This window comes from Medicago truncatula, chromosome 2, assembly GCF_003473485.1.
Source record: "Medicago truncatula cultivar Jemalong A17 chromosome 2, MtrunA17r5.0-ANR, whole genome shotgun sequence".
Classification (NCBI taxonomy): Eukaryota; Viridiplantae; Streptophyta; class Magnoliopsida; order Fabales; family Fabaceae; genus Medicago; species Medicago truncatula.
In genome coordinates this window covers 10360414-10504077 of record NC_053043.1, presented here as the reverse complement: position 1 = coordinate 10504077, position 143664 = coordinate 10360414, and the positions used below count along the sequence as shown (strand labels likewise).

The 143664-nt window shown below is 32.3% G+C and overlaps 15 protein-coding genes across 21 annotated transcripts in view; 10 read left to right on the top strand and 5 right to left on the bottom strand.

The window, feature by feature from the left end:
• LOC11409544 (vacuolar protein sorting-associated protein 53 A) overlaps positions 1-9845 on the bottom strand; it is a 13216-nt gene extending 3371 nt beyond the window's left edge. Inside the window, exons 1-20 of one of the 2 annotated variants that reach the window (XM_013607505.3) lie at positions 9600-9845; positions 9420-9514; positions 9277-9333; positions 9026-9176; positions 8137-8207; positions 6466-6590; positions 5773-5933; positions 5526-5667; positions 5037-5100; positions 4707-4892; positions 4535-4576; positions 3767-3871; positions 3623-3682; positions 3340-3417; positions 2340-2447; positions 2169-2234; positions 2006-2083; positions 1803-1936; positions 1626-1719; positions 526-603 (exon numbers count right to left, since the gene is read on the bottom strand). In XM_013607505.3, the coding sequence (XP_013462959.1) occupies positions 526-603; positions 1626-1719; positions 1803-1936; positions 2006-2083; positions 2169-2234; positions 2340-2447; positions 3340-3417; positions 3623-3682; positions 3767-3871; positions 4535-4576; positions 4707-4892; positions 5037-5100; positions 5526-5667; positions 5773-5933; positions 6466-6590; positions 8137-8207; positions 9026-9176; positions 9277-9333; positions 9420-9514; positions 9600-9648 (1944 nt within the window). In that variant the 5' untranslated portion in view covers positions 9649-9845. The remainder of the gene's footprint in view (positions 1-525; positions 604-1625; positions 1720-1802; positions 1937-2005; positions 2084-2168; positions 2235-2339; positions 2448-3339; positions 3418-3622; positions 3683-3766; positions 3872-4534; positions 4577-4706; positions 4893-5036; positions 5101-5525; positions 5668-5772; positions 5934-6465; positions 6591-8136; positions 8208-9025; positions 9177-9276; positions 9334-9419; positions 9515-9599) is intronic. The other variant, XM_003594358.4, reaches the window with a different exon arrangement.
• A 6472-nt stretch (positions 9846-16317) lies between these two features.
• Positions 16318-19143, bottom strand: LOC11405942 (pentatricopeptide repeat-containing protein At5g66500, mitochondrial). The gene is made up of 2 exons (XM_003594356.3): positions 17346-19143; positions 16318-16936 (listed from the first exon to the last, which is right to left on the bottom strand). Exon 1 carries the CDS (start codon positions 19059-19061, stop codon positions 17511-17513), a length of 1551 nt encoding a protein of 516 aa, XP_003594404.3. The 5' UTR covers positions 19062-19143; the 3' UTR covers positions 16318-16936; positions 17346-17510.
• A 7180-nt stretch (positions 19144-26323) lies between these two features.
• Positions 26324-35130, top strand: LOC11406465 (sodium/hydrogen exchanger 6). Its single transcript, XM_024776621.2, has 22 exons — positions 26324-26681; positions 26761-26812; positions 26919-26978; positions 27440-27464; positions 27565-27650; positions 27758-27869; positions 28881-28943; positions 29094-29113; positions 29202-29296; positions 29479-29507; positions 29606-29637; positions 29738-29785; positions 29896-29956; positions 30037-30134; positions 30218-30293; positions 30402-30421; positions 30879-30976; positions 31099-31208; positions 31801-31905; positions 33564-33664; positions 33808-33887; positions 34588-35130. The coding sequence occupies exons 1-22, from the start codon at positions 26495-26497 to the stop codon at positions 34665-34667; spliced, it is 1638 nt and encodes a 545-aa protein (XP_024632389.1). The 5' UTR covers positions 26324-26494; the 3' UTR covers positions 34668-35130.
• A 1996-nt stretch (positions 35131-37126) lies between these two features.
• On the top strand, positions 37127-41030 carry LOC11407504 (protein ENDOSPERM DEFECTIVE 1). The gene is made up of 6 exons (XM_003594354.4): positions 37127-38233; positions 39539-39658; positions 39973-40089; positions 40190-40279; positions 40617-40724; positions 40847-41030. Exons 1-6 carry the CDS (start codon positions 37268-37270, stop codon positions 40931-40933), a joined length of 1488 nt encoding a protein of 495 aa, XP_003594402.2. The 5' UTR covers positions 37127-37267; the 3' UTR covers positions 40934-41030.
• A 4467-nt stretch (positions 41031-45497) lies between these two features.
• On the top strand, positions 45498-49158 carry LOC11413607 (pre-mRNA-splicing factor CWC25 homolog). Of its 2 annotated transcripts, none has more exons than XM_003594352.4 (4): positions 45498-45848; positions 45986-46115; positions 46261-46425; positions 47869-49148. In XM_003594352.4, exons 1-4 carry the CDS (start codon positions 45661-45663, stop codon positions 48898-48900), a joined length of 1515 nt encoding a protein of 504 aa, XP_003594400.1. In that variant the 5' UTR covers positions 45498-45660; the 3' UTR covers positions 48901-49148. The 2 variants fall into 2 exon arrangements, with proteins under 2 accessions (XP_003594400.1, XP_024631866.1); XM_024776098.2 differs by having other exon boundaries at positions 45521-45848; positions 46258-46425; positions 47869-49158.
• A 2722-nt stretch (positions 49159-51880) lies between these two features.
• LOC11408017 (aspartyl protease family protein At5g10770) lies at positions 51881-53921 on the top strand. Of its 2 annotated transcripts, none has more exons than XM_024776099.2 (2): positions 51881-52052; positions 52298-53921. In XM_024776099.2, the coding sequence occupies exons 1-2, from the start codon at positions 51992-51994 to the stop codon at positions 53605-53607; spliced, it is 1371 nt and encodes a 456-aa protein (XP_024631867.1). In that variant the 5' UTR covers positions 51881-51991; the 3' UTR covers positions 53608-53921. The 2 variants fall into 2 exon arrangements, with proteins under 2 accessions (XP_024631867.1, XP_003594399.1); XM_003594351.3 differs by having other exon boundaries at positions 51883-52052; positions 52310-53921.
• Positions 53922-55168: 1247 nt separating this feature from the next.
• On the top strand, positions 55169-57921 carry LOC11412317 (uncharacterized). Of its 4 annotated transcripts, none has more exons than XR_003009204.2 (4): positions 55169-55553; positions 55797-56991; positions 57092-57162; positions 57297-57921. XR_003009204.2 is itself a non-coding variant. In XM_024776101.2 (4 exons), exons 3-4 carry the CDS (start codon positions 56425-56427, stop codon positions 57717-57719), a joined length of 990 nt encoding a protein of 329 aa, XP_024631869.1. In that variant the 5' UTR covers positions 55212-55553; positions 55797-55827; positions 56357-56424; the 3' UTR covers positions 57720-57921. The 4 variants fall into 4 exon arrangements, 3 of the variants coding, with proteins under 3 accessions (XP_024631869.1, XP_024631868.1, XP_003594398.1); XM_024776101.2 differs by lacking the exon at positions 57092-57162 and having other exon boundaries at positions 55212-55553; positions 55797-55827; positions 56357-56991; XM_024776100.2 differs by lacking the exon at positions 57092-57162 and having other exon boundaries at positions 55212-55553; positions 55797-55827; positions 55925-56991.
• Positions 57922-62970: 5049 nt separating this feature from the next.
• On the top strand, positions 62971-65128 carry LOC11416669 (F-box protein CPR1). Its single transcript, XM_003594348.4, has 2 exons — positions 62971-64284; positions 64796-65128. The coding sequence occupies exons 1-2, from the start codon at positions 63062-63064 to the stop codon at positions 64833-64835; spliced, it is 1263 nt and encodes a 420-aa protein (XP_003594396.2). The 5' UTR covers positions 62971-63061; the 3' UTR covers positions 64836-65128.
• Positions 65129-81596: 16468 nt separating this feature from the next.
• On the top strand, positions 81597-84844 carry LOC11415673 (F-box protein CPR1). The gene is made up of 2 exons (XM_003594346.4): positions 81597-83012; positions 84456-84844. Exons 1-2 carry the CDS (start codon positions 81796-81798, stop codon positions 84493-84495), a joined length of 1257 nt encoding a protein of 418 aa, XP_003594394.1. The 5' UTR covers positions 81597-81795; the 3' UTR covers positions 84496-84844.
• A 2204-nt stretch (positions 84845-87048) lies between these two features.
• LOC11412108 (F-box protein CPR1) lies at positions 87049-89380 on the top strand. Its single transcript, XM_039830383.1, has 2 exons — positions 87049-88352; positions 88918-89380. Exons 1-2 carry the CDS (start codon positions 87136-87138, stop codon positions 88955-88957), a joined length of 1257 nt encoding a protein of 418 aa, XP_039686317.1. The 5' UTR covers positions 87049-87135; the 3' UTR covers positions 88958-89380.
• A 9666-nt stretch (positions 89381-99046) lies between these two features.
• Positions 99047-101079, top strand: LOC11412107 (F-box protein CPR1). The gene is made up of 2 exons (XM_003594343.4): positions 99047-100256; positions 100892-101079. The coding sequence occupies exons 1-2, from the start codon at positions 99130-99132 to the stop codon at positions 100929-100931; spliced, it is 1167 nt and encodes a 388-aa protein (XP_003594391.3). The 5' UTR covers positions 99047-99129; the 3' UTR covers positions 100932-101079.
• A 4884-nt stretch (positions 101080-105963) lies between these two features.
• Positions 105964-106293, bottom strand: LOC11406463 (cysteine proteinase inhibitor 5). The gene has a single exon (XM_003594340.1). It carries the CDS (start codon positions 106291-106293, stop codon positions 105964-105966), a length of 330 nt encoding a protein of 109 aa, XP_003594388.1.
• Positions 106294-111189: 4896 nt separating this feature from the next.
• On the bottom strand, positions 111190-117799 carry LOC11407503 (uncharacterized WD repeat-containing protein C2A9.03). Its single transcript, XM_003594338.4, has 10 exons — positions 117613-117799; positions 117009-117184; positions 116476-116643; positions 116291-116377; positions 115849-115983; positions 115660-115770; positions 114446-114537; positions 114203-114308; positions 111981-112067; positions 111190-111864 (listed from the first exon to the last, which is right to left on the bottom strand). The coding sequence occupies exons 2-10, from the start codon at positions 117153-117155 to the stop codon at positions 111454-111456; spliced, it is 1344 nt and encodes a 447-aa protein (XP_003594386.1). The 5' UTR covers positions 117156-117184; positions 117613-117799; the 3' UTR covers positions 111190-111453.
• Positions 117800-123903: 6104 nt separating this feature from the next.
• Positions 123904-133138, top strand: LOC11412106 (RNA cytidine acetyltransferase 1). The gene is made up of 26 exons (XM_039830093.1): positions 123904-124008; positions 124364-124451; positions 124537-124712; positions 124820-124942; positions 125088-125261; positions 125461-125571; positions 125663-125799; positions 125886-125985; positions 126303-126305; positions 126503-126592; positions 126740-126876; positions 126989-127086; positions 127293-127410; positions 127495-127582; positions 127674-127773; positions 127867-127919; positions 128652-128828; positions 128914-128951; positions 129784-129874; positions 130619-130798; positions 130886-130994; positions 131087-131156; positions 131430-131565; positions 131982-132110; positions 132399-132524; positions 132730-133138. The coding sequence occupies exons 1-26, from the start codon at positions 123904-123906 to the stop codon at positions 132799-132801; spliced, it is 2829 nt and encodes a 942-aa protein (XP_039686027.1). The 3' UTR covers positions 132802-133138.
• Positions 133139-137408: 4270 nt separating this feature from the next.
• Positions 137409-143521, bottom strand: LOC112419329 (pre-mRNA-splicing factor RSE1-like). The gene is given in 16 exon segments (XM_039830950.1): positions 137409-137564; positions 137693-137801; positions 138489-138610; positions 138654-138678; positions 138720-138770; positions 138959-139065; positions 139368-139535; positions 139629-140144; positions 140390-141204; positions 141207-141879; positions 142104-142243; positions 142246-142394; positions 142540-142703; positions 143042-143126; positions 143216-143293; positions 143416-143521. Coding segments are annotated over 16 exon segments (3426 nt in total). The 5' UTR covers positions 143496-143521; the 3' UTR covers positions 137409-137420.
• Between the last annotated feature and the right edge of the window lie 143 nt (positions 143522-143664).

The following is a 143664-nucleotide window of genomic DNA, read 5'->3' as shown; positions in this document are numbered from 1 at the left end:
AGGTTTCTTAGTTCCTCTCCATCAATTTAAAATTAGGAGAAACTACAACTGAAGAAGTATCTTTTCAAGAGATGTTCGCTAGGTTTGTTACGCTGGTCATTTCAGTTGTCAAGCCTTCCACAAACTTCAAGGTTTCTTAGTTCCTCTCCGTCAATTTAAGATTAGGAGAAACTACAATTGCCAATCCTTTCACAAACATTCAAGAGAGAAGCCTGATGATAGACATTGTTCAAGATAACCTTCTTCTAAGTCAAACATTTTCAAAGGCTCTTTGATAGGGAGCTGATTAGGGTATCAAAACAACCAGTCAGCCTCACACCCTCACGTAATCTTTTTCATTCATTTTCCTTTTTTAAAGTTCCTGTCTTCCTTTGAATTTTGGAGGATATCTCAATTATCCTCTCTAAAAAAAATTATTCCATAAGAAAAAACCATCTTGCCGGTATAAAACTGTCAAAGCTATGACTTCGACTTTATTTTTTATGTAAATGAAAGGAATTAAAAAAAAAAAAAAACACGCATTACCTGTTGAGCTCCAGTTTCTGATATTTGCTTGCATTTGAAAATGTTAGAGTAAAAGCGTGGGCCCAGAGAAGATGCAAGCTGCAGTTATTGAGTGAAAATTTTTAAAGACAACTGACTGCATACCATATGAATTATTAGGGATGATTACATTGATGATTACTAGGAGATAAATTCAGATAGTATTCAAAACAAAAATGATGGAAAAATCCAGCATTAAGGAAATTCACTAGACTTGAGTCAGAAGCCTGAAAATCGCCAATACATTAATAGTGATATATACAAATTTACAGAACCTCGCAGAATAAGCAAAAAAATCCATGCCACAGAAATTGTTGAAGATGAATATGAAAGACTAGTCTTGTAGTCTTATCATCCTACTTACAATTTTTTAGTTATTTATCACCCATTGCTTTTTGTCCCACCTTTGTTTCTACAATATCCTCTGTCGCTATTCCTAAGATTGTCTACTTGTATTATCCCGCCAAGGAAGGCAACAGGCAATGATTGGTGAAATGACTGCTTTGGAGTCCAATCGTACATGGACCATAATTCCACTTCCTCTTGAAATGCCATACAAGCATAGGTTGAAAGTTCGAATGGCGGCCAAAGGGTATAGTAAAGTTTATGGTCTACATTATAATGATACCTTCTCTCCAGCAGAGTATTGTGCTATGACCCACACTACTATGGAGCTTGTTTGTGATAACCAAACCATTGCATCTTTCTTCAAACCCCATCTTTTCATGAGAGGACTAAACACAGAGAAGTTAATTGTCACTTTATCAGAGAGAAGATCCTTTCGAACATCACTAAAACATCTTCAGTGAGTTCTAATAATTAGTTAGCCAATATCTTCATTAAACCTCTACAGGGACCTTGACTTGATTATATATGTTTCAAGCTAGATGCATATGATGGATATGCTTCAATTTGAGGGAGAGTGTTGAATATAATCATACTAAGATTATTATTCCTCTATTACTTTTGATAAGGTTTCCTAAGAGAGTTTGGGTAGTTTTATATTTTTCTTATTGTGAGAGATTCTCTTTTGTATATAAATTTGTACAGTTTTGTAAATTGTTAAAAGTATTGGTAATCACCTTGTCCAAAAAGAATTGAAAGTAGACAGGTGAAAGAAGACTTCCAAGTGTAGGAATGCTAGTGGTTAGAATCAAATTTATGGCATTAACATACCTGCAAAGAGAACATTACAATTAAACTAAGGAACTTTGTCAGGAGTAAGAACCATTAAAAATTTATAAAGGAATTAAACTTACTCCGATTGATCACCAACGCTTTCAAGGGTACCCCAAGGGACACGTGTCATTGCTGCCATTTCAATATCAAATTTGGTTTCCAGGCCATGCACTAAGGTTACCAATGATCTTGTTATAACGGCTGAAAATTCATCCTGCATAATTGCATAGCGCTGTTAAAATGAGAACCATAATAAAAACATTATTTAACAAGACACAATTACCTGAACTTCTGACATGTCCACCCCATCTGCAAATTGATGATCAATTATTTTAGAAACACTCTCAGCCAGTTCACCAGCCTGTCAAGTACAACGCTAAGTTAGTATTTAGTAAGACTGCCATTTTCTCATTATCTAGTGGATGAAGAATGTAAAAGAAACTAACCGTTTTATGGCAATATTCAGCTGAATTGACAATGTAACAAATCACTCGTTCATCCCTATCAGATGTCTGTTCAACATACACAGATTAATTTTGGTTGAGAAAAGAAAGTTGTTTGATAACATGAGTGCATAACTTATCACACTTAATTAAAATCAATTCCTTTCAAGATACCTTTATCTGCCCATCCATGCCTGTAGCCGCAGCAACAATTCCCGTGCCCCCCTTTGGGAGTCTTGCAAAGAGTTTTGTAGCATATGCTTTAAGAATTTTTTGGAAAACCTAAGATTGAAATGGAATGGAGTCATAAAATGCATGAAGCTGGAGACCATAGTGTTCAAGTATATGCATTGTGAATTGCAACAAGAGTTCATTTCCTTTTGTGACCTAGAAGTTAAATAGTACTCTTTTTAACCCCTTAACAACCTACTACCAGAGAATCATATATTTACAGATCACAGCGTTTTCTTGTAAATCTTCAGCCACATACAAACTACACTTAATACATTAAGCTACATCAGGCGACTCTTTAAGGAAAGTAGAACAATTATTTGACATCATTGCAAAATTATAAAAGACATTATTGCATGATGAACATGCAGCTCGGTCTGAAATCAGTCATGGACCATCCTCCACAGACCTGAGAATTCTCCTTTCCTTTGTTTAATGGGAAGTAATAGTTAGCAACAATGTACTAGTGTCTAATGATATTACGAGGGCTACAACAAAAAATGCCTACTGTTGTGATTCACAATTATCAAGCAATCCTAAAAAATTACAATCAAGGAAGCAGAAACTAAGTTATAACTATTATTTAATAAAAAATCTGATAGAATATCCTTCTTTCAAAAAGTCTCGTGAATCAAATCAGAGGCCTCCTATTTTTTACAAAGTTGAAGGATTGGTCGTAAGTTAACTCAGCAGAAACAAATATTATGGAACCCTTCAACTGGATTTCAGAAAGGATTATTTTTCTCTAGTTTTTTTTTTTCTATTTTGAAAGGAAAGAAAATGATAGCCGTAAGAGCAAGAAATATGAATGCGGAATTCTGAGAGACATTAAGAGCAATCATCCACGGATTAGGCCACCATTCAAAATAACCACCAAATAATCAAGTTAGAAAGTTTATGTATTTCTTGATAAAAATATTAAACTCTAAGTTGAAGAGTTTACCTTAAACAAATTAAATAGTGTCTGGCTCTTCGTCAAAGCACTGCATCTCTTCAAGCTTCTCTTGATTATTAGAAACAACTATGTAGCACGACAAAAGACAACCAAGTTAACATAAAGCAAACTGATCATAAAAATGAGGGGAAAAGATTTAAGCTATCTAACCATATTACAATTTTGCAACAGTTGATCAGTTAACATGAATAAGAATTATCAAGGTCTCATAAGACAGTAACAATATAAACTGCCCTGTAACATATAATCTGTAACAAGATCTATGACTCACCTGCATGCTACTGGATAAAACACTACTCTGACCTCCCTCCTCAATATCCCATGTCTCCTCCTGTAGTGAATGAAACTTTTAATCAAGGAAAAAAGCCAGAAGAAAATCACAGAGCAAGTATCTTAATGTTAGGAAACAAATTACCTGGACAAGTTTCTCCAGACTATCCATTAATGTTTTCTCTTCCAATTCTACATATACTGTTAAATGGGGTTCAAAGCAAGATGAAACAATTCCACGAAAGTTGAACTGTACAAACAACCAAATATTTATCAGGTCAATCTTAATGAAACAGATCAACAGCAATGAAATGGAAACACCTCTAAGAAAGTCATTGTTACACTTACATCCGACGGTAGAGAAAATACCAAGAGACCAGTGATTTTTTTAAACATCAATCTCACTTGACTAATTTTTCATCAAGAAATTAATACTTGCATATTTTTAACTTCCCGCTTTTCCATTTTGGAAAATATGAAATAATTAGTAAACTAACTGAGAGACAACTATTTGACAACACTTGACGCATAAGCTCAAACTCAGGATCAAAGGAACATAAATTGTGAAATCATGAAATAATTTTCAGGGTTTTAACTTTTAACTGAGAAGTAAAATAAGAATATAACCACAATGCGTGATTTGAAAATTTAAACATTACGTAATATCCTAATGTAGCACATTTTCAGTTTTTCTGTACAAATAAAACTCATGTGGCAATCTTGGAGTAATCGAATAACACCAGATAACAGTGACCATGAAATGCAAGAAAAACCACAGGAAGACAAACCAAAAAGGTTATTCCAAAAGCATCTATATCATTATGAAAGACAACAGAGACCACAAACATAAATAGATGCACTTGACCTATAAAATCAATTATATGTGTTGGGAAATAGCCATATAAAACCATACCCCAGCTCCAGGAACTGCCAAATCTTTGCTTCCATCTCTTTCCTATGGATGTAAAATGAAAACAGTATGAGCATTTGTTTTTTTGAACAAAACATTATGAGCATTTGTAAATTGCAATATTCAAAAGTCCTTATGAATTAGTATTGTCAACTGCAATTATCCATGTACATACTTCACTCTCACTTCCTTGATGTGCAGCAAGCTTTTTTTCGTACTTCTTCCGGATATCTGAAGCATTACTACTAGAATTAGGACTTCTTCCTATTTCTTCAATCTCATTTCCAATCTCTCTGTTTTGAGTGCCTCCCCCAAATTTCTCAGCCAACTCATCCTCAAACTCTAAAGTTCGCTGCAAAGCCTGCAACAAATTAACATATGAAACACTTGAAATAAGACATAAAATCTAAGTGTTTTCAGTTCAACCCAAACCAGCTTCTCAAGTGTAACATGTGAAACAATTATTGTGACAGCAAGGCCAGTATTTAATCTTTTGATGGCTTACCAACAACAAGGTCCCAACATCTGGCTTTTCCTTTAAATTAGAAAGAATGTCCTCAAGTTGTTTCCTGCAGAGAAAGGTTACATAAGCACAATAATAATTTTGTACAGAATAACCCTGAACTAAGTTTAGTACATGTTCTGCAAAATTCTTAATTCCATCACTTTCGGTAAAAGCATATATAGAAGTATACAGCAAAAACATCTCAAAATTTTGAGAGTTGATTAAATTTGACTTGGGAAATTCAATATCATACAGATAGGGAAAAATTAATCAAAAAAAGACGGAGGGAAAACAAAATCTTAATAACTTCCCAAGCAACGGCAACACCAAAAAATTCATTCAAGAAATTAAAAAGACATTTTACAACAAACAAGTAATCATGTTTCACTATGACCATGCCTTCTCATAATGCGTGTAAGGCATGAAAAACCCATCGCCGCATAAATCATGTTAAACAGGTTTTTACAAATAAATAAATAAATACCATACCTAGTTTTCTTGCAAAATAGGATACACAGACGATAAGATACATGCCACGAAGATGGAAATATTTTCCAAATTTCTTCATTTGATCGCATTCGTCGTTTAATCCATGCATATCTTCTTTCAGTTTTATCCAACTTCGCTAGTTCTATCAGATGGAAAAAGAAAAAAATAAGTCAAATTTGCAGTCATTTGACAAGAATGCTATGACTAAAGTAATACAAAATAAACAATAGCGATAAATTAAACATACCAGCTCCTTCAAAAATTTGCTCATACGAAGTAAGCTCCCGATTACAAAAATTATTCACCAATTCTTCCTTTACTGAAGGCTCCAATGCATCAACAACCAGGCAGGCATCAGACAACTGCTGTAGCAAATTGGTTTCTTCGGTCTCCTTTCCAGTGCCTAAGCTGAGACAAAAACGGGAAATTGAGACCCACTTACATATAAGCTCGGGGGGGTTGGGTAGCTCAACTGGTTTGAGCTAAGGGATAAGGAGTAGGAGGTCTTTGGTTCAAACCCAGAAAAAGGAGTAAATATTAATCTAACTTTTGAAATTTGGGGTCTAACTCATCCTTACAAAACCGGCTTGTAAGATGAGGAGTGTCTCCTCTTTATAAACTCTTATCAAGCGTCAAAGACAAGCCAACACAAGGCAACTAGGGGCAGATCGCAATTAAGGTGGGATTACCAACACACACCCTCACGCGGGGTGGGATTTCCAACACTAACTACTAACATTTACCACTAAAAAAAAGTGGCATATAAACTGTTTACAGCCAAACAATTTTCTTAATTAGTGAGATTAACTTACAAGTCATAAACAAAAAAATAAAGAAAATGTAGATAAGCAGTCGAAACAGACATTTTGTATCTAATTGACATTACAGTGCCCATGGAGATTTTCAAACATAGTCGCGGATAGAAATAGAAACAATGTACCTAGAAAAATCAGAAAAAACGTGCGACTTGAGTATTTGCTTGATATTTTTAAACTTCTCTCTCAGTTCTATGATCTTTGGAATATCCCTATAGGCCTCAAAGTGGCTACATAGCTGGTTCACTGCCTGAAATACAAATTACTGTATAAATAAATAAATAAATAAAAATAAGGCAAAAACAAAAATAATAAAATATTTAGTTTTATAGATTAGTTTATTAAAAACGAGAGGCCTACTTTCTCCCTGAGAAAGAAGAAAACTAAGGAATTCATAAAAGATTATTATTTACTAAGGAGCAAGTACAACTGAACCTATCCAGAAGCTAAAAGTCAACGACAATAACCAAGCTATGTCTCACCAGGGGGGACAAAGTAACCTATCCAGAAGCTAAAAGAAAAAACGAGGCAGGCATCCAAAAGCACAGAATCAACAGGAACTGTGTTTCTATTAGAAAAGGCAGATATGAAGTATAAAGATATTTTGTTTTACCAAAAAGTAAAAACATATCTACACAAAATAAAACATCCAACAACCTTTTGCCATCCCTCCATGTCAGTTAGAGAAGCTAAGTGGTTAAATAGTTAGGAAAGTGTAGTTAGAGAGGATATCATGCATAAATAGGAAAAATACGAATAGATGGGTAAAAGGAGGATTCAGCGCATTTCATAGTTGTATATGAAAGGAGAAACTCTTGGGATGAATTTTATTCTCCATTTTCTTTTCAATTTTCATTTAGACATTCTATTCTCTTGATCTTTCTATCATTCTTTCATTTCAATTTCTTTGGGTTCGTAACAATCCTGATAAGAACCTTCGAAAGTAAATGATCAGATTATTTTTATGGATTAAACGCAACTGAATGGAAATAAGGAGAAAGAAAGAATTATCCTTCATGAGTCTTACACTTTAACCTTCACAAAGGTTTTTCTCTCTCTAAACACGATATCCTGATATTGGGAAAAAACTAAAACCCAATTTGAAAAGAGATGAGGCCTTAAAAGAGTTTATAAAAAGAGACAAGGCCTTAAAAGAATTTATAAAGAGTTACACCCTAACCTTACAAGCTGGTTTTGTAGATGAGTTAGGCTCAATATAAAAACCTAATACTTGAATATCCATTTTGGCCTTTTTTAGTATCTACCCTATTTATCTAATTGAGTCTCCTCTAACTAATTACATACCTTAACTAATCCTAATTACTTTGACTCCCCTATATTCTACCTTTCAATACTAACACATTTTCAAAAAAATCCAGACAGGACCCTTGGCACAATATTTGGAGTAGCTACTGTATGTCTAGAAGGCCACAAGTTTGAGTTGTGGAATCAACCTTTTATAAATGCACAATAAGGTCGCGACATTGAGCTCCACAGCACAGGTTTCCTGCTAATGTTCAAAAGCTATGATCTAACCAACTAAACTATGTAATCTTAAATAAACCATAATTAAACCCTACTCACAAGCCCCAACTCCTAAACTACAAATACATTATTAACTTACACAGTAATCATAAGCATCATTCCATTACACACATTCAGAACTACGGTAGACTTGCTTCTAATTCTAACACAATTAACACCATCCCCCCAAGACAAACACCATGCAGTAAATAAATATTTAAAAAAATCACAGTTATAAATGAAAAAACTGCAATGATATTATATATAGATACCTCCAGCTGTGCAGCGGCCTCTTTGTATTGTCGTTTTGAAGCCATCACTTGGAGTTGTTCAACAGCAGAGACTGCCACATAATAGGTAAGCCGGTTTAAATAAAAGACCTAAAGATGTCTATGCATCTTAAAAACTAACATCTAGGGTTGACCGACATTTGAAATCACCCAAACCAATGACAACAACTGACAGTGCCCCTTTCAACTTTCAAGCAAAAGGTCATAGACTCATAGTGCTCCGCGTACCCGCGATTGAGACAATGACTTGATCCGTGTTAGTTTGACAAAAATAATGGGAAACAAACAAATTTAAGTGGAGTTACAAGATACTCATACTCGTCTGCCCTTGTTTTTGTCGAATCAACATTGAGCAGGTCACTATCTCAACTGTGAGAACGAGAAGGACTGTGAGCTTCTACTTCTGAGGGTCAACTTCGACCATAATTGCAGTTTTAAACAATTTTCAAGTACTGGTCTGCTATTGACGACCTATCAAAGCAGCCCACCATAGAATTTGCCTAAAACTATCAAGTATTGAAACAAACATATAGAATAGGTGTACCATTTTACACTTGTACTTTGTACATAGGTTAAAATTGCACAAACACATTTTAACTATTTGCATCAGAGTTGAAGTTTCAAATACAAAAATACAATTACAATTGAAACCATCACGTGGTAGTTCTCCTATCCTACTTGTTGTTCTGCTTGGCACGGCAGTTATTACACAATATCTACTTATTTTTCTAAAATCCTACTCTTGTTCAAGTTATTAACATATTTATTGAATTACCATAAAATTCAAATTCCAAATCAATAAAACTAGCAAGCTCAAGAACCATTTAATAAATAACCACAAATGTTTTTTACTAGATACAACAAGACATACCAAGCATTGTGAGACGATGAAGGGCAGTAATCGTCGTAGTTATATGCTTCTTTGCAAAGTCCAATTTCTTAATATCCCGACATATTTCTTGAACCATTGTTTCACTCTGAACAGCTTTAGTTTTTATTTCTCTAATCTTATACATAAGTTCCTACATCACAAAACCAAACAAGCTTAAAAATCGCATATAAAACCTAACAAAGAACACAACAGAAAGGTTCAAATTCCGAACCAAAAACAAATTAATTCACCTCAACAGCACGAGTTGCAGCAGCGAGATCTTCTTTAGCCTTAGTGCCTGAATTACTCTAAAATCAAAGAAACAAAGGCATAATCAGAGAGGGAAAAAACATGAAACAATGACGCAGTGTAACTTGATCGAAAAATTGAATACCTGTTGACGAACAGCAGATAAAATTCCAGCATCAACGGTACGAATCTCGTTCTGGATTTTTTGCATTAGCGGTTCAACACCAGAGAGTGATGCTTCTGTAACAAATTTGAGAAATCGATTATCAGTAGAAAAGCACTTTGCGATTGTAATTGAAAACGATGAAAGTGAAATTGAAATTACCGTTGGGGAACATTTGATTGATATACTCTAACGCGCTTGATTTGTCCATTGTTGAGAGTGAGAAAAACTGTGACGATGAAGAAAATGTGAATGAGAGTAGTAGATGGATCTATTAGTCGCTTTTTGAATCGCGCGTTTGTAGAATTTATTGCTTTTGATTTGTTGTGGATCTGATTGCGGAGGATATTGAGTATAGGGAGATATTGAGTATAGGGATACTCGTTTACTCTTCTTTGATTCTGGACTTTGATGTAATATATCAAATTTAGAGACTTCTAATGAAAATTTCAGAAAAGAAAGATAGAACAGGAACATAAAAAAAAATTGATTTTTCTACGAGAAATGTATTATTTTTAGGGTGACAACTAGGATAATTGATGTTCCCATATTTGATTTGGCTTGAGAAACACCAGTAATTTACCCAAATGCTCCTCGGTAGTTAACTGTCGAAGTTTTAGAAATACGGCTGCAGTTAACTGCCGAGGAAAACTTCGGCAGTAAACTACCGAGGAAAACTGAAAACTTCGGCAGTCAACTGCCGAGGAAACCTCAAATCTGTTTTTTTTTTTTTACAAAAACCATAAATATTCTTTGAGAATATTCCGTGGTCTTTATCATTTTTCATTGATTTTTCTTAATAATTCGTTTTTAATTTTATTGATTTGCCTTCCTTATTTATTTTAAATTTTAATTGTATTTCTGCTTTGATCTTCTTCTTTTTTTTTATAACTGCTTTGATCTTCAACAATAGTGAATATTTTATTTTCAAAGAACTTTCACGGAATTTTCTTCTTTTGTTTCCTTTTTACGGAAATATTCACAATTATTTTAATTGTATTACTCATTTGAGCTTCTTCTTTTTTTTGCCTATTTTATTTCCAAGAACTTTCACGGAATTTTCTTCTTTTATTTCATTTTTCTTTGTTTTAGGCTTAACATTTAAGTCCTCAAAAAACATTTCAATAAGTGTAAAAATTAAGTATTTGAATATTGTTTTGCAAATTACTTAAATAAAAAAAAAATCTTTGTACACAATTATTTTAATGTAAAAAATATAACAACTTATTATACCTTAAAAAAAATCGTTGTGCGCAATTATTTTAATGATTTTTTTATTATTATTTTTATTTAAGTAATGTGCAAAACAATATTAAAATGCTTAATTTTTACATTGATTTAAATGTTATTCTTATTAAGATATATACGCATAAGTATAATACTGCAATTGTTTGAAACGTACCAAAATAATGATTGAAACATTCAAAATCAATAAATATTATTAAAGACAATTTATGGTTTTTGTCAAAAAAAAAAAATTGTTATTAATGACAATTTATAGATTTTGTAAAAAAAAAAAAAAAAAAAATAGGTTTGAGGTTTCCTCGGCAGTTAACTGCCGAAGTTTTCAGTTTTCCTCGGTAGTTTACTGCCGAAGTTTTCCTCGGCAGTTAACTGTAGCCGTATTTCTAAAACTTCGGCAGTTAACTGCTGAGGGGCATTTGAGTAATTTACTCGTGTGGCACAGCCAAACCAAATGTGGGAACAGCAATTCTCGACAACTAGGGTACCCATGGAAGAATGGTGGGTAATTTACCTCAACCAATACATATTAGCCACATAAGCACATTTTTAAGTGGTATCCATGAACTATCTTGACCCCACCAACAAATTGTTCATTTTCATTGGTTGGTGGGTAAATTACCCACCATTCTTCAAAGGTAATCTAGAAAAAACCTATTTTTAGTTTTTTTAAACGTGTGTGTAACATTATTTTTAGTTGTTCCATTGAGTCGGTTGGTAAGAACAATATATAATATATATGTGGTTTGAGGTTTGAACTCCGAACAAAAAAAATCCCAAATATTGTATTTATTTTTGTGAAGGATATACAAATATTGTATGTTAATCCATTTCAAAAAAAAAATTATTGTGCATGTTAATTTTTTTTTACGAGTATTGTGCATGTTAATTATTAGTGTGTTATCTTCTTATCTATTAAAGTTAATCCGGAAGTCCTAATTTTAACTTAAACCATATTGCATAAATTTACTGTTTTAACCCTAATGCTTAATTCCTTTGTTTAATCCTATTAACCATATTTTTTGGTTGAAAAAAATTGAACCTAATCTCCTATTTTCTTGATAAAAAAAATCGGAGTAACAGGCAACAAATTCTTCTTCTCATGGCGGTAGGGATGAGAGATTTTGCTTACAACAAATTAATGGCATGATCATAGGAAAGAGATTTTAGTTTCTAGGTTTAGTAAGAACAATGGGATGAGAAATGATGAGGTAGAATTTTGCATGTGAAGATATGATGAGGGAGATACAGATGTTGATAGGTTTTGGAATATGAAAGTAATTTTTATAAGAGAGGTTGGCTACAGCCGTAAAATAAACGATAATTATATTTATTTGATACTCCCTAAATGTTGCTACTTGAGAGTTAAAACCGATCTCTTTCCTATGCAAACTAAAAAAAAATAGAGAATTTATGAATTTTGAATTCCAGCTATTTTTTATTTTATTTTATTTGTCTTTGAAAATTGATCTTTAAACTTCGTTATTTAAAAAAATCGATTATCTATTCTTTAACTATTTTTATTAAACTTAATGTCTACTAAAAATACAATCTTATATCTTCTTAATTTTTTAACACGTCATCAAAATTATATCTTTTTGTGTCTTTTGCTCCAACTTCCCTCTATTTTTGCTTTCTTAAAAACAAATTAAAACAAACTCACTCGATAAAACTCACTAACTTAATCTTTTTTTAAACAAAAAACAAACTTAATCCTTAATAAATATCTAAAGAGTTAAAAATAATTTACAATCTATTTTCTTTCTCTTTCTCTAATTATGAAGTTAATGACCGATAAAAACAAATTTTTATCTCATCTTAATATTTTGACACATCAACATATATTTACCTATGTATGTCTTTTGTAACAAAATATCCTATTTAGTTGAGGGAGAAAATAACTTTCAAAAGATTGATGTGATTTTATAACAAAAAATTTATTTTATATTGATATATCTATACAATCTAAAATATTTGAATACCGGGCAAATTACTCTTAAAAAAAAAAAAGCATGGGTAAATTATAATAACCTCCCTTAAGATCTTCTTAAATACTAACCTTCCTTAAGGTCTTCTTAATTGACAAGCACTTCCCCTATAATATAACACGTTTTAAACTTCGTTAATTCTATTTTTTTTAGCAATTTAACTTCTCCATACGAGTATAAACTCACTTAATTTTTCGACCATTTTTTCTTTCCATTTTTCACTTTAGTGATTTTCTCAACTTATTGTTCCTCAATCAAGGTGATTTAATTTTTAAACTCTAATATAATAAAACGGATATATCAAATATTATTTTCTTTTCATTGATCAACTGCAATGTCCATCCACCAAAATTCTTCTCATTTCTATGTTCTCTCCTGATCTCTTATGTAATTGCCGATGTTTGATTCTATTTGGTGGTATGAACAAATGTTGTTATTGTTTCTTCATTGCGAGAAAAAAAACTCATTTAAACATAATTGTGAAAAGAGAAAACAGATACAAACAAATCAAAATGACTGAAATTAAATTGTATATTTACAAAGTTATTGAAATGGAAAAAATGTGGGAAGATTGATGTGTTGGAAAATTAGAAGGTGTGCTTGTGTTATTTAAGAAAATCTCAAGGGATGTCAATGTAATTTACCTTTTTATCATGAATGTTGGCTTTATCATTAGTTTTTTTTTTATTTTTTTCAATTCATATAGCATTGCAATGCGCTTTGATGCATACCCCCGCTTCAAATTAGCTCGTGCGGAGAGCACGGGTTTGCTGCTAGTAATAAACAATTTATATTCTTAGGGACGTTTAATCTTTATATGTTAGGTAAGTAAGGGTGGAAAATTTTGACTAATCGTCAAACGCTTATTGCAAGAATGTTCAAAGCAAGATATTTTTCAAATAGTAATTTTTTTGAAACTACTTTGGGGCACAAGTCAAGTTATGTTTGGAGGAGTATCTACAACGCTAAATCCATCCTAAAGGCGGGAAGCAGATGGAAAATTGGTGACGGGTCACTTATTCCGATATGGAACAATAACTGGATTGCTGGCAATGGTTACCTTACTCTACAAAATCCAGGTCCAACTGTTATTGATAATCTCAAAGTTTCAGATTATATTCTTCCAGAGGAAAAAGCTTGGAATGTTCCTTTCTTACTTTCAATTTTTGACGAGCATATTATGAATCAGGTTGTCAACACGCCTCTGTATCCCTCGATTCATGATGATAGGCTAGTTTGGACAAAGGAAAACAATGGTGAGTATTCCATTCGTAGTGCATATCGTATGTGTATGCAGGAATTATTTGATGTTGATCACTTTAAGGCACAAGGTTCCTGGGATTTGATTTGGAAGCTTAAAATTCCGCCAAAGGTCAAGAATCTCATCTGGCGTGTTTGCCGAAACACTCTACCAACGCGTGTGCGTCTTGGGGATAAAGGCGTTAATTGTGCAAAGGTATGTGCTTTGTGTAATCTGATGGAAGAAGACAGCCTTCATCTTTTCTTTCGATGTCCAGGCAGCTGCAACATTTGGAGTATGTGTGAGTCATCTACTACCTTAATAATGTGATATCTCAGGGCCATGATATTGCCGGTACTATTTTCAAGCTGTTGCATATGTTAAATGGCGATAATGCAGCACTATTGTGCTGTATTATTTGGAGTATTTGGAAGCAACAGAATAACAAGATTTGGAATGATGTGGCTGATGCGCATATGTTTGTTCTGGAACGCGCAATAACTCTGTTGCAAGACTGGAGAGCAGCAAAATCATATCGGCAACAACCTTCAAGAATGCCAAACATTATTGATAACTCAAAGTGGAAGAAGCCAGCTGAAGGTAGATATAAATGCAATATTGACGCTTCCTTTTCAAGGCATCTGAACAAGGTAGGAATAGGTATATGTTTAAGAGATGGCACAGGAGCTTTTGTTTTAGCTAAAACTGATTGGATTAGTACGTTATGTGAAGTTCATATAGGAGAAGCACTTGGTTTACTTTCGGCTTTAGAATGGGTTCATGAACTTAATCTTGGCCCAATAGACTTTGAGTGTGATGCTAAGAAGGTTGTTGATAATTTCTTGTTGACAAAACATGACGGGACTAAATTCGGAGACATTATTCAAAGATGTCGATCTCTTTTTAGGAATTTTTATGAAAACTCTAAGGTGGAATTTGTACGGAGACAAGTAAATGAGGCAGCCCACACTTTAGCTAAGGAGGCCACATTATCAGCTAGTTTCCAAGTTCTGTATAAAATACCATATTGTATTGAACACATTTTGATTAATGATATGCTTTAAGCTTTATTCCCTAAAAAAAAAAATCAATTTATATTATTGTATGGAGAAAAATAATCTAATTTACTATCCATCTATGTATTTATTTGATTTTGTAGTTTTTATTTTTTTTTTATTTTTATGTTAACCTTTCGATTTCTAGGTAAATGATCTTAGTAAGGGGAGTAAAGTCTCATTACCCATAAATCAAAACTTAGATTTTCAAAATCGATTTGTCATTGCCGGGGTTAATTAATCACTTAAGTTCAATCATGTATTTTGTAATCTTTTTTATGCAACATTGAATTTCTTTTTAAAATTGTTGAAGCATGTTAATAGTCTAGTACGCATCAAAGTTAAATTCTTTACTTTTTTTTTTTTAGGGAATTAAATTCTTCTACTTATTACTATAGTGTAAGATATTTTACACTATAAATCAACTATAATCGATACATCTTTAAAATTTTGTGGATTTAACTAAAATTATTTCATAAATTACACTTAAAAGTATAGTTGAGATTCATTACCCATAATTTATTTTGAGATATACATTTGTGATTATTTTATTTATGTTCGATGAATGGTTAATGACTTGTGAGACTTTGTTATATTTATTAACCATCGATTAAACCGCGCTAACCATTTACTTTGTTGTTGAATTTGATGTCAAATTTACATCAAATGTGATTTTTCTACAATCTAACATTTAAGTTTTAAAAAAAGGGTTAATTAAGTAAATTATTCTTATAAAAATCCAGAATTTCGTTTTTAATTTCTAGAAGAAGAAAAGAAATTGCACTTTTTAGTCTGTAAAATTTTATGTCGGCATTCTTCCATGAACATTTTTTGTCTCTAAAAAAGTTAAACTCTTTGAAATCATCCTTTCCACTTGAAGTGTACATCTAACTGTGGGAGCAACTTCTTGCACTCGAAAGAACTGCTAATTTTCAACTTTTCATACCCAGGGATGCATTATTTGAATATAGTAATGTTAGATAATTTTCAACTTTTCATACCCAGTGATGCGTTATTTGAATATGACAGATTATGATATTCAATAAAATAATTGAAGCAAGTTTCAAATCAAATGAGTTATGCATTTGGCAGATTGAATATTAAATAACGCATATTGAATATTAATGGATCATAATCTGTCAGGTCATAATCTGCCAAACCCTAACTTAAAAAATTTAGAAATCAATAAAATAAGACAAGATTCAAATCAAATGGGAGAGAACTCCTTGGCTATCTTCAAGAGAAAGGAGATGAATCTAGAGAATTCCCCAAAAAACTTGCTTCAAGAACCTTAAATTCTCCAAATCGTCTTTTTCTTGAGTGTTGTTAAAATTGAACAAGGCTGTAGAACCTCATTGGTGAAATTGATTGATAAATAAATTGGATTATTTCAATTGAGCATTACAAAGTTTCACATTGTAATATTTCAGCAGTGAATGAGATAGGTCTGACAGAATTACCAAGAGTAACTGGAAGGGATAACTAACTATGGTTGACTGAAGCCAACTACTAATTGAATACAGCAGAAAAATAACAGAAAAATTCATAATTGTAACAAGTATGTTATTTAACCATTCAACTCCTTTTTTGGGTGCCCATGCATTGATCGTTGGGTGTTAGATACATACTGTACAATCCAGAGGAGAAAACTCTCCAACACTCGCAGGTCTGAGTGTCTAGGATTCACTCCCGAGACCATTTCACCGGAGACTCTCACTTTTTTAATCTTTCAACCCTTTTACTTTTTGAAGTTCCAAATTTCAATAGACTTTCGTTTCTCAAAACTCATGGTAGAATAATCTTCCAGGTGTCTAAACAGGGTGCCAAGCCATTGAAGTTGTAAACTTTGATTCTTGAATATTAAATTTAGTGTGAAGCACTGAAGTATTAGTGGCAAATTCATCTTTTTCTGAGCTTCTGCTAACCCAGCAAAAGCCTGGCTTTGATCCTTAAGCTCAATTTTTGCAAACTTTCCTGCCATAATCACAAGAGAAAATAAGGAACTGTATAAAGGTGCACTTAAATAATGACAGAAAATAACAAATGAAACTCTAAAGTATTAATACACTCTAAAGTATTCTAAAATACATCCATTATTTGTCATATATACATGTCATGAATTACATGGATTCTATTTGGTGCCAGGGTTGAGGACTATAAAACAAAAATATTGATAAAACACGAGAACAATCAACAGCGTGATATGTTTTCTTGCCTACTTGGGGGTGGTTTGTTGCTTACTTGGTCAAGCCAAAGAGTTTCCTACTAAGCGATTTGCATATGAACCACAATATATATCATGAGTAATGACCCCCTAATGCCCAAGTCAATAACAGGAAAATTAAGGTTAAATCATAAATGTTTAGGTCAGAGTTGAATATACCTGAGAGCATTCTCATTGGACTACTCAAATAGGAGTGGCATTGTGGTCGTGGTCATCGATACGGGGTCATGCCAGATAACAAGTAGCGGTGTCGATCAGTTGGTAGCACACTGGTGACTGGTTGGACAAAACTCCTTAGTGTTCTATTTAAATCTAGCCGAAAAATCAAGCAGATAATGATCTGGCATGTCCATTGAAGCCCTCACCGATCCAGCTATTGCCTGCTTCCTTGACCAACCCTTTTTCCCTCATCATGCTTCTCAACTCACCAACACAATCCCACCTACCAATGGCTGCATAAAAGTTTGATGCAAGCACAATATTGCTAGCTTTGTTGGGTTCCAACTGCAAGAGACTCTTTGCCGCAAATTCACCTCTTTCAAAATCTTGACCAAGACTGCAAGCATTCAACAATGATATCCATACTCCTGCAGTAGGTGATGTACCCTGATCAATCATATTTTGATAAGCGGACCATACTTCTTCTATTTTACCAGCTCGGCCTAAGATATCTATGAAGCATGCATAGTGCTCCGGTTCTGGGTCAATACCATATTTCTCTTTCATAATATTGAAACATTGTTTTCCTTCCTCCACCAACCCGGAATGACCACAAGCTGATAAAACAGACAAAAAGGTCACAGAATTCGGCAACACCTCACTTCCATCCTCCATCATCTTCCAAAATAGCTCGACAGCTTCATATCCACACCCATTTCTTCCATACCCATCAATCATACAAGTCCATGAAATCACATCCTTTTGAAAAATCCCATCAAACACCGACCAGGCTTGCAAAATCTTCCCACATTTAGCATACATATCCAACAATACATTACACAATTGAGTCTCAAAAGTAAAACCCTGACGAACCGCAACACAATGCACTTGTTTCCCTGTCAACAAATCCGACTCCTCAGAGCAACAAACCAAAACACTAGTAAGTGCAACAGCATTAGGCTTCACCAAGCTCATAACTTTAAACGCCTCACGATATCTCCCATTCTTAATACACCCAGAAACCAACGAATTATGTATCATATCATCTTTCCATCCTTTCAAACCATAAAACACATTCAAAGCATGATGAACACACCCAACACTAGAATAAAAATCAATAAGAGCAGTACTCAAAACAACCAAATCACGCCCCATAGCAACAACCAACCCATGAACCTGTCTACCAAATTCCAAAGCCTTCAAAGAAGCACAACACTTCAAAACAGAACACAATGTAAACTCACTCATCTCAACATTCTCCCTACCCATTTCCCTCAAAACACGAATCGCCTCGTCTGGTTTCCCGCACCGTAAAAAACACGAAAGCAAAGTGTTCCAAGCAACAACATCTCTATGAAGCATTTCATCAAACACCTTAAGGGAGCTATTCAATGACCCGTGTCTTGAGTACATGTCAAGTAATGCGGTTTTTGGAACGGTTCCGGAGTCTGAACCAGTTTTGATCATTTGCGAGTGGAGTTGTTTACCGAGTGAAGTAGGGGATGGACGGAGGAGCGGGGTGAAGGTGTGGGAGTCGAGGTCGATGCGTATGCGGCGGAGAGAGAGGAAGAGGTTAAATGCGGAGATGGGGTGGCCGCGTCGGATGTAGGAGGTGATGAGGGAGTTGAGTTCCGAAATGGGTCGGTGGAGGAGTTGGTGGTGGTCGGATTGAGAGTGGAAAGATGATAATGGCTGCGCCACAGCACGCTTCAGCATCTTCTTCTGAAGCCTGCGAACGAAAAAAATAAATATTTGACTGAGTTTCTCTATAAACTAAAGTTGCATTTTCCATTTAAGAAAGGGAAATACTGAATGGTGCGAAAACCGACGAATGAAGTGGCGTAGTAGTTCCGCTTGTTTCTGAGTTTTATGAAAAGAAAAAAAAATAAAAATAGATTGCGATAGGGATAGTTTCACCGACGCGGACTCAAGGTAACCACCTGTCACGACCCAAAATTCAATATCGTGACCGGCGCACGAACTAGAGCATCCTAGTCCGGCAAGCCTATTGACGACACTTGACAAACTACAATTTAAACAATTTTCAAATTGACTTTCACTTAAAATGATATCCACTGAAATTTCCACAGAATATCCTCTATATTTTTGAATACTTTCCAAGATATGAATCCTGTCTATATACTTGTATTATCAACAGAATCTCAAAGTGACATAACTAGATGTTTATACAACTCAAAACAAAACATTTTTCAACTACCAATAGCTGCAGATACATCGACCATTCAGTTTATACATAGAGGAGACCTACCAAAAGAATGACATTGACAAATCTTTAACTCTGCTACATGCTTTCTACGCACTTGACTTTGAATCTGAAAAAAAATGTAGGAAAAAGGGGTAAGTCATAAAGACTTAGTGAGGAGACAACAATCACCACCAACTAGAAGGGAAACACACATGGGCACGAGTAATTAAGTTTCTTCAAAATCTAATGTTCATTTACAAACTAGTAACCGTATAAAATTCTATTAATCCAAAATCAAATAAGAATATTTCTGAGTCCAATGTCGCCGAAATAACAAATATGTTGCTCTTAGCTTGTTTAACCAAACTGTAATAAAATGAACCAAATTATTAGGGAAATTGAGTTTATCCTTCTGGTACAACCTTACTACCAGCCATCACATATCTAACATTTAGAAGCAACATGAATATTTCTGCTTGCAATTACTTTGTATCATTGTACGTGAAAATCAATATCATGAATAAGAGTATTTTCTAATCTCAGTATTGTAAAGAGGTGAAAATAAGATTACAAGCCTTTAAAAAATATATCGCCGAAAATCATAACAAAAGCCTTTAAAAAATATATTGTCGAAAATCTTGATAAAAGTCTTTGAAGAAAATATAGAAAATTCCATTTAGTAAATATAATCAAAATGGGTGAATCGAGAACTAGCTCCATCTCGTTGATAGCCCTCTTCTCCTAATGGTGGCCTTTCCATAGGGGCGGCTCCATCTAACGGATAGCTCTTTTCTCTCGACTCAAAACAAAGTGTAAAACATCTTCAATTAGGTAGTTTACCTCTCATTGATAGCCCTCTCCTCCTAATGGCGGCCTTTCCATAGGGGTGGCTCCATCTAACGGAGTAACTCTACCTAATTGAAATCACATACTAGGTGCACCTAGGTCGTCGTCATTATAACCGTAATTTTCAAAACACCATTCTTAAAACACAATTCCAAAGCCATATTTCACATAACGAAACTTATTTCAAGATATGTATCATCAAAACTCAACCGACTTATAATCATAAGTAAATCCAAATTCAAAATCCAAATCGTGTACAAATTAATATCAAACCTTTCCAAAACGCATATTTCAAAACCCACGTTTCACAAGATCTCAATACAACTACGAAAATACATACAATCAAATTCTCCGTTTTAATTTCTCTACTTTACAAATCACAAGTAAAATCCAAATCGAAATGGATCGCATATTAATATCGAAAATCCCAAGAACATATATCTCAAAACCGTATTTCTTCATTTCTCAAAACTCATATCATAGTATAGGCAACCAAACCTCAATTTCAAATCTTTTGCTCAATAAGTCATAGATAAATCCAAATAGAGTATAATTAAATTTGATGACTTTGAAATTATATAACAATGACGAGAAAAATGTTCAAAAGGTGCGTTCCCCAATTTGATAAATACTTTAACATATAAAATCATAAAAATAGCAATAATAACGATATTGAAAATAAGCGATAATGATCGTCATCAACTCACAGTTATGACGAATCGACTAAGCGTGCTCTCCAATCACCCCGGGAGAAGCATGTGAAGCGTCCGACATCGTCTCTGAACATAAATAGTTTTCTATCAAAATTTAGAAGCTTATTCTAGAACCTTAATAACAATAGAAACCATTAAATCCTCTAATATATATATATACTCTAATCTCTAAAATTAATATCTAACAACCTAATCATGCTTAAATATACACTAATTGAAAGGTAAGTTGATAAATATACCTCAAAGAACCTCCACGAGTAATTACCAAGAGTGGGTACTATTCTCTTCTTAGGACCCTAACCCCAAAATTCTTTCAAGAACTCTTGTACCATCAGGGAAAAGTTTTGTCTAGATCCTAATTAACTCGTGGGATTTGATTTGGTGTTGAAATTGGATGGTTGCAAAGATTTTTTATTTTTTTTTCTTAATTACTCTTTTGGTCCTTTAACTTATTTTTTGGTTTTGTTTTGGTCCCTTAACTATTAAAAGTTTCGTTTTGGTCCCTTAACTTATTTTTTGGTTTTGTTTTGGTCCCTTAACTATTAAAAGTTTCGTTTTGGTCCCTTAACTTATTTTTTGGTTTCGTTTTGGTCCTTAACTCTAATACATTCATCCTAACATAAAGGACCAAAGTGGTTGACGGAGGAAGAGTTAAGGGACCAAAACGAAACCAAAAAATAAGTTAAGGGACCAAAACGAAACTTTTAATAGTTAAGGGACCAAAACGAAACAAAAAAATAAGTTAAGGGACCAAAACGAAACCAAAAAATAAATTAAGGGACCAAAATAGTAATTAAGCTTTTTTTTTTTTTTTGATGAAATGTGAGGAACAGAGAGGTTAACGAAGGAAGTAGGGAAGTGGAATGGAAGAGAAAATGAATAAGAGGAAGTATGTATGTAGAAACTTCCACGTGTTTTATTTTTTTTATCAATATTTAATTATTATTTTATTTTATAATATATAAGTTTTAATGAAACGGTGCGTTTCACCACCGTCTTTGGAAGTGTATCCACCCCCTGTATGTATTTAATTTGAAAGTTTGGGTAAACGCTTGCATTGGAACTGTGGATATTCAAAGGATGTGATCAGAAAATTTAATATTTGGTTGTCTCTTTACTTTTGGATATTTAACTTAGTTTTACCTCCTCTATTTTTCATTGTAGAGAGGTTTCCAACTATTTAGTCATTTGTTAAAAAAAATAATGCAGTTTGTTTAAAACATGAACAGTAGGAAGATCCCAATATATAAAGGGTAGCACCACTGACATTGGAGTGCCGATGTCATATGATATTGGCCAACCACGTGTCACAAGTATGCAAAAAACAAAAAATTATGACTTTTCTCTCTCTTATTTACAATGATTTTTTTATCCTTTTGCACACATGTGACATTGTAATTAGTCAATGTTATGTGCAGCGGCGAAGCTAGCGATAATTCTATGAGATGGCCACATATAACTTTTTTTAAATAATTATTACTTATATAAAATGTTCTTAATAAAATATACATTTGATTCAACAAGAACAGATTATACCAAAAAATGCGGCAATAAACTATTTTGTACCAAAAAAAGCCACATTAGAATAGCGGATTGTACCAAAAAAGCTACAACAAAATAAATAAAGAAAATATGACAAAACAAGACCATTCTAGGTGAACAAGAAGACGAATCAATCTATCAATTTAATGACAGCGTTTTAACTTCGCAGATTCTGCTAATTTTTTGCACAACTCAAAGAATGTTGTTATATTTTAAAAAGACTCAGATATACTACCAATGTAATGTTGCTTGTTGTTAACCTGTTACTTTTAGGTCACCATGGCACCGCACGGACTGTTTGTTTGTCTCTCTCGTGTGTACTGTGTAATTGTGTTGTGTGGGGATCCCGTGTTGTGTTGTGTTTAGATAAACTATAAAGACTATTCCCTAAAAAAGAAAAACCATAAAGGTTATTATTATTTATCTCTTTTGGGTGTTAATCTTCTAGTTCCTATACAACATGACATAATTTGAAGTTCAACCAAAAGTTAAATAAACATGAAAAAAAATTAGTTCACTTAAAATAAAATTTGGGTAGCTAAATGTATATTATTAGAGATAGCTAAATATAAAAATATGCATACTCGTTAAAAAAAAAAAATTGGGGTAGCAAGGGCTACCCTCCCTTATACTACCATCCGCCCATGGTTATGTGACATTGACACCCTAATGTAGGCTGATAATGAACCAAACCAACTCGAAAATAGTTCGAGATTCGATTCGGTAATTAGTTCGTTAAATTCGGTTCGTAAACTAGATGAGTCGAACTTGAGTTAAAAATTAAGCTCGTTAAATAAATGAGTTGGACTTGAGCTATATATAATCCGACTCATTTGGTTCATGAGCCAACTCGATTATATATATATATACAGCGGCGAAGCTAGCGAAAATTCTACGCGGGGGGCTAAAAATAAAGAAAATAAAAAAATTTAAAATCAACATATGAAACTTAAGGATAAAATATATTTCTAGTCCCATAGCTTATAATTTTTTAAGTTTAATCCTGACAAAAAATTAGCTTCTTAAAATTTTACAAAAAAAAATGTGTTTTTTAGTCTTGCATTTAATATCTATAACAATAAATTAAGGACTAAAATAAATAAAATCTTAAAAATTTAACTTAAAAATTGCGAATGTCGTAGATAACAAAAACAAATTTATACCACTTAATTCAAGAATAATTTATTTTTTGGGGTAGCAAAGGCTACCCCATCCTCTTGAGAGGAACCGCCCCTATGTATATATAGACACACACTCATACACTTGTATCATACTATTTAAATTAGCCCACTAAATTAAAAATGTAGGTTCCTAAACATGAAGATATTATTAAAAAGATTAACTAAATTTCAAGTTTGTTAGGCATTGTTACATCATTATCCTGTTGTTAAAACAATTACCGATATATTAACAGTTTTACATTTATATTATTATTATAATATATAAATTAAGAGCTACCATAACGTGCTGTAAGAAAAGATATGGCCTTCAAAATAAAAAAAGCGAGAAATGAATGTTTAGAACTATAAAACAACGGTGTACAAAAATGCTTCAAACCATGAAACCATTATATGAGAATAGTCCCACATCGGTAGTTTTTAAACAATTGAGAGCTAGATTGGCTATAAAAGAAAAGCTAGAATACTCGCAAACGCATTGCCTGTTACTTGGTTTTCATAAGACCAAATTTGTTCTCCGCCAATCGCATGGTTCTATTGTTATGGTGTTTGGCTTCTTTTTGGCATACATTTTCATTTAAAGAAAAATCTATCTTTTTTGAGTTTTGGTTCATTTGATTCGAGCTATCGAGTCGAACCGAGTTGTTTGTGAGTTTGAATTGAGTCGAGTTCGAACTGAAAAAAAGATTCTGACGAATCTGAGTCGAGTTTTGAGTTTATCTAATTTTTATCGAGTCAAGCTGAATCTAGGTTCGACTCAACGCGACTCATTTTCAGCCCTACCCTAATGTCACCAAAGTGTTATACTAAAAATAAACATACTATCAATTTAGAACTTAGTGGGCTTGTGACTATTTAGATTATAATTTGCGTTGAAACATAGGAATTGGACTTAATTTCTGATCTTCTTCCACTAATATTTGAGTTCATAACATAGAAACAAATTGATTTATTCAAGGGCATTCTACTTTTTAATTATTTAATTTAATTTAATTTAATTTAATATCGGTTTTTATAAAACGGAGTGGAAGTTACGCACGTGGGAGGGAGCTCTCTGCACATGTTCGTCAAATTTCTCACAAGAGAGTTTCACATAATGTGAAGCTCTAAAAGAGAAAATAGTTGAATTGGCTTACATGTAACAATTTAATTGGTCAATATTAGTGGCACATTTTTGCCTTAATGACACATTCGTGGAATCCATGTCGAAGTCAACTCGAGACATATAATGAGGTTGCTCACACAATAGCAAAAATAACTTCATTTTATACTAGATCCGACGTGTTTGCTACCGAATGCATTTGTATTTTAATTGCCAATGAAACAAATTAAAATTGTTTTCTAGAAGAAAAATAATATGGTCTAAAATCATTCGACCTCAGTTGACAATTGATATCTACTATTTTTTTTTTCTCTTTCACTCTCACATATTTTTATGTTTTAAAAAAAAGTTATGTTAAAAAAAGAAATGGCTTATAAATTTTATGTAGAAAAAGATATATTTTTTTAATTTGAACTAAAAAAAAATAAATTTAGGTAATCAAAAAAAGAAATTCAATTTTTATTTCTAACTAAACAAACACACACTATTAAAACTATGTTGGTTTAGAGATGGTCAAAAGCCTAAATAAAATAGAAGAATAAATACATTACTTTGATTTTTTTGAAAGAAAAAAATACATTGCCTTGATGAAAAGTCAAAAGTGCACTTTTCTGCTCAAGAAAGTGGAAAAGTAGATGGCTTCCCTTCTCCACCGACTGACATGTACAAAATATAAAATTGGCTTCATTTGTTTATGGGTTGTTTAACCGGTGCCCGATTATTGGTTAAGATATTTAAAAAAAAGAAAGATTAAATCAAAGAAGATATTTTTTTTGATTTTTGTAAAATTTTTGATACAAAAACTACTATATTTGCTTCCTTAACTAGTGTTCCAGGACATCGGTTAACATTTCTCTTCACATAGTCCTTCAATAAAAAAAGACACATTTGTTAATGTGTTTTTATCCAAATAACTTACTTATTATACTAGTAAAACATATAAAATACACCTATGAACTTTTGTTTAGGAAATTAAATTACCATCAAGATATATTTCGAGGAAAAATTATTTAATTACTATCAATATTATTGACATGAAAAACAAAAATGAAAATAAGATTTACATTTTATTTATTTTTTTACAAATATTTAGAAAATCATTAGATTTTCTTTTGTCAGGTAGCATAGTGGCTGAAACTCACATTTTTTATAAATATTGAAAAGTGGGGTGTCAGGTTCGAGCCGCTGCCCTGCATAAATTATACAATGTCTCTAAGCTAAGCTCACGCGACGAAAATTATTAGAGTTTAATATTCACCTTTCACAATTAGTCAAAAAAATAAAAAAAATTCACATTCCACAAAGTAACCGATCTTTGGAAGAACATATGAATGGATCACACAGCTTATTAATTCCGATCATCATTATAATTAAGTTAATAAATTAGTAATGATTAAAATAACACAGAGACTATAGAACTAGAGAGTTCCGTGTTGAAGTTAAAGAAAATTAGAAATTAGAATCACATTCACATCATCATCAAATACAGAATAATAATCAAACCAGAAACACAGAACAATCTAATCGAATCAAATCGAGTGGTTCCCGGCGTGAATCGGAAAATGGGCTCGGAGAATGAAATTTCTCCGGCCGACGTGCACAAGGCTCCTCCCGGCAAAGAACAACAAGCCGCCGGCGTCGGAATCCTTCTTCAGATCATGATGTTAGTTTTATCCTTCGTTCTCGGTCACGTTCTCCGTCGCAAAAAGATTTACATCATTCCGGAAGCTAGTGCTTCTCTTCTCATAGGTTCGTTGCTTCAATTTCTTCCTTCATTCTTCCCTTTTTTCCCCACTTATAATTTCTAACCTAAATTCTTTTTTTGCAGGGTTAATTGTTGGTATTTTAGCTAACATTTCAGATACTGAAACTAACATCAGGTTCATTTTCTTTCTTATTTGTTTTCTCTGTTTATTTTTAAAAGAACTTGTTTTCTCTGTTGTTTATATTTTTCTTGTCTAAGTTATGTTTTTCATTTTTACTCAGGGCTTGGTTCAATTTTCATGAGGAGTTTTTTTTCTTGTTCCTGCTACCTCCGATCATATTATATCCTTATTAATTAACACTGTTATTATTATCATTATTATCTCTATTGAATTTTTATCTTATTTAGGTAACGAGTAAACCATCAAATTCGTTCCTGACTTGCTGGACGTTCTCAAATAGGTCTCTGAAATTATAAATATTTCAAAAAGGTTCTTGACTCTGTCAATTTTACTCATATCGGTCCTTCTGAGAGTACATTATGGACCAAATTGATAAATTGTTAGTAAGGTGTTAAAATATAGGAACCTAATTGATAGTAAGTGGTTAAGTATAGAGACCAACTTGACCGTTTAATGGAGCCAGTCAGCCAAATACTCAAAATCTGAGGGTACTATTGGAGAGCACCCTACAAAGTTAGGGACTGATTTGATGGTTTACTCTTTAAAATATGCATACTGGTTGGTTAGCTTATGCGCACATTTATTTTATCACGTGTTTGCTTCCTTGATTCCTATGTTTACTCAGTCTGGTTTCAGTCTTGCACCTGTAAGTCCCTCTATAGTTTTTTCTCTTTTGTAGAGTTGTAGTTTTTTTTGTTCTTTTAGACACATCTTTTTTGACTTTGTGGTAATGTGGGTTTTTGCAGAAACCTTTTTTCTCAAATTTTGGTGCAATTGTCACATTTGCTATATTTGGTACCTTTCTAGCTTCCTTTGTAACGGGTGCCTTGGTGTAAGTTTTCTTTTCCACACCTCTTTTTTGAAGTGTCTATTTCAACACGTAGGATGTACAACACATAATGGTGGTATGGCTTATGGTTTATGTCATATGTTCTGCAGTTATCTTGGTGGGTTGGTCTTCCTCATGTATAGACTACCTTTTGTTGAGTGCATGATGTTTGGTGCTCTGATATCAGCAACCGATCCCGTTACAGTTTTGTCCATATTCCAGGTGATTTACCACTTTTTCTGTATTATAATTCATCCATTTATATATCTACCCTGTTAGTCCACACACACGTTGATATTTAGGCTTCCTAGGTTACAATTAATAATTCTCATAAACCAATATACATGTTTAAAACATAGGATGTGGAGGGTTAATGCTTAATAGGCAGGACTCATTCCCTTTACAAAATCGATACGTGCTTGTTTGGGCCCATGCTTCAGCTGCTATGTATATTGCACAGTTGAACATTGAGATTAGGTGATCATAAGATTTTCTAATATGACAAAGTAAATGAGAAAAATATTGTTCCAGAACATAGTTTTGTAATGTTACTAATGCACGTGACTAGGGAAATGATGTAAAGCCTTGGTTGGTAAACTCAAGATTTTCAAAACTCTAATCGGCTATACTCATGATCTTTGAAGCACCAACATAGATATAAACCAGACATGCCATTGCCAACATGGGGTACGTCGACATGACATAACTGCTAGGCCTCTTTAAAGAATATTTAAAGAGGATAGGAAGAAATTAATGTGAGCAGTAGACAGTTAATTATTTTATTAGCAGTTACTAGAAGGAGGAGTTAATGTGCAGTAGGCAGTTCCTCTTATAAAGAATATCCATAAGAGGCCTAACACACACACACACACAGAAAAATAGAGAGAGTGCATCGTCGAGAACATGATAATACTTGTGTGGGTTACAAGATGGTGGTGGTGCTTCCCTAACATTTTTTTCTTAGCACGTGGTGCTTTAAACTTCCTGCTATGGCAAGGTCCTAATAGGAATGGTTGAACATAGCATGGATATATTGCACACAGCCTTACCTTCCATTTGCAAGAGGTTGATTTAAATATTCAAATTCAACCCCGTGGCCTCTTGGTCACTTGACAGCAAATCCAATGGTCGCGTCAAGGCGCCACTTCAATTCTGAGTGTTATGTTTATGGTAAATATATAGCATCTGGTTCACTTCATTCTGAAATTTGAAATTAACCTGCCCACTTTGCAGGAGCTGGGCACAGATGTCAATCTATATGCCTTGGTTTTTGGAGAATCTGTTTTGAATGACGCAGTAAGTTTCTTTGCTACAGCCTTTCTTTTTATCGTTTGAGTTCAGATGTGATTTGAAGATCGATGGTGCTAAGGCTGATCTTGTTCTTTATATTTCCCCATTGTATATGTTATAACTTTTGTCCTGACCTCCCTCTTGCACTATGGGCAGATGGCAATTTCTTTGTACAGGTACCTAAACTTCTGAAGTATCTCATGCTTATCTGAAGTAGCCATAATTGAATGAAGTTCACTTTTAACCCAAGCACTTGTTTCACAGGACAATGTCAGTGGTTAAAAATAATCCATCTGGACAAAATTTCTTCATGGTGGTTGTTAGATTTTTGGAGACTTTTGTTGGGTCTTTGTCTGCAGGTCAGTCTTTAGCTATGTTCTGCTTTGGTTGTACTAGGGTGAAGGAGGGGAGAGCGCCTCTGAAGAACTTGTTTATTTTATGAACTTAGAGTCTTAGATACAATTGTGTATTGTCATGAATTATTATTTATATTTTCAGTATTCCTAAAGTTATAATTCTGATTCTTTTGGTGTATCTGCAGGTGTTGGAGTTGGGTTTACATCTGCTTTGATATCCTTTAAAATTCACTCTTGTCCTACATATCTGCAATATGCTTCTTTAGAAATTTAAAAACCAGGAATTTTTTGTAAAACCTTGACTGCCGGAACCTATTTAAGTATGCAGGCTTGGATATTGACAAGTAAGTATCAAATATCAGTTTTCTTTCAGATATTTATTGTTTGATGATTCACATTACATGTGAAATATACTAATCAGAAGAATTTTATTATTCTATCCAGCCTTCAGAACTTGGAGAGCTGTCTTTTTGTTCTCTTTCCATATTTCTCGTAAGAAATCTTCACTTTCACACGGACCATTTCTTGATCAATTTTCCACAAAGTTTTCTTATTTTCTTCCACCCATGGTGCAAATCAGTGTAAACTATTTAAATTTTCAGGTACATGCTTGCTGAAGGCCTTGGTCTGTCCGGTATTGTATCAATATTATTCACAGGAATTGTAAGTGCATGACATTTTTCCTGGGTTATTTCATGTATGTATCAAAACATTGTGGTGACTATTTTGGGGTTTTGTTTTAGGTTATGAAGCACTATGCATATTCAAATTTGTCACAAAGTTCTCAAAGATTTGTCTCTGCTTTTTTTGAGTTGATATCATCATTAGCAGAAACATTTATGTAAGGATGATTTCTTTTACAGTATTTTCCCGTGTTCAAACATTACCTCTAAATGATGTGTGGACACCTTTTGTCTCTTACAGATTTATATACATGGGCTTTGACATTGCTATGGAACAACATAGCTGGTCGCATGTTGGATTTATATTCTTCTCCGTTGTATCCTTTCTTCTTCTCCCATAATATTCAAGCTTTGTGATTTCTATTAGCTTAGCATTTCAGGTTCTTCTTAGTGCTTTTTCCTTAACTCGGTGATAATCACTTCAGATATTCATTGTAATTGCAAGGTATTTGTACTGATTGTTATCATTAAGTCTTTAATTAAAGTGACATGTTTATTTCAGGCTTTTTGGATAAAGATAAGCATGTATTCCCGCAGTCTCAATTATAAGCAAAACTAACTAACCACACACACATTAAGAATTGTAATTAACCTCATTTTTTTAATTTTTTTTTGATGTAATAAAAAAACTAATTGCCTTTCGCAAATTATCCTTTCTTTTCATTTAATTTTGTTTGAGAATTTGTTTGATTAAAGGGTATTTTAAGAATATTAGTATTAAATAAGGTGCAAGTACCTCAAAAAAGGGTCAAAGTAGTTCAATTTTGCTTATAATTTGGACCACCAAATATGACTTCTTTTTTCCTTATACTTGAAACCAGAGTTAAACTTGACAATTTTATGCTTTGCTTTGACATTTCACTTGAAAGTTGACAACAAGATTCTTGGATGATTTCATGCAGAGCCGCGAATGTCTTCTCTTGTGCTTACCTGGTCAATCTGGTCAGACCTGCTCATCGAAAGATACCTCCAAAATACCAAAAGGCACTTTGGTATAGTGGTATGGAATCAATCAACACAATTCATTGACTTTACCATGCGAAGTTTGATTAGTTCTGCTAATGAAAGAAACTGCTTCTTTCCTATGTCTTTCTAAATTTTGTACTTTGTGGACGTGAACAGGACTTCGAGGGGCAATGGCCTTTGCCCTTGCTCTGCAATCAGTTCATGATCTTCCAGAAGGACATGGACAGACCATCTTCACTGCAACTACAGCAATAGTTGTTTTGACGGTAGGAACACTTTTGTTGTCCTTTAATTAAACTAATCAGTAAAAAAAATGAGGGTATTGTAATGGACATGGCCACGCTGTACATTGTGTAAATTGTGAGTTTTGTTTTGATTCACATTGTGCCAACACGTGTTAAAGCCGTGTCTTGTAAATATGAATATATTGAGATAGATAAGTGGACATACAAGGAAATATGGGAACATGAGTGTATTTGTTCAGAAGAAGGCTGGATTAGAACCTATTGGAAAAATGAGGCAGTGGAAGAAATCAATAACATATTCCAACTTAAGATCTAAAACATATTTTAGCTCTTTTTGAGAAGCTTACAAAGAGTGCAATATCTCCTAATTTTCAGCAACATGAGATCGCGAGCTGCTTGAGTTCTGGTATGATTATAATAAAGTACCATTTGGGGATTTCAGATGACAGAGAGAGAATTGGGTTTGTATACAGTGATTTAATTATAAATGAAGGAAATTATTTATATGTTGTGAAAGAATATAAAAGTGCTATTTATTAATTGGGTAAACATTTCATTTAATCACCATTGCTGATCTGGGATATCAATATGAAAATTTATTTATCTGTTTCAGGTATTGCTGATTGGTGGTTCAACAGGTACCATGCTGGAAGCTCTAGATGTCATAGGTGGTGATACTCACAGCGATAGCTCTTTGGCTTCAGTTGGTCCCATTACAGTAAGTTTTGCAAGAAATGACAGTTATGACCTACTTTTGTTTATTTTTGGGTATTCTATCTCCATAGCCGACCCCACTTAGTGGGATAAGGCTTGGTTGTTGTTGTTGATGATGATGATTTTTACATTGAAATTGCATTTGGAGGCGACACCCATCATTAATGTTTTTGGAAGATAAATTGCCAAATACAAATATGATCTGGGCTTGCTCCAAGATGCTATATGTCATATTCATTTTATATAATGTAACTTTTCTTGTTAAAGAGATGTTGATATTGATGTCATTATTGGATGTTTGAAAGACGTGAAAAACTAAAAAATATGCGTTGTCTTTTATTGAAGTAAAAAAACTAGGCCCTATTTATTTTGTGATAACATTTTCTATTTTTATTTTCTAAAATAAGTGTTCATTTTAGTTGGCTAATAAGATGTGAGATTCTTGAAGTGAACCATTGTGACGGAGAGAAGATTAAATGCTAGTTAGGAATGATGCATTTTCTTGTTTCCAAAAAATACACACAATTGTTCACTTCAATAGTCTATTATCTATTTGTTTAAGAAAATGAAAATGAAAAATGTCTCACAAAGTAATTGGGGCCTTAGAGCTCATTTAGTTTATTTTCAAATTTTCATATTTTGTTTTCAATAAAATACACATGTCGGTACCTGTATAGTCAAAGAAATGATATCCAAAATTGAGATTAGTGGTGCGAGAAGCAATAACATATTTGGAAATGGTGAAAACAAATTTGTAGCATTTTCACCATCTCCAAATATGATACTTCTTGACTATGTATATCATCTCACTTTGTATATTATCTTCTTTATCATCTGTGCAATAATATGTGTATATTATTGAAAACAGAAAATGAAAATTTTAAAACAAAGTAAACAGGCCCTTACAGTGCTGGTGTTCCGTTTAATTTATTCCACTCTTATTTTATTTGAAGCATTGTTATGCATGTTTTTTTTTAAACTGGGAAACATCTGTAGTAACTCGATAGTATTATAATTTAATTGTAAACTATGTCCTCATGCACAATTCATTTTGGTTTTGTCACTTAAGGGATACTCTTGGCTCATCTTGTGCGCTGACTTAGCACACAAGGTGAGTTTCTTTTGCTTTCTTAAACAATGGGAGCATGCAAGAAAGGTTGTATAGAAATAGTATTTCCTTTTGTGTGCAAAAATGATTTTTTTATACGAATAATTGGGCTAAGATTTGTGCAGAAAAAGGTTGAAGCATGTGATTGAGCTTGTGGTTATGTTTTTGAATTGCATTTAAAAAATTGTTCTTAACCATTCAATTAAATTAACATTCAAAAAGTCCCAGCCTGTGAAGTAGAGGTTGATGACTGCCCCCTGGCTAAAATAGAATTCCAAGTATGTGATATAATTTTCCCATGCTCACCTGATACTCGGATAAACATACTTCAACAACCAATGCGGCATTGCGATTTTAAATTTCAAGAACCCATGTTTTGTTATAAGTTTTTGTTCTCAAATGGTTTTGTTAACTTTCACTTTGAAAACCTCAATTTTTACAGTCCCATTGATTCTGATTCCTGACAATGGATAATATATTTAACTTGATGAATCTACTTTATGTGTCTCTTGTCCGTTTCTATTTCATCTAAGATTTTCTGTTTCCTTTGCAAGGATTACGGGGGGAACAATGGTTATATTGCTCCTTCATACGAGGAAGAATCATCGTCATCTGGGAACAAAATAAAGATGAAGCTAAAAGAATTCCACAAGAGGTATAATTAAACTACTACATTGTTATGTATACATGGGCACATACACTTTCTTGAAATGTATCAATCATATAAATTATTGCAGTGCTATTATGTTACGGTAATGATGTTGCCACTGCTAATTTCTCTTCACTTCTTTGTTGCAGTACTGCATCTTTTACGGCATTAGATAGAAATTATCTCACCCCGTTCTTTACAAGCCATAACGGAGATGAGGATGAAGAAGGCAAGTTTGACTGTTTAAAATTGTCTCATTTCATTGATGAATTTATTAAGTGGATGGGTATAGAGTATTGGTATCTGTCCTGATTTTTTTTAACTTAAATTGGTTTTATCTTGAGTAATTTTTTTTCCAATAAGCACAATAATCAATTGTCATGTTATGTTTCCATCTTACTAACTTTGTATAATGGTCACTCTCAAACTTATGAACTACCCAATTTTGGAATCAGATATTTCTTGGACTTCTTTTTGTTTTAAATTTTAATATTTTTTTATAAATATTTTTCATTAAACAAGGCTTTTATAAAGTTCAAGGGTCAAGTCTTATTAAAAATTGGAGATAGGGTCTTTGACCATAATCTTGTTTTCAAGTATTCATGATCATGACCTTTTAGGGCGTATCCATGAAAATCTGTAGTTTTATTCTGTGACACTTTTGGAAGTATTTTCTTGAGTCTTTTGAACGTAAAACTTCTTAGACACATTATACATACATATGCATCAATCTTATTAATTGTTCATCGTTAGCTTGCAATTTTCATGGACTATTAGTTGCATTTCTGCCAATTATTTTCTATTTATGGTCTTGGATGTATTATACTTGAATATATCTTTGAATTTTTTTCTTGTTTTTATTTGGTTGTGTGACTGGATTAATTTTGTTTTGACATCGTATTTCACTTTGTTTTTCTTGTTCTTAACAGCCGAACCTTTTACTTCTGCGAGATCTTTTACTTCTTCAAGATCAGGATTTCATGGCCAGAGCCCTTATGCATCGCCGTGATTCTTTCAAACAACACAACACTCTCAAAATCTCCTCTGTACATATCAACCATGCAATTTATAATAGAGTAGGAATTGGCATAATACATGAATCAAATTTACCTCCTACACTCCAAGTTGTTCGATTGAGATCTCAAGTCTTACTGGGTTGGACAAGGACACATCTTTGCAAAATTGGCTTTCTGTGCAAGTTGATGACTGTATGTCCCTGCCATGTGAGATGGAGGTTCACAATTTGGAACTGACTACACAATTATTTTTCTGTATACGCTTTTACAGGTTTCTCACCTAGGTGTAGTTCTAGTGAGTTCTGAAAATTTAGTTTTACTTCATTGTGACAATGAATACAGTTATGTAGTATGGATGAGATTTCTCTCTGCATCAAGTTATTTGCTGAATGGAAGTGAAGTAGTTGGTACACTCCACACATTACTGAATACATATTTTTTTTATTATTAAATTTATATTTTTCACGGCGTTGTTTGGCAATTTTAGGTTTGATTTATAGTGTCTTTGGATAAATTAATTTTAAGTAATTTTGATGTTGTTAACTTGATTTTAGTTTTTTTAAAAGTACAAGGATTTGTGTTGACAAAAGCAACCCCTTGTTACCAAAAAAATTAAAGGTTCATTTTGCTAACACAAATCCCTTTACTTTTAAAAATTAAAATTAATTTTACAAAATCAGAACTGTGTGACCCAGCAATGATTAGAAGACACCAAAATTATTTATTTAAGATGGCTTTTCTTTGGTGAACTTTTTTTTGTCACTTCTTTGATGAGCTTATAACGGCCGTCGCTACTTTCTTATATTTTTAGTGTGTTTATGACTCAAATTTATTATTGTTAAAAGAAACTAAAAAAATCTAAATTATCCTTTGAATGAAGGAAATGTTTTGTTAATTTTTTTGGTCCCTGAACTAATCTGAAAAGTTTAAATAGATTATTTAATTAAAAACGTTTTCTTTTTAGGAATTAAATAAAAACATTTGTAAATGAATTTTTTAAATAATTTATAATTAAGTTCATTAAGTACACAATACCTCTTGAGTTTAAAGATGGTGGACAGTCGAACACATTCAAAGTGGGACAAAAATTGGTCCTCTATTTTAAAATGACTAAGTTTTGGTCCCTCTATGATATTTTTTAACTTAGGGTGTGTTTGGTTTGCAAAACAGTGAGTACTGAACACAATAGTACAAGACAAAACATCACAACATAAGGCAGCACATGATAAATTTTTATGGCATTGAATAATTTTTTGTTTTATACGACTTTTGGGGGACAAAATGCTATTTTGGATTTTTAGACAACTTATACATGAGACAAAAAGTTGTGTTGTGGTTTAGTGAAGGACAAAAATATGAGTTTTTGTCCTGTATCTTGCATCTAGTTTGTCCTGTACCTGAAATAGTTTTACAAATCAAACACTGAACAACTGAAGTTGTTCTATCATGTCCTTCATTTTTTAGCAAATCAAACACACCCAAAGATGAAGATATATCATATTTAAATTGAAGTTTTTAAGAAGTTTTCCGGTAATTTTGATCATTTCATAATCATCAGGTCTAACGACATATTATTTAATTAAAGTATTTCACATCACCGTTTTTGGGTAAAAAATAAGTGAAAGGAATCAAAATCCACTCAACGACCTTTAAACTTAGGGTCATGTTAACTTGTTAAGCATTAAATTCTTGCCACTGATGGTAACTGGTAAGTATTAATTGAAAAAAATTACTACCTCCATCCCTAATTATAAGACCCTTTTGAGAATTTTTTTTGTCCCGTTTTATAAGACTCATTTTCTATTTCCAACTACATTAATTATTTCTTTACATACATGCCCCTATTTACTATACATCTTTTTCTTCAATGAGTAATAAATAGAATGTTGAAAACATAAGCCAACCCTCTTTCTTAAAGGATAAAATTGTAAAAATAAAAGTAATTACAAACATATTTAATACAAATATCCACTATCTTAATTCCCGTTATTTTTTCAAAAGAGCCTTATAATTAAGGACGGATGTAGTAATATTATTTTGAACATTAAATTCTGTTAGAATTTCCAAGGACACAAATTAACATTTTCTTTAAACTTATGATAATTTTACATTTTGTTGAGAGATTTTTATTTTACATAAGTAGACCATTTAATTGTGTTAGAATTTTCGCAATCACGGTTTTAATTTGTTTTCCACTTCATTCTCATCTCAAAATTAATTCCTCATCCAAATAAACATACTTCCTCCGTATTAAAATATAACGACGAGATGTAGCATTATTTATTAGTCACGTCATGGATGTGACGATAACGACGAGAGCGAACTGTAACAATGTCATGTCACACAACTACAACTAAAATAATCCCGTTTGTGGATATGCTTATTATTATTATTATTATTATTATCGATTTTTGAAATCAGAAAATAACCGTTGCAACGTAAACTCACACACTCTCCAAACAAACACATCACAAACAACAAACATCATTACCCAAAACCCCAACGGCCATTTTTTTCTTTCCATTCTTCTTCTTCTTCTTCATCTTTCTGTCACTCAAATTCTTTCATTGAACTTCATCTCCAACCAAACACGATGCAACAAACCAACACTGTTAATGTTTCCGACAACCCTACTCCTCCTCCACCACCACCACCGCCACCAACAAACAACCGCCGACCTAGAACCCGTGAAGTCAGCTCTCGATTCATGACCCCCTCCGCCTCCACCACTCACCGACGCCAACAACGTGACGATTCCGACGACGAAAATTCTGAATCTTCATTCCCCATCGGTTATTCTTTTCAGAAAAAACAATTACAACAAAGAGCTATTAAACTTTTCAAAGAATCCACAAATAATAGGGTTTTCGAAAATACACCAAACCCTAACCCTAATTTTCATTCTCATTCTCATCACCCTCCTAAATCAACAACTTCGAGAATTGAAAGAATCAATTCTACTTCCACTCCTTGTGCTTCTAGACCTGATACTCCAACAATTTCTGTTTCGTCCAGATACAGACACACACCAAATCATCACCAACAACATCATAGGTCTATTAGCAATTCACGTTCTTCAGCTGCTACAAAATTGGTTCAGTCTAGTGTCAATTCATTATCTAGAGGAAATTCAATTTCTTTGAATTCGCATTCACATGATGATATTGGTATTAGTTGTAGCACACAATCACTTCCTGAACTGCGTTCCGAGAGTGATAGTGATAGGGAGGTTTTAATACAGCAGCAATCTAATGTGAACAATGGATCCGTGGCTGAAAAGATTGGTAATAACAATTTGTCACGTTCGGTTAGTTTGAGTTCTTCTGGGATTGATCATTTGTTGGTAAGAGGGTCAGAGAGGCAACATGCTTCTGTTACAAAGCCGCCGGTGGCTCCGCAATTTGCGAAACCTGTGGTGGATACGAGGAAAGGGAAGAAAGGGTCTAGTCATCAGGAAGATGTGCATTCACTTAGAATGTTTTATAATCGGTATCTGCAATGGAGATTTGCCAATGCAAGAGCGGTCAATGCGATGAAAGTTCAGCAAAAAGAATGCGAGGTCTGTTGTTTAGATTTTATTTCCTGGTTATTGACAAGTAACAACTGTATAGTAGTAGTACTTAGTCTTACTCATTTGTATTTGTATAGCCGCTTGAAAATGCCATGAAAAGTATATATAAAATATAGTTAGATAGATAGTTATAGGAGTCTCTGTGGAAACAATTCTCTGCTGAATTGTGTGGTTGTGTTGCTGGCTATTATTTGATAAGAGATAAGGGCCAATGAGAAGTCATGTGGTATTATTTAATGATTGTTTAATTATATCAACGATTACGGCAGACTATAAAACTCATGCCAATTGCCAACTTAATGGCCCCGTTAGAAAGATACTTCACAGCCAAAAGATACTTCACAACCAATATGTTAACAATCACATTGAAGCAGCAGATAAGTTAAAAACATAACCATAGACTCGTGAAATTATTGTTAAACAACCAGGAAATTGGTTCTTGGGATCGGATAGATGAACCAACAACTCTACGTAATAGCTACTAAATAATGGAATTGGAGATTAGAGAAGGCCACAAATTGAGGCAATATCTTCTGTCCCTAACTACACTATTAGTACTGTTACTTGGAAATTGGTTGATATGGTTGTCTCAAAGTTGTGCCAAGTTGCAAACTATACAGTAGTTATGTAAGAATTAGGATCAATCACTTCCTCAATGTAACAATAAAAATGCAAGAGGTACATCTTTGATATATGGCATGTGCAAGAAATTATTTAAAAGGTTGTGTTAACAGCTCCTTATAACTGTGCCTCACAAAGGATGCATAATTTAAATTTGGAGTTGTATTCATTTTCTAAATTGCTTTGATCACAATTATCTGCTTAATTCCATTAATTCCTCTTGTTGAGTTAAGGGAGTGCGAGTCACGATTTATAAGTAAGAAGGGGGGGTCTCTATTACAATGCACAAGCAACTTGGATGAAATGCTAAAATGACATTTGAGTATAATAAGTATCACATCACATCTTAATCCCCACTCAAGAGCAGTTCTAAACTAAGTTATTTAGTTTTGACTTTAATGTAATGACTATGATATCACATCTTCATTTATATTGGTCATCGTGATCTAGTTTATTTCAAATTATACTCCAGTAAGGTTTAAGTGGCTTTTTTGGATAAGTACAAAACTTAGGTTCAAATGTGTCATTGTGCTTTCGCTATTCAAAACTTTCGTTTGCATGTTTACATTCACTTTCACTTGGTTCTGATACGGTTTAAAATCTGGGACTATACAATTTAACCACCTAATGCTCTTCTTGTCACTTTTTGTTTCTTTTCTTCTATCCTTGCAGAAAGCACTATTTTCTCGTGCAATGAAAATATCAGAAATGCGTGATTCTGTGCACAGGAAACGCTTAGAACTCGAGCTTCTGCGGAGATCGAAGACCCTATCAATAGTTCTTGAAGCTCAAGTACGTACACCAATGATTTTGAATGCTTCTTTTATATTTTAGTCTACAGAGCAATGCTCCCCCCTGGGCTGCGATCCAAAATTTTTTTTTGCTTGATGACTTTTGTGGCATGAAAGTTGAAGTATGTTATCCTTTTGAATGTTGAAGTCTGTTAATTCCTTTTGCTTGATGACCTCTTGCAACTAATATATCTTGAGGTGGAATTAAGAAGACATTGGTTGCTTTGCTATCAATTATAATTTTATTTGTAAATTCACACTAATATATGTATCAGTAAATAAGTAATTTGTATATTTTTTTGGATGCAATTACAGATTCCATATCTGGATGAGTGGTCTGCTATGGAAGAAGATTATTCTGTTTCTATCAATGAAGCAATTCAGGCTCTGTTGAATGCCTCTGTACGACTTCCAACTGGTGGGAATATTAGGGTATGATTAAAACTCCAACTGGCACTATTTCCTTTCTTCCATACTTATTCATTGGGATAGTGCGACAATTTCTAATTCATTGAAATGTCTAATGCCACAGGTTGATGTAAGAGAGGTGGGGGAATCTCTGAATTCAGCGCTAAAGGTGATGGAGACAATTATTTCCAATACCCAAAGATTAATGCCAAAGGTTAGACAAATGAAAGAAATCTTTTTAATTATTTAGAACTGCATTTATTTCACTTCAAACCGTCAGTTTGGTATTCCATGGTCCAACACTGCAGTCTTGAGGTTATATGAAACTTGGGTTGGATTATAATGTCTTGGTTATAAATCTTCCTCACCCCTACTATGTTTTTTGGTCAGTTTTGTTTAGATAACTTTCTAGCCAATAGGGTCAACTAATGAGTTTCTCTAAGAGCAAAAGGTGAAGAAAAACATTAAGACATCCTATAACATTCATAATGTGTGGAAAATAGATTTACTTTTATTTTCTGCACTAATAAAAGTTTTTTCAAAAACACCAGGCAGAAGAAACAGATACTTCTATTTCAGAATTAGCTAGAGTTGTTGGAGGAGAAAGAGCTCTTATTGAAGAGTGCGGAGGTTTTTTGTCAAAGACGCATAAGTCACAGGTTTGTCTTGCACACGAACCATCTATGGTTACTGTAGAGTGACTGAATTCCAGTTTTATGTAGAATGCTTGCTTATCTCCAGCACTTCATAATATTAATCAGGAAAGTGCTATATTTTTCAGGTGGAGGAGTGTAGCTTAAGGGCCCAACTAATCCAACTACATTCAATTTGCCATAAAAATAAGAATAATGAAATAACAAGCAACTGATAGTTCAATTGCAACTGTGGAGATACCACACATTTGATTATGTTGATAGGTTGTTGAACATCAACAGTACAAGACCTGCAGATTCATTTTTCTTTCACATTCTTTATCCATTTATTGAGAAAAGAGGGGAGAGAGGATCATGATTGACCCACATGCAATTTTTTTTGTTATTTGCTATCTCAGGAAGTTCCACACTGTATTCTTATCAGTGTAGGACTGAGCCTATTTAGTATTTAGCATGGTCTCTCTCCCTGTTTCACTCACCGGATGTCAATAGAAAAAAGGAATAGGACGCTTTGTCCTTGCATGATGAAATGTTTGCTTCAAATAGGGACAAATTTGGCAGTGAACCTTTTGAACTTTCATTTTTGTGATTATTTTCTCATGTATGTAAAAATATATATTCATACAATAAATTGAAATTTGAAATTTTCAAACAACTGGACCAATATTTCAAGAGTTATGCTATATCTAACGAAAGAACTTTCACGAATGCATCACGAACATGTGATATACTCCCTCCGTCCCATAATAACTGAGCCATTTTCCAAAATAAAGTGTCCCAAAATAACTGAGTCATTTTCAATACAATAATAATTTTTTTTTTCCCTTTATAACTATAATTAATATTTCCCAATTTAATATATTCCATTTTCCACCAATACTTAACAAAAACATTTAAAATTATTTTTCTCTCTCCTTCTTTTATACATTTTTCTTAATGTGTGAAATGAACAAATAGTTCAGTTAATTTGGGATGGAGGAAGTATGTTATTTTTGTCTTCTAATTGAAAACATATCAATGAAAAGCAATTACATTGTGAAACAATTTGCCACTAACTTCGATTTGTGCCAACACTTCCACTCCAAGCATGCTCTCTGAAACCAACACAACCCTCTCACGCTGCTATATTGCTGTCTAACACTTGAAACCCTTCTAATAACATGTAAATATGTTGGTGGTAGATGTTGAATGCTCCAGTGACGTACACACATCACCGCGGCAATCTTGTTGGAGTTGATTCTCGACGACGTTGGTGGACTCGATTTCTTCAGTGTGAGTTTGCTTGGCAGTAAAGGAGGCTCCGACAATAACAGCACAAGTGCCGGTTGTGTCGGAGACTCTCTTGGCAGTTGGCACGTCTCCTCTGGATATTAAGGTTACAAACGTGAGAGTGCAAAAGTGTCCTTCTCGTAATTATTTGTACAACGTTTGGGTCGGTGAAGTTTTGTTGAAACGGTGTGTATGACTTGCCTAATTTGTGATGTTGTCATGATGTTTATTCTCGTGACATCTAGCATTTCTCTGTTTTTTTTTTTAACAAACAAAATAATTAGATATTGCAAGTTATCAATCAAACCTCTAAATTGATCAGTTAGACTTAGATTTTGCTTCTTGTTGTTTATTTTTTTGGGTCATATGTTATTTGCAAAAACAACATATTAAAATATGAGTAATGCTAAATGGTGCGACATACCGCACGCACGAATTGTTAAAAAACGTTAGGTTATCATGAGACAATCTAATGTCGTCATTGTTGCTGCAACCCATCACCCCAATGATTAATCTCAATAATCAATCGCTTCTTTTCTTTCACTATTTAGTTGATTTCCAATCAAAATTTGCTGGATACTTCAATATTTGCCAATGGATTGATTTTTTGTTTCTTTATGTTTTAATAATCATGTGTGCATAGGGTGTAGTGATGTCGGTGATGATATTCTCTACCTCAACATGCCAAAACATAATATGATAGGTCATTATGACACTGTTTGGTAAGACACCTAAATTAGCTTATAGCTTATAGCTTATAAGCTCGTTTGACAAAAAAAGCTCTGTTTGGTAACACTTTTTCACCATGAGCTTATAGCTTATTTCATGAGCTTATAAGCTATTTTTCAGAAGCTATTCCAAGTAGCGTTTGAGTTTATAGCTTATAGTTTCTCACTTTTTCTTCCACTTTTACCCTTATTATTTCATCTAAATTCTATTTTTACCCACTACAATTTATTATAATATAGCTCCATAATAAATACCAATAGAAAATATTACTAGCCCTTGTTAATAAATACACCAACCAGCTTTCTTTGTAATTCTCTGTATACAATATACCATTTTTTTTTTTACAGAACAATATACTAATAGTTTTTTTTAAGGAACAATATACTATTAGTGTTATTTTTTTATTTTTTTTTGGTAGATAGACGAAATGGCAAAGCCATAATAAACTCACACACACAAGTGGAGATACCGGGGTTCGAACTCCGGTCATGGCATCCGGCCTAACAATGTCGGCATTTTACCAGTTGAGCTAGGACTTCTGGATGTGTTATTTTTTTACTCTATGGCTTTCGTTGTTATTTTTTTTATACAATATGCCTTACAAAAAATTGATGCAACGCAACAATATACCTTCAGTTTTTATTTATTTATATTTTTTTTATGAAAATATACCTTAGTGTTATGTTCTTTATTATTTTTTTAAGCTCACGAACATGTTCTTTATTCTTTGATTATTCTTTAAAAAATATACCATCAATTATGTTACATTTTAATGAAATTATACCTTTCATTATTTTAAAGTATTTTTAAAGAAAATTTAGATTACGAAATTACAAATACTTAAATATTATTTGATATGATTTTATTATAAATTAAGAATGCCCTTTATGTCATTTTACATTTATCAGCTAGTTTTACCAAACACTTCAGTTAGCTTATAAGCTATCAGTCATCAGCTATAAGCTATAAGCTATAAACTAACTTATCAGCTATCCGCTATCTTTACCAAACAGATCCTATATATTAAAGTACTCTGATTATATTTTCGTTGGACCAAAGGCAAGAAAAGAGAATGGAATATTGCGTGTTTTCTGTGTCAAAGGGGTTTTCCGTGAATTTTGTTTCCAAAAAAAAAGAAGATTAAATGCAATACAGCACGAAGCCATTCCCGACAAAATTTCACGAACGTGTATTTATATATAGCATTTTTGTAAAATTTAATGAGCAAATAAAGTCAAAAAAGAGAATGATGTAATAAAGAAAATCTGATGATAGTTATTTCGAAAATGTACAGTTGATTTTTTTTGTTAAAAAGCTAAAATAAAATATATTATCAACAAAAATAAAAGTTTTCCAACATAAGATATGTCAAAGTAGAACACAAGTTGGGATGACAATGGGTATAGGGTATTATAGTACCCATCCCCTATCCTCATTTGTAAAAAATGTCTGTACTCGAGCCTGTATCTTCGGGGGCAACAACTTTAGTGTCCTTTCTCATATCCTATGAAAAGACAATAAAAAACATCACAATTGAAATAAAACTAGGATCCAAAATTATTTAAATCAACTAATAAAATAATATGAATCGTAGTATTTAGTCAAATAAAAAAACATCCAAAATATCCCTCAAAAATTAAAATAAAAACATTCAAATAATCGTAGTATTTAGGTTTAAACTTAAATAGCTTAGATTTTAGGTTTAGGTTTAGACTTAAATAGCTAAATAAATTAAATAATTGTACACAAAAAATAAATAAAGTATTTATTATATTATATAAATATGTACATGCGGGTTGCGGGACTGTCTAGTATAGTAACCTTACCGTGTCTATACCAATTAAAATTTGCGGGTAATTACCCTACCCGTGCCCATACCCATGAAAGCGGAGTTTTACGTTACCTATTGTGGGTATTTTTTGCGAGTGTCCATAGGATCTGGGTCCAATTGCCATGCCTAAACACAAGAGTTTTAAATGGATGGTAAAAAGTTTTTTTTTGTTGCCAAAATCAGATTCAAAACCTAGTTAACACGTTATAAACGTTGTTTATCTTGTTGCTGGGGTAGAGGCTACAACAATTGATTAATGAAAAAGATGATGAATATTGTATGAAAAACCAAAGTGTGTGTTTCCATACTTACCGTTAGGTTCGATTCGTACCCACCAATAAGCATATTGGGCACAAATGGTATGAATAACGAATCCCCTTCAAGATACTTTTGGTTTCCTTAATGTGATTTGCACAAGCACACTAAGCGTCCGAACTTCCTTCTCTAGTGCCTGACGTTGTATTTTGATTATTTCGTTGTGATTTAAGATCATGTAATTTGTCTTAGGTCCTCCAATAAGTCTAAAATGATTTGAACCATTTTTAAAATAATTAAATTCCAAAAATATCATAGTTTAAGATAATGATATCTCATGATTTGAACCATTTTACTTACTTAGTGAGTTAAGTTTTCACTTATCCCCCAAATTTTTTTTTTTTTGAAAGAACTTATCCCCCGACTATATTGGCATGCAAGCTTTGAATCAAAAATATTTTTTTTCTAAAGTTATTGGAATAAAGTTCTCATTTTATGTTCCAAGGAATATAATTCTAAGAATAAATTTGGTAAACTTGAAACGAATATATCCATAATTTTTAGAGTCATTAATTTCATAACTAGAAAAAGATTTATTTTAAAATAAATACAAATATTAGATAAATTTACTTTACTAAATTTAAAAGCAAAGTAGTTCGAAAAAGATTAAAAAGGAACCCGACCCATTTCGACCCATTTCGACCCAACACAGATAGAAAAACGCATAAGCGCGATTTTTAGTTGCATATCCTTTCTTCGTTCTCTGTATTTCTTCTCAAGTTGTAAGCTACGAAGAAGAAGAAGAAGAAACATTGCTGAAACCAAAATCAATCGATAAAAACCAAATCATTCGTCAAAATGGGTATGAAATTTTTGAACAAGAAGGGTTGGCACACGGGAAGTCTTCGGAACATTGAAAATGTTTGGAAAGCCGAACAAAAGCACAGCGCCGAAGAGAAAAAACTCGATGAACTTCGTAAACAGATTCAAGAAGAACGTGAACGTAGCGAGTTTCGTCTTCTTCAGGAAAAGGCTGGCCTCGTTCCGTAATTACTCTTCCCCTAATTCAGTTATCAATTTTGATTCATTTTTATTGGAAACAACCCTAATTGATTTTTTAGGGTTATGGTTTTTCACTTGAAACCATGAAAATTTTACTGACTTTGATTTGATTTGATTGCAGTCACCAGGAGAGGTTGGAGTTTTTGTACGATTCGGGATTATCCGTTGGTAAAACATCTGAAGGTTTCAAGTCACTTGAAGCTTTGCCTAAATCCGATCCAACTGATGCACCTTCATCTTCTGCTTCTAAGGTAATTTGTTTGTATGATCTTACCCATGATTTGTTTTTCTGTTTTTATAGCAAAAGTTTTTTTTTTTATTGTTGTTGATTGAATTTGAATTTAGGGTTGTTTTGTTTATAGTGAATTGAATCATGGTTTTTGTGTGGTTTAGCAGGATGCAACTGTTCCTGGAGCTTTATTTGAGGAGAAGCCTCAATCTGCTAATGATTCTTGGAGGAAACTTCATTCTGATCCCTTGCTTATGATTCGCCAACGCGAGCAGGAAGCGCTTGCGAAGATTAAAAACAACCCTGTTAAGATGGCCATGATCAGAAAATCGGTAAGCCTTTTTTTTTTTGTCTCGTTCTTTTGGATTTGTAAATAGTAGCATTCTTCATAGTTGTGCATTTTTTGCTTGAGTAGTGATATATGTACAACCATTTGGGACAACTTTGGTGACGACTTTCACTTTCTCTCTTCTCATTGGTCCAAAACATTTATATATATATATAAATGAGATATGAAGAGTTCAAGGGTATATGAAATTATATTAGTTGGACATTTGTTCTGTCAGTTTTTGATCGAGAGTTAGAGAATTGCAAGGCATGAATTACTATTCTTTAATTAACTTAACTAGACTCCTTGTGTAGATAGATACAGTTTAACTTGGGCGCACATAAAACTTGATATTCCTTTGTTGATCTTTGTTGGTTTAGGTAATTGACTAATTATTACACTTGATGACTAAAGTCAAACTAGTACGCTTGGTTACTATTGTATTTCGGTTCGTAGTTTAGCTTTGGTTGATTGAATATTGGGTCAGCCTCATGCATGGTCTTGAATGTAGTTTGATCATAATCAATAGCATCTTTTAACCTGCTTTCTCTAATTTTCTCGCATTTATGACACAATACTATGAGGAAATGAGATACAAAGAGTTCAAAGTTTCCTGAAATTATATTACATCGACATTTGTTCTGTCAGTTTTTGATCGAGAGTTAAAGATTTGCAAGATAGGAATTACTATTCTTTAATTAACTTAACTTGACTACTTATGTAGATAGATACTGTTTAACTTGGGCGCACAGAAAACTCAATATTCCTTTGTTGATCTTTGTTGGTTTAGGTAATAGACTAGTTTTTACACTACCTTTTGCTCTTATTTGCCGGGGATGCAATATGCATTGTGGAACGAATTGAACAAATTGTTCTGACCAACCAAAACCTTGTAACTAAGGAATTTCCAATACACTCTGCTGCCATAAGCCTTCTGATTCAATTTTATTTTCCATCTTAAGTTGCATGGGAGCCTTGTCATTGAACAATCAGCTAAGTTTAAGTTAGACCATAACATTGCAGGAATTTCCCAAAACATTGTCATTCGATTTTGACCACCCTTCTGCTGCTATAAATGTATTTCTCAACACTCACAATTTCTGTGATTTCTCCTAACCTCCTCGTTTACTTCAACTTCTGTTTAGGACCATCCATGCCATGCAGCCCCATGTCCATTACGGCCTCCTAAGGAATGGTCATGCTATTTGTGACTACTATTCTTATTCATGCTGACTTTTATAGTGTAAAACTATGAAATTATGTTGCTTATAAATACTCATGTCTCATGTGTTGGGCTTTTATTTGTAATTCACTGCTTGCATTTTAAAAACTTTAAATTGCATTTACTAATCAGGATGACAAAAACAACTGTTTTGGTTTACTTTCACCAAGATGTTGTGTTTGATGTTGTTTCTAATTTATGGTCTGTCTTTGGTAACGATGTCAGGTTGAAGGAAAGGAACACAAGAAGAAAGATCACAGTAAGAAGGAAAAAAAGAAGCATCGATCCAGTAAATCAAAGCATAAAACACAGTCCGATTCAGACGATGATATTGCCGAAAGGAGAAAAAGAAGGACCAGTGATGAAGACCTTGACAAGAAGCGTCGTAAGGCTCGATCAGATTCTGAAGATGACATTGCAGAAAGGAGAAAAAGTAGGATCAGTGATGAAGACCTTGACAAGAAGCGTCACAAGGCTCAATCAGATTCCGAAGATGACATTGCTGAAAGGAGAAAAAGACGGACCATTGATGAAGACCTTGATAAGAAGCGTCACAAGGCTCGATCAGATTCAGAGAATGAATCAAGTGAAGGAGAAAGGAAGAGAAGGAAGAATCACTATGAAGATAGAAAATACAAAGAAAGATCTCCCAGTCACCACCGGAGTCAAAGCAAAGTCAAAGACTATAGAGAAGATGCTGATAACAGAAGGAAGAATCAATATGAAGACAAAAAATACAGAGAAAGATCACCCAGTCATCACCAGAGTCAAAGCAAAGGAAAAGACTATAAAGAAGATGTTGATAACAGAAATGATAATAAGCCAAAGTCAGGAAGATATGCTCCAGAAGGTCAGTCCAATTTTGATGTCTCTAAAAGGGGGAATGGGAGCTTTCGAGAACCAAGCTCTACTAGATCTTCTGCTAATTCACTCGGACGTGAGTCACACTATAAGCGGAGAAATGTGGCTCCTAAGCTTTCAGAAGAAGAGAGGGCCGCTAAACTTAGGCAGATGCAACTTGCTGCTGAGTTACATGAAGGGGAGAGATGGAAACGTATAAAGAAGGCTGAGGAGACTGATGCACAGGAAGCAAACCAGAACACTAGTTCTAGTGGGAAGAATTTCTTGGATACTGCTCAAAAAAGTATATATGGTGCTGCAGAAGGCGGGAGCTCTTCAATAGCCGAGAGTGTCCGACGGCGGACCCATTATTCTCAAGGCAGATCTGGAGGTGAAGGCAATGCATTTAGGCGGTAAATGCTGCCTGTGGTGTTTCTATCACTTAATTTTAGTTATTTCAGTTGTCTCTAGACCCTTCTTACATGAGTGTTTTCCTGTCCTTGTACCTACATAAGATTCATACTGTGTATCAAATATTGGAATGAATCCTCTCCGTTCACATTATCTCAATTTCATCCATTACAACAGTTTTGAGAATATGAACATGACAATGTAAAATATGTAACAATGAGATATTATATTAATGATTCATAGTTTATCCTTCATGATTTGAAATTTTCGATATTCGTTGTGATTTTGAAATATTCATGTTTCATCTGACATAATTTTTCGGTACACTACCAATCTTCCATACTGTATTTATTTTTGTATTATATTACTGTATTTTGAAGTAATTAATGAATGTATTTGGTTGGTTCTGACAATAGTCATATGTATTTGTATCAAAGATTAAAGTCATGCATGCTTTATAATTTAATTTAGATTGTGAAATTGTGAATGACGCATCAAATGTATTATAGTTTGTTGGACTGTCATGTCTAAATACTATAGTATTTCTAAAACTAATACGTGCAACAAACTCCGACTTTTGAAAGCGGATACATTTATTGAATTATGTGTTCATATCATAGGTATAAAACTCAACCCCAAACTTCACGTCAATATGAATGATTAAAAATTTCTACAACCATATTTGAAACTATGTTTGATTTTAAGTAAACTTAGTTTTTTTTTAATTATGTTTGATTAAATGCACTGAATGAAATTGCGCCAAGGGTTTTTTTGGTATTTGAAACTATGTTTGATTTTAAGTAAACTTAGTTTTTTTTAACTATGTTTTGATTAAATGCACTGAACGAAATTGCGCCAAGTGTTTTTTTTGGTTAAATTGTGTTGTTATTTGTTTCTAAAGTAGATAAGGGAAGACGACAGTAAAAAAATTCAAAGTTTTCAAAACACATACTATTATTTCCTATTGTCAATGTACTCTCTCTTTTACAGTAAGCTTAAATAAGTTGTGATTTGGTGGAATTACCTACTCTGCTTGCATATTTTACTCTTTCTGACTCTATACTTGAATAAAATTGAAAGTACAAATGTTTAGATAGATTACCAGTTCTTCCCCAGTAAAGATGAAAAACCTTTACTTACCCCTGTTTTTGGATGACATATTATGGTGATTCATTGTAGTAAATGCGTTGATGAAATGTGACACTGGAACTAACATGCTGGCAATATATCTGATCTTATGCCCAGAAGGGATAGCAAGGAAAAAGATGAGGTTGCTGCTTTACAATCAAAGGAAGCACTATTGTTCTTAATCTAGTTACTGAGAGCTATGCAAAGCTTATTCATTGGTTAAAAGTATATGATAGTGCACATTACAGTTGCATGTCTTTGTCATCTGTTTTCTGAGATGAACACCAAAGCCAATTTCATCACTCAAACTCATACCCATGTGAATAAGTAATTGTGATTAGACTTGTTAAAGGTACTTTCTGCAAAAATATTTATCACTTGACAATATCAATAAATTAAAAATAATACTTATTTTTAATAGCACTATGGTTTATTGGTATCTCAACTTACTCAATATGCATGAAAGTCATTCTCCCCAGCTCTTACTACAAAAATGTTAATTTTTTTCCCTTAAAAATTAGTATAATTAATCTTTTAACTAATATCACAGGTGCTGCACTTGATTGTGTTCTGGTATGATGCATTTGCGTTACATAAGGTAAATTATATGCACTGGTATTTGCAAATAGTTTGAAATACAAACGTCGCCTTCCAAAAGTAGAACTGCACAATTCTTCTCATTCTTGCGGCTGAGATGGTGACTTGATCAGAGCAAGTTTGACAAAAAAAACGAATATGTGCATTTTAAACCTTAACTCATTCATTGTTTTTGTCGAACTGACACCGATCATGTCGCCATCTTATTATTGTTAGGAACGAGAAGGTTCTTGAACTTCTGCTTCTAAAAGGTGTCATCAATCATTCTTACAGTTTAAAGCAATTTTGAGTATTGATCGGCAGTGGACCACTTACCACAGAACTTGCCGTGACATAATTCTCATGTCAACAAGTACATCATGATGTAGTAATGTAGCAGAATAAGTTTGTCACATTTATGGCTAGTTCATTCGTTTCCTTATTCACTAATGAGCTAGAAAAGCACAGGAGACTGTTAAATTAATATTTGGCAAGTGTAGTCACTCTTTCCTATGCTCCTTTTATTCACTTTTGTGTGGTTGGATTATGTGATTAATGATGCTATTATTGCCAAAGGATGTGTAGGTTTGAGTATTAATAATGTTGTTGCAACAACCATAGTCTATTCAAGGTAGATTATACAAGAGGGTCACAAATCACAATGGACCATTCAGCTAACTACCCTATCACAATTCGTGTGTTATGTAAGCTCCTTGGGTCAGTTGAGGATAAAATAGGTTGAAGGGTATTTAAAGCATTCACTACCAAATGAAGCAAATGAAGGGAACTCATTTGACATCTGGCCCCATACAAAAAACTATTCCCTCCATCACAAAGTAAAGTAAATGATCTAATTGACCAATTCACACTAATTAAGAAAAATGCATAATGAAATAGAGGAGAATACTTTTAGTAAAAATACCCTTATCATATATTGGTGTATTCATCTTCACCATAAATGTAAAGTGGAAGATATTATATTGAGAGTGCTTTCAGTAGTATTAATTAGGGGTACAACTGGCAAAAAATAATTAGTGTTGTATTGAAATTTGAAATTGGTCCATCATTTTGGATTTTTTTTTTTTTTTTTTTTTTTTTTTTGCAAATAAGTCGGTTATTTTAGGATGGAGGGAGTATTTTTTTTATGCGCATTTTTATTAGTTTCGGTAGTAAGAGTTTATTCTTTTAACCTTAAGGGACAAAGTTCAAATCCCTTCGGAAACATTTATAAAATGATCACTAGTGTCGCTTTAATTGATAATGATTTCACCCTTACCTAATTTTTGCAAATTTGAATAGTGTCGGTTTGTTTACAAGTAGAGCTACCATATATCTGCTAAGAGTAAGAAACTAACCACTAACCAATCTGTAGACTTGTCCAAGCAGTGTAAAGATGAGTCTCTTTTGGTTTCTATTTTTCTCTGCACATCTTGCAATAGCATCTTCTCTTAAAGGTATGTATATCAAAAACTTGCTAGCTGATTCTTAATATCAGAAAGCAGAAGCTTCCTCTTAATCAACTAAACTTACCATATTCCATAGCAGTTTTTAATTTTCTTTGATTCACAAGAACATCATCACCTGTCAAGTGTAATACCTAATTAAAAAATAATAACTTTTTAAGATTCCATTTTCAATATAAGAGTGGTTAAATTCTGAATTTTGCTCAACCAATTATATATACTAAACTTCTAGACAGTTCATTCTGCAGATAGTGGATTAAAGCACAAGCAACCTGACATGCAGCTCAAATTGTATCATATGACAAGTCTCAAATCTCCTCCAAATTCCACATCACTATTATTCGCTTACATGTTCGCGAAAGACGAAGAACGCATCAGGTATTTTCATTCGAGATTAGCCAAAAATTCTGATGCTAATGCCTCTTCCAAGAAGGTAGGTCCAAAACTTGCCGGCATACCATTGAAATCAGGTTTATCAATGGGTTCAGGAAATTACTATGTGAAAATGGGACTTGGTAGCCCTACAAAGTACTATACCATGATTGTAGACACTGGTAGTTCCTTTTCCTGGCTCCAATGCCAACCTTGTACTATATACTGTCATATACAAGAAGATCCAGTTTTCAACCCTTCCGCGTCAAAGACCTATAAAACCGTACCATGTTCATCCTCTCAATGTTCCTCTCTCAAATCTGCCACACTAAACGAACCAACTTGTTCAAAACAATCTAATGCTTGTGTCTACAAAGCAAGCTATGGTGATTCGTCTTTCTCACTTGGTTACTTGAGTCAAGATGTGTTAACCTTAACACCATCACAGACACTATCAAGTTTTGTATACGGATGTGGACAGGATAATCAAGGTTTGTTTGGAAGGACCGACGGTATAATTGGTCTAGCCAACAATGAACTCTCGATGCTTTCACAATTGTCTGGAAAATATGGAAACGCCTTTTCCTATTGTCTTCCTACATCATTTTCTACACCAAACTCTCCCAAGGAAGGTTTCTTATCCATTGGAACCTCATCATTGACACCGTCTTCTTCATACAAGTTCACTCCTTTGCTTAAGAATCCAAACAATCCTAGCTTATATTTTATAGATTTGGAATCAATTACTGTGGCAGGAAGACCTTTAGGAGTTGCAGCATCAAGTTATAAGGTTCCTACTATCATTGATTCCGGCACAGTTATCACAAGGTTACCTACGCCTGTTTATACAACACTGAAAAATGCTTATGTGACGATCTTGTCCAAGAAGTATCAACAGGCACCAGGAATTTCTCTATTGGATACCTGTTTTAAGGGTAGTCTTGCAGGAATATCAGAAGTAGCGCCGGACATTCGGATAATTTTTAAAGGGGGTGCTGACTTACAACTTAAGGGTCACAATAGCCTTGTAGAACTTGAGACGGGAATTACTTGTTTGGCAATGGCTGGTTCTTCTTCCATTGCCATTATTGGGAATTATCAACAACAAACAGTGAAAGTGGCTTATGATGTTGGCAATTCCAGGGTTGGCTTTGCACCTGGTGGCTGCCAGTGATCACTGACCAAATCAGTTTCAATTCACAAAGCTATGTGACAATTTATTAAATATGCTGCTTGCAAATATTTATGTTATACAATAAATGTGTATGTGTTGTATCTATATTGTGTAAACAAGAAAATGATAATTAAATACTTAAATAAAAACCTGCAGTTAGTATAGATTGTTAATGGGAATTTTTACTTTGAAAGTTGATACTTGTATAGTGGCATGTATGTATAGCTTAGCTGCAAAATTATGGAATGTTTTACGAGTAAGATAACCATTGTTACCAAAGTCTATGCAGCATTGATCATGTCTTAATCCTATAATTTGGCAAATATTATCATGTTCTGCTGCTACTTTGTTTAATTGCAGCTGTTTTCATCTCTGTTTTCAGTGAATTTTATATTTATATATAGTAACTCGTGTCATATAAGAGTTATATGACAGACTTTTGAATATTTTCATAGAAGATTTTATGATAACAAAATAACGAAACAATAACGATGTAGAATGAGATAATCTCTCGCATTATAGTACTAAATTTTATATTTATTAAAAAAAAAACTAAATTTTATATTTAATCTTAGAAAGATTCCTATATTTGGGGCCACAATACCTTAAACTATATTACTTCTGGGATCCCTAGAGTAAATACGTGGGAAGAAGAAGTTCTAAAACATCAATAAAAAATGACAATATTTTTATCACAAGTTAAGTAACCAAAAATATTAACAATAATATTTTTTAAACTTTTAAAGATTATATACACAACTTATAAGGTAAAGTTTCTTTGATTCTTTAACATGTTCCTTCGAAGCATTTGTTAGTATTTATTTTCTAATAAAAAATGAATGGGGTAAGTATCATGTTTTGTCTTGAAATTGTTTCTTCACATCATAACAAAACAACTTTGACATATCATTATCAACATAAAAGTCAATATAATTAATATTTCATTCTTAATTCATGTATGAACTGGAACCAGTTTCCTTGAGCCTTCAAGGGCTCCATCTATCTAAGGTCTAAGGGACCATACATTGCTGTCCAATTCATTTTTTCTTATCAATGATGTAACATGCATTTCATAACGTAGTTGTGTAATACATTTTGGTGGCCACTACTAAACAAAGGTTATAGTACCATTATTTAATGCAGACTTTAGATACATAATAACTTTTAATTTCAAACTTTAAAATTTTAATCAATAGTGGGACCGACCCATGTCTCTTATAGCCTCCTTAGTCCTTATGCTGACCACCTCCAAAGTCTAAACTTTGAATTAAATTTTTTGTTTACAAAACCTTGAATTAATTTGATATGTAAAAATTTCATGAATAAAAATATATGTCTTGTGATTAAAAGTGTAATTTGTAATCCAAAGTTTACTATACATACACATTGCACATCAACCACTTGTGCTAGTTTTGATGGTAAAAAAATAAAAAAAATATGCATGAATATATCAATAAAAATCTCTGTCTCATTTAAAAATGAGGATAATTCCAATCTTATAACACAAGCACATTGTCTATTTATTTATCATGATCCTTCACCTGGCCAATTGATGTTAGCAGAAAAGTTGGTCCATAGGATTAAGAATAATTCAATCCATAGCCTTTTTTAGATGGACAAAATATTTATTTGCACAAAACCCGGATTAGAATTGAGATTGTTTATTATGCAGTTTACATTGAGCACTGTGCAATTAACATAAATAAATTTAAACAGATGTCACCAAAATCATTTTGTATTCCTAAACTAACGAAGGTCAAAACCAATTCTCATCATTGGTGTACATCATTCCAATTTTACAAACCACTCAGATTTCAAAATCAGTTTAGTCTAAAGCAGAAAACATAGTTCCAACACAATATATTGTTTAGTCTGAAAACTTCAGGGCATGTTCATCATTGACCCTAGTTACATGAGTTACTAAATTATACGTACTATATCATCAGGTAATAAATATGAGCTTTAGTATTAATGCTGGATTTTACTTTTAAAGCATAGAGCTGAAAAGTAAAGAGTCTTTGTCTTAAAAGTGCCATGCTGTATTTTGCTTTTTCATCTTAAAGTTTCTCGTGTCATGTTCATACCATGAAGCTTGTATTGCTATAAGTCAAAAGCTATAAGGATCCTGCTTTATGGTATTCAATGAATCATTAATCCCTCTTTTGATCCTTGTTCTGTATCTTTTACAGGTGTGGACTTGAGGTTTGGCATCAACTACTGGTATGTATTTTCCAATCCTCTAGACTCATTACTTTGTTTATTTTCTGCTTAAAGGTGAGTTGCTTGTAAAATAGTTTATCGTTCAACCCATTTTTAGAAAGCAAGACCTGATGTAGAAAGCAAGATTTCACAACAGTCTAGACCCGAGGTGAAAGGATGTGGACTTACGACATCATGTCACTTTACATCGGTTGCCACCTGATGTAAAAACTCGTTTCCAACTGATGTAAAAACTCCGTTCTGTAGTAGTGAGCATGAATAATAAATTTGAGGTTAAAAACCTATTGTAGAGGCAAAAACTTCAAATTATAATTTCAAAATAGAATCAATTCTCCAAAACCAATGTTGCCTACTCCGTGGAACCAAACTTACACTTATATACTTATATTCTTGGTCTAAATTTATGCTACTAACACAACTACTATACTTTGTTTCCAAGGAACTTGTTAATTTCATAGGGATTTGTTTCCAATTTGTGAATCCTATTGTTATATGTAAATATCCTATGTCTTATTAATGATTATTGCAGGCCTTGTTTTTGTTTATGTTTCATTTCAACCATCTGATCAGGTGTGAAAAGTTCTTTAGATACTTAGCATGGGGTGCATTTCTTCAAAACTTATTATAGCCAGATCAATCAGTTACCATGAAGAGAGAAATCAAAGATCAATGAGAAAAGCTAATGGCATTCCATTGCTGGAAGATCTAATCATCTCCACTAGTGACCAGTACCTTGCTCTTGTCTGCACAACAAACCACAAATCCAATAAACTGCATTCTAAGAGCTTAAATTCAAACACCATTTCAAAACTGGCTATTGAACCTGAAAGTTCTGAAGTTATTGATGAAAAGGTGGAACCATCAACAACATTAAGTGAAATACAAGGAGGGAAAGAATTTGAGAATGATCACAAGAACAGGTCCAAAAGTTGGCATTTTCCTGAGCATATTGTTGACTCTCTTAGTCAGGAGAATCTATCTGGTATTGAAGATAAAGATGAGTTGAGATCTAAGAGTGATTTAGGTGGTAGGAGTTTTCATACAGTTGAGGAATATGATGATATTGTTAATAGGATTTGGTTGAATAAGTCACAAATTGATCAACAAAGTGAGTTTAATAATGAAGATGAAGATGATGTCTCAGTAATCAAAATGGACCTTCAGGTATCTGAATTATATTTTATTTTTTAAATTGGAAATAGGAGAAATTATTATTAATTAAAGCGACACAATGAGTATAAACATGTTTATGGTTGGTTCCAAGGGAATTTGAACTTCGTACCTTGAAGTTAACAAGGTAAAGCTATTATCACGGAGCTGACAATTCATGGACAGGTAGTAGTTGAGTTTGGTTGTCTCCGAGGGGTTTTAAACTATGTCCCTAAAGATTATAAGTTCAAACTTTTATCACTGAGCCGACGCATGTACAAGTGTCTGAATTTACATCTAATCTAACTCATCATACTCAGGATAAGGATTCTTCCATCAAGAAAATGCAACCAGTAGGCTTAAACAAGAAGAATGAGGAAAGGGTTCCAAGTCATAAAACAAAAATGCTTGAGAAGGGAAATAAGAGAAAGGCTATAGCAAATAGACTAGAGTCCCTTAGAGTTCCATCCAATGTTGAATCTTCAGCCATTACTAGTCTTAAAGAATGGCTTCCTGCAGATGGAATATACTCTCCTGGATCTTATGTCACACCAAAATTTGGAAGCTATTCTTCGATGAACATTAGGAATGCAAATGAATCTTGTGAGGATTCTATATTTAGCCCAGAGTTGGTATCTGCCTTTGAACAGTGTATGCAAAAGCTTGAAGCAGAGGAAGAAAACATTCTGAAACAAATTCTAGAGAATGTGGAAGAAGAAATTGATGAAGGAATGCAGAACTAAGACCTTTAGTACTCTACCATATGCATAAAAGGTCAAACTCATACTTTTTTGGTGATTTTGTTAGCAACAGATGAATGTTAGAGAAAATTTATTTCATATCTTCAGTGTTTGTATGTGAATTTGCAGTGCACATTTTCCTTTTAGGTGGGTTTTTCTTTTTGTTTGGAATTGATTAAATAAAAAAAGTTGATTATTCTTAATATATTATACATTTTAGGGTTAAATATGTTTTTTGTCCCAGTAAATATGTCAACTTTTAATTTTAGTCCATCTAAAAATTTTCTTCAACTTTTAGTTATCCAAAAGTTTTTCATCTCCACTTTTGATCTCTACTAAACTCATATGTAGAATTCATATTTTTGAATAAATTTATAATATTATACGAATCTGTTTACACCTTTTTTTGTAATGTAAACTCCATTATCCATCAATGGTTTTAGGATATAAATGTCGATCGATGGTGACAAATGTATTTTTAAAGGGGGATCGTTCAAGCCTCGCGGTTTATGACATCACTTCATACATTTTTTAAGAACATTAATGTCAGAATTGCTTCCAACATCTTGTAATAACAAGTTGTCTCATGACAACATGATAGAAAATTGCTCAAGTGAGCATGTTAAAAAGAAAAAGAAATAGAATAAAGATGAAAAGAAATGCAAAAGAAAAAGGAAAGTAAAACAAGAACAATGATATTAAATTGTAGGAATGTAAAGGGTGGTCGGAATATGTCAATCTCTCCATTCCTGAACTTGTTTGCTCCCATGGCGTGGGTATTACAGAGTTTTCAGAAATCAAGAAACTAACCCTTGTTATTATTACAAACTGATATATATATACACACACACACATATAGACCTTATAGAGAAAACTACCACTAAATTCTAAGATCTATATTAAAAGTAGAAATAACTTCCTATAACCTCCTAAGACACTAGAAAATAATTTTCATGCACCAAGACACTAGGAAATAATCTTCAATGCACTTTAGCCTTGTTTCCCACCATGCGCTCCAATTGCAACTTCGAATTATTTCTCTCTGTCTTTGGTCGAAATTGCGGTGTGTCGAAGTATGTATGTTATTGGTCGAAATCCATTTGCACTTTGCAGCCTGTCGAAATAACTCATCTGCCTTATCGACGATAGAATCATGAATTCGACCAAATATTTCATTTTTGGTGTTCACAGAGGCCCTCCAAAATGTTGTTTCTCGAAAGACATGAGAGGAATAACATTTTAAAACATAATACCAAAAATGAATATTGTATGATCTTCTTCGACCACTTTAATCATTTTTCACGTTAACAACATACTATGAATTTGTTTTCATGACATTAAAAACAAAAACAATTATGGCATAAATATCTGTCATGTAAAATGCCGTTATATCAAAATACCTCTGTTCGGTAATGCATACAGCAAAAAGAATATTTTTGATGCCATCATTAGAATCTATCTTCCTAATACATTCTTCTCTTGATCATATATGATAGATATTCATGGTTTTTGAAACCCACATTTTCTAGAAAATGACATTCAAAAACCAACTATTTTCTTCATTCCATTGTGGCATTTTACTAGTATGGCTTAAACAACCCATTTTTTACACCACGCTTTGCCTGATTTCCGTCGAACTCCATTCGTATCTTCTTTGATTCTTGAGACGTTACCCCTCTTTTTATTCTTCAAATTTTCCTTCGTACAATTTAGCACTCATCATAAATAAAAGGGTAATTTTTCACATACATCCTTTTAATCCATCCACCCCTTACACCACTCCACTGTGGCAATTTTTTTTGTCTTATTCAAACAAAATAATATTAAATATAACATAAATATCATTAAAAAAATTAAAAAGAAAAATTGGTTTATCTCTCTTGATCCTCCTCATCTCCCATTACTATCACTTCTTCTTCTTTATCCAGCCTACCTCCGCCTACCTCCGCCGCTGCCGGCGTTGGCCTTTTTGCCTTGCATCTCCGATCGTCCTCTCTTCATCCATATTAGATCTATCACATTTTCTTCTCTGTTTCAATCTATGTTTCTGATGAGGTTGCGCCGCCGTTTTTGGGCGCGATCTCTGAGTTTTCCGACGCGGTTGCCTCTCCATCTGCCGACCTCGATCTATGTGTTTCGACGCGTTTTTATTAGTCGGAGAAGCCGACAACGTCATAGCAGAGGACGTTTCCCGGCATCAGAGGGTGTTTTCCGGTGAAAAGAGGCATTTTTGAGAAAAGAGAGAGTGATTGGTGGTGGCTGTGTTTTGTTGGTGGGGGACTGGTTTTGTTGAAAAAATGAGGGAGGATAGAGAAGAGAGAGAGTGGAAGAGGATGATGAGAGTTGTAATATTGTAGGACAAATTTATCCCTTATTTTTTGTTGATGGACAAAATTGTCCCTGCCACATGGGGTGTGTAGAATGATGGTATGCCACCTATGGTGGTTTACCTATCACTACTCTAAATAAAATATGAAGAACAAACACCATTTGTATTTGACTTCCATATGGCTTAAAAAAACCATTTCACTTGCGGTTTTTGTTACTCTTAAACCATTTTTTTTTTTTTGAAAGAACTCTGAAACCATTTTTTATGCATATAAAATGTTGGGTCGCGCATAACTTGAAATGGTCCTACTGGGCGTGCCATTTTGTTTACACCATTTTTTGGTAATGTAAACTTCATTATCCATCAATGGTTTTAGGACATAAATGTCAATCGATGGTGACAAATGTATTTTTAATGGGGGATCGTTCAAGTCTCGCGGTTTATGACATCACTTCATACATTCTTTAAGAACATTAATGTCAGAATTGCTTCCAACATCTTGTAATAACAAGTTGTCTCATGACAACATGATAGAAAATTGCTCAAGTGAGCATGTTAAATAAAAAAAAAAGAAATAGAATAAAGATGAAAAGAAATGCAAAAGAAAAAGGAAAGTAAAACAAGAACAATGATATTAAATTGTAGGAATGTAAAGGGTGGTTGGAATATGTCAATCTCTCCATTCCTGAACCCGTTTACTCCCATGGCGTGGGTGTTACAGAGTTTTCAGAAATCAAGAAACCAACCCCTTGTTATTATTACAAACTGATATATATATATATATATATATGGCTAAAATATGGTTTTAGTCCCTGCAAATATGTCTCGTTTTGGTTTTAATCCCTGTAAAAAAAATGTTTTTGGTCCCTGCAAAATTTGTTGTTTTTGAAAATAGTCCCTGACCCTTGTGATAATTTGCATACGTGGCCACATTATAACTGAACCAATTTTGTAGTTTTTGGTCCCTGCAAAATATTTTGTTTTTAAAAAAGGTCCCTGCAAAATTTTTTAAACAATTTTTTTTTTTTTTACAGGAACTAAAACCAAAACGAGGCATATTTGCAGGGACTAAAACCATATTTTAGCATATATATATATATATATATATATATATAAAACTACCACTAAATCCTAAGGTCTATATTAAAAGTAGAAATAACTTCCTATAACCTTCTAAGACACTAGAAAATAATCTTCAATGCACTTTAGTCTTGTTTCCCACCATGCGCTCCAATTGCAACTTCGAATTATTTCTCTTTGTCTTTGGTCAAAATTGCGGTGTGTCGAAGTATGTATGTTATTGGTCGAAATTTATTTGCACTTTGCAGCCTGTCGAAATAACCCATTTGCCTTATCGACGATAGAATCATGAATTCGACCAAATATTTCATTTTTGGTGTTAACACTCTCCCAAAAAAAAAATTATGATATTTCAACGAAACATGAATTAAATATAAATTTTAGGATTAATGGTACTTTACCCCTGTAATATAGGTCATTTTCGATTTTTCCCCTGTAATTTTTTTTTTATTTACCCCCTGTAAAAAAAATTGTTTTGGAATATCCCCTAATAGGTCATAAAAAAACGAAAATTTCTGCAAAAAAAAAAAAAAAAAAAAGAAGTTGGTTTTTTTATGACCTATCAGGGTGGTATTTCAAAACAAATTTACAGGGGAAAATCGAAAATGACCTATATTACAGGGGGTAAAGCACTGTTAACCCTAAATTTTAATATTTTAACGGTTAAAAATTTATATTTAATTGATGTTTTGTTAAAAAATTCTAATATTTTTTGAAAAGATTTTTACAATATTCTACACAATTTCATTAAAAAAATACAAAAATTAACTCAAAAATAGGGACCAAAAGTAGTGATTTAAAATTTTATAAAGGGTAAAAGCTGAAAGAAAAATTTAAGGGGACTAAAACGAAAGATTGATATATTTATAAAGACGAAAAATATATTTAACCCTACATTTTATTTTATAGAGTAATCCTAACTAAACTAACAAATCTTGACTAACTTACAACTAGTGGAAGTGAAATTTTAGTTTATGTTCATTTGACTTATTTGGGTACATGATAAGTGTTAGCAACACTTTCACTAACTCACCAAGAGTCACTCTCTCCTAAATATTACACATAAATTGATCTCATATAAAGTAGTGGAGTACACTTTAATTTCATCCGACAATAGTGTAAATGTTAAAAAAGAGTGTTGCTGGAACATTTTATGCCTTGATCACATGTAATTTCATCCGACAATAGTGTAAATGTTAAAAAAGAGTGTTGCTGGAACATTTTATGCCTTGATCACATGTTTGTAATTTGTACTCAATCATTTTTTTTTGTCGATGATCTAACTCCAGACCTTGCATATTTTATACATTGTTTTACCAATTGAGTTAAGTTTACGAGGACCTCCATCATATATCATAACAATAATATTGACAAAAAAAGAAAGATTATAATAAAGAATAAGCTTATGCTCTTTTGGTCCCTTAAATATTTATTTAGTATCGCTTTGGTCCCCTAAGTAATAAAAGATCCGTTTTGGTCCCTTAACTTTATTGAAAGTATCGGTTTGGTCCTTTCTGTTAATTTAATTCAAAAAAACATTAAATTTTGATCTCTTATCTTATTTAATTAGTATTAGTTTGGTCCCTTAACTTATTTAATTAGTATTAGTTTGATCCTTAAACTCAACGTTTTTTTGAATTAAATCAACAGAAAGGATCAAAACAATACTTTAAATACAGTTAAGCCACATAAACAGATCTTTTATTATTTATGGGTTCAAAGCGATATCAAATAAATACGAGCATTCAAGCTTAAGGAATAAATGTAAATGAAGAAAGAATGTACGTAACACCCCTCAAAAAAAAAATGTACGTAACAAAAAAAAAAAGATATAAAGAATAAAGAAAGGTGGAGTTGCATTTGGTTTGTAGTAAGAAAGGAAGGAAGAAATGAAAAACCCTAAGCCCTAGCAGAACCTTCCTTCTCCTTCTTTGCAATGGCGGCTGAACTTCCGCCTGATATTCTCGCCGAAGTCTTCTCCCGCTTACCGGTAAAATCACTTCTCCGATTCCGATCAACTTCAAAATCATTTAAATCATTAATCGATTCCCACAAATTCATCAACCTTCACCTCCAAAATTCCCTCAATCGATCCTTAATCCTTCAACGCAAATTCGATCTCTACCAACTCCAAATCGATGACGATGATGATGATTTCTCTAAATCGAGGATTCCACTCAACCATCCTTTCACGGCGGGTAACACCAGCAACATTGACCCTTTCGAGGTTAACAACACCATGACTCGTATCGGTTCATGTAACGGCCTCCTCGCCATCTGCAACGGCAAATTCGCTTTCATTAACCCTTGTGACCCCAATGAAATCACATTCTGGAACCCTAACACCCGTAAACATAGGGTTATCCCTTTTCTCCCTCTTCCTATTCCTATTCTTGACCCCACAATCAGAGCCTCCTTATGCGTTCATGGCTTCGGTTTTGATTCTTTATCCGGCGATCACAAACTCCTCAGAATCTCTTACTTAATCGACCACCAAAGCACTTTTTATGATCCACATGTTCGACTCTTCAGCTCCAAAGCTAACTCGTGGAAGATAATTCCTACTATGCCGTACGTTCTTCAGTATTATCACACCATGGGGGTTTTTGTTGACAATTCTAGTTCTATTCACTGGGTTGCGACCAGGAAAAATCAATCATTTCAATCTGATTTAATTCTCGCGTTTAACCTATCACTTGAGACTTTCAATGAGGTTCCTCTCCCTGATGAACTAGGTGAAGAAGTTAATAGTAATAGTTTTGAAATTCGTGTTGCTGTTTTAGGAGGGTGTCTTTGTATGACTGTGGATTATAAAACTACTAACGTTGATATTTGGGTGATGAAAGAATATGGTTCTAGAGATAGTTGGTGTAAACTTTTTACTTTGGTTAAATCAAGTTTGGGTTTACCTTTGGAATCTTTGAGACCCTTGTGTTATTCTCGTGATGGAAGGAAGGTTCTTTTGGAAGGAGATCATGTTTTGTTGGAGGTACAACATTGGAAGCTGTTTTGGTATGATTTGAAGAGTGAACAAGTTAGTTATGTTGAAGGAAATTCTAATTTGGATGATGCTATGGTTTGTGTTGGTAGTCTTGTACCACCACCCCCTTACCTTGTTGATAATGGTAGGAAGAAGGAGAATCATACAAGCAAGAGAAGGTACTTATTGTTTTAACTGAGTTTTTGTTGTGTATAAGTTAATATCAGTTCAATGGATCCATCATATTATATATGCAGTTAAACTCTGTGTTAAAGGTCAAATTGAATTCTTATCATAGGGTAAAGGATTTTCTAATTACTTGTTTATGTTTATGTATTTGACAATGTGTATATGCTTGATTTCAAAAGAAACAAAAAATTGACAACAGTGTATGATGTGTGTTAGTTTAAGAGTTGAGCTTATGACTAGCTAAAGAATTTGCTTAAAGAAAGAATTTTGGTATGAATTGTTATTCTTTTTCAGTTATTGTTTCAGATCTTCACTCCTAAAAAAAAAATTCTGAATGTTGAGACTATTCCAACTTGCCATGAGTTGAGCTTAGAAATTGGCCTACCATGAAATTACTCCAAATTTATGCATAGTTCCTTTCAAAAGCATGGTTTTTATCATCTATTCTTTTGTGATGTTTTTGAAGTTACTTTGATGAGATTCATTTTTTTTTTCCCACAGGGACGACTTTTTGTCCCGAGGATTTAAATTGAGACTGTAAGGGATGGAAGGAAGAACGTGTGAAGTGCAGCTGAAACAGGATGCTCCAGTTGTTTCTTGTGATGGAATTAGTCACCTTGGTTTGTAGGAAAGGTTGAATTGATAATGTTGGATTTATCCCTCTTTTTTTGTGTGTCTAAGATCACAGTTATCCCTTTTGTGTAAAACTGTTACATCACTATTTGCCATGGTCGATTTGAAAAATTTGTATGTGTTTGTGAACTCTAAAATGAGGCAAGCATTTATTTCTTATTTCTGCAGGGAAGCATGAAATTTTCAACAGGGCTTCTAATCTATAGACTCCTTATTATCATACATAAATTTTGAACAAATTTCTGAAAAACAATTCTGACAACTCATATAACTAGGCGGATGCTGAATTAATCGGGAATTCAATATTGGAATTTCATATTCCATACCATTTCAAATGAGACAGGGAAACCTGTTTTGAAATGATCATACAATTATATTGCGTGTTTCTTTTTTTTTTTAAATCATTTTTAGCCAAACCTAAGAATGATACTGTTCTAGTTTTAGGAATTTGTAAATGTGTGTTACATGATTTTGGAACATTATTTTTTTTTTTAATTTCATTTTGTAGTTTTTATTGAGAATAGGAAAATCAAGTTGAAATGTGATAAGCATTAATGCTGTATTAGTTTGAGTTGAATTGCAACTGTGATGGGTAATGCTTTGTTTTAAGCAACTAGAACTCCCTTTATTCCAAACATTTGTAAATCATTTCAGTTTTTTGCATAAGAACTGTCCTTTCGCCTATGGTTGTAGTATATTTGATGTAGCACTTACTTAGGTGTTGAAAATTTAAAGTTAAATTTAGTTGGTCTCATAAAAAGATCCTTTAAGAATAAGGTTATTCAAAAAAAGATGAATGTCATGGAGGTAGAAAGAATACTCTTCTGGATCTTATGTCACCAAAATTTGGAAGCTATTTGTCAATGAACATTAGGAATGCAAATGAATCTAGTGAGGATTCTATATATTTAGTTCAGAGTTAGTATATGCTTTTGAACAGTGTATGCAAAAGTTTGAAGAAGAGGAAGAGAACGTTCTGAAAGAAATTCTAGAGAATGTGGAAGAAGAAATTGATGAAGGAATGCAGAACTAAGAACTTAAGTGCTCCACCATGCATAAAAGGTCAAAGTCATACTCTTTTGGTGATTTTGTTAACAGAAATATGTAAGACAATTTATTTCATATCTTCAGTGTTTTTTTTAACAGCATATCTTCAGTGTTTGTATGTGAATTTGCAGAGCACATTTTCCTTTTAATTGAATTTTTTTTTTGTTTATAATTGATTGAATAGAAAATTTTGATTATTCTGAATATATCATACACGTAGTAGTCCTAACTATACTAATAAATTTTAACTAACTTACAGCTAATAGTGGCAGTTAAATTTTTGTATATACTCATTTGATTTATTTGGGTACATTTTTTGCCTTGATCACATGTTTGTATCATATCATAGTTATTAAAAAAATTGGAGGAAGCAAATTCACTGGAAATAAGTAGCATATGATGCTTTTGATTCATATACAAGTTATGACTATTTTACGTCATTATTAGGAATAATTTTTTTACTAGCATTGTAAGACAATCTTATTCTCACAATAATAACTCCATTGCTCTGGCTCAGGGAGGAATTAAGTCATAGAATTTATATGTTGAAGACTTTTAAGTTAATTTCAACAACTTATATAATACAGTACTGCAACCTTGTATATGGAATTCTTTTGGCATATAGCGACAAGTATGTGTAATACTTGAATTACAACAAGGTCTTTCATCTTTGTGAACTAAAATGAACTGTCTACGGCAGTTGTACGACGCATTAGTGATGATTTAGTGAGAGTAATTTTCTCTACCTAGATCTAACGTTCTCCACGGCTGTTGTTCAGTGCATCTCCCATAGGGATGATGCAATTTAAAACAGAAACATGGAGAAGAAAGAGAAATGGTTGAAGACAATGATGCAATGACATCAATGTATAATTGTCATTGAGAATTGATATATGTGAACAATCATTTTGGTATGGAGAGAGTATTCCACAACCCACATTTTGTCAGTATTGATATATCAGTGTGAGTAATTTATACCACGTCGGATGCAAAAGTGAATGTTGAACATTTTATTAGTGATAGAATCCATAAAAATGCAGACCTAATAAACAACTTGAGCTCTCCATCTTGCATAAAGGTTACTCATACAGTTTTGGTGATTTTGTTAACAAAAGATAAATGTTGGAGAAAATTTGTTTCACATCTTCACTGATTGTATGCCATTGAATTTGTAGTGCACGTTTTTCTTTTAGGTGAGTTTTTTTTGGAATTTATTGAATGAAATGAGCCTTTACTCTTATTTATATTTGTGATCATAAAAAAATGTTTTGTTGCTTACATACGAGACGGAAGGAAACAAGAGTAAATATTTAATTTGATAAATTATTATTTTCTCCTATTTAATCTTTGAACAATCAAAATATAACAACAATCACTAAACTTTTATTAATCTTTTAAGGTAGTCCCTCATTTACTTAAAAAATAGGTTTAATACATCATTTGGTCCCTTAATTTATTTTTGATTTTCAATTTGATCCCCTAACTATAAAGTGTCTCAATTTGATCCCATAAATTTTCTTCCGTTTATCATTTTGGTCATGTCCGTTTGTTTTTTAATATTTAATATTTTTGATATGTTTTCGACCGTTCGATTGCATGTCCATTATATACCACACTGAACCACCAACACCTAATTTTTTTTCCTTTCTTCATCTTCTTCCTTCCACCACTGCTTCATACAATATACAAAAAAAAAAAAAAAAAAAAAATCAACATTTAACCAAAAATAAAACCCAACATTTTTACCATTTACACTTTCCAATTCTAAATATAACTTTTTTACCATAAAAAACCACCACAACAACACTGGATTAGAATCAGAATTGAGCAGCAAAGTAGAACTCTAGAGCCTTGCTGTTGTTATCCTTAGGCGACTGATGAATGACCATTTAACCATTTTATTTAGTACATCGTTTAATTTCAAGGCAAGCAGAATTATTGATGAAAACCTTAACTTGTTGTGTGTATATTGATGACTCTTGTTGCTGGAAACAACTCGAATAGCTATTCTTCTTCAATTTAGGGCAATCTAAATGGATAAATTATGTGTGTTTATATTATGTTTTTGTATAATTGATTTTGAATCAGTCCTTCTGTTCTTTTCAAAGCGTTACCTCATTAATATTATCCTTGATGATTGAAGAATGAATGAGTAAGAATGAGAATTAACATGATGATTTTAGGTTGTTGTTGTTGAGGAACAATGAGTCTTGATGATTGAAGAATGAATGAAATGGAGATGATGATGATTATGTGTCTGGTAGCAATGTCAAGGAGAAAAAAAAATTATGTTTTTTGTTTTCTATATTTCTCCAAGTTTTTTTGTTTTTTTTTCCAGGGTTAATTGAAAATTGATGAAGATGATAGAAGAAGAAGATGAAAGAAGAACATAGGGAAGAAGATGGAGGAAAAAATTAGGTGTTTGTGATTCATTATAAGCTACAATAGATTCCTTCATGATCCAACGGTCTCCGTTTAACAAAAAAGATCAAACGGTTAAAAGTATGTGATTTAATAAGGTCTATTGTGGACCACCTATAAAGTTGGTTCACCTTAGACATTTAAGGTTAAAAACAAACGGAGACGACTAAAAAGGTAAACGGCAGAAGACTTATGAGACTAAATTGAGACACTTTATAGTTAAGAAACCAAATTGAAAATCAAAAATAAGTTAAGGAACCAAACAATATATTAAGCCTAAAAAATATGATTAAGTATGATGCTTCATGGACTTGATAAATTGAAAGTAGTTTAGGACTCTTCATTATAGTTCGGGGACCAAATGAAAAAGAGAGTGATAATCTATGGTCAAATATTTACTCTTAACAATAAAAGAATGCATGCTAGTGTAATACTGAAAATAGTTTCAAAAGGTGGAGTAAAGAAACTAGTTCCACCTTGTTTAAATTTTCAACTAAAGGGACAGAGGATTTGAAATTATATAAAATATTTCTCATAGCAATGCTATCATGTAGAATTAACTTATTATTAGTTAAATAGATTTATAACAAAACTTTGGCATTGTCTATGTAAATAAAGCTCTAGTCTAGCTTTACACTAGTTTGTCGATCTAGCTTTATAATAGTGACTGCGTCTATTGTTGTTTCAGTTTTTTTGCCATCTTCGCATATCACAATGAACGTTTGGTGGCTCGAATTCCCCTTCCTTGTCATGACCACTGAGGAAAGTGTGTTGGCAGCATGGTGACAATAACACTTTGGTCCTAAATGCTGATAGTGGTGCACGATGAATCCGAGACAAGCAGACTATGGTGGTATTGTGCGTAACCACTCTTACGAGCAAATTTTAATTTGGTTTCTATGATAGTGTGGTTTGTCAAACGTTTTACATGCAGAGATTCAAACTCTAACGGAAATTACTCTCTGTTGGTGAGTGTGCTTCAAAAAAATTATGTCATTTTCTGATTTTCTCCATGTAGTTCATTTAGTGGTAAAGGAGACACTGAAATTTCATCATTATACCAACCTCTTAGAGCTAATTCGAAATTATCTAGTTGAGGATTGGAACATCTCCATTCAGCACATTCTCATAAAAGAAAACTTTTGAGCATATATTTTTGGTAAGATCGGAGCTAATCTAAATACCTCTTGTGAGAGTGCATGAACAACCGCCTTATCTCTCTTTAGTAACATGCAAGTAAGTCATTTGAATTATTCTATCCAGACATTGAACTGAAGTTCTCACTAACAATTAGTGTAAAACTCATTAACTCTACTTGAACCTAATTTTTTAATTATAAAATCACTAACAATTAGTGTGAAACTCATTAACTCTACTTGAACCTAATTTTTTTATTATAAAATCACTAACAATTAGTGTGAAACTCATTAACTCTACTTGAACCTAATTTTTTGATTAAAAATTTGTGTCTTGTTAACGAGTGTCTCCGGTGCACTTTTAAATATTTTAATTTAAGAAATTATCAAAAAAAAAGTCAATTGTTTCAATTTTCAATGCATTAAATACAATAATTTTCATAACAATTTACTATTTAGAGGTCTTAAAAGTGCTCCGGAGAATTCGTTAACATTTCCTATAAATTTAGAGAATTGTTGTTGACACATTTCAATAACCGGCTGTAGTTAACTGCCGAGGAAAACCTTGGTAGTTAAATGCCGAGGATCTTTTGCTACAAATCTGGCATAAGCTCTCTCATCCATTATTCTTCTAATCTTCCAAAAAAAATATTCCAAATCTCTCTCACAAATCTCTCTAAAAACCCAACCAAATTTATTCAACAAAATCACAAGTAAGTAATTATAATGTTATTAACTTACATTTTAGTTGTTATAAATATTTTTATTTTTTAGTTTTTGAGTAGATTTATTTTCTTTTTGTTTTTGAGTAGATTTACAGGTGGATTCTAGGGTGAGGGATCAATTAAGTTAAAATGTTAGTTGCTTAATTTAGTTAAAATGTTTGTATGATGTTTATGTTAAAATTTAAAATTTTAGGGTTATATTTTAATTTGGTGTTTTATATTTATTTTTTAATTTTAATTTTCAATTAGATTTACATGTTATAAATTATTTTTAGATTAGATGTTAGTTGATTAATTTAGTTAAAATGTTTGCATGATGATTATGTTATAGTTTAAAATTTTAGGATTATATTTTAATTTGGTGTTTTATATTTTATATTTTATTTTAGTAAGAGTATATGATTTATTTTAAGAGTAAATATAAGTTGAATAATTTTGTTATATTTTACGTTATATCAAAAAAAATTATGTTAGACATAAGTTGAATGATTTATGTTATAGTATATGATTAATTTTTTTATTTTAGTAAGAGTATATGATTTATAATTTTAGGGTTATTTTTATGATTTTTAGCGTCTATGTATAATTTGCACATCAAGTGTTTGATGAAATGTTTGAATGAGTTTTTCATTGATTGTTTTTAATTTCTTATTGTGTAGATTCAAAACAATGGCCGAGTGGATAGACGTTCATGCACAATTCAACGGCGGAGAACCTCTGAGGTTGAAGGTTCGGTGCCTTGGTGTAACGTTAAGAGGTCTCAAGGATAAACTGACTGAATTCAACCAAGGAGTCAACCCCAGAGACACAAGGAGGGTGGAACACGTTCGGTATAAACGTCCAACGCTCGACGAGGGGAGAGTATCATTCACTTGGGTGGAATTAACGAACGACGAAAACGTGACGAGCATGTTTTGGGAGCACAACATGTTCCAGTGGATCGATATGCGGGTGATGTTGCTGAGATCAATTGAAGATATCATCAAAAGTTTGATTCCGCCAGAAGATCGTCATTACGTAGGAATGAATGCACCTTCCAGCTACAACAATTGTCTTCCTTTAAATGGGGTAATTCAAACTTGCCAAACGGGCAGGTCTCCAATATTCGACCGGCATTCTCATTGTTCCTGTCAAAAGATTAAATTCTTGTTAGGCTGATTTAAATGAAGGTATTGAAGTGTCAAGGAATGAACCTCATTCTTTTGACATTTGAATACCATCATTTAATCCCAGCCTAACAAGAATTTAATCTTTTGAATGGAACATTGGGAATGCCAGTCGAATATTGGAGTCATGCTGCTTGGCAAGTTTGAATTTTCCCCATTCAAAGGTAAGACAATTGTTGTAGTTGGAAGGTACAAACGTCTAACTGCAACAATTGTCTTTCTCTAAATGGGGTAATTCAAACTTGTTAAACGGCAGGAATCCAGCATTCGATGAACATTTTGAATGTTGGTATTCAAGTGTCAAGGAATGCACCTCATTCTTAGCAAGTTTGAATTTGTCCAATTCAATGGTAAGATAATTGTTGCAGTTGGAAGGTACATTCCGAAATGTAATGTAATGCAATGTAATGTGATAACATATATAGTTGAACGTACTATGTGCTTCTTCTGCATTTTTAACTTTGCCCCTTGAGATTATAAGATCAAGTTCTTCTCACGAGCTTACACTTTGCCAATTTACATCTAATATACAACTCATCATACTCGGGATGAGGATTCTTCCATCAAGAAAAGGCAACCATTATGCTTAAAAAAGAATGAGGAAGTGGTTGCCTGAGAAGGGAAGTAAGAGCAAGGCTGTAGCAAATAGACTAGAATAGTTCCATCCAATGTTGAATCTCCAACCATTGCTAGTCTTAGAGAGTGGCTTCCTGAAGATGGAAAACACCTACTCTCCTTGATCTTATGTCACACTAAAATTTGGAAGCTATTCTTCAATGAACATTAGGAATACAAATGAATCTAAGGAGGATTCTATATTTGAACAGTGTATGCAAAAGCTTGAAGCAGATGAAGAAAACATTCTGAAACAAATTGATGAAGGAATGCAGAACTAAGAACTTTAGAACTCTTACTTTTTAGTTGATTTTGTTAACAAGAGATAAATGTTAGAGAAAATTTATTTCATATCTTCGGTGTTTGTATGCAATTATGCATGTGAATCTGCAGACTGCAGTGCACATTTTCCTTTTAGGTGAGTTTTTTTGTTTTTGTTTTTGGAATTGATTGAAGAAAAAAAAAGCTTATTATTCTGAATATATGGTACACTTTATGTAGTAACCCTAACTAAACTAACATATCTGAACTAACTTGCAGCTAATAGAGGCAGTGAAATTTTAGTGTATTCTCGTTTGACTTATTTGAGTACATGTTTGTATTATATCATAGTTATTTTTGTACATTTTATGCTCATTTGACTTATTTGTGTGCATTTTATGCTCATTTGACTTATTTGGGTACATTTTTTTTTGTCATAAATTTCTTTTAATTTCTTTCATATCAATTTTCGCTTTCTTTTATTTTCTCTATATTTTCTTCATCAATCAGACAAAATGCAACTAAAGAAGTGACTAACTTATCCCGTTCATTTTTCTTTCGGGCTAAAAGTTGCTTTCAATTTGCTGAAGGACTAAATTTGGTTTTGCGAATTTTTCAAGGGTTAAAGTTGGATCCTCACTCTTGCTTATTTTTGAGACCATTTAATAAGAAATTTGTTGCTTACATACAAGACCTACAATTTGATCCCAAACTACCACTCTCTCCTATTCAGTCCTTCAACTATTGAAATGTAACAACAATCACTAAACTATTCTCGATTTTTGAAGTTAGTCCTTCAATTACCTACAACATATGATAAAGAGTGAGAGTAGTTTTGGAGTATTTATTATAGTCAGTGACCAAATGAAAGAGACTGTGATAATCTATGCATTAAGGATGTGTTTGGTAAAATTAAGCTATAAGCTAGTTGATAGCTGATGGCTGAAAACTTATACCTGAAAAGTTAGCTGATTGAAATTAAAGTGTTTGGTAAAACTAACTCTTTAAGTAACTAATATATATGAAATGACATAAAAGTACGTGTATGTTTAATTTATGGTTAAATATGTTTTTGGTCCCTATAAATATACCAATTTTTCGTTTTAGTCCCTCTAAAATTTTCTTTCAACTTTTAGTCCTCCAAAAATTTTCTATCTTCACTTTTGGTCCATCTTTTAAAGTAAACTCATATGTAGAATTCACATTTTTGAATAAAAGTTTGTAGAAAAATTCATAATATTATAAGAATCTCTCCTAAAAAAATTTAGAATTTTTCAACAAAACATGAATTTAATATGAATTTTTATATTTTTTATGGTTAAAAATTCATATTAAATTTATGTTTTGTTAAAAAATTCTAATTTTTTTGGGAAATATTTTTAGAATATTCTACACATTTCTGCACAATTTCATTAAAAAAAATATACTAAAATTAACTTTAAAATAGGGACTAAAAGTAGTGATTGAAAATTTTATAGGGACTAAAAGTTGAAGAAAAATTTTAGAGGGACTAAAACGAAAAGTTGGTATATTTATAGGGACTAAAAACATATTTAACCCTTTAATTTATATAAGTTATATGTATAAACATTTTTTTCACCTAAAAAAATGTATAAACATTTTTAACTAATATATTTATGTTTCTTCAGAAAAAAAGGTAATATATTTATGTATTTTTCCTCTTGAAAATTATAAATATGAAATATAAACTTCATTGAGATATTTTTTTAACTAAATTTGCTCAACTTTTTAATCATATCTTTCAATTTTTTATGAAAGATTGTATGTTTTATTTTTTTTTAATTTTGAAAAATTTGTATCTTTTATTTAATATGGTAAATATGCGAAAAGAAAAAGAAAAAAAAGCTAAATAAATAATAGGAATTTTATTTAACAGAAACCGTTTCAAACATAAAATCAAGAAAAAAGAGCAATGAGGTAGTGCAGCGGTTAAAGAATAATAACGTGGGTGGCCTGTATTTTAACGTGGCCAGTTTTTGTTCTAAAAAATAATAAAATAATGTTAAAGGTTAAAAATGGAAGAAAATGTAAAAAATTATCAGCTATAAGCTAAAAAACTACTTGAAATAGCTTCTTAAAAAAAGTTATAAGCTCGTGAAAAAAGCTTATTACCAAACACATCATGTTTTCATCCAATGAGCTTATAAGCTAGTCCAACAAGCTATAAGCTAGCTTTTTTGTGTTACCAAACACAGCCTAAATGTTTACTCTTAACAATAAAAGAATGCACGATGATGTAATATCGAAAATAGTTTCAAAAAGTAGAGTGAAGGAACTCGTACCACCTTTTTAAAATTTTCGACTATGTTTGGATTGATGGAAAGTGATAGAATATGATATAATAAGTTAATGATCTAGAAAATTGTTTTTCTGACATAAAATACTTCCTATTGACATAAGTAAATGACGCTTTTACCCCAACGACAGTTAATTGCCGTTAGACAATGTGCCGACAGTTAACAACTGCTGGAAGCCAGCGGCAGTTAAGTATCGTTGTGTTCGTGATATATTCAAGTCAGTAGCCATAACCCAGACACTCACTCACTCCATCATCACCTTCACCATCTTTCTCTCAAATTTTCACTCACTCTCTCTAAAAAAACTCTACCAAATCATCCAAAATTTCTTCCACTAAATCACAAGTAAGTTATCACTTATGTTGTTGTCATACATTTTAGTTAGTATATGTGTTTATATGTTTATAATTTTAGTTGTTGTTTAATTATTAAATTTTGAATTTTTGTTTTTAATATAGTTATGTTGTAGATCTGAAATGTTAATAACTTATATTATGAATACATGATATAATGAAGTTATATTGCTTGAATTTATATTTTTTTTTTCAAATTTTATAAATTTTTTAGGGTTTGAATATTTGTTTATAATATAATTATGTTGTAGATCTGAAATTCTATTAACATATATTATGAATACCTGTTATAATGAAGTTATATTGCTAGGGTTTATGTCAAATTTTCACTACAAGTATTTGAATGAGTTTTTCATTGATTATTTTTAATTTCTTATTGTGTAAATTTGAAGCAATGGCGGGGTGGATCGACGTTCATGCACAATTCAACGGCGGAGAACCTCTGAGGTTGAAGGTTCGATGCCTTGGTATAACGTTAAGAGGTCTCAAAGATGAACTGACTGAATTCAACCAAGGAGTCAACCCCGGAAACACAAGGAGGGTGGAACACGTTCTGTATAAACGTCCAACGCTCGACGAGGGGAGAGTATCATTCACTTGGGTGGAATTAACGAACGATGAAAACGTGACGAGCATGTTTTGGGAGCACAACATGTTCCAGTGGATCGATATGCGGGTAATGTTGCTGAGATCAACTGAAGATTTCATCAACAGCTTGATTCCGCCAGAAGATCGTCATTAGTTAGGGTAAGGTGCATTCCAACTACAACAATTGTCTTACCTCAAAATGGGGTAATTCAAACTTGCCAAACGGCCATGACTCAAGCATTTCGCCCAACGTTCATGTTTTTCCTTTGAAAAGATTAAATTCTTGTTATGCTAGTTTAGATGAAGGTAATAAGTGTCAAGGAATGAACCTCATTTCGTTGGCACTTGAATATCATCATCTAAAGCAAGCCTAAATTTTTTTTATTCTTTTTAAAGGAAAAACATGAATGCGGGGCAAAATGCTTGAGTCATGTTGTTTGGCAAGTTTGAATTTACCCCATTCAAAGGTAAGACAATTGTTGTAGTTGGAATGCATATTCGAACTACAACAATTGTCTTACTCTGGATGGGGCAATTCAAACTTGTTAATCGGCATGACTCCAACATTCGATAAGCCTCTTGAATACTGGCATTGAAGTGTCAAGGAATGCACCTTATTCTTTTGACACTTGAATACCATCATTCAAGATGTTGATCGGATGTTGGAGTCCTACTGTTTAGCAAGTTTGAATTTGCCCCATCTAGAGTAAAACAATTGTTGTAGTTGGAAGATACATTCTGGAATGTAATGTGATAACATATATAGTTGAATATGCATAATACATTTTGTTTTGAATGGAACAATAATTATCTTATTTATTCACTTTTCGAATTTATTTATTCATTACGCAATTTTAATTAGTTGAATTCACATTACATTATGTTGATCGGTGATTTTTCTTTCTTCTTGTCGTCACCCTCCTTCTTCTTGTTCACCTCAACGTTTCCCTAATTCTGAGACATATCTACATAAACAACTCGGCAATCAAAACATACATCATGTCGTAACAATTCTACAATAATTCATCATAACCTAAACTAATCCTAAAAATTATTCTGTAACTAATCGTAACAATTCTATCACAAATTCAACAACAAAATTTCATAATAAACCTAAACTAATCGCAACGATTATACAACAATTCATCTAATCCTAAAAATTCTACCATAATTTCATAACAATTCTACAATTCTAACAATCTAAACAATTATAACATAAACCTAACAATTCAAACAACCTAAACTATCATAACATCATAAAATCAATAAACCTATATAACGCAATTTAACAAAAAAAAAAAACTAACAAATCAATCACAAATTAGCAATGCAATAGGATTCAAAAAACTTACTTGATTTTGTGTTTGAAATTGGCTTGGAATGGCTGACGTTTGCTGAAAAACGCACCTGAGAAATCCAAAAACGTAACAATGGAGTTTTGGAAACTCCTATGATGTTCTGTTTATATAACAGAAAGCAACGACAGTTAACAATCGCTGGAAGCCAGCGACAGTTAACTGTCGGTGCATGGCCTAACGGTTGTTAACTACCGTCGGAGGCTTTTTGGTAAATTACTTATGTTAATAGGAAGTATTCTATATAAAAAAACAATTTTCAATGATATATTATTTGGATTCTAATTAAAAGGATGGAATGAGTGGAATTCAATGGTATTCCATTAGACTTCATTATATATTCATATTTTGCTTATCCTCCAATTCGGGAGGAATGAGATGGAACCACCAAATAATTTATTTTTCAAAGATCAAGCTACAAATATATCATTCCCTTTCTCAAACTAATTATCTTCCTTCATTGTTTCTTCACTGTTCCACACCACATGCGGTCGTGAGTTTGTTGATCGTTTCAGATGATTATTTAATAATTAGTACTACCGAAGCTCAATTGTTTGCAGTTTGCAGTTTGCATTTATTCAAAAACGTTGTTTGCATTTTGCATGAACTAACAGGTTAATGATTAAAAGGGATAAGTCCCTGGGAGATTGACGAGATGAAATTATATAAAAAGAGATTTCTCATAACAATGTTGAGATGTAGATTTAAGTTTTTTTTTAGTTAATTACACTCCCTTATGAACATAATTCAGATGTAGAGATAACACATTGAAATATGTAGAAGTTGAGGTTTAAATTCTAAATTCGTTGACTTATTCATTTTAAAGGGTAAATTATAGTCACTATATTAGTTGATAAAAAATAAATAAGATTAATAGACTTACAAAAAAAACATTTGCATTGTCCATGTAAATAAAACTTCAATCTAGTTTACAATATTTGGTTCGTCTAGTTCATTTAATTTTTTTTCTTACGTTAACCCTATGGTTTTTAGAAAAGATGATTCATTGGTGATTCGGAGATAAGTTCGTTTGGTAGAAAATAAAGTTTGATAAAAAAAATTAACTAAAAATCAAACTTAAATTCTCCTAAATAATTCGTTTTTTATGATGCACTTCTAATTTTATCTAAAACCAAAAGAAAGAATTTGCACCATCAAATATGGTGAAGAATAACTTTGTCACTCATTATAATTCTATCTGTCTCGAGTATTAGTATATGCAGTTGCGCATAAATATGTTTGTTGATAATAATAAATGGGTTAAATATGTTTTTTGTCCCTATAAAATTGGAAACTTCTAAGTTTAGTCCTTACTTGATTTTAATAGATTTTTTAGTCCTTATAAAAAAAAAATTACTTCTAATTTTAATCCCTATTACAACAAAGTTTGTTTAATTATCTTTAAACTCTTAAATTTTTGAACGATTTTTTTTAGACAAGTTTAGAACACTATGAAAGGTTCATTTACTAAAATTTAGAATTTTTTAACCTTAAACGAATTAAATATGAATTTTTTAAAACGGTAAAAGTTAAAGATAAAATTAACAAAATCTGGGCGTAGAAATCAAATTTTTCGACAATTTTTTGCAGAGGAACTTTTAGTAATGTTCTTAACACGTCTGCAAAAAATTGTTCAAAAACTCAAGAGTTTAAGCATAAATTAAACAAATTTGAATCGAGGAGGGACTAATACTGAATGCATAATTTTTTTTAGAGACTAAAAGAACTATTAAAATTAAGTAAAGATTAAACTTAAAAGTCTCAATTTTATTTTATAAGGACCAAACATATATGAGTAAATTATACTTCACTCCCTTTAATGATGCTTGAATTACACTCCCCTCCCCTCTTATGTTAAAATATACACTCCCCTCCCCTCTTATTCAAAACATATTAGGAAATATTTCACTCCCCTGAAGCTTGAATTACATTCCCCTCCCCTCTTAAGTCAAAATCTACACTTTACTCCCACAATAATTTTTTTTATTTCTAATAATCTAGCAAAAAAAAAAATCAAACACACTTCGAGAAAAATAGTATTGCGGTTCTATTTTATTATTATCAAAATTTGAATACATATTTTTTACTATTTTTTATTCACAATTTTATTAACATATAGTTTTAAACTCTATTATAAAATATGAAATAACCAAAAATAAAATTAAAATATGTAAAAAATTACTAAAGACAATAAAGAATGGTTGCTTAAAAGTTAATTTTATACTCTAAATTATAAAATTAATAGTAAAATATTTAAATTTAATTATTATTAACACTTAAATTATGAATTAATTAATTTATTTTACTTAAAAATGTTGGTTCAAAATTGGTATATATTATAAAAATATTTATTTATCTTAAAATAGATTAAAGTTTAGTGTATATTTAATTATTAAGGGTGAGAATTATAATTAAAGCATCTTATAGGCGAGGGGAGTATAAATTTTATTTTTTAAAAAAGAGGAGTGTATATTTTAACATAAGAGGAGAGATAAGTGTAATTCAAGCTTCTCTGGGTCCGTTTGATTCGCGGGTTTTAAAGGGGAGGGGAGGGGAAGGGAGGGAATATTTTAAAAAATTTGTGTTTGGTTCAATTTTTAGAAGGGGAGGGGAGGGAGAGGAAGGGGAGCAAAATCCCTCATAAGCTCATTTATTGCTCCCCCTCAAATTGGAGTTTTTTGGAGGGGAGGGGAGGGAAAGAGAGATGAGTTAATGCAATTTTAATTACATTGACATAATTATCCTCATGTTTATTTTTAAATGAAAAATCCGTCCTTATTAAAAATTTAAGTGTTTTCAACATATTTCTTATTACCATCTTTTTTGTAACATGCCAATGTCAATTTTTTTTTATCGAGAATTGCACATTCTTGTCTTCTAATTTTTTTTTTTACGTGAATTCACTTTTTTGACTAACGTTGCTTTTATTTTTTTTAATTTGATATATTTATTTTATAGTTTTTAATTGTATTATAAAACATAATTAATAAAATTTGTAGAATATTTTTTTATAAATATATTTTAAAAATATTTTCTAAATATATTTTATAAATATATTTTTTTATATTGTACTAGATTATTTTAGAAGTGCTCTAATATTTATGAATACCTAATATTTTGTTAGAACTTTTGTGTTTGATTATTTATGAAGTTTTTGGTTACGAGTTTTTATGTTAAAATTTTTATGAAGTGAATAATATAAAAATCATGATATTGTTTTAAGGTTAGAGGGATAAAAAAGTAATTTGGTTTTAAAATCCCTCCCCTCCCCTTATGAACCAAACACATATTTAATTAAAATCTCTTCCCTCCCATCATTTGAACCAAACATATATTTAATTGATATATTTCCCCTTCCCTTCCCTCCCTTTCCCTCCCCTCCATTAAAACCCCTCCCTTCCCCTCCGTTGAACCAAACGGACCCTTATGGGAGGGGAGTGTAATTTACTCAACATATATTTAATCCGTAATAAATAAAGGTGAATAAAATAGAACATCATGGAAGAAAGATAAATAAAGATAAAGAATACATTCCTTAAAAAAAAAAACATATAAATGAAGGGAGCACATGTAAGAAAGAATACACAACCAAAAAGGAATGTAAGAAAGAAAGAAGAGTTAATAAATCTTTACCCCCTGTAGTATAGAGTACTTTTGATTTTTCCTGTAATTTTTTATTTTTAAAATTTCGTCCTTGTAAAATAAAGATTCTTCAGGATTGTCCCCTATGCCCTATGACTCAGCATAATCTTTGATGTGTCATTGACTTGTAAATTCTTTTTTACACGTGGCATCCAAAAAAAATTGAAAAATAAACAAAAAATGTCACGTCAGTGACGCATCATAAATTCTGCTGAATCACATGGTTTAGGGGACAATCCTGAAGAATCTTTATTTGACAAGGACGGAATCTAAAAAAAATAAAATATTGTGGGGAAAACTAAGGCATTGTTTGGATAATCTAAAACTAACGGATCGGAACGGAATGGAGTGGAATGAGATGGGACGGAATGGAACGTCATGGAATAAAAATTTCATTCCATTGTTTGGATATTTCAAGACGGAATGGAACTAATTTCCCACTCCATTGTTTGGAAGGTGAACGGAACGGAACATGTTATAACTTTTTTATTCCAATTTTACCCTTTAGTTTAAAAATATTAATGTGTAATCAATATATGTTTATTTTGGCATCAAGTAACACCCTAATAAACAAGTACATAATAAACATGGTTAATTGAAAAAAATGTTCAGTACTGATTAGTTAGAATAAACAAGTCATACATGTTCATAATAAGCATAAACGGCAAAAAAAACGTATAATACTAGTTAGTTAGAATTGAAGATAATTTTGCAGTGCATAATAATGATTCTTACATAATTTACGATTGTTGCATTGTAATTTGCCAGTCAATTTCTCTGCGGTAGTAAGTAAACATGTCGGAAACAAAATTGGGAAGTAGTATGAAGTATGGGAAAGGCAAGAAGAAAGAAGGCAGTGAACAGAAGAAGAAGAAGAAGAAAACGACGAAAGGAGGAACAATAGTTGATGAAATAGAAAAGGCAGGGGCATAGTTGTCATTGTATTATTTATGTATTCCATTCCATTGGATACACCTTAATTTGGGGGGAATGAAAATTTGGCTTAATGGGTGGTATTGGATGGAATGAGTTTCATCGCACTCCATTCCATTCCATTCCTTTTTTGCAAAATCAAACAATAGAATATGGTTTTATCCTACTCCATTCCATTCCACCACTCTCCATCAATCCAAACATAGCCTAAAAGTGCATTATATTACACGCCGTAAAGCTCTGTTAACACAAGAAAGAAAGAAATGAAAAACCCTAAACCCTAGCAGAACCTTCATTCCTTCCTTACAATGGCGGCTGAACTTCCACCGGAAATTCTCACCGAAATCCTTTCCCGCTTACCGGTAATATCACTTCTCAGATTCCGATCAACTTCAAAATCATTTAAATCCCTAATCGATTCCAACAAATTCATCAACCTTCACCTCAGAAATTCCCCCAATCAATCCTTAATTCTTCGATTCAAATTCGATATCTACCAAATTAAAATCGATGATGATTTCTCTGATCCAGACACATCGATGTTACTTTTTCCACACAACCACCCTTTCACCGGCAACAGCACCAACATCGATCCTTTCAAGGGTAACAACACCATTACTCTTATCGGTTCATGTAACGGCCTCCTCGCCATGTCCCACGGCGTAATAGCTTTCACGCATCCTAACGCCCCCAACGAAATCACAATATGGAACCCCAACACCCGTAAGCATCGGATTATCCCTTTTCTCCCTCTTCCTATCCCTAACATTCTCCAATCTGACAACCCTAACCGTGGCTGCTTATGCGTTCATGGCTTCGGTTTTGATTCTGTATCCGGCGATTACAAACTCCTCAGAATCTCTAACTTGCTCGATCTACAAAACCCTTTTTATGATCCACATGTCAGACTCTTCAGCTTGAAAACAAACTCATGGAAAGTAATTCCTAATTTGCCTTATTCTCTTTACTATGCTTTAACAATGGGGGTTTTTGTTGAGAATTCTAGTTCTCTTCACTGGGTAGCGACGAGGAAAGTTCAACTGTTTCAACCTGATTTAATTCTCGCGTTTAACCTAACACTTGAGACTTTCAATGAGGTTCCTCTTCCTGATGAAATAGAGGAAGAAGTTAATAGTAAGAGTTTTAAAATTCGTGTTGCTGCTTTAGGAGGGTGTCTTTGTATGATTGTGGATTATAAAGATACTAAAATTGATGTTTGGGTGATGAAAGAATATGGATGTAGAGAGAGTTGGTGTAAACTTTTTACTGTGGTTAAATCTTCTTTCGATTTACCTTTGCAATCTTTGAGGCTTTTAGGTTATTCGAGTGATAGAAAAAAGGTTTTGTTGAGGGTAGATGTTGAGAATCTATTTTGGTATGATTTGGAGAGTAAACAAGTTAGTTATGTTCAAGAAATTCTTAATTTGGATGACACTATGATTTGTGTTGGAAGTCTTGTACCACCTTACTTCCCTGTTGATAATCGTAGGAAGCAGGAGAATCCTACAAGCGAGAGCGAGAAAAGGTACTTCTTATTGTTTAACTGAGTTGTTGTTGTTGTTGTTGTGTATAAGTTATATCAGTTCGATGGACCTTTGACATTAAACTCTATATTATAGGTCAAATTGAATTCTTATCATAGGATAAGGATTCTCTAATTACTTTGACGTCTTTACCTTTGTTTATGTATATGACAATGTGTGTATGCTTTATTTCAAAAGAAACAAAAAAAGACAACAATGTATGCTATGTGTTGTTTTAGGAGTTGACCTTGTGAGTTGCTAAAGAATTTGCAGCATTCCTTTTCTTTAAAATTACATTGAAGAAAGACTTTTGAAATGAATTGTTTTTTTTTTTTTTTTCCTTCTTCACATTGTTTGAGATCTTCACTGCTAAATAGTTATTTCGACAAGCTTAACCCCTAGTATGGTCCATATAGCAGGTAGGTTCGGCACTTTCACCACGTTTTTCTTCTCTATCATCTTCAGAAACACAACCAAATTCTATTGTGTGAGTTAATTAAAATTATGGGTTAGATATGGTCTTTAATTTTTATGTCTTGGTTCTGCTAATAAAAATCAAGTTACAGAAAGCCCAGGCTGAAACTGAGAGTCTAGATTATTATTTTGTATTTATTTTAATTTCTTATAGAAAACAAATCACATCATTCTCTACAGCACAAATCATCCAAGAACAACAACTCTTTTCCTCAACTCTTCACTACACAACCATAACAAAAAGTTCCGCAAGATCTGACTGTGAACATGGACTTGGGTCCTCAATTCCCCTTTCATTGGGGTTTTAAGTCAAGAGAAGATGGTAGAGTAGTGGTTCCAATAGGGTTACAAATATGTGAACCATAGGATAATGGAGGTTTTTATGGGTCGTTTTATGTGTGGTTTCCATGGGTCGTTTTATGTGATGGATTGTAACTTAATATGAGAATTGTTTTATATGTGGTGGTGTCGAGATGCAAAATTTCATTATTAAAAATCCAATAAGCTCTCAGCTCAACTTTAAGAAAGAAAGGAAATGTAAACATAAATTTGAGAGACATTATGAAATTTGAGAGTTTTCCTTTCTCCTTTACTTTCACTCCGTCCACATTCCCCCACCTCCATTGTCCGCCAATTCGATTGCAATCTTCACCTATAGACTTGGTACACCAGAATCTATGTTTTTAAGAAGTGATGGGGAACCAGTTACAACCAGTCATATTAAGAGGTCCACGGTTGGACCTTTAAAAATAGGGACCATATTAGGGGGACCCTGTTTTTTAATGTTGAGACTATTACACCCTGCTTTGGTTTGATATTTGTGTATGTAAAGAGAGGAAAGTTGTTGTTTAGATTTTGGCCTACCATGAAAGTACTCCAAATTTATGCATAGTTCCTTTCAAAAGCATGATTTTTATCAACTATTCTTTTGTGATATTTTTGAACTTCTTTGTGATTCATTTTTTCCACAGGGACGACTTCTTGTCTGGAGGATTTAAATTGAGATTGTAAGGGAAGGAAGGACCAGTGAAGTGCAGCTGAAATAGGATGCTTCTGTTGTTTCTTGTGATGGAATTGCTCACCTTGGTTTGTAGGAAAGGTTGAATTGATAATGATGGAGTTGCACCCATTTTTATCCCTCTTTTTGATTTGTCTGAGATTACTGTTCTCCCTCTTGTGTAAAACTGTTATAGCACTATTTTTAGAGGAGCTGATAAAAGTTGCATAGGCATGTGAAGCATGATCATCATATCACCATCAATGTAGATGTCAATATTGAAAATGGTCGATTTAAAAAATTTGTATGTGTTTGTGAACTCTAAAATGAGCCAAGCATCGTATTTCTTATTTCTGCATAGAAGCATCAAATTTTCAACAGGGCTTCTAGTCTATAGACTCCTTATTATCATACAAATTTTGAACAAATTTCTGAAAAACAATTCGGACAACTCATATAACGTAAGTGGATGCTGAATTAATTGTGTTTTTTTTTTTATAAATCATTTCTAGCCAACTGTAAGAATGATACTGTTAATAGTTTTAAGAATTTAGAAATGTGTGTTGCATGATTTTGGAACTTTTTTTTTTTTTAATTTCATTTTGTAGTTTTTTTTTTAGAATTGGAAAATCAAGTTGAAAGAGAATACTGTGATAAGCATTAGTATTCCATTACTTTGAGTTGAATTGCAACTGTGATGGGTGATACTAAGTTTTAAGCAACTGTGTATCCCTTTATTTCATATTTATAAGTGAATTATAGGATGTTTGATTCTTATGCATTTTCTATTTGCTGCAGCCTTTCTGGGTTCTCTTTTGTAAATCATTTCAATTTTTTGCAAAAGAACTGTCCGTTCGCCTATGGTTGTAGTATCATTTGATGTAGCACTTACTTGCGGGTGTTGAAACTTCATAGATAAATTTAGTTGGTCTCATAAAAAGATCCTTTAAGAATAAGGTTATTCAAAATAAGATGAACATGGAGGTAGAAAGAATACTCTCCTGAATCTTACTTCACACCCAAATTTGGAAGCTATACTCTCGTAAAAAGATCCTTTCGAACTGTGTATGCAAAAACTTGAAGAAGAAGAAGAAGAAGAAAACATTCTTAAGAAAATTTCAGAGAATGTGACAGAAAAAATTGATGAAGGAATGCAGAACTAAGAACTTTAGGGCTCAACCATGCATAAAAGGTTAAACTCATACTGTTTTGGTGATTTTGTTAAATACAGAATTGATTGAGTAAAAAAAGTTTATTATTCTGGATATATGATACACTTCATGTAGTAAACTAACTTTGTTAGATCATGTGTACTATTCACCAAGATACATTGACAATATATTTTTACTAATATATAAAGAAAAATGATTTCTCTCAAAAAAAAAAAAAATGATAGCGTGTAAGATATTGTTGGATTTGTTTCGATTAATATTATTAAAATATCAACTTTTTATAATTTTTAATGCATAATAAAAGATGTTAAAGATCTAAGACGTGCATTGGTATGTGTGAAAATGTCAACTAGGTTTGTGAATTTTTCATCCGGTTAAACAAGGTAATCTTATTTTGACAATAGAAACCTACAACTCAACAATTTTTCTCAGTTTTGTGGATTTTCATCGGATTTTTCAATAAATAGATTAACATGCTTGTTTAGACACGAATTTTGGTCGATTCTAAGCCCAACCGGTCAGCCTAAAAACAATGACTATAGATTTCTTTAGTATATTGGGATGTATGGCATTGTAAATTGTCCTCTTAATTGTACCCTATGTGAGAGAGGCTTTGACCCTTGCTAGCTCTTTGGGGGGGGGGGGGGTCCGAGTGATCATCACATTATATCTTGAAGAGTCAGATAAGTGAGGGTTAGACGCCATATTTTAATCCAAAACTTTGAAGATATTTAGTTTAAAAGTCCTCTCATATATAAAGCGTTCAACATTTACTTTTTCCATGCGATGTATGACATATTACTTACACTTGACTTTTAACCTCAAGGATATTTTTGTCATTTTGAAAAATAGTAGCATCTCTTTTTCTTCTATTTATCTCTTTTATCTTTTGTATCAGACAAGGGTCATGCTAACAAGTGTCCTTAGGGCACCCTTTAGGACGATAAAAGTAGAAATAATTGATGAGTTTAATGAATCAAAAGTCAATTTTTAAAGTTTAAATTTAAAGAATGCATATTTTTTAAGATAAAGTTCCCTCATTAGACTTTTTATCAAGTGCTAGCACTTGTTAGCATTTTCCACCAAACAATAAATAAAATCTACTCTATTTCTTACATTTTTCTATCTTCTCTCGCTTTTTTTCACCTCTTTATCTCTTCATAACTTCTTGTCACAATCATACATAGTTTAAAAGAGAATAAAAAGCACTTGACCAAACAAACAAAAGTGAATAAAAAGCACCTGCTAAAACTATTTAACTTTTTTAATAAATAATTTGTTAATTTAAAATGCTTAAATAGCGTCCTCCATGCACGGTTAAGAGGACCAATAAAAAATTTGAATAAAAAGCAAAGGAAAAAAAAACAAAAATACATACAAACGAAGAAAGAAACATCGGTGGGTTTTGCGAAGAAATGAAGTAAGAAACGAAAAACCCTAAACGGCTAAACCCTAGCAGAACCTTCCTTCTCATTCCTTGGAATGGCGGCTGAACTTCCGCCGGATATTCTCGCCGAAATCTTCTCCCGCTTACCGGTAAAATCACTTCTCCGATTCCGATCAACCTCAAAATCACTTAAATCCTTAATCGATTCCCTCAAATTCATCAACCTTCACCTAAAAAATTCTCTAAATTTCAACCTCATCCTCCGTCACAACACCACCGATTTCTACCAACTCCATTTCCCTAACCTAACCAAATCTATCATTCCACTCAACTATCCCTTCACTACCAACATCGATCCTTCCACGCGGAGCCCCACCGACCTCCTCCGTAACAGTAAAATGTCTCTTATCGGTTCATGTAACGGCCTCCTCGCCATCTCCACAGGGGTAATCGTTTTCACGCATCCTAACAACCTCAACGAAATCACAATCTGGAACCCTAACACCCGTAAACATCACATTATCCCTTTTCTCCCTCTTCCTATTCCTATTCTTAACTACGACGACAAATGCTCCTTATGCGTTCACGGCTTCGGTTTTGATCAAATATCCGGTGATTACAAACTCCTCAGAATTTCTCACTTACTCGATCTACAGAACCCTTTTTATGATCCACAAGTGAGACTCTTCAGCTTGAAAACAAACTCATGGAAGATAATTCCTGCTATGCCGTACGATCTTCAACATTTATACGATTTGGGGGTTTTTGTTGAGAATTCTATTCACTGGATTATGACGAAGAAACTTGATGGGTTACATCCTTCTTTAATTGTCGCGTTTAACCTCACACTTGAAATTTTCAATGAGGTTCCTCTTCCTGATGAAATAGGTGAAGAAGTTAATGGTGAGAGTTTTGAAGTTCATGTTGCTGTTTTGGGAGGGTGTCTTTGTATCACTGTCGATTATAAAGATACTAAAATTGATGTTTGGGTCATGAAAGAATATGGATGTAGAGATAGTTGGTGTAAACTTTTTACTATGGCTGAGTCGTGTTTCGATTTACCTTTGAAATTGTTGAGGCCCATATGTTATTCTAGTGATGGAAGTAAGGTTCTGTTGGAAAGAGCTCATGTTTTGTTGGAGGTACAACATAGGAAGCTGTTTTGGTATGATTTGAAGAGTGAACAAATTAGTTATGTTGAAGGAATTCCTCCTAATATGAATGAAACTATGTTTTGTGTTGGAAGTCTTGTCCCACCTTCCTTCCCTGTTGATAATCGTAGGAAGAAGGAGAATCATCCAAGCAAGAGAAGGTACTTCTTATTGTTTAACTGAGTTTTTGTTGTGTATAAGTTATATCAGTTCAATGGACTTATCATATCATATATGCAGTTAAACTCTATCAAATTGAATTCTTATCATAGGATAGAGTATTTTCTAATTACTTTGAAGTCTTTACCTTGTTTATGTTTATGTATTTGACAATGTCTATATGCTTGCTTTTAAAAGAAACAAAAAGTTGACAACAATGTATGCTATGTGTTAGTTTAAGAGTTGAGCTTGGGACTAGCTAAAGAATTTTCTTAAAAGAAAGAATTTTGGTATGAATTGTTATTCTTTTTCATTTATTGTTTGAGACCTTCACTCCTAAAACCTTATTTTGACAAGCTTATTTTTGAATGTTGAGACTATTCTACCCTACTGTGGCTTGATTTCTGTGTATGTAAAGAGAGGAAAGTTGTTGTTTAGAAATTGGCTACTGGGAAATTACTCCAAATTTATGCATAGTTCCTTTCAAAAACATGGTTTTTTTTTTTATGAACAATTCTTTTGTCATATTGTTGAACTTACTATGATGAGATGAATTTTTTCCCACAGGGATGACTTCTTGTCCCGAGGATTTAAATTGAGATTGTAAGGGATGGTAGGAAGGACCTGTGAAGTGCAGCTGAAACATGAAGCACCGGTTGTTTCTTGTGATGGAATTAGTCACCTTGGTTTGTGGAAAAGGTTGAATTGATAATGATGGAAGTGCAGCCATTTAGCTTTTATAAGTTGTTTATCTCTTTTTGAATTGTCTGAGATCACACTTAGCCTTCTTGTGTAAAACTTAGTGGAACTGATCAAAGCTATTTTTGCTTAGGCATGTGAAGCATGAGCATCATATCACCATCAATTTAGATGTCAATATCGAAAATGGTCGATTTGAAAATTTGTATGTGTTTGTGAACTCTAAAATGAGGCAAGCATCTTATTTCTTATTTCTATTAGGAAACATGAAATTTTCAACAGGGCTTCTAATGTATAGACTCCTTATTATCATACATAAATTTTGAACAAATTTCTGAAAAACAGTTCTCACAATATTGAAACTAGTTGGATGCTGAATTAATCTGGAATTCATATTGCATACTATTTTAAATGAGATAGTGAAACCTTATTTAAAGGATCATACAATTAAATTTTGCTTTTTTTAAAAGCATTTTTACCCAAATGTAAGAATGATACTGTTATAGTTTTATGAATTTGGAAATGTGTGCTGCATGATTTTGGAACAAATTTTTATTTTTAATTTCTTTTTGTAGTTTTTATTGAGAATAGGAAGATCAGATTGAATTGCAACTGTGATGGGTAATGCTTCGTTTTAAGCAACTGCGTCTCCCTTTATTCCATATTAATACGTGAATTATAGGATCTGTTTGTTTCTGATGCATTTTCTATTTGCTTCATCTTTTCTTGGTTCTCTTTTGTAAATAATTTCAATTTTTTACAAAAGAAAATTGAGTTTGATGTAGCACTTTCTTGCGAGTGTTGAAACCTTAAAGTTAAATTTAGTGGTATCATAAAAAGATCCTTTTAGAATAAGGTTATTCAAAATATGATGAATGTGGAGGTAGAAAGGATACTCTCCTCGATCTTATGTCACACCCAAATTTAGAAGCTATTGTTCAATTAACATTAGAAATGCAAATGAATCTTGTGATGATTCTATATTTAGTCCAGCGTTAGTATCTTCTTTTGAATGCAAAAGCTTGAAGAAGAGGAAGAAAACATTCTTAAGAAAATTTCAGAGAATGTGAAAGAAAAAATTGATGAAGGAATGCAGAACTAAGAACTTCAGGGCTCCAGCACAAAAGGCTAAACTCACGCGGTTTTGGTGTTTTTGTTAACAGATAAATGTTAGAGTAAGATTTTTTTTTAGAGAAAAACTATATAAAAAAGTGAATATCTACTGTTTTATTTAAAAAAAATAAAAAAAAAACTGAACTATTCAATAAAATGGGAACAGCCGGTTACAAGTGAAATGAATAAAAAAATGGGTGTGTTAAAAGAGTGTGTTACTGGATGTGTCCCTGCCATAGCTTCTGTCCCCGTCATCTATGGCCTTGTTTGTTTGTTAATCAAGTAAATTGGGATATTAGCTTTATTGCAAGTTTGGATGACGCGTTCAGAAAGTGAATTTGGGACAAGCAATGAAACTAGGTTATTCTTTTGCAATATCATGGATTTTAATAGATGATGACCATCATGGGAGTTGGAAAAGCCACTCTGTATGTGTTTGACTGAGGAGCCTGGTAGAGTACATGAAGACTGCGTTTGGGGAGATTGAACATAGGAGATGAAAAGTTAAAACTTAATTTAATAAAAAAAATAAGGTTTAAATATGTAAATGATCCCTGTAATTTTGCGCATTTTTTGTTTTCGTCCCTGTAAGTTTTTTTGTTCTAAAACAAACCCTGTATTTTACTAACCTTTTGGAAAAGGTCCTTGCCGTCAGCTTCCGTCAACAAAAATGTCATGGTGGCTAACGGAGCACACGTGGCAGCTCATGAGTTGGCAAAGTTGATGAGATGGAATGAGAGATGATAAGTTGTTAAAATACAGGACTAAAATAAAAAACGTAAATTGACACAGGGATGAAATTAAAAAAACGTTTAATCTTCCTCTTCCTCTCAAATTTCAGTCTTCTTCTTCCTCTCAAACTTTCCCCAATCTATCCCATACCTTGCGCCCTTGAACCAAAACCCATATCCTTCAACAATTTATTCTAATTCTATTACTCAATCATATTGTGTGTTTTGATTGTAATGTTAAGTTGAAACATTCTATGCTACTTAAGTTTGATTAATTTAGTGATGTTTGTTGCAATTGATTGCAAATCCATTCATAAAGTTTATAGATAGTAAAGGAAGAATACATCTTTTTCATCCCTCTTTTTTTCCACAATTCCCTCTTATTCTTCCAAATTGCTACAATTACCATGCATAAATAGTCAGATCCCCTTTCATCTTTTCTCAATCACATTCAAATTCAAACTCTAATTTCTCAAATTTTTGTGTTTGAATTGTGTAATTTTGTGTTTTTATGTAATTGGTGAAGAGAGTTTATGTTGTTTTAATGTATTGATGAAGAGTGGGTCTTGTTGTTGTTGATTAATGATTATTAGTTTTGTTTTAAAAAAAATATGTTTGTTTTTTTCTTTCTTTTCCTGGGTTTGGTGTTGATTATTTATGAATATGGTGATGAAGATGAAGAAGACAATGAGGGAAGAAGAAGAATAAGATCTTGATTTTCAATTTGAAATTTTGATTTTACGTTTTTGATTTTAGTCCCTGTGGTAATTTACGTTTTTGATTTTAGTCTCTGTCTTTACACAACTAATAATCTCTCATGTCATCTCATCAAATGTGCCAACTCATGACCTGCCACCTGTGCTCCGTTAGCCACAATGGATCATTTTTGTTGACAAAAGCTGACGGTAAGGACCATTTTCAAAAGCTTAAGAAGATACAAGGTTTATTTTACAAAAATAACATACAGGGACGAAAACAAAAAATGCACGAACTTACATGGACCTTTTACATATTTAAGCCAAAAAATAATATTTCCAACACTATGGCTGAAAGGGTAACAAGTTAAATGAATTAAAAAAATGGGACACATGGCTCATTCCTATTGAGTGTGTTAAAAGAGTGTGCTAGTGGGTGTGTCCCTAGCATTTCTCTTTTTCATTTACTAGTAGAGATATTCATTAAATTCAATGAACTGTTGATCATAATCCTTGCAAAATCAAGTCAGGACTTCTTCTCCAAACACGAATGGACACACAAATCTTCCTTTAGATCATATGGCACCAAGTAATCAACTCTGATCAGAACTCCACTACTTTTGCAAAATCGTATCTACATTCTCTTCTCCAGTCTAATGAGTAAAAAAAACCCTATTTCCACCCATAAAAATAACATATAAGGACGAGAATATGACCTCCACAAACGTTTGTTGAAGTTTAAGTATCATTAATAAATCATTTATGTTTAACATGTAAGGAAATGATTACTGAAAGCCTTGTTTTTGTTTATATTTCCTACAACTTTGTGATCAGGTGTGAAGTGTTTCATTGATCAATGAGGTGTGAAGTGTTTCATTAATAAATATTTCCTTACCATGGGGTGCATTTCTTCAAAACTTATTATTATAGCCAGATGAACCAATTTCCAGAGAAATCAAAGATCAATGAGAAAAGCTAATGGCATTCCATAGCTGGCCAGTACCTTGCTCTTGTATGCACAACAAACAAAAATATCCATTAAACTGCATTCTAAGAGCTTAGGTTCCAACACCACTTCAATACTGGCTATTGAACCTGAAAATTCTGAAGTTATTGACGAAAAGGTGGAACCATCAACAACATTAGGTGAAATACAAGGAGGGAAACAATTTGAGAATGATCACAAAAATAGGTCCAAAAGTTGGCATTTTCCCGAGCATATTGTTGACTCTCTTAGTCAGAATAATCTATCTGGTATTGAAGATAAAGATGAGTTGAGATCTAAGAGTGATTTAGGTAATAGGAGTTTTCACACAGTTGAGGAATATGATGATATTGTTAATAGAATTTGGTTGAATAAGTCACAAATTGATCAACAAAGTGAGGTTAATAATGAAGATGATGATGGCTCAGTAATCAAAATGGACTTTCAGGTTTCTGAATTTTATTTAGATTTTTATCTTTGAATTGGGGAATGACAAAACTATTATTAAAAAAAAGGGACACTAATGACGAATTTTGTGATCGTCTCTGAGGGGATTTGAACTCAGTCCTTTGAGGTTACAAGGTCAAACTTTTATAATTGAGTTAACATCTCATGGATTGAAATCTAAATTTGATTGTCCTCATAGGGAATTCAACTTTGTTATAAAAACTCTTACGACTGAGTTGACACCTCATTAGTAGGTATTGAATTTAGATCTAATACAACTCAACATAATCAGGATAAGGATTCTTCCATTAAAAAGATGCAACTAGTATGCTTGAACATGAACGAGGAAGTGGTTCCAAGTCATAAAACAAAAATGCTTGAGAAGGGCTATAGCAAATAGACTAGAATCCCTTGGAGTTCCATCCAATGTTGAATCTACAGACATTGCTAGTCTTAGAGAATGGCTTCCTGAAGATGGAATAAACCTACTCTCCTTGATCTTATGTCACACCAAAATTTGGAAGCTATATTCTTCAATGAACATTAGGAATCCAAATGAATCTTGTGAGGATTCTATATTTAGCCCAGAGTTGGTATCTGCCTTTGAACAGTGTATGCGAAAGCTTGAAGCAGATGAAGAAAACGTTCTGAAACAAATTCTTGAGAATGTGGAAGAAGAAATTGATGAAGGAAAGTAGAACTAAGTATTTTAGTACTTTACCATGCATAAATGGTTAAACTCATACTTTTTTGGTGATTTTGTTAACAACAGATAAATGTTAGAGAAAATTTATTTCATATCTTCAGTGTTTGTATGCAAGTGAATTTACAGGGCACATTTTTCTTTTAGGTGAGTTTTTTTTGTTTGTTTTGGAATTTTACCGAATAAAAAAAGTTGATTATTTTGAATAAGTCTGAACTAACTTACAGCTAATAGTGCAGGGAAATTTTAGTGCATGCTCATTTGACTTGTTTGGATACTTTTTTTTTGTCATAAATTTCTTTTGTATCAAATTTATAAATAATCCATTCCTTTCACTTTCTTTTAATTCCTCTATATTTTCTTCATCAATCAAACAAAATATAATTAGGAAAGTGACTAACTTGTCCCGGTTTATTTTTATAGGCCAATGGGTTATTTTTCTAAGTTAATTTCTTCTCAGTTTTTTACTTTTGTTTTGATCAAGCCAAAAAAGAGCATTTCTTTATTTGTTTATATATACAACACAATTGTAATATTAATGGGATGCTGGCTCTTACATTTATTTTTGTAACAAGTTTATTCCACCTTTGTTTTCTGCATTTTATTTTACCTTGTGATTTCTCTAGATAGAGGACTGAAAGAAGTTTCTTGCATACTTCAAAGTATACATACATCTCATCTGAGTCCTTGCAAATGTTTATTTTGTTTCACCTTCTACAATATTTCACCTTTGTTTTCTACTTTATATCTGAAGAGTAAAAATGGAATAAAAAATATATAATTCAAGCATTTCGTCCATTTTTTAAACAACGGTATGAAAATTTTGTCCATTCCACTCCGTTATTCAATTGATGGAAAATTGGTTTTGTTGAGGGTAGATGTTGAGCTGTTTTGGTATGATTTGGAGAGTGAACAAGTTAGTTATTATGTTGAAGGAATTCCTGATTTGGATGATGCTATGATGTGTGTTGGAAGTATAGTACCACCTTTCTTCCCTGTTGACAATCGTAGGAAGAAGGAGAATCCTTCAAGCAAGAGAAGGTATAAGTTATATCAGTTCAATGAACCTTTGATGTTTTTTTTTATTATATTATAAAATTGAATTCTTATCATAGGATAAGGATTCTCTAATTACCTTGATGTATTTACTTTTGTTTGTGTATATGACAATGTGTGTATGCTTTATTTCAAAAGAAACAAAAAAAGACAACAATGTATGCTATGTGGTTTGCAGGATAAGGATTCCTAAATAGTTATTTTGACAAGCTTATTTCTGAATGTTGAGACTATTACACCCTGTCATGGCTTGTCTGTAAAGAGAAGATATTTGTTGTTGAAATTGGCCTACCATGAACTTACTACAAATTTATGCATAGTTCTTTTCAAAAGCATGGTCTTTTGTGATATTTTTGAACATACTTCGATGAGTTCATTTTTTCCTGCAGCAACTTTTTGTCCCGAGGATTTAAATTGAGACTGTAAGGGATGGAAGGAAGGACCTGTGAGTGAAGTGCAGCTGAAACAGGATGCTCCAGTTGTTTCTTATGATGGAATTAGTCACCTCGGTATGTGGTAAAGGTTGAATTGATAATGATGGAGTTGCACCCATTTTTATCCCTCTTTTTGAATTGTCTGAGATCACACACTTATCCCTCTTGTGTAGAACTGATGTACCACTGTTTTTAGTAGAGCTGATAAAAGCTATTTTGGCGTAGGCATGTGAAGTATGAGCATCATACACCATCAATTTAGATGTATATATTGAAAATGGTCGATTAAAAAATTTGTTTGTGAATTATAAAATGAGGCAAGCATCTTATTTCTGCAGGGAAGCATGAAATTTTTAACTCGGCTTCTAGTCTATAGACTCCTTATTATTTTGAACAAATTTCTGAAAAATAATTCTGACAACTCATAACTAGGTGGATGCTGAATTAATTGGAAATTCAATATTGCAATTTCATATTCCATACTATTTTAAATGAGATAGCGAAACCTGTTTTGAAAGGATCATACGATTATATTGTGTTTTCTTTTTTAAATCATTTTTAGCAAAATGTAAGAATGATACTGTTATAGTTTTAGGAATTTGGAAATGTGTTGCATGATTTTGAAACATTTTTTTTTTTTTTTTAATTTCATTTTGTAGTTTTTATTTTGAATAGGAAGATCAAGTTGAAAGATAATACTGTGATAAGCATTAGTATGAGTAACTGCAAGGACACTGTGATAATACTTTGAGTTGAATTGCAACTATGATGAGTAATGCTTCGTTGAGGAGAATGCTAGCTACACATTTTTTTGAGCACTCTCTGTGGTACCCACATAAAGTGGTGGGACATTCATTGATTTTCCCCAATAAAATAGTGAGTGCTAGAGAGAGTGTTCAAAAGATTGTTGCTAGCATTCCCCTGCTCCGTTTTAAGCAACTGCGACTCCCTTTATTCCATATTTATAGGATTTTTGTTTGTTTCTTATGCATTTTCTATTTGCTTTAGCCTTTCTGGGTTCTCTTTTGTAAATCATTTCAATTTTTTTGCAAAATAACTGTCCTTTCACCTATGGCTGTAGTATCATTTGATGTAGCACTTACTTGCGGGTGTTGAAACTTTAAAGTTAAATTTAGGTAGTCTCGTAAAAATATCATTTAAGAATTATTATTCAAAAAAAGATGAATGTGGAGGTAGAAAGAATACTCTCCTGGATCTTATGTCACACCAAAATTTGGAAGCTATTCTTCAATGAACATTAGGATTGCAATTATGCAAATGAAACTAATGATGATTCTATATTTAGTCCTGTGTCAGCATCTGCTTTTGAACAGTGTATGCAAAAGCTTGAAGAAGAGGAAGAAAACATTCTGAAACAAATTCTAGAGAATGTGGAAGAAGAAATTGATGAAGGAATGCAGAACCAAGAACTTTAGTGCTCGTTCTTTTAGTTGAGGTTTTTTTTTTTGGAATTGATTGAATAAAAAAGTTGATTATTCTGAATATAGGATACACATTATGTAGTAATCCTAACCAAGCTATCAAATTTTAACTAACTTGTGACGGTGAAATTTTAGTATATGGCTATATGCTCATTTGACTTATTTGGCTTCATTTTTTGCCGTGGTCACATGTTTGTATCATATCATAGTTATTAAAAAAATTGGAGGAAACAAATTCACTGGAAAGAAGTAACATATGATACTTTTGTATCATATACAAGTTATGACTATTTCACCTCATATCATAAGGTATATATTTTTTTTTACCAACATTGTAAGACAATCTTATTAAAACAGTAATAACTCCATTATACTGTGGCTCAGAGGAATTAAATCACAGTGTTTACGAAATATTGATATGTTGTTTTATATGGAATTCTTTTGGCATGTAGCGATAAGTATGTATGTATAATACTAAACTAAGCAAGTAATGCATACCATGTGGTTTGTACCATCTGAGAAATAGATTTAAGAAGCACCGTGAAAAATGTTGTATGAGCCTCTTAAATCTCTTTTTTTTATTAGTAGAAACCTACAACCCAACAATTTTCGCAGTTATGCAGATTTTCAAATGGTTTTTCAAATAAATCGTTCGACCAATTTACTCGTTTAGACAAGATGGTTTCTCGATTCTAGGTCAAACTAAAAACAATGACAATACACAAATTTCTTTAGAATTTGTTAAATTTGGGATGGGACACTAATGTATTCTCAATTTGTGCTTGTCATCTTACTGTCAATTATTTCTTAATTTTTTTATAATGAGGGTGCAAAACTACCCTCCAAATTGTACCCTTTGGTATGTGGGGTTTGAGAGATCGTCACATTGGGTCTTGAATAATTATATAAGTGGGAGAGACATCAAATTAATAAAAAATCTTAAGATATTAGATTTATGAGTTTTTTTTTTTTTATAAATTGTTCAACATTCACTTTTACGTTCAATATATGACATACTACTTACGTTTGATATACCAACATTGATAGAGTGTGGGTTGTCAAATACCAGCTCCGTACCAAAATGACTAACCTAAATGACTGTTCACACACATGTTAGTGCATAATTTTGATCTCTAATATCTTTAATTACATATTAGCAAAAATTTATATATTAGCAACAATTTAAAAAATTGATGTTTTGAAAATTGTCATCGAGACAAATTACGTTACGTAAATAATTCACATAATCAAACAAGATCCGTTATTTTGGAAAGGAGAGGGTATTAATATTATACAACATTCAGTAGTTGCTGGACATGTTGATATTAAGCTGCAATCTTTGAGGTGTTGCAACAATTTGATGCCAATCAGTTTGCTGTATTTGATGATACTACGATGGCGTATGTAGTGCTGTAATTATTAAATTGTTGCAACAATTTGATGCCAACCAATTTGTTCAATTTCGATATTTTTAAAGGAAAAAACACAAACAATTTTGTGCCCTTTAATGTATGATTTTGACTTTCGTTAAATTTAAAAAAATGAATTTTAATTTATTTGGACACAATTTTATTAAAGTGGTTTTTTATTACAAAATTATGATAAGGATAAAAAATCATTTTGAAGAAAACATGTTTGTCCAAAAGATCACTTTTTACGTATGAATAAAAAATTTATATGTATTTTGTCCAAAAAAAAAAAAAAAAGTTTTATAAGCATTATAAAGAAGCATATATCTACCTCGTCGTTACGTTAAAAACAAATTGACACTTTTCTTCTTTTAAAAACTAATATAATTTTATCATGAATAGCGGTAGCAATACAGAGGATAATGAAAAATGATTGAGGCTGGATTAAAATTTAGATGAGCTTGTCTCCTAGTCTAGCTTTCCAATATTTGATCAATCTAGTTTATTTAAATTCATAATTTTTCAAAATATTTAACTCGCTGATATTATTATATTAACAAAATTATAAAATTCATTCCTTCAGTTAATACTTTCATCTTTTATTTTGTTTTTCTTTTCAATTTAATACTTTATGTTATAATTAGATAACACTTTAATCCTTTATTATTTTTTTTTCAATTTAATCATTTATGTTAAAAAATGTCAGCATTAATGTCATTTTTTATGGGATTTCGTCAACGAAATTTAATTTTCTATATTTATATGATGAAAATTTAAAAGCTGTCAGAAAAATTATTAAAAACTAATTCTACTAATATCATTTCTCATAATTTTTCTTAGATAATATTTTACGACTTTAAAATTGAATAAGAAGCAACACATTTTTTTTGAAGGAAGGAATAAGAAGCAACACATGAAAACTGAATAAGAAGCAAGGGAAAAAAAAAATAAAAGAATACATATAAACGAAGAAAGAAAGAAAGGCGGGTTTTGCATTTAGGTTGTAGAACGAAACGAAGGAAGAAACGAAAAAAATCCTAAACCCTAGCACCTTCCTTCCTTACAATGGCGGATCTTCCGCCGGAAATTCTCTCCGAAATCTTCTCCCGTTTACCGGTAAAATCACTTCTCCGATTCCGATCAACCTCAAAATCACTTAAATCCTTAATCGATTCTCACAAATTCATCAACCTTCACCTTCAAAATTCCCTCAATTTTAACCTCATCCTCCGTCGCAAAACCGACCTCTACCACCTCCATTTCCCTAACCTAACCACCGCTGTTCCACTCAACCATCCTTTCATCCACCACAGCAACAACATCGCTCTTCTTGGTTCATGCAATGGCCTCCTCGCCATCTCCAATGGCGAAATCGCTTTCACTAACCCTTACTCCGCCAATGAAATCGCATTCTGTAATCCTACCATCCGTAAACATCGGATTATCCCTTATCTCCCTCTTCCTATTCCCTCTCGTTCTCAATCTGACAACATCGCTTTATGCGTTCACGGATTCGGTTTTGATTCATTATCCGCCGATTACAAACTCCTCAGAATCTCTTGGTTCGTCGATCTACAACACCATACTTTTGATAATTCACATTTGACACTCTTCAGCTCGAAAACAAACTCTTGGAAAACACTTCCGGATATGCCGTATATTCTTTACTATACTCTAACCATGGGTGTTTTTGTTGAGAATTCTCTTCACTGGATAATGACTCCGAAACTTGATGGGTTACAACCTTGTTTAATTGCTGCGTTTAATCTATCACTTGAGATTTTCAATGAGGTTCCTCTTCCTGATGAAATAATTAGTAATGAGAGTTTTAAAATTTCTATTGCTGTTTTGGGAGGGTGTCTTTGTTTGCCTGTGAATTATCAAACTACTAAAATTGATGTTTGGGTGATGAAAGAATATGGCTGTAGAGATAGTTGGTGTAAACATTTTACTTTGGTTAAATCGTGTTTAGATTTTTTGAGGCCTTTAGGTTATTGTAGTGATGGAAGTAAGGTTCTATTGGAAATCGATTGTAAGAAGTTGTTTTGGTATGATTTGAAGAGTGAACAAATTAGTTATGTTGAAGGAATTCCTAATTTGGATGACACTATGATTTGTGTTGGAAGTCTTGTTTCACCTTCCTTACCTGTTGATAATCGTAGGAAGAAGCAGAATCGTACAAGCAAGGGAAGGTACTTCTTATTGTTTGACTGAGTTTTTGTTGTGTATAAGTTATATCAGTTCAATGGACCTTTGACCTTAAACTCTATTATATTGTGCTGATTTAATTGAAACACGATTTAACCAAATTTAGTAGTTTGATAGTTCTGATTTAACAAAGTGGTCAAATTGAATTCTTATCATAGGATGAGGATTCTCTAATTACTCTGGAGTCGTTACCTTTGTTTATGTATATGTATTTGATTTTGACATAATAATTGTTTATGTATATGTATTTGACAATGTGTCTATGCCGATTTCCAAAGAAACAAAAAAAGACAACAATGTATGCTATGTGTTAGTTTTAGAGTTGACCTTGTGACTAGCTTAAGAATTTGCTGCTTATAGAAAGAATTGTGGTATGAATCGTTGTTCTTTTTCATTTATTGTTTGAGATCTTCACTCCTAAATAATTTATTTTGACAAGCTTATTTCTGAATGTTGAGACTATTCTACCTGCATTGGTTTGATATCTGTGTATTTAATAAAGAGAAGATGAAATTACTCCAAATTTGTACATAGTTCCTTTCAAAAACATGGTTTTTTATCGAACATTCTTTTGTGATATTGTTGAACTTACTTTTATGAGATTCATTTTTCTCCACAGGGATGACTTCTTGTCCCGAGGATTTAAATTGAGACTGTAAGGGATGGAAGGAAGAACGTGTGAAGTGCAGCTGAAACAGGATGCTCCAGTTGTTTCTTGTGATGGAATTAGTCACCTTGGTTTGTAGGAAAGGTTGAATTGATAATGTTGTAGGCGTACCCATTTTATCCCTCTTTTTTTTTTTTTTTTTTTTTTTTTTTTTTTTTTTTTGTGTCTAAGATCACAGTTATCCCTCTTGTGTAAAACTGTTACATCATTATTTGTAGTGGAGCTGATAAAAGTTATTTTGGTATAGGCATGCGAAGCATGAGCATCATATCACCATCAATGTAGATGTCAATATTGAAAATGGTCGATTTAAAAAATTTGTATTTGTGTTTTTGAACTCTAAAATGAGGCAAGCATTGTATTTCTTATTTCTGCAGGGAAGGAAGAATTTTTGAACAGGGCTTCTAGTCTATAGTTTTTGACCGATGAAAAAACTGGAAAATTGATGTTTCTGTTTTTGCCTATGTTCAGTACACATCGGCAGTTAACTGCCAAGGTTTCCATAAAATTCGGCAGTTAACTGCCGATGGACATTTAGGTAAATTACTCATGTGTCTCTGCTTAACCAAATGTGTCAATAGCGATTCTCTTCTCTCAATTGTGATTTTGAGTAATATCATGAACTCTTCTATTTGTTAGTTCTAAAGTCATTTTCTCAATTGTGATTTTGAGTAATATCACAAACTTCTATATGTTAGTTCGCATGAAGGGTCGTGATATGATACCGTCATTTGGAAACTTTGGTGTTTGCATAAATAGTACTAATCTAAATACCCGGCGTTGGATCAAGAAAAGGGGTACTACGAACCCATTTCCCCACGCATTTAACCAGTTTGTGTGGTTCAACTTATATTATAACTTTTCCATTTTTATCCCCTAAAAAAACATTATCATTTTTGTTTAGAAAATATAATAAATTAAATTTAAATAATTGACCAGTGACAAAACATTCTTCCGTGTATGAATTGTATTTTTCGACGATACTATTAAGCGTATAAATAATTAAGTGACTTAGAAAGAAAAAAAAACATTATTTTTCGCAATCACATTGTTTTTACGTCATTTGTAGAAAATGACACAAAAACATTTAAGTGACATACCAAAGAGAATAAAAAGTTAATCAATGACATCCTGTCACTTTTTATAATGAATAAAAATGTTTAATATATTTTTATACAAAATAGGAGAATTTTCTTACACAAAAAATAAATGAACTCACGATTTTCTAGACATACTTTGATAAAAACTAGTCTATAATCAAACATGAATTTTTTTTTTTCTCATTTGTCAACTGTATTTTATCCCATTTCAAAAACATTACTCCCTCCGTCTCGTAATAAATGATCTGTTTGAAAATGTGTAATTTTGACCTAACTTATTTTGACCATATTTTTCTACTAATATACAAAGATAAATAATATCATATAAGATGTCGTTAGATTCGTCTCGATGAGTATTTTCAAAATATCAAATTGTCATAATTTTTTCCAATATATTATTCAAGATATTTAAACTCAAAATTACGCATTGGTATGCGTAATCGGGTCAACTGTGTCACTTATTAAGGGACGGAGGGAGTAATAATTTTCACTCTAAAATGCTCAAACACTCAAGTATAAAAGTCAATGTGTTCTTTAAAAAAATAAATTATAAAAATCAATGTGAACTTTTCGTAAAATCATATTCTAAGAAAATTTAAACATAGTTAAACAATCATATAATATATTTAGATTGACAATCCACTTTGATACAAAACATAAACTTTTATTTCTATAAGATATAAGAAGCAATATTTAATAATTTAAGCATGAGGATTAAGTGCAAAGGAAATAAGGCTAAAGTTTTCCGATGACTTCTCCAAAACAATTGTGTCATAATTGTTAGAAGCTGAACCATTATTAGCTGAAAGTGTGAGGCTATATCTAGTCCCATTGTCGACAACATTGGATACACCACTATGACTTTCTCGTATACCAGTTTTGCCTCAATATGTTGGTTGATGTACTCAGTATCAGCAAAAGTGGCAACTTTCATCACATGTGGATCATTGACGTCTACAAAGTCAGCTTGATTGGTTGCTGTTGAGGCAAGTAAAACAACAAGGATAAGATCAAGTGATTGAAATCTCATGATGCTTATATTGTAATTGTTATCTTTTAAAGACTAACAAAAATTATAAGTTTGAGTATGCCTTAGTCAGATTGATTGTTATATATATAGCACACAAATTATATCATGTTGATATTATTTTTTACTCGTGAAATAAATATAATCAAGTCAAATCTATTTTTTTTACTCAATTCAGTCAAATCTATTAAATTATAAAAAAAAAGGATTACCTATAAGTTGAATATCTATTCATCTAATTATATTTTAAAAATATTTTCTATCCTTCATTTTTTTTATCTATACTGCATTCAAGTTATATAAGTTGGTAATATTCTTTTTCCAGTAAAAAAAATATATAATTAAGTCAAATAATTTTTTCTCATCTAAGTCAAACCTATTTTTTTTTGACAAAGAAGTCAAACCTATTATATTATGTAAAATAATATTACATATAAATTGAATATTTATTCAATTAATTAGAATTATAAATATATATATATATTAAGATATCCTCGTGAGCTTAGCTCAGTTGATAAGGACAATGCATAATATATGGAAGGTCGGAGGTTCAAAACCCCGCCACCACCCAAGACAAAAATATAAATTAAGATTAAATTTAAGTTGAATAATAATAGTACCTAAAAAAAAAAGTTGAATATCAATCTAAAAAATTATTACCTATTTGTTTTCATACCGAGAACGAAATCTATTCTAAAAAGTAGTTATAATTAGAGTTTAATGTTGGTGGGTTGACGGTCGAAACCAATTTTGCACATACAAATAATCTAAATATTTATAATCACCGTATCAATGCATGTTTTTAATTTATGTGGCAATTTAGAATGTTTTAATTGATGAAAATTGCTTTTGTTTTTCCACTTGTTTTTGCTCATTTCCACCCCCAAACTACAAAGATATATCCAACATGAGTTAAGTCATGCTCGGTAGAACCAACGTGAGTTAACTCACGCCAAAAGTCAGCGTGAGTTAACTCACGTTGCGATCCATTTCTATTTTAGGCCATCACCTGCACCTCCACACTTCAAAAAAGCACTTCTTTCCCTCTTCACTTCTAAAAAATCATAAAGTGAAAAAATTTTGTGCAAAATCTTGAGCTTAAATCATTGCAAAACATCAAGAACCAAGCTTATACGATCATCAAAAGTCAAAAATCAGGTAATTTATCATCTAACACCTTTACATATTACTAGTTTTTGAGTTGTATTTGTCATTTCTAGAGCCCTGAACGTGGTGTGAGTTAAGTCACATTGAGTCTCCAATGTGAGTTAACTCATGCTGAAAGCCAACGTGACTTAATTTACGTTGGGGTTCATAATTTGAATTTCGGCACCAATTTTTTTTTTCCTTGGACTTGTTACACAAGTTATTTATATTTTTTTCCTTGTTATTTTTTTTTATTAATAGATATAGTGATGGTTGAAAAAGTTGTGGACGATGGTGTTGAGCCGAAAGTGGCAATCATTGAAGCTTTCCTTGATTTCAAACATATCATTGAAGCTTCGGTTTATGTCAAAATTTCCACTCAAACTTCCGTTGAGGCCAATACTACCGGTGTTTCCAATGTTTGCTGATGTTTGAAAATAACTCCTTCCCAAAATCTGAGTTTCTTCTCCATCTTATATCCATTCTCTTCCACTATAAACATTCAACACTTTTAATCGTCTAAGGTCTCAATCTATATACATAGCAAAACAAATCTACAAATTATATTATCTTCAAACCAACATATACAATTTTGACCAAATTTAATTTCTCTTCACGTTGATATAAAACACTAAAAGCAGAGAAATCAAAATCTAAAAAATCCACGTTTGATTTTTTGTGTTTGTTAGTTGTTGGGTTTGATTCATAATTTTATTTGGGTTTCTGATTCATGAATGTTGATGATAGTTATATGAAGAAGATGAAGAAGAGGAAGAAAGCAATAAAAATTACGTGTTTGTGATACACTGTTAGATCTGATAGACCTCTTTATCCAATAGTCTTCTTTTTAAGGGGTTTAAAATTAATAAAATAGGACCAAATTAATGGCTAAAACAAAGATAAATGACCATTTTGAAACGTTTAATCGTTAGGGGACCAATTTAAAAAAAGAATTAAATTAAGGGACCATATGTTCAATTAAACCGAAATTTTTTCATACTCATAAACTAAAAACTCCAACCACTAGGTTTTAGATCCATTATATATATAAATAAAAGTATGAATGGAACTACACTTCTGCAAAATCAAGCACCACCAAAACTCTATATTTATAGTAGTGACAAAGCATTCTTCAGTGTATGAATTGTATCTTTCGACGATACTATTAAGCGTATAAATAATTAAGTGACTTAGAAAAAAAACATTATTTTTTGCAATCACATTGTTTTTACATCATTTGTAGAAAATGACGCAAAAACATTTAAGTGACATACCAAAGAGAATAAAAAGTTAATCAATGTCATCCTGTCACTTTTTATAATTAATAAAAATGTTTAATATATTTTTATACAAAATAGGAGGATTTTCTTACACAAAAAAAAATGATATATGTATCAAAAAATTAAAAGGGGTTCTTTTTGTCATTTTGCAATGAACTCACGATTTTCTAGACAAGTTTTGATAAAAACTAGTCTATAATCAAACATGAAATTTTTTTTCTCATTTGTCAACTGTATTTTATCCCATTTCAAAAACATTAATAATTTTCACTCTAGAATGCTCAAACACTCAAATATAAAAGTCAAATTTAAAAAAAATTATAAAAATCAATGTGAACTTTTCATAAAATCATATTCTAAGAAAATTTAAACATAGTTAAACAATCATATAAGATATTTAAATTGACAATCCACTTTAATACAAAATATAAACTTTTATTTCTATATATATAAGAAGCAATATTTAATAATTTAAGCATGGGGATTAAGTGCAAAGGCAATAAGGCTAAAGTTCTCCGATGACTTCTCCAAAACAATTGTGTCATAATTGTTAGAAGCTGAACCATTTTTAGCTGAAAGTGTGAGACTATATCTAGTCTCATTGTCGACAACATTGGATACACCACTCATGACTTTCTCGAATACCAGTTTTGCCTCAGTATGTTGATTGTTGTACTCAGTAACAGCAAAAGTGGCGATTTCAATCACATGTGGATCATTGACGTCTACAAAGTCAGCTTGATTTGTTGCTACTGAGGCAAGTAAAACAACAAGGATAAAAACAAGTGATTGAAATCTCATGAAGCTTATATTGTAATTGTTATCTTTTCAAGACTCACAAGTCTTATTGGTTTGAGTATAACTTAGTCAGATTGGTTGTTATATATATAGCACACAAATTATATCATATTGATATTATTTTTTACTGGTTGAAATAAATATAATCAAGTCTAATTTATATTTTTTACTCAATTCAGTCAAATCTATATTTTTGACCTATAAGTTTAATATTTATTCATCTAATTATATTTTAAAAATATTTTCTATCCTACATTTTTTTATCTATACTGCATCCAAAGTTATATAAGTTGGTAATATTCTTTTACTAGTAAAAAAATAAATATAATTAAGTAAAATAATTTTTTCTCGCCTAAGTCAAACCTGTTTTTTTTTTGACAAAGAAGTCAAACCTATTATATTATGTAAAATAATATTACATATAAACTGAATATTTATTCAATTAATTAGAATTATAAAAATATATATATTCTTGTTTATCTATATGTTAAAGAAGTTATATCTTATTGGTAATATTATTTTTACCCAATCAAGTCGATTTTTATATTTTTTTTAGGTAATTAGGTCAAATATCTTTTTCCAAGGAAGGTAAAATATCATACTTATATCTAATCTTTGTTAACATTGCTAATGAAATTGCAAACCCTAAACCTAAATTGTTTTGGTTCTAAAACAAGGGAGGCCGTTGGATCTCATCATTTGGCTAAGCATGCATCTCATCCTTTTGATCTAATCTGAGTCAAATTTGAAAATTTGATTTCCTATGCACTTATCCAAGTTTTGACTCATTAATTATCCTCCAATTCCCAAATTGACTCCACACTTATCGATGTCCACCTCTTTCTCCTTCATTTTTAAGTTCTCTTCTCTCCTCTCCCATTATTCCTTCTTTATGTGTTGGAATTTAGATTGCTTTTACTCAAAAAAATCTCTTCGCCCTTTGAGTTGTTCATCTTCCACCTCACTCTCAGACATTCAAACAAGATGCTACTATATATATATCCTAAATCGTTGTTCATGTATCTTTTCCCTAACTTTGTTATTCCATTACATTTTTGGTTTGTTTGTAAGTGAATTGATGATATTTAAATAGATTTTACCATCATGTATTATGCTGTTAATAAATTGATTGATACTTTAAAATCATGTGTATTTTTTTTTCAAACACACCAATATGTCCATTGATGTTGACCTTTAATGATTGTGCTTTCCTCTTCGCTCTGTGTTTATAAATTGAAAATATGATTGCGAAGTATATTTAGTTATTCAACATTCCTTACGTTCAATTCCTTTATCTTGCGCGGGTTCTGCTGTCATTTTGGGAACTTCAAATGTAGTTTATAAAGAGATATTCGAAAATGTGTGACCCAATATTTTGTATGCCCTTAAATACTTTTTATGTGTATTTATTTTATTATTTATGTAATGAATAATATCAGAACTTTTTTAACTTCTCCATTTTTAATGTCCCGGGTGTAACGCCCATTAATTAATTATTTGATCGAGTTTAGGCAATTATATTATATTTATATAATATATGTGTGAATTTTGTTGATTTACGATGATTTAGATGATTTGAATGATTTTGATGTGTTTTGATGATTTGATGAGATTATGAGACTTATTTTATTGTTAAATAAAATAAGATTTGAAAATAAAATAAAATATTTAGTTAAGGGTTGTTTTGAGATTTTAGAGAGTTTTGGGGGAGAAAGTGAATAAGATAAGATATTAAGAGGAGATATAAAAAGAATAGACCTAGTTTTAGAAAAATTAGTACGTACGATCAAAACTTTGAAAAAGGAGGAAAAAGCCGTAGAAGGGAGAAGACCAAGAGAAGAGTTGCGATTTTCATCAATTAAGGTAAGGGTGAGACTAATAATTCAGTAATGTTAATTTCTATGATTCTGATGATTAATTGACAAAGTGAGGATTGAATTAGAAAAGTTTTGAAATTAGGTCAAATCCCTAAAATTGATGATCAAACGATAAAAATTGATTAGATTGATGTAGAAACTGTCCTATAACCTTAGAATATGTTTAGGATGAGTTCTGGAACCGAAATTAGGGTTTAAACCATGAGTTTAGGTGAATCTTTGAAGAAAACTGCATTCTGCCCGAGCCAACATTCATCGCTCCCCCTGGCGAATGATGATCCTCGCCTCGCGAGTGATGAAGTTCATCGCTCGCCACGCGAGCCAAAACCCCTCACCTCGCGAGTTACATGTCGTAGCTCACCACAGCGAGCAACCCTACTCGCCATAGCGAGCATGACCAGAGAGCATGTCGAATTCTGAGTTTTTGACTTTTGAGTTGAACCTTCCATTCTTTTGAGTACATTTAGGTGTCTATTAAAGATTAGAGGATGATTTAGAACAAGATTGAACCTGGAATTGTATCTTTCGACGATACTATTAAGCGTAAAAATAATTAAGTGACTTGGAAAAAAAAAACATTATTTTTTGCAATCACATTGTTTTTACGTCATTTGTAGAAAATGACGCAAAAACATTTAAGTGACATACCAAAGAGAATAAAAAGTTAATCAATGACATCCTGTCACTTTTATAATGAATAAAAATGTTTAATATATTTTTATACAAAATAGAAGGATTTTCTTACACAAAAAAAAAAATGATATGGATCAAAAAATTAAAAGGGGTTCTTTTTGTCATTTTTCAATGAACTCACGATTTTCTTAACAAGCTTTGATGAAAACTAGTCTATAATCAAACATGAATTTTTTTTTCTCATTTGTCAACTGTATTTTATCCCATTTCAAAAACATTAATAATTTTCACTCTAGAATGCTCAAACACTCAAGTATAAAAGTCAATGTGTTCTTTAAAAAAAATTATAAAAATCAATGTGAACTTTTCATACAATCATATTCTAAGAAAATTTAAACATAATTAAACAATCATATAATATATTTAGATTGACAATCCACTTTAATACAAAACATAAACTTTTATTTCTATATGATCATATAAGAAGTAATATTTAATAATTTAAGCATGAGGATTAAGTGCAAAGGCAATAAGGCTAAAGTTCTCCGATGACTTCTCTAAAACAATTGTGTCATAATTGTTAGAAGCTGAACCATTATTAGCCGAAAGTGTGAGGCTATATCTAGTCCCATTGTCGACAACATTGGATACACCACTGATGACTTTCTCGAAAGTGGTGACTTTCATCACATGTGGATCATTGACGTCTATAAAGTCAGCTTGATTGGTTGATGCTGAGGCAAGTAAAACAACAAGGATAAGAACAAGTGATTGAAATCTCATGATGCTTATATTGTAATTGTTATCTTTTCAAGACTCACAAATCTTATTGGTTTGAGTATGCCTTAGTCAGATTGGTTGTTATATATATAGCACACAAATTATATTATGTTGATATTATTTTTTACTGGTTGAAATAAATATAATCAAGTCAAATCTTTATTTTTTAAAGAATCAAGTCAAGTAAAGTCAAATCTATATTTTTTACTCAATTCAGTCAATAAATTATAAAAAAAGATTACATATAAGTTGAATATTTATTCATCTTATTATATTTTCTATCTTTCCTAAAAAAAAAAAATAATCTATCCTTCATTTTTTATCTATATTGCATCCAATAAGTTGGTAATATTCTTGAAAATAAATATAATTAAGTCAAATAATTTTTTCTCACCAAAGTCAAACCTATTTTTTTTAACAAAGAAGTCAAACCTATTATATTATGTAAAATAATATTAAATATAAATTGAATATTTATTCAATTAATTAGAATTATAAAAATATATATTATATATTCTTATTTATCTATTTGTTAAAGAAGTTATATCCTATTGGTAATATTTTTTTAACCTATCAAGTCGATTTTTTTATTTTAGGTAATTAGGTCAAATATGTTTTTCTAAGGAAGGTAAAATATGTTATATTATATAAATTAAGATTAAATATAAGTTGAATAATAATAGTACCTAAAAAAAGTTGAATATCAAGCTACTCAATAATAATTGTGAAAAAATTATTACCTATTTTTTTTTCATTCTTAGAATAATATCTATTCTAGAAAGTAGTTATAATTAGAGTTTAATGTCGGTGGGTTGACGGTCCAAAACAACTTTGCACATACAATCAATCAAAATATTGACGACAAGCGGCAAGGGCGGGATTTACAAATGATTGACTTTCCAAGCTTCGTGGTAAAGAAGTAAAAACCGCCTCATTTTTTCACAAATGATAGATGCGAGAGCGAGATGATTTGCTTGGTTGAGTTCGTCGACAAGCGGCAAGGGCGGGATTTACTATATCTATAGATAAATCTAGTATAAAAAAATAATCCAATATTGACGTTGCAATGTGAGTGGTGTATACAATTACAAACCACCAAAGGCGAAGTAGAAATTGAAGCTTGAAGGCATGAGCTCAAGGAAATGTGATTGTCCGTTTAGGATATGTGGTTACTTTGAGAAGAAGACAAATGATTGGTGGTATCTAATCTTTTTTTTTTTTTTTTTAACTCGATATCCAATCCAAGAGCTGACTAATCTGAGGGGACCAATTCCACCGTCCAATTGCAGATGCCCCATTTTAAGCCAAAGCTTAGCCCTCTATGAACTTGCCCACCGAAATTAACATAAGAGGGAATCGAACCTGAGACATTGGACGACAAACTTCAATATCCCAAACCAACCACTATGCCAACCCCAAATGGGTTCAAACGTATCTACATTTTGTACAAGTTTTCAAAATATTACAAAGGACTAAAATTACCACAAAATTTTATAGAAACTAAACTTGAAAATCTGATTTTGTAGAGAGACTAAACATATTTAACTAAAAAATTCGACAAATGCAACAGGTCTCATTCTGGAAATAAAATAAAATAAGAACAGAGCATAAATAACATGAAGATGTAACCAACCAAAAACATGTATAAGCACGATGTTCATATTTCCCTCCCTCCCTTTCTTTAATTATTATTTAACATGGTGTACAACAAACACCCTAACATCCTCAAGCCATGTTTTACACTATGATGAGCCATGTCAGTTCACCTTTCTTCTTTCTACTTCCCTTGGTAATATAAATACTGTCAAAACACTCAAACTCCTAAATACTAGACAAAAGTACATGAGTTGAATGTATTCACAAAGTTACAATTTTACAAGTAATCAAGATAGGTATAGTTTCGGTGTCGATTGAACTGAAGAAGACTTCCATAGGTACGATCCCATACACCAATAAAAAGCGACTCTGTGTCAGGGCTAAAAGATACGCCTGAGACCTCTCCAAAAAAATCGATCTCTTGCTCCTTTTCAAATCCTTGCTTTGCATCATAGACATGCACAAAGTCAGCTGGCTCAGCCATTGCCATATACCGCCCATCAGATGTGAAGCGTATTGAGCGTATAGCTCCAAGGTTCCCCTTAAGAACAGCAACAGACTTTGAAAGATTCCGAACATCCCAAATGCGGCATGTTTTATCTTGGTTCCCAGTGGCAAAAATGAAACCATCAGGATGCCATGCCGATGCAAATGAATAATCCAAGTGTCCGCATAGAGGTGCAATAGTCTACATACAAAGTTGAAATTATATATCAATAGCTCGTCAACAATTGACACATACACCCGCACACCTGACTCATTCTAATAGAGTTCTTGATAAATATACAAATTAAATATGTATACCTTTCCAGTTTGAGCATCCACCAGTAAACCATCTGGGTTATCTCCAACAATTACAAGTTGTTTCCCATTAGGGCTTAATGAAGTATGCTGCAGACACAATGAGCACATATTAACATAAATTTTCATATACTAGAATTGGGCAATCACAATACACAAGCAAACAGAAAAATTAACATATATGTATTTGAACTCTAATGAAGATTGAAACTATACTAAAATTAAGACAAGACAGAATTGAATAAGAAGCTCTCCTATAAAAAGGATAAATTTATCTACACTAATACATAAAATGCACAGAATAGTTATGAGATAGTTGTAGGTAAAGAGCTTAATATGCATACACAAGCCTCTGGTCTATGCCACCGTAACATACTCCTAACTTTGTGCCTCCAATTAATATTTTCTTTTACATTCATCGTTGAATAATGTCCATATCAAATCTTTTATCCCACCTGTACATTCTACTGCACCCTCCCATCATTCCTCCCATCATTTCTTCCTTACTCATAACATTACTCGAAAGCTCTCTGGTCATACACATGAATGGTTGGCTTGTTACTTTTCAGTCTATTCCTCATTAAACTAAAATCATAAGTTGTAACCTACCCATGATGCCACTGATTGCATTTGAAAAATAAAATTAAAATATAGACGCAAACGTGAAAAATGAAGGTTATAAATCAAGGGCCTATTTAGTCACAAAAATACCACCTCTTATTTTTACTTATTTCCTATTTTTAAATATTTGTATAGGAAGCAATTGTTTTCTCTATTAACAATACAAATATTTAAAAATGTGAATAACGTAGTAATATTCAAAATTGGAAATCAAGTAGAAATAAGGGGTATTTTCATAACAAAAATAGAAAACAAAAAAGGAAAATGAAAAGCTCAAGCCAAACTTGCCCAAGAATTTCATCATGTAGAAATAAGGGATATTTTCAATAATCAATAGCTAAAAATAAATGGATCTAAGGTTTCAAGAAAGATGAAAAACGACACCAGCTGAGGGATTCTCAATTTCTTAGTCAGTACGTGAATTTTAACGTGGTTATCTAATCCATAACTCTGTACTTCTAAGTTTCAAGAGACATAAATATATGAATACACCCACTTTTCCCTCCTCTCCAATTAATTGAAATGATAGTCAACATTTAGATATGAAGAGTATAAAATATATTTACGGCAACAGATTCCAGCTACAAACTGGTGAAAAGATACACACGAAAAGTTATCCCATGACAGGTAGCCAGTTAGTGACTTAAAAGGAGTATATTATCAAAATCATAAAAAACAAAAAAAATTGTGAAAAAAAGAACACTAAACAAGGTTCCAACATCTGAAAATTCATCAGAAAAGAAATTCAATTCAATTCAAGGAGGAGCAAGATGATATTTCTGTTTTGCAAGCAAAATTATCAATATTGGCTTTTGTTTTATAAGAGTATAGTTTTATTTAAATCATGGTTTTAGCTGGCATTAGCTTAACTCTAGACTTGTCTTCTACTAGTGTACTGTGACATATTCTAGAGCCTTTCTCTTCAGTTTCTTTTCTAATAGAATTCTAACGTTGTTCAACTATATTTCAATTCGCAAAAAGCTTAAGACAGCTTAAAAACCATAATGCAACAGCCAAAACACTAGACAAGAATATTGTCAAATAATAAAAAATAAAAAAAAAAGAGGGGGAAAGCTCAACTAAAACATAATTCAAATCACATTGTAATCAAGAATTCACTTTTCAAAAACATAATTAAGTTGTTCTTTCCCTTTCATTTCCCTCTTCACAATCCATTGTATTTGTAATCCTAAAGCATTGTGAACTAGCCAAATCCATTTACTTTCCCTCTTCTCAATCCATTGGATCTGTAATCCTAAAGCATTGTGAACTAGCTAGCTAAATCATGATAATTTTGAATTTGCCAAAAATCCAAAACATAATTAAGTTGTTCTTTCCCTTTCATTTCCCTCTTCACAATCCATTGTATTTGTAATCCTAAAGCATTGTGAACTAGCCAAATCCATTTACTTTCCCTCTTCTCAATCCATTGGATCTGTAATCCTAAAGCATTGTGAACTAGCTAGCTAAATCATGATAATTTTGAATTTGCCAAAAATCCTGGATCATTTCTAGTAATTATGTACCATCTATCATTTCAACCACAGAAAGCCAAGTAGAATGGCTTACATTTCAACCACAGAAAGTCAAGTAGAATGGCTTACATTTACTGGCCAAGGAAAGCATGAATGCTTCGTAAGCTGAAATGTCTCCATATCAAAGTCCCTGATTCCACCATCATTGTTTGAAGCCATGAAATGAACAGCTCCACTGACAAATGAATTGATTGTTAGTATGCAGTCATCCTTGAGGGTTGTGACTAGTGATTACTATCACCATATGCCAACAATTTAAGACCCTAAAATATAAGAAAAAAAGAAGGGAAAAAAAGGAAATAAAAGAAAGACCTGGGATGCTCATAAATCTCAACAGCATTTGTGATCGCATTGTCCTCATACGTAGTTCGAGAACAAAAGCTAACCCCGGGTCGGTCTAAGTACTGCAAGTCATCATGTGTCATCAAATAATAAGAAAATATAACCTCAGATTAATTTCCCTTTTAATCAGTATAATTTTAATTAATAATATTATGAATTTAGCTCAACCCTACCTCAAAAACAAATTGTTACTTTTAATCAGTACTATAACTTTATCTCAAAAACAAAGGTGAACATCTATACAATATATATTTTATTTTCTTCTACAATCTAATATAGAAGAATAATATCAATACACCAATTTGTGCAACAAAAGTAGGGAAAATTTGTAATTTTATGCATGATATATCTCAGTAACCATATCAAAAAGAAAAGTGGTAGAGTTGTAGCAAAAAAACCAGCATAAGCATAAACAGGGAACCAGCATAAGCAGGGAACCTGAGCCGGTTTAGCATAGCCGTCAAGTCCAAAAAATCATTTAAAAACAACTCCTTTCCATTACTTATCTCGTTGGTATTCCCACTATCAATGAAAAGCTTAGAAATTCTACTCTACTCAAGTTGTATCAGTCAATCTTCGCTACACCGTGGATAGCCATGCCGCAGATCTTCACTTAGTCGTTTGTGATTGTGTTGGATGAAGAAGCGGCAAAAAGAAAGATGCAATGAGGAACATTTGCTCACTGGCGGTGGCATGACTTGGCTTGTAGAATTAATTTCTAAACAGTAAAGTATTAGGGTTTGTTACTGGTGGGCCCGGTCCATAAAAAGTTCATGTGATAGAGGGACAAGAAGTGATTTACTATAACTTAAATCATATGGGAATAAAATCAGAAAGTTATAAAAGGAAAATACATACACAATTATACATATGGAAATGAATTCGAGAAGCGATTGAAGACTTACAGATTGGTAAAAAAAAAAGATATAAAAGGAAATGTGTTATTATCATATTTTCTATGATATTATCATATCATAAGAGTTTATATTAAAAAAAAAATAGTTTGTATGTTTAATTTTAAGATTTATAATGAATGTGTTGTATTTATTTATGATGATCTTGTTTGAAACTTAACCTGGAGGTCTCATCAGTTTTTAAAACATTGGCTTTTAGTACATCTATTACATAATAACCAAAACGTAACAGTACTTTCAGAGAAGAAAATTACAAGTAAATAGGAGTACCTTGCAAATAAGCTCTCCTTGAAAACCTCCAGCAATCAACAAGTTATCACGTACAGCCAGTGTACTAATTTGTGTCTGAGTAAAACCCTCCAAGAGGCTTCCCGGATGTTTCTGTTAGCAAGACACTTTCAAATTTCATATTTTTTCCTAAGTGATACTCTAACAACAAAACAGTGCAAAAATCATTACCTCACACGGAGCAACATGCCCTGATACATTCAGAACTTCAGATCTCTTAGAACTTAATGAAGACCAGTGAACAATTGAGTAATGTACAACAAGATATACATCATGTTTTGATGTTGACCAAACTAAGTTTCTCAGCTGCAAGTGAAAAATTAAAAGTAGCAAATTAATATTAATTAAATTATTGGCAAAAATGTATTAACTAGATTTAGATGGAAATTGAAAAACATTAGCTTATTTTCCCACATAACAAAACAACTTATCAGTCATCGCACACGTGTACATGCAGGCACATATCTATCACAAGAGACAATATAACATGGAATTTAGACCAAACAACTCCTGCCGCATCTTCAGACAATATAAAATGGAATTTAGACCAAACAACTCTTGTCGCATCTTCAAATGATTAAACTAAAAGGAAAATAATTAAGAATTAACATACTTGGAAATGAAGTATTGTTGACTTCACAGATCTTGTGTTTTGCCAGAAATCGTAATACAATCCCCCTTTTTGTGTTGCTTTGCATTCCTGTAGATCAGAGAGGAAAAATAAAGTAGAGTCAAAATATACTCTCAAAACCATGACTCATATGCCTCCAAGCTCTAAACAAGACGAGATGAACTTACCTTCTCTGACAGTTCCCCAGATCGTTGTATATTTTCATAATTTTTGTACTGCTCGAGTCTTGTTTCTCGATATTTCTCACGAGTAATGCTCAGCCTATCCCAAGGTATACCCTGGATATCTTTTCCCCTCCTAGCTTCAGCTGCAGTGGTATCAGTTATTCGGTTTTCCTGTAATAGGGAATCCAAAGCCCCCACCCCAAAAAAGTACAAGCAGAAGGAAAAATTATGTCAATGGCCACATGGTAGTAAATATTAATCATGTAAATGAGTTGTAAATAATATTTCTACATTGATAATTTTACCCGTGCATCACGGGCGTTCAACACTAGTAACAAAACAAATGTCAACCCGTGACGCGCACGTTTTACATTAGTACCAATAATACAAATGTCATTCAAAAATAGCTAAATAGATAGAACATCCTAAAAAGGCTTTCGCGGCAGAAAAGGACAAATATCCCATAGAAATAAAAGAAATTCTCAAATTCAAAAGGTAACAAAGGCTTAGCAAGCTAAAAGAGACTGAAAACAAACCAAAGGATCATATTCATCGTCGTCATCCTCATCAGTATCAGATTCGCCAAGCGCTCTCCCACCACGAAAATACATATCATCATCTACCTCAGCCATCTCATTATCATCTTGAACATACTCCATTTCATCCCCATGGTATTGAGCCATGTTCCGCGGTAGAGTTCACCACTTGATATCTATCAATTTCATAAATGGAATAGCCAAATTAGTTTATAAAATTCAGTAAATAAAATACTCCACTAACATAAGATTCAATCGCCACTCTCAGCAAAATACTAACAAAACTAATATTACAAAATAAAAAAAATGAAAATAATAAAAAAAAAATCTATGAGCTAGAAACAACAATTTCACATATTTAAATCCTAAACCGCTTAAAATTAGTTTAACGCGAAGGAGAATTTCCACCTCCTCGAAACTAAAAACCTAAATCCGAAGAAAAATTCCGTAAATATATAATAGCAATAATAATCATAATCATTAAGCAAATTAATGAGAGATAATTGAATTGAATTGAATTAAGGAAATTAAGAGGAATCGAAACAATTGAAATTGATTGAAGGAAATGATGAAAAAGAGATTGACGAGTTGAGAAAATGGTGACCTAATTTTGTGTTGGGGATTGGTGAAGGTGCAGCGCCTTGAGGTTAGGGTTTATTCTGGATCTCAGGGATAAGGATGCGAATCTAATATAAATCTGCGAATTGCGATGAAGCAGATTTGGAAAATTTCCGGTGCTTTTAATCTTGCGCTATCTTAGCTCAATATGTAATTAACAGTCTTTTAAACCGGACCGGTTTGAAGCTAAACCGGTTAATTCTATAAATTTGAGATATTATGCAAAAAAATTATGACTATTTAAGACTCTCTTTCTATCAACTCTCATTTTTCTATAAATGAAATTCATATAGAATTTTAATATTTTATGTATCATCCATTTTTAAAGTAGATGATCCGCATGAATTTTATCAAATAAGAGAGTGTTAGTAGTACTTCTCTTTATTTTAATATTAAGAAAATCTACTAGATCTAGTCATGAGAGAAAAAAACAATTAAAAGTAAAGGTATTTTCGATGTAGTTTGGATATAAGATTTTGGAGGCAAATAAACCATTTGATATAAAGATAAAACTACGAGTAAATAGAGGCAATTACCGCCTCGAAATTGTAAGTTTTGTCAATTATCCTCTGAAATTAACAAAAATTCAATTACTCCCTGAAATTGCACAACGTTAATCAATTTATCCCTCTGTTAAAATTTTCTTTTAGTCAACATGCCCTCTGAACTTAATTTTTTTTGTATTTTTCTTATACTTGACTCAAAAGATATTAAAGACAAATATGGAAGTTTGAAAAATGCATTTAAAATTCAAGGAAGAGCTTAAAGAGTTACTTGGTGAAGGGTACTATGGTAAAGGAGGATTAATAAAAGTGTTTATTGAAAAGAAGTACATTGGTGGAGTTGAGAAAATTCAGAAACTTCATGATGACAAAAAGCTTGAGAAATTGCTTGATTGTTGTGAAAGGATTGATGGCATTGAAGGAGGTGATGGTGGATTGAGGCTTATGGTGATATAAAGTTTGTTCCTTGTGAAACATGTTATGGAAGTTGTAAAATCTACTATGAAGGTAATTATGAAGAAGATGATAATTGTGAGGTTTGTGGGTGAGTGTGGATTCCAAAGGTGTTCTTATTGCAATGAAAACGGCCTCATAAGATGTTCCATGTGTTGTTTCTAGTTCATATTTCATTTCGACATTTAACAATGAAAATGGCCTAAGTTAATTGTTAATTGTTTGCCTTTAATATCTTTTGAGTCAAGGATAAGAAAAATTCAGAAACTTCATGATGACAAGAAGCTTGAGAAATTGCTTGATTATTGTGAATGGATTGATGGCATTGAAGGAGGTGATTGTGGATGTGAGGCTTGTGGTGATATAAAGTTTGTTCCTTGCGAAACATGTTATGGAAGTTGTAAAATCTACTATGAAGGTGATTATGAAGAAGATGATAATTGTGAGGTTTGTGGGTGAGTGTCGATTCCACAGGTGTTCTTATTGCAATGAAAACGGCCTCATAAGATGTTCCATGTGTTGTTTCTAGATCATATTTCATTTTGACATTTAACAATGAAAATGGCCTAAGTTAATTGTTTGCCTTTAATATCTTTTGAGTCAAGGATAAGAAAAATTCAGAAACTTCATGATGACAAGAAGCTTGAGAAATTGCTTGATTACTGTGAATGGATTGATGGCATTGAAGGAGGTGATGGTGGATGTGAGGCTTGTGGTGATATAAAGTTTGTTCCTTGTGAAACATGTTATGGAAGTTGTAAAATCTACTATGAAGGTGATTATGTTCCAAAGGTGTTCTTATTGCAATGAAAACGGCTTCATAAGATGTTCCATGTGTTGTTTCTAGTTCATATTTCATTTTGACATTTAACAATAAAAATGGCCTAAGTTAATTGTTAATTGTTTGCCTTTAATATCTTTTGAGTCAAGGATAAGAAAAATTCAGAAACTTCATGATGACAAGAAGCTTGAGAAATTGCTTGATTATTGTGAATGGATTGATGGCATTGAAGGAGGTGATGGTGGATGTGAGGCTTGTGGTGATATAAAGTTTGTTCCTTGTGAAACATGTTATGGAAGTTGTAAAATCTACTATGAAGGTGATTATGAAGAAGATGATAATTGTGAGGTTTGTGGGTGAGTGTGGATTCCAAAGGTGTTCTTATTATAATGAAAACGGTCTCATAAGATATTCCATGTGTTGTTTCTAGTTCATATTTCATTTTGACATTTAACAATGAAAATGGCCTAAGTTAATTGTTAATTGTTTGCCTTTAATATCTTTTGAGTCAAGGATAAAAAAAATTCAGAAACTTCATGATGACAAGAAGCTTGAGAAATTGCTTGATTATTGTGAATGGATTGATGGCATTGAAGGATGTGATGTTGGATGTGAGACTTATGGTGATATAAAGTTTGTTCCTTGTGAAACATGTTATGGAAGTTGTAAAATCTACTATGAAGGTGATTATGAAGAAGATGATAATTGTGAGGTTTGTGGGTGAGTGTGGATTCCAAAGGTGTTCTTATTGCAATGAAAATGACCTAATAAGATGTTTCATGTGTTGTTTCTAGTTCATATTTCATTTTGACATTTAACAATGAAAATGGCCTAAGTTAATTGTTAATTGTTTGCCTTTAATATCTTTTGAGTCAAAGATAAGAAAAATTCAGAAACTTCATGATGACAAGAAGCTTGAGAAATTGCTTGATTGTTGTGAAATGATTGATGGCATTGAAAGAGGTGATGGTGGATGTGAGGCTTGTGGTGATATTAAGTTTGTTCCTTGTGAAACATGTTATGGAAGTTGTAAAATCTACGATGAAGGTGATTATGAAGAAGATGATAATTGTGAGGTTTGTGGGTGAGTATGGATTCCAAAGGTGTTCTTATTGCAATGAAAACGACCAAATAAGATGTTCCATGTGTTGTTTCTAGTTCATATGCAAAACTTCAGGGGGTATTGGTGAAACATCATATTGACTAACATAAGAATTTGACGGATGGGGTAAATTGATTAACGTTGTGCAATTTCAGGGGGTAATTGAAGTTTTGTTAATTTCAGGGGATAATTGATGAAACTTACAATTCCAGGAGGGTAATTGCCTATTTACTCATAAAATTACATACGATTCAGTTCGATTTAAATGACACGTTAAAAACACTAATCAAATTTAACTTTAGTTATTGCATCTACAAAACTAGATTCGAAATCATGATCTTTGGTTAAAGGTTAATGCTTAATCTTACAAGGACTTATACGAATGAAACGCAATAATTGGTTTAACTAGTAGATTTTTACAATTACACATACATGATTTGTGTCAAAGAATGAAATTACAACTATATGATTCTTTAAAGTAGTATTCGTTAGTCTGCTCTTTTTATTGTCTTAATGCTTATAAATACGAACATTAGTTTTTTATGAAAGTTTGGTTATTTTGATTAAAAATATAGGTATGTATTGTAGATAATTTACATTTTTATATTGTAACAAACAATACTTATTTTTTCAGTGATACTAACAATATAATAAATATAATATACAATCTTATCTTTTTGAGTGACATTAATCAAATAAATTTTTTATAGTATGTTTAAGGGTATAATGGAAAGTGAAAAAAAATCAGCTCAAATATTCATGTAATCTCTTTATATATAACTAGCGGTGTCAATCTTTCCGCTCTTTTAATGTGCAAACGCGTGTAGATTATCAACGATTTTTATATAATTTTTTTGATATGGATTAAAATTTATAAGCATAGGTATTCGTCACTTACAAATTTAACAAATTCAACAAATCATATTTACCTTTTTCAATAACAACTATAATATAATAATATAACAAATATTCTTATATTTTTTTTATAACAACGACAATATAACATTATTAGAAGAAAGTTTGTTTAAATGTATAATTGAAATAACAAAAAAAAAGTAAGTTAAAATTCTCTCCAAGATCCCCCCTCCTCTTTATATCTACTACTAGCAAAAAGACGGGCACTGTGTCCGTCTTTCCGCTCATTTTATTGTGCTAACGTTTGAAAATTACGAATATTTTTATTTTATTTTATAAAATTTTGATTAAAAGTAAATATATAAATGTCTTTTGCTTTCAAATTATAACAAATCAAACTAACCATGATTATTTATTTAGACTTAATTCCTTATAAAAAAGAGTTCTTAAATATACCCTTTGAAAAATTTATGTGTTCTAAAAACGTTTGTGGACCAATTTAATGGGTGATTTGGCAGTTTGACACTAACGTGATAGTTGTTGATTGTGTAACTTTTGCCACGTAGCCCTGACATGATATTTTTGTGAATTAAAAAAAAAAAAAATCTAAAATTGATTTTTTTGGAAATTTTAATTTTAATCTTTAAATGTTTATTTTCAATTTTTTTTTCAAAAATTTGCATATTAGATTATGAGGTTCTGAAAATTTTAGTTTTCAAAAAATTATTTTGGAATTTCTTTTCCAAAATTTGCAGGTTATACAATTTTCAAAATTCAAAAATATTTTTTTTAAAATTTTAATTCTAGGACAGGGACCTGCTTAGATGTGCCCATAGAAGAGACCTTTCTACAAGACCTAAATTTTTCATAAATAATTTTGTATACATATACCATAATTCAAATAGGTCATATTTACAATGACCTTTGACATATTTAAGCCTATTTGTGAATACAATTTTGCATAAAAATATTATATTTTATAACAAAATATGAATTTTTATATATTTGATAGTTAAAAATTATTATTTAATTGTTAAAAAAATTAAAGGTATTTTTATAATATTAATATGGGTTAAATATGTTTTTGATCCTTATAAATATACCAACTTTTCGTTTTAGTTCCTCTAAAATTTTCCTTCAACTTTTAGTCCATATAAAATTTTCCATCTTCACTTTTGGTCTCTTTTTTAAAGTAAACTCATATGTAGAATCATATTTTTGAATAAAAATTTTCACAAAAATTCATATTATTATAATAATCTTTCCCAAAAAAAGTTAGAATTTTACAAAACATGAATTTAATATGAATTGTTATATGTTTTAAGGTTAAAAATTCATATTTAATTTGTGTTTTGTTAAAAAATTCTAATTTTTTTTAGAATATTTTACACATTTTTGCACTTTTTCATTAAAAAATTCAAAAATTAAATTAAAAATAGGGACCAAAAGTAGTGATTGAAAATTTTATAGGGACTAAAAGTTGAAGGAAAATTTTAGAGGGACTAAAATGAAAAGTTGATATATTTATAGGGACCAACAACATATTTAACCCTATATACATTTATGCACAATTTCATTAAATAATACAAAATCTACAATAGGGATCAAAAGTGGTTATTGAAAATTTTATAGGGATTAAAATTCAAAGAAATTTTTTATAGGGACTAAAAAGAAAAGTTGATGTATTATAGGTTTCAAAAACATATTTAACCATTTTTTAAGAAAATAACAAAATAATAAATTAATTTTTCCTTCAAAAATAAAATAAAATAATTTTAAGGGTGGTCCCTATAAATATACCAACTTTTCGTTTTAGTCCCTCTAAAATTTTCATTCAACTTTTTGTCCCTATAAAATTTTCAATCACTACTTTTGGTCTCTCCTTTAAAGTAAACTCATATGTATAATTCATATTTTTGAATAAAATTTTGCAGAAAAATTCATAATATTATAAGTATCTTTCCCAAAAAAAATTAGAATTATTTACCAAAACATGAATTTAATATGAGTTTTTATATTTTTTACGGTTACAAATTAATATTTAATTCATGTTTTGTTAAAAATTTCTAATTTTTTTTCGGAATTATTTTTACAATATTATACACATTTATGCATAATTTCATTAAAAAATACAAAAAATAAATTAAAAACAAGGACCAAAAGTAGTGATTGAAAATTTTATAAGGATTAAAAGTTGAAGAAAAATTTTAGAGGGACTAAAATGAAAAGTCAGTATATTTATAGGGACCAAAAAGCTTATTTAACCCTAATTTTAATTCCTTCGAAAAAATAATAATATAATTTTAATATTTTATTTATAGAATAAATAAAATAATAGAAAAAAGAGAATCTACGAACACCGACCAAACGTATATATACCTTGTTTCCTAATACTTTTTGCAAACCCTGAAAGTGTAAACTCTCACTCGACGCTGCTCCGCTGTGAACCGTAAGACGCCTGCATTAGTCAACTCACGAACTTGACGATTGATATCTTTCATTCTGTGGCTAGAAGTTGAAATACGATTTGATCATTGTTTAAAACCCTTTTATACTAACTTCACAATTTCTTAGCAGAGAGATATGAGGAAGAAGGTGGATGAGCGAATCAGAACTCTCATTGAGAATGGCGTTAAAACAAGGCATAGGTCCATGTTTGTCATCATTGGTGACAAGTACTATGACCAGGTATAACTACTAATGTTTTTTATTTTTTTTACGCGAAAAAGTATAGGTTGGTTGTGTTCTAGAAGCTCATCAGGGTCATGTTAGACCTCAATGCTCAAAGACAGTTGAACCATCCAATGGAGAATGGAATAAAATTGAATAAAAGAAAAAGTTGATTAAAACCTATATATTAATTTGGTGGGGAAAAAAAGTGGAGTATTATATGCAATTTTATGTCATCATACCTTCGATTAATAGAATCGACTGTGATTTGATTGCATTCCATATTTTTCCATAAATTTGAGTGTGACATTTTGGAAACTCCATTTAAGGTTAGCACAATTTGAGTACTAAGTGAAGTTTCTACTACGTGCAGATTGTAAATCTTCATTACATGCTTAGCCAGGCACAGATCAAATCCAGCCCAACTGTTTTATGGTGTTACAAGGACAAGCGGTATGTAATTGATGAATCTGTCGTGATTTATTGATGTATTGATTTGTTTGAGGGATGAGTGTTTACATGAACTTGTTTGATATGATTTTGAATGCAGTCATATGAAGAAACATGAGAAGCAGATTGAAAAATTGAGGAAGAGGGGTCTTTTGGACCCCGATAGAGCTGATCCATTTTCGTCGTTTATGAAAAGTAAAGAAATAACTCGTCGTTTGTATGAGGATTCTGAAAAAATTCTGGGTAGTACTTTTGGAATGTGTATACTTCAGGTATCTTACACTTCTTACTAGCTTAATTACTTTTTCTTGTCTAAGTTGTCTTTCTCTTTCCTTTTTTTCCAAGATGAACCAATTTTGTAACTGTTTTTTTCTTTAAGGATTTCGAGGCGTTAACGCCTAATCTCCTAGCACGAACAATAGAGACGGTTGAGGGAGGAGGTCTCGTTGTTTTGCTTATTCGTACTCTATCATCTCTTACATGTTTGTACACAATGGTGATGGTAAGGAAGCAGATTCAAGGGCATTCATATTTTTCAAGACATCTTATGAATGTGGTGAAGTAGCCTATAAGGCCAATGTCTACCACGGTACTCTTTTGTTAAAAGTTTCGTTCAGTTTAATTTTCACATTCTCCTTTGATCGCAGGATGTCCATGAAAGATTTCGAACTGAATCACACATGGATGCCACCGGACGCTTTAATGAACGCTTCTTATTATCACTTGCTTCTTGCAAGGCTTGTGTGTTCATGGATGACGAGCTGAATATTTTACCAATTTCATCTCACATAAGGTCCATCACTCCAGTTTCTGTCAATGAGGTACTAGCCTACCGTTTTAACATCATTAATTATCTTTTCCTTTCTTTTGGTCTTTTCCTGTTTTGTTTTGGGATGGAGATTGCAAATGATTTTGGGCTTTAATGTTTTTTGTCTTTTCTTGGGAGCTTACCAAAATGCTTGCGTGTTTGAACTCTTTGGGAGTTTTATGTATTTATTTGTCTTTGAATTTATGCTATAGGATTCCGAAGGACTGTCAAAAACAGAACAGGGCCTGAAGAACCTTAAAGAACAACTTGATGAAACTTTACATGTTGGACCATTGATCAGGAAGTGTTGCACAATGGATCAGGTAGGACTGCTTACTTCTCTGCTTTTCATTGAGGTTAATCAAATTGATTTCTTTGTGATGAATGTGAGTTTTATATGGTTTTTATAAATAGGGAAAAGCTGTTGTCACATTTATGGACGCAATTTTGAACACGAAACTGCGCAGCGCTGTTGTTGCCTTGTTGGCTGCTCGTGGCCGTGGGAAATCAGCTGCTCTTGGTTTATCTATTGCTGGAGCCATTGCTGTGGGGTAATATGCCTTTTAGACATACAAATTTGTTCTTTTTTGATAGATGCACAGCATTTTAGGATCTCAACGGAAAATAACCTCTGTAGGTATTCGAATATTTTTGTAACTGCACCGAGCCCCGAGAATTTGAAAACCTTGTTTGAATTTGTATGCAAAGGTTTATCTGCACTTGGCTATGAGGTACATGCTCTCTCCTCATTTACATATATAACCATTATTGTTTAAATAAGATACAGTTAGAGCTCATTTATTTTCAACTTTTGCTTTGTGAAATATCATTATCACTATAAATTGGGAACTACAATGCTGAGCATGTTTAATCAATTTAAGTAAGTTTTGAAAACTCAAAAACAGGTCCATTATACTATAAATTTGTCGGCACAATATATTAACCCAGTGTATGCAACCGAGAAAACATAGTTCATACCGAGTGCTGTGCAGCTAGCTTACTCAAAATATTTTTCATTGCTAAAACACTATTGTTAGTATATCCTGTGTGATAGTTAGTGTTATTTCTATTTACTCTGAAATCTGCAAGATTCCGATTTCCTTGTGAATTTCACCTAAATATTATGATAGTTCAATCCATTTTTTTTTTATTTCCTAATTATGCCTCTATCCAGCCTCCTTTGTCTTTTGATATGTTTGTGTATCGAACGATAAATGAAGTTCATATGAGAATGCTATGATTTTCAATATATAGGAATTTGATGTGGTGAAAAGTGTGAATCCCGCGTTCCATAAAGCTACTGAAAGAATCAATATTTATAAGCACCACAGACAGACAATTCAGGTAACTTCATCAGTTATGGTTTTGCATTAATATATACGACATAAAAAATGTCTTAATGTTAAGGAAACTTCTTTTGCTCTGATATTACAATTGACAAGTAATAAAATTCTGGACTTTTTATTCATCTTATTTTTTTTTTTTTTTCAGTATATACTGCCACACGAACATGAAAAGCTCTCACAAGTTGAACTGTTGGTAGTTGATGAAGCTGCCGCTATTCCACTGCCTGTGGTGAAGTCTTTGCTTGGCCCATATTTGGTCTTCCTGTCTTCTACTGTTAATGGGTATGACCATTGTTTGTTTTTGTGAAACATTCCATATATCTCCCCATTTAAAAGAGTTAACATCGACATTACTGATTGATGGTAAGAACTCTGTTTTTTTTACACTGGACAGTTATGAAGGTACTGGACGCTCTTTATCATTAAAACTTTTGCATCAACTGGAAGGTCAAAGCAACGATTCTGCCAAGGCAACAGAGGGCACTGATTCTGGTACTAATTTGCTTCTGTATATGTAAAAGTCGTTCAAAATAAACAACATGCATGTCATGTACTGTTCAGAAAGGAAATACATTCTATACCAACTAGAGAAATTGTGATATTTTGTTTTTCAACAATCCATAGTCCATTAAACGATTTTAATATATAAGCTTTTTAAGGGCTGTGTGTTATTGTTAATTTTTTATTTTATCTTTCAGGTTTTAAGAAAATTGAACTGAGTGAATCCATCAGATATGCTTCTGGGGATCCCGTTGAAAGCTGGCTTAATACACTACTTTGCTTAGATGTTTCAAATGCCATCCCTAATCTTAGCAGGTTATTTCTAACTTATTTCATATTTACTTGGAACATGAGACTATTTCTTTATCTCCATCTACTGATATTTTGTCATGAAATCAGGTTACCTCCATGTAGTGAGTGCGATCTATACTATGTCAATCGGGATACCCTCTTTTCTTATCACAAAGATAGTGAATTATTTTTGCAGGTGAATCCAGATTTATCCGATGATATTGGGTTGTTTTGATTAATATTTTAACTTTTTTAAATGGAAAACTAAAATATTGGTAGTCTTGCAGCAAATGATGTCCTTATATGTCGCATCACATTACAAGAATTCTCCAAATGATCTACAACTTATGTCAGATGCTCCAGCACACCACTTATTTGTGCTACTTGGTATACTTGGTTTTCTTTCTAGTTATTTTTTGGCCCCTCTGTTCAAATTATAACATGATTTAAATTAGACATGTAACAGTATTTGTATGACAGGACCTGTTGATGAATCAAAGAATCAACTTCCTGATATTTTGTGCGTCATCCAGGTTTGCATCTGATAATACTTTTTTCTAATTAATTTTTGTTTATGGTCCATCTTATTGGCTTCCATTAAAGGGTTTATTAGAGTAAAAGATAGTTGTACTCCAATAGGGCCTAACTACTACATTTTGACAGAACTCGATGGTTTGTTCAGTTTTAAGTTCTTTTTTCTGTTTCCATTAATGATTCCAAAAGTTCCGCCTTGTTTTCACTTTATCTTCCATATTCAAAGTTTGTACAGGAAAGATCGTGTTAGAATATAAAATAATATCTCATAATATCTTGATATTATGTTAAGAGTATATTAATTATCGTTAAGTTGCATGTTTGGTGCCTTATGTTTATTTTATGTTTGAAGTTGGTCCTTACGTTTAAAAAGTTTCAAGTTGATCCTTACGTTACTGATGTCAGCATAAGTTCGTGCTTTCCATCAAATTTTAAGTTAAGTATATCCGAAACGTCCACATGACACCTCCCTCAGTTATCCACTTGTGCATCTCTGTTAGCCACATGAACATTCTAGACGGAAATTTAACTAAAAGGACTAGCTTGTTGTCTTTGTTAGCCATGTGCGTCTCTGCGATTTTCCTTTTGTAATATCCTTTTGTTTGTTTAAACTTTGTAATTTCTTGTTATTTAGGGTTATACTACAGATGTTCATGCTTGCTGTCCCATTTTCTGCTTATTATGGTTTCTTTTCGTTGCAACATCTTACATTCCATATCATTTACATACAGGTTTGTTTTGAGGGGAAGATATCTTGTCAATCGGCAATCCAAAGTTTGAGCAGTGGTCGTCAACCATTTGGAGATCAAATTCCATGGAAATTCTGTGAGCAATTCCAAGACACAAATTTTCCTTCTCTTTCAGGTGCTCGCATTGTACGCATTGCTACACACCCAAGTGCCATGAGGGTAATTTCTATTTTCCGTCTTTATGGTTTTGCTTAACCAGATTCTCTGAATTTGTAACATCCCTCTAATCTTTCTTTAATTTCAGCTTGGTTATGGCTCACAAGCAGTGGAGCTTTTGATACGGTTAGTAGATTGCTTCCTTCTTCTTTGATTGGAGTGATAAATTGATACAGCTATGGTTAGTATTGGTTCAAGGTGTGTGATACCAGAACAAAATAGTTGGAAGAGAGGAATTACTTATTGACATGAATAAAAGAAAGAACTGAAACAACATAAGAAAGATACCTGAACTCTTCACTTTCAGATTTATCAAACCATATGCAAACTATTCCCTATTTCCCCTATTTAATGGCCCCTAATCCCCTCTATCAACCTAAAGACTTCCCTTATCTAATATTCCTTACATCTATCCTAAGTTAGGATAGATACCCGAAAATAGGAACTCCCTGTTTTATTATATTTAAATACAAATTCAAACTCCTAACTAACATAGTTTTGTTTCTCTTTCCTGACATACACCCTACTTATATGGGGTTGCTGCCTATCAGTGTGTGCAGTGAAAATACCTTTGGAATTTGTGTGTATGGTAGCAGCTGACTCATTTATATGGAGTGTGGCAATGCACATTTAACCTTCTAGACTGCAAAATGGTGGGGGCCCATTCACGGGGCTCCCATAAGATCGAGCTAGGCCTGTCTATGAACTTTGCTATAAAACACGTTGCAACTTGTTGCTCATTTTGTTTTTGGAAATATGTCAAAATGTTAAGCAGAACGTCATTAATTATTCTATGCTTGTAACCAACAGTTGTATGCTGAGTTGACAGCTCTGTATAAAGATCAATAGAGCTCTTGTAACTGCATGTCTTCAAAAGTTTCATTTTTCTCAAATTCTCATTGACATGAGAAACACAATTCTCTCAATTTGCTCTGATCCTAATACATCCTGTCTACAGTTACTATGAAGGACAACTTACTCCTATCTCTGAGATGGATATTGAACCTGAAATACAGGCTCCACCAAGAGTTACAGAAGCTGCAGAGAAGGTATGTTAGTTCTAAAATCCCATTTTCTTGATAGGTTTTGTTGAAATATGGTGTCATTGATTGATGTTTGATACAATATTGCTATTCTTCTCTCCCTTATTTCCTCTATGTAAATATTCCTTATTTCCATAATATATATAATTATGATAAATTTATATTGATATATAACATATTTAACCCCTATAATCAAGACATTCCCTTTGTACAAATTATCGTTTTAAATACAAAACACCATGAGATAAATTCTAAATCTATTCAGCACCAATTCCTTTATCCTAAAGAAAGACAGATTTAATCCCTATTAGACTGATACATGACAGGTTTAATCCCTATAATCAAGCTGATTTTAATGTGTATTTCACCGACTTCACTTGTATTTCATAAAGAAAGACAAACATTGCTTTTAGTTAGGTCCTTGCCTATGTAAGTTGCAGTTAGCAGCAACAACAAACAACCGCCACCAAGCATTTTCTCTATAGGTGCTTGGCTACATGGATCATACAATGTTTCAATGTCCTATCCTATCATGTATTTAGTTCAAATGTGAACACTTTTTAATAATTGCATTCTTTTAGCTTTTTGATAGTGTTTGATGATTGGTTTTAAAATACTGGGAGTAATGCAAAAACGGCAAGCTATACTTGATTTGTTATAGTCGCACTTTTAAATTTGAAGTATATAAGTTTATGATTATCTTTCAAATATATGTTTCTATCTCTTTATTATAATACTATATGAATTCAGGCTTCACTACTTGAAGAAAACGTAAAACCTAGAACAGATCTTCCTCATCTGCTTGTAAATTTGCGTGAAAGACGCCCAGAGAAGCTTCATTACATTGGTGTCTCATTTGGGCTAATGTTGGACTTATTTTCCTTTTGGAGGAAGCTTAAATTTTCTCCTTTCTACATTGGCCAGATTCCAGTTAAGTTTTTTTCTTACCAAAAATGGACAATGATACTGATTTGTTATTTAATAATCAATTACCATATTGTTTTCTCAACTTGACAGAATACTGTGACTGGTGAGCATTCATGTATGGTCTTGAAACCTCTTAACAATGATGAAATTGAAGTTGATGGATCAAATCACCAGGATTTTTTCAGACCATTTCACCTAGGTTTGAACGTCTTCCTATGCTGTTATGATCTATGTGCTTATTCACGATTCATTTGTTAATTGTTGTTGATTTAAAATGTTCACTATTTGTAGATTTTAGGCAAAGATTTACTAGACTTCTATCTTCCACGTTTCGTGGCATGGATTACAAGCTTGCTATGAGGTTAGTACTAAAAGTTTAATGGTTACCATAACATAACCACCCTTGTGTTTGCCCTTTTTTTTTGTTTTACTTTATTTTAGGAAAGGAAGTTGCTTTTGAGAATTTAAAAGGAAGTTAAATTCATTTTTTATCCTTCCATGAAATTCCAAAGATGTTCCATAATCTTATTTATATTATAATTTTAAAATTTAAAAGTGAATATTTTTAAAACTTTCTTCATCTATGTTTACACATCCATTTTTGAAATGCTCATTATAGTGATAATTTATCCAGGATCATGGATCCAAAAATCAAGTTCACAGAGCAGGAGCAGACAAAGTCCACGTCTGATAAATTTTCCGGGCCAGTCGGAGAATATGATATGAAGCGACTAAAGGCTTATGTTGATGGTCCTTACGAGTTTCGTGTGGTGAGTAATCTCAAATGCTGGATACTGATAACTTTTTCTTAATGGTTTCTTGATGATGACCAATTTGATACTTCTTTGGTAATTGGAAATCGTTGTTCTGCATTCTTTCCTATGCCCTAACAGTTATGACCCCCTTGGTAAAATGAGCATCAATGTGAGAATTGTGAATGTGACAATTGTGATAGACCAAATGAGAAAATGAGACGAAGTTGTAGCTAAAGTTAAATGACCTTTAAAACAATGCAGGATGTTGGCCTATTGTAACATTAAACATCATGCCACCATATACATACTGCTGAAGCTGTGATGTAATTGCACAAGCTCAGGCTACTGATGTATCATAATGCTGAACACATGTTTATGCGATTTGCAGTGCTTTTGAGTATGATGCTAACTTTTATATTTTTTCTGGACAGATTTTAGATTTAGTTCCCATCCTTACACATCTGTACTTTCAAGAAAAGCTTCCGGTTGAACTGTCAGCTTTACAAGCTTCTGTGTTACTTTGCATTGGTTTGCAAAATCAGGACATTTCGTACATTGAGGTTTGTTTACCAACGTACCAATTTTCTCAGTTGAAATATTACAATCATATGACTTGGTAGCCCCTAATGCCTTGTACAGGCAACCATTGAAGGACAACCATATTTTGAATCTATAAAAAAAATTCTAAATTACCCTCATTATTATTTGATGTTTGTTATGGTCGCTAAAATTCATTGCTCGATGTTGTGTTTTGCTGTGATGTAAAAAAATCTTCTTGTTGTCTTCGTTGGTGCTTTTTTGTAAAGCTGCTGGAGTCACATTCTAATATGTGCCATTTAATTCAATAGGTACAATTGGAGTTGAAAGAGGAACAAATATTGCAGCAATTAAAAAAAATAATGAAGAAGTTCTACAAATATCTAGATGGTCTTGAGTCCAAGAAGATTGAATCAACATTCCCACGATTGAAAGATGTAAGTCTGTTTAATAACTGTTTAACTTGTGTCACTATGACTTGTATCAAGTTTGGGAACCCAACTCCTCATGCATGCATGAGTTTCAGTGTGTTACATAAGTTCTATTAATTTGTGGATTCCCCTTTTATTTTGTATCCTCCACTAATCTTGTTCCACCCTTTCATTTTTCCATTTCTGTGTTTGTGGACTGTTTTGTCCCTAGATTGTCATGGAACCTCTTAGTGTATCTTTGGATGAAGACCTTAACAATGCAGCTAAACAAGTTGAGGTATAAACTTTATCTTTTTTTCCTTCATATATTCCAACTTCAATCCCTGCCCTTGCCACTTGCTTGTTTCCACATTCAGTTTTTAGTAGCTCTTATTTTCTGAAATGATTATTACTTGATAGGATGATATGAAGTCAAAAGAGGAAGCACCCTTGGCTCCTGACTTTGAGTCTATTTTACAAAATAATGGTGGAAAAATGCCATTTGATGGTGTTATTGCTGTGAAAGCCATTAGGAGTGGAGTGAAACTTCAAAAGGAAAAAAGAAGTCACAAGAGTGGTGGTACAAAGCGTGGGAAAGACAACCACAGCCATAACTTAATCAAAAGAAGAAGATATTGACCAAGAAGAACCCTAAAAATGGTATAATAAAGAAAATATATATTACACTTCACAAAGTTGAAGGCATTATTACTACTACTACTACTATTATTATATATATTTTGGCAAAATTACCACATGAGTCCTTTATCTTATTTATTTGTAACAGTTGAGTCATTTATCTTTTGTGAAATGCTAACCATTTCCCGCGGAACACTGGTTAAAGAATCAAATATAATAGTATTTACATTGAAAATTGTGTAGTCAATGCATTAAAAGCTTAAAAAGTGTCCTTACTAACAACTTTGGCCTAATGTTGGCTACTCTGATGAAATCCTAATTCTAAGTTGGAAAAATTAAGATTATACCCTTAGGCCATCATTTAAAAAATTACATGATATGCATATATGACTAACATGATTTCCTTAAAGGAAAGTGATATAAATTAGTTATGCGGGGATCAGAACTCGTTCGAAAAAAGGCCAAAACAACAGTATTTCTCTATGTGTTGGTTGTGAAAATTAGATGTTACCGCATACATAGGGAAGGCAACTTGGCTGCAGATTGATTTAGCCAAAATTTAGCTATGTTTCCTTTGCTTCATAGGGATAGTTTACATTTACCATGCTCCAGTATGTTTGTAATGTGCCCTTTTTGTTAAGGGTTCAGGCCCTCATGTAACGAACAACGAACGTAGTCTCCGCTTTCTTGCTCTGGACAGTAAACCTTAAAAAGTGAATAGATGGACACGTTTAGTGCCCGTCTTTCCGTTAGTCACAATCAAATTATTATCACTTCCATCTTTATATGAAACCATGAAATGGATAATTTCTCAGCTAAATAATTAGTAATATTAGCAAGGTTTCATGTTACAATACAAGACATTGTCAAAACAAAAAAGAATGAAGGAAAAAAATTTTAAGAACCTCAAATTCTTATAAGTTTCAATAGAAATTTGACTCTCTTTTGTAGAACCAAATAAAGACAACTAACAATAGATTTGTTTAAGCACTACGGGAAAGTATTTCATTAGTATCAAAAGTAAAAAAATAAAAAAATCGGTTAAATAATGGTTAGAGACGAGGGAGCATCATGAAATGGATATTTGATATGTTAGGAAAAATTAGAATGCGGGTTAATCGTAATGAAATCTTTAATTTTAATTAAGTAATAAGATAATTTTTGAGGATGTATGCGTTTGTATGATTTTTTTATGAACATTATTGAGATGAGTCCTCTAACCTGTGAGAGGCAAAAATGGTATTTGGGTAATATTTTATTTATGATATATATACTTAGCCTGTGAGAGGCGACAACGGTATCACTTTTGAAGTGAGGAGTAAAGGTGGATAGTCGTTTGTATAAACATGCATCATATTAGAGAATGGAGGCGGGGAGATAGTAGATATGAATTGGGATGGTGGAGGCCAATTACGGGGCCTTAGGTGATCTACAAATCTATATGTCTGGTCTGAAACTCCTAGGTGACTCGTGCTGATCCCACGATGTCGAGACAGACTTATAAAACTTGACATCTCTAACTAGTCACCTGAAAATTTTACTAATGAAAGTGTGAAGCACCGAAGTCAACCCGTGAGATGTTGCTTCAAAAGAGATGCTAAACATGTATTCCTAGTCTACTATCTAGAGTTAGAGAGAATAGAGGTGAACATGCATGACATTCATTTTCTTGAAATTTTAATGTGTGTGATTTTAAATGTTGTTTTGATTGTATGTGTGTTTGTGTTTATTTTCTATCCATTGCTGATTATATATCATGTAGATGCTGTAAAATGTATCTCTCGTCTTTCTTTTTTATATGGTCTTGTGTGACTTATATGCGGATCATCTTTAAGATGAGACTCAGGAGTAGTGCCAAGGTGATTTCCACTACGACGGAGTGGAGAACTATTCTTCCAATTATGCCATTATGCTTCTTTTAAAAATGTTGTTGAGTCTTGACTTTTATTTAATCGGGTTGTAAGGCTCTGATATTGTGACATCGAGGTCGGATTCAATAAAGTGTCTTATTTATTGAGTTATTATATTTCAAGACTAGTTGTTAAGTCTTATTTCTCAAACCCATACAGTACTCAACTTATCAACCGAACACCACCTAGACTCACTAACAATACTAACCATATAAAAATAAGGGTTAATTATATTTTTATTCGATGTAAATATTGACAGTTTTGTTTTTAGTCTCTATAAAATAAAATCATACTTTTTAGTCCATGTGACATTTTCCTTAAGCATTTTAGGGATCAAAACTGTTTATGGAAATTTTTAACAATGACAAAAAGTGTTGATGAAAATTTTTATTGGGACTAAAAATACTAATGGAAAATTTTACAAGACTAAAAAATGTGATTTTATTTTGTAGGGACTAAAAACAAAACTGTGAATATTTATAGGGACTAAAAACTTAATCAACCCTAAAAATAACTCATCTCATTTACACAACCCTTAGCTCACTCATAAGCATGCCTCTCCATCTTCTTTTTGTAATTTCATTATATTTTATCTTCTTTATCGTTTGTTTATCATACTTCATCCATCTTTCTCATCTTCAATAAAAGATGTATGAAGTATGATGAAAAAAAAAAAAAAACATGAAGTATGATGAACTTAAAAAAAAAGAGGTGAGAGTACATAGCATCCGAGTAAGTAAAGTTTGTGCAACTGAAATGAGCTTTTCTTCCCGATCCACATACCTAGAATCACTCAAAATTGAGGTCTTAAAATCTAGTGAATGAAACTCATTAGCATATAGTATCTCGCTAATGAGGAGAAACTTTACATGAAATACATTACCTCAGGGCCCACCCAGACTAAGACCAAGAAGGAATTTGAAAAACAAATTAAGAAAAGGGAAGGGAAAATAATCAAAACATTGAAACAAGGAACGAAAGAGTAAGGAAGCATGTGTATTGAAAAAAAAATAAAAAAAATACAAAGCCACATCATAGAAATAACATTAAAAATTTAATCTGTCTACAATATTTGTTCCATTCAAACAATAAAAACACAACATATTTACACAAAAAAAAGCACAAAATTTCTTTAGGTAAGAACTCAACAAACATATCCTATATTAAGTCATTTGTCCAATATTGACTATGTCATATATAACCATGAACCACCATGGTACCAGAGAAACAACAGACAATCGTTCTTTAGACACTTAAAAAGTGTCAAAGGATAGTTAATTACGGTTAAAATCACTTTTTAAATCGATTAAATTGATATATTTTTTTAGTATAAAAGAGGGTCTAAGTCCGAATCGATTAAATTGATTTAAAAAAATACTAAACGATATTTAATTACGGTACGATGGATGTCAATGAACAATCACTACATGCTTAAAGAGCAAACGTTGAAACAAAACAACAACAATAAAAACAGGGCTAAAATATCAATTCTCACCGCAACTCAACGATAAACATAAGTAAATACAATAAAGTGAAATAAAGAAAGCAAAAATAATAAAAAATTTGAGGGAGTGGAAATCTAAAAAATATGAAAGTTGTTGGAGAAGGGTGGAATGAATCCTCTAATATGTAATTTATACATCAGAGTGCAAAGTATGATGTATCATCGTTCATGAAAAGAAAAAACACATGAAATATTTAGATAAAAAAAATTTAAATGGTGATAAATCACACTTTACTCACTCAACTTATATATCAAATACATATGAGAGAATCCATTTCCAGGGAGAAGGGAATGATTTGCACATGGATGAGTTTGAGTGGAAAGGAGAAAGCCATATATATATATATATATATATATATATATACTCGACCAACTAGGTTACGGTGGATTGGTGGTCCATGTTAGACGCAGTAAAACGTCAAAATCTGTTTAATGAGAAGAACAAAAATGTACCATCTTGTTAGAAATTGTTGGTGGTTATGTACTATATGTATTGGCAAAAAATAAAATAAGATAAAAAACTTTGTTGAAAAAGTAACCGGTCTCCCCTCATACAGTTCAGTGAAGACAGAACCGTAGCATGTCTTGGAAGCTTATTTATGGTTTTTAGCTGTATTCTTTGCAAAGAAGAGAGAGTGAAAAAACTTGAATAAAGTTTTATGCCTCTGTTCTAGAAATGGAAAAGAGTCGAACTACTGAATCATTGATGGAACTGCATGAAAGATCCGTATTATATATTGACTCTGTCTTATCATCCCGTCTCAATAAAAAAATTCTTTGTATTGAAATGAAATACTCATCTCTAGGAAATGCACAAAATGCTTTTCCTTTTTGAAAGAATTTAATATAGGTGTGAAAGTAAAAGTGTATTTAGTTAAGTGCATAGTTAACTCCATCAAGAATTTGAACCACTTTTTTTACCATCTGCGATTGCAAAATGGTATTTTGGTCCATACATGTTAGCTCCAGAAACTGAGTCAGTATGTCCCCATCTAGTATCTTGGGTACTCCAACCTAATTCAAAATAGATGTAGTTTAAAAAATTATTATGCAATATTTATATAAAAAAAAATCTCGAAAAAATTCAATAATGAAAAGTAGTGAGCATTGAATGCCAAATTTAGACTAAATTCAGTTCTTACTGGATTTTCGCGACTCCGAAACTCATCATGATCATTTCCAAGAATAGGTGCAGTCAAATTATGGACAACAAGTTTTGCTTGCGCAGCTTCTAAGAGCTTATATTCTTCCCTTCATACAATCAAACATGTAAAGATTCGAAGCCCCAACAAAAACAAAAAGAATTAAGGATGTGTCTGAGGATTTTGGATAGCTATAACTCTATTTTGGTATTTGAGATTTAAAAAAGATTAAAAGAATAACATGATAGATGATCATATAACACATTTCACTCACACTTTAATTTATTTTTAAAGTATTTTATAGCTTCCTTAATTTAGAAAAGAAAAATAAGTCAGTCTTTCCAAAATTCTTCGCCAAAGAATACCATAAAGAACCGGGGCATCAGCCTAACCTAGTTATCATCAATTCATTGACAACTGAAGATTGTGTACTTTGGTACAGTCTAAATATTTCAAGATAACACTTTTAACATAAGAAGTTACAATTTGACTTTTGTTAGCCAACCCAAGAAAAGCATTGTGCAGTTCATCAATATGGAAATGGTTTTCTTTTTTGACAGATTCATCTCATAAATGTCTTGTCCAATTTATGTCGAATAGTTTTTGTCATAATCTATCAAAGTAGACAAACCAACCCGAGTTCATAACCAAAATGATAATAAATTTTATGAGATTGACAACAAGACTTCAACTTCCATAAATGGGAAATATTTTTCCAGGCAATGGCAAATGAACTGTCCAAAAAAAAATTTCCACCTTGATATTTTGAGAATTGCTGTCATAAATATAATGGTACCTTGACAAAGGGAAGAAGATCATTATGTTTCCTGAGAGAGTACTAGCAATAACAGCATTTTGTAGTGAGTCAACATTTGTATTGGGGACCATGTCACCTAGCACTGCAATGAAAAACAAGAACTACATTACCAAAAAATTCATCTAAATTACTATAGAAACAAACTGATAAATTAAATTGCTCTAGGAAACTTTTAAGGACATACCTTCTGGATACTCATAACTACCTCACCCATGAAATAAGCACAGCTTAGTCTCAAATTGAATTCTGTACATGTAGACCCTGATGATGCAGGTGACCAAATAACAAAATATGGTTAGATTTATGTTTTCATGGAGAACAAAAAGTTGTAATCTAGCAAGAAACTTCTTTGAAAATCCTATGTGCAGCCTATAGTAACTTCTTGCTTCTCTAGATTAGAAAGTGGCAAATACAAATTAAGTTACACAAAAGCATTAGTTCAGGCTTACCTTCCAAATGATCTGAACACAAAAGCTGTATTATCATCCATGAGAGTACAATCAGCTACTAACCTCTGTGATGGGTCACCGGAGAAAAATGACAATTTTTGTGCATCCTAGCGTAGAAGATACAAATTAAACTAGTTCAGAAATGAATTTTCTTATAAACATTAAGGTCATTATAGAGGAATGGAGGGCAAACATGCAACAAACTGTGCCGCTAACTCTTTTTGGATGGCAAAACTAATCCTCTTAAACGCAACATCCATGGACTTAGGGTACATAACATTGCCATACATTACCCTTTGACCCAGGGGACAAACGTGCAGATCATTAATACAAAATTTCTCTCCAATCTTGTTGTCCTTTAAATTTTTAGTTCAATAAATAAAAATACAAGAGGCACATCAACACTCACCTCGTCGTAAGAAAAGAAAATGATACCATCACGACCATCACCAACTGCAATTCTAGAACAATGTGCTGTCAAAGATTTTATGATGAAACGTGTCCTTTCAGTAGCATACTTTATCACTTTAACTCTCCCAATCAAAGTAGTGTCATATTCTAAAGCACAGACATAGAACTGAATAACAAGAAAATAATTAAATGAGAAAACAGTAACCAAATGTAGTTTTCTTATGCGAAGAGGTAAACATACAAGGTTTATCCAACTTACAGTATTTCCTGAAGATGCTAAGAAGTAGTGATCAAGATAAGGACAGATAGCAAGTGGAATTCCATTCCATATAGTTGCACAAACCACTCAGAACTGCCACGTTTCATTTTTATTACCAAGTTTGATGCCATCCAAACTATTGTTATCAGGGATACTGCTGAGGCTACAACTTGATAGTGGTTCAAGATAATGTACAACTAATTCGTGGAAAGGTGAAGTTTTTTGAGATAATGATGCTGACTTCGAAGAAAGACTAGTTCCAACCACAATCACCAGCTTACTTCCAAACTTGACTAGTTCCATTGATTTTACTTCTCCATGTTCAAGTTCAAAAGACGCCAGTACTGACCCACTTAGTGGATCCACACAACATATGTCAGACGAATATGTACCATGATTCAGTTCAGTCCTCATTACAAGCAACATCCCACTTTCATTGTGATACAGAACCTTCCGTGGAGTTCCCTCTAAATGAAACTTCTGCATATTAAGTCTCTTATTGGGGAACATCTCCACCTAAAGTATCAAATGATAAATAGTGTAAGTCAAGATAGTAACAAGTAGCAGCACATACAAAAAGACACACGTACAACGCGGAATCAGGAATGAAAACATGGCTGTTTTCTAGTGAGGGAAAAGTTTAAAAGATAGAAAATAAAACAGTTTTATCAACAACACTATATTATGTCTCAAGCATCTCATGAGTTAATCAATTGACAGTAACGTGGAAGCAGCGATGTTGTAGTGTGTGATTTTCTTACCAGATGTAAGCTGTTTTCTGCAACAAGTAATATTCCTTGCGGACACTCACTAGTGCAAATAGGAGTTAAATGTGACGAAGATTGAACATTGATAGAAGTATAGGAAAGGCCTTGTCTTGCAGTATGCAATAACCAAGGCTTATCACTCAATGCGATTATATCAGCGTCAAGGGTGTCATCCAAGGGCACCAAGAAAACTGGATTAATGCCAATGTGACGAATGGTAATCAATTGAAGCACGGAAGGAAGGTCATTTAATTTTTCAAAAGCTTTAGTCGTAGAGTGAAACAATTCTGATGGCCACTCAAAGCGAAGAAGCATTCCGTTCTTCAATCCAGCAAGAACATAATACTTACCAACAAATACAAGGTGTACATCTTGAGGTATACAAATTGCATTATTTAATGAAATTGTCGCATGAGCAATAATTATAACTTCTCCATCTGGAGCAAAAGACCAAAGTTCCACAGAAGGCCTATGTGTGCCAATAACAAAGCTATTATTTTCTAAAATAGATGAATTTGACTGTTTTTCTCCTATATTTTGTCTGGCGATGGAAATGCATGATATTTCATTCTGAAATTTCAAATGTTTCATTTCAAATACTTCATATTCATAAGCTGATAGATATGTAACCCCGAGGATAAACAAAGAGCACGGGTTAGTGGTTGACACAACTATGAAATTATGCCCAACTGCCCCCAAACTGATATTCATATTGCGTGGATGCCAAAATGTGCAATTGGGAGAGGACAAAGGGGTGCCTTCATGATGAGCAGAATTAGTAGGCAAACAAAGTTTAACAGAATTTTGTAGATCTGAACAAGCAAACTATCCATTACAAGGCCACATGCCAAAGTACAGACATTAGGTTGGAAACCAACCGAAGCAGTCACATCTTTAAAACTTAAACTAACCGGAAATACTCTGGTCTCCGAAACAAATGATAGAACAATAAAAGAATGATAAGAATCAGTAACTTTCATCAGGACAGCCCAAGTACTGACTACCTCTTCATATATATAACCAACCCTGCATTGCTTTTCCACACTAATACCACTTTGAATAATCCTTAATGACCCCTCAGGTGCCACACCACAGCAAGCAAACATTTGGCCATGCTCCTCTTCATGCGCCACATCCAATATTGGTGCCATGTTCAGAATAGAGTCTGTAAAGCATAGCCTTCCATCTTCCAATTTCAGGACAACACCATCCCCCATTTCTACAATTGCTACTAGATATCCGCCTTTAACCCACAACAATTCTTTACAAGGTAGACCTTTATAGAGACAGTCAGATTGTTTGACTTTAGGGGCATCAGAATCAAAACAAACTTCAATCATAAAAAATTCCCCAGTATCTACACAAAAGATCATCCTAGGAACTTCATTATTGCCATGTTCCCAACTCCAAGAGCATATATACTTGCGACCCAAATTAGTATCACCATTGTCATCGTCTTTACGCACAGGATGATAATTAGCCGCCTGTCACAAAAAACATGCAGCAACATGATAGATAATAAGCCTTTAGTTCAATTCATTGTGTGTTAGTTAGTTAGTTAAAGGGGTTAGAGTTAGTGAGTTAGTTTAAAAGTAACCAAGGCTTGTGAGAGAAAGGTATTCTCAAAATCATCTTATCATTGAATTCATAGTTCGACTCATTGATCAGAGTATTCAGAATAATAACAGGGTTTCAGACACTACACTACCTTTTTATTCAATGTTGCGTCTTTCCTAGTTCCTCTAATACACAAGTCTTCCACGGCAACGGGAAAAGAATTCAAGCTAGTCCTATACACAAAAAATGGATTGCAAGGATCTCTAAAGTTCATTAAGAGACCATCACCAGCCTAAACAAAAATGCAAGTCCCTTTGAGTTGGGAACTTCAACAATGTTATGTGCTAGAGGCCCATCTTCAACATACTGAGAAACAACAGTTGTTGTCTGTGATTTAACATTCCATTCCAATAATAGCAATTCATTTAGAGTTTCTCCCCTCCTGTAGGACATAGGAAAGAAGTATGATTTTCGGGAAGCATGCATCACAACAAGGACGTTAGAAACAGAAGCTAGTTTACAAGATAGAATTACCTCAAGACTTAGAATAAACTCTTGACAATGGTCAAATAAGTGAATCATCATACCTATGTAGAATAATTGCTACTAATAGAGGATTCTTCGCCGTGCTTGTTTGTCTGGAATCTAGTGAAATAAAGCACATACTCCAAATAGTACCACAGATGCTGGTACTCTTCATGTTTATGGAAGCACTTTCTGTCTCTCCACTATCAAAAGGATGTATTATTTTCTGGAGTTGAGCAGAAAAGATAACATAAGTATATTTCTTCAAAAAAAAAAGCATAAACTAATGAAAAGTAAGAAAAAAATAGTATATAGTCAATACTATTACTGCTACAGGTGTAGCAAATCATGGGAAAGTAAAACAAAGGTCAACACTTTTTATAAAAAAAATCATTAGCTGAACCATAAAGATAACCACAAAAATGGTGTCCTATATGCATGTTTAGTTTCCTAACCCTTGTCCTATACCACTAGAAACAATCATATCTTACTGATATATGCATATTTCAAACACACACCAACATGCCACCTTTTTAAAGTGCATAACGGTGTAGTAGTTTGGACCTTATCAATGATATCATTGTCACTCATTGACACAGAAAATAGAGCTAGTTGATCTTCATATTCACTAGCTGCAATAAAACAACCACTGCAATAAAACACACATATGAGAGATAACAAGAAAGATAATATGAATGTTTTCCAAGAAACTCTTTTGACTAGAAAAAGAAGCATCACCTGGAATCAACGGCTAGTATACAAAAGTTTCTCGTTATTCCAAGATTAGATAGCTGAACATGTGTTAATGGAAAAAACCTACAGCATTCTTAAAGTAAAACAAGAAAGCTTAGTAGAGATATATCTTAATGCACCAAATTGGAAATACACCATGAATGTTACCAAATATCGGTTCATAAAGAGTAAAAAAGAAAGGGAACCTGTTCATTTCATTGCAAAATGCGAGCACCGACAGGTTCCCAGAATCAGATATAGCAACCAAAAGGTCTTTGCCACACATCTACAAAACAAATGAAAGGGGCTAAATAAAATCCAAATTTCAATCTATCTATTTACCTTAAGACAATTTTTTTTTTTCCAAATAACACATGACAAATATTATACCTCATTGCTCCCTCATATTTATACTAGTTGAAAAACAAAAACATTCAGAACTCTCAACAACAAAC

Bases quoted from the DNA above. Each gene is read 5' to 3' on its own strand.
- LOC11405942 (XM_003594356.3), bottom strand. From the start codon at position 19,061: ATGCTGAAGCGTGCTGTGGCGCAGCCATTATCATCTTTCCACTCTCAA.
- LOC11406465 (XM_024776621.2), top strand. From the start codon at position 26,495: ATGGGCTCGGAGAATGAAATTTCTCCGGCCGACGTGCACAAGGCTCCT. The intron at 29,638-29,737 runs GTAAGTATCAAA...TATTCTATCCAG, and splicing joins GCAGGCTTGGATATTGACAA to CCTTCAGAACTTGGAGAGCT. The intron at 30,422-30,878 runs GTATTTGTACTG...GATTTCATGCAG, and splicing joins ATATTCATTGTAATTGCAAG to AGCCGCGAATGTCTTCTCTT.
- LOC11407504 (XM_003594354.4), top strand. From the start codon at position 37,268: ATGCAACAAACCAACACTGTTAATGTTTCCGACAACCCTACTCCTCCT. The intron at 39,659-39,972 runs GTACGTACACCA...ATGCAATTACAG, and splicing joins CAATAGTTCTTGAAGCTCAA to ATTCCATATCTGGATGAGTG. The intron at 40,725-40,846 runs GTTTGTCTTGCA...TATATTTTTCAG, and splicing joins CAAAGACGCATAAGTCACAG to GTGGAGGAGTGTAGCTTAAG.
- LOC11413607 (XM_024776098.2), top strand. From the start codon at position 45,661: ATGGGTATGAAATTTTTGAACAAGAAGGGTTGGCACACGGGAAGTCTT. The intron at 45,849-45,985 runs GTAATTACTCTT...ATTTGATTGCAG, and splicing joins GAAAAGGCTGGCCTCGTTCC to TCACCAGGAGAGGTTGGAGT. The intron at 46,426-47,868 runs GTAAGCCTTTTT...TAACGATGTCAG, and splicing joins TGGCCATGATCAGAAAATCG to GTTGAAGGAAAGGAACACAA.
- LOC11408017 (XM_024776099.2), top strand. From the start codon at position 51,992: ATGAGTCTCTTTTGGTTTCTATTTTTCTCTGCACATCTTGCAATAGCA. The intron at 52,053-52,297 runs GTATGTATATCA...ACTTCTAGACAG, and splicing joins AATAGCATCTTCTCTTAAAG to TTCATTCTGCAGATAGTGGA.
- LOC11412317 (XM_024776101.2), top strand. From the start codon at position 56,425: ATGGGGTGCATTTCTTCAAAACTTATTATAGCCAGATCAATCAGTTAC. The intron at 56,992-57,296 runs GTATCTGAATTA...CATCATACTCAG, and splicing joins TAATCAAAATGGACCTTCAG to GATAAGGATTCTTCCATCAA.
- LOC11416669 (XM_003594348.4), top strand. From the start codon at position 63,062: ATGGCGGCTGAACTTCCGCCTGATATTCTCGCCGAAGTCTTCTCCCGC. The intron at 64,285-64,795 runs GTACTTATTGTT...TTTTTCCCACAG, and splicing joins AATCATACAAGCAAGAGAAG to GGACGACTTTTTGTCCCGAG.
- LOC11415673 (XM_003594346.4), top strand. From the start codon at position 81,796: ATGGCGGCTGAACTTCCACCGGAAATTCTCACCGAAATCCTTTCCCGC. The intron at 83,013-84,455 runs GTACTTCTTATT...TTTTTTCCACAG, and splicing joins ACAAGCGAGAGCGAGAAAAG to GGACGACTTCTTGTCTGGAG.
- LOC11412108 (XM_039830383.1), top strand. From the start codon at position 87,136: ATGGCGGCTGAACTTCCGCCGGATATTCTCGCCGAAATCTTCTCCCGC. The intron at 88,353-88,917 runs GTACTTCTTATT...TTTTTCCCACAG, and splicing joins AATCATCCAAGCAAGAGAAG to GGATGACTTCTTGTCCCGAG.
- LOC11412107 (XM_003594343.4), top strand. From the start codon at position 99,130: ATGGCGGATCTTCCGCCGGAAATTCTCTCCGAAATCTTCTCCCGTTTA. The intron at 100,257-100,891 runs GTACTTCTTATT...TTTTCTCCACAG, and splicing joins AATCGTACAAGCAAGGGAAG to GGATGACTTCTTGTCCCGAG.
- LOC11406463 (XM_003594340.1), bottom strand. From the start codon at position 106,293: ATGAGATTTCAATCACTTGTTTTTATCCTTGTTGTTTTACTTGCCTCA.
- LOC11407503 (XM_003594338.4), bottom strand. From the start codon at position 117,155: ATGGCTCAATACCATGGGGATGAAATGGAGTATGTTCAAGATGATAAT. The intron at 114,538-115,659 runs GTACTCCTATTT...GATGACTTGCAG, and splicing joins AAGGAGAGCTTATTTGCAAG to TACTTAGACCGACCCGGGGT. The intron at 112,068-114,202 runs GTAAGCCATTCT...TTGTGTCTGCAG, and splicing joins GCTTTCCTTGGCCAGTAAAT to CATACTTCATTAAGCCCTAA.
- LOC11412106 (XM_039830093.1), top strand. From the start codon at position 123,904: ATGAGGAAGAAGGTGGATGAGCGAATCAGAACTCTCATTGAGAATGGC. The intron at 127,920-128,651 runs GTTTGCATCTGA...ATTTACATACAG, and splicing joins ATATTTTGTGCGTCATCCAG to GTTTGTTTTGAGGGGAAGAT. The intron at 128,952-129,783 runs GTTAGTAGATTG...TCCTGTCTACAG, and splicing joins GCAGTGGAGCTTTTGATACG to TTACTATGAAGGACAACTTA.